Source organism: Chrysemys picta, chromosome 3 (assembly GCF_011386835.1).
Source record: "Chrysemys picta bellii isolate R12L10 chromosome 3, ASM1138683v2, whole genome shotgun sequence".
In the NCBI taxonomy this organism is placed as follows: domain Eukaryota; kingdom Metazoa; phylum Chordata; order Testudines; family Emydidae; genus Chrysemys; species Chrysemys picta.
The window spans coordinates 177,050,998-177,195,176 of NC_088793.1; the positions used below are offsets into that span (position 1 = coordinate 177,050,998).

General features: G+C 43.8%; 1 protein-coding gene across 1 annotated transcript; it reads left to right on the top strand.

The window, feature by feature from the left end:
• The first annotated feature begins 11,895 nt into the window (after positions 1-11,895).
• On the top strand, positions 11,896-116,310 carry MSH2 (mutS homolog 2). The gene is made up of 16 exons (XM_005307336.4): positions 11,896-12,216; positions 18,827-18,981; positions 23,266-23,544; positions 24,708-24,854; positions 27,199-27,348; positions 31,214-31,347; positions 65,461-65,660; positions 72,183-72,292; positions 89,534-89,657; positions 92,383-92,533; positions 96,107-96,204; positions 99,178-99,423; positions 101,572-101,776; positions 102,312-102,559; positions 105,510-105,682; positions 115,908-116,310. Exons 1-16 carry the CDS (start codon positions 11,988-11,990, stop codon positions 116,076-116,078), a joined length of 2,820 nt encoding a protein of 939 aa, XP_005307393.2. The 5' UTR covers positions 11,896-11,987; the 3' UTR covers positions 116,079-116,310.
• Positions 116,311-144,179: the final 27,869 nt, after the last annotated feature.

Below are 144,179 nucleotides of genomic sequence, written 5' to 3' on the forward strand. Positions count from 1 at the left end.
TCTGTGTTTCTTTGTTTTCTTAAGGATTGTTTACACACACTTGCTGCACAGTTTTAACTATTTTGGTTTAGAAACACAGGGAGTTAAGCCCCCTAATGCAGATGCAATTATACTGATATAAAGGTACTCATATCAGTGTAGTTTACAAAGATAAGCTATATCAATAAAAGCACTTTTAAACTAGCAAAACTGCATACACTCTAGGGCGTTGTATTGCTTTAACCATATCTATTCCTAAACTGAGATAGTTAGAATGGTACATAAACTGTGTATAGATCAGCACTTAAAATGGTTATTTGCATTGTTCAGAACTGTTTCAACAATTGCTTTCTATTAATCTCTTTTTTTAAGCAGTTGCACTGGGCTTTACCTAGTTTTGTCTCTTTACTGAGCAAGCACTTGCTAGCAAATAGTATAATTACATACAAGTTAATATGTGGGGGGATGCGGGAAGAGAGAAACCAGAAGTGAGAGTGCCTGAGTCGTGCAGCCATGCTGAAGCAGACCTCAACTAGTTTCCTTGTTTTCTTTTTTAAAAGCTATACTAAAAGATTCTAAACCCTACATCCAGTTATATGACACACATTAAATATTATCTTAATTAGGGTTACCATATTTCCACAAGCAAAAAAAGAGGACACTGGCGGGGGGGGGAGAGGGGCCCCGCCCCAGCCCCGCCCCATCCACTCCCTCCCACTTCCCACCCCCTGATTGCCCCCCTCAGAACTCCCAACCCCCCCGCTCCCTGTCCCCTGACTGCCCCCTCCTGGGACCCCTGCCACTAACTGCCCCCTAGGACCCCACCCCCTATCTAAGCCGCCCTGCTTCTTGTCCCCTGACTGCCCCCTCCTGAGAACCCCCTACGACCCTACCTGTCCCCTGATTGCCCCGATCCTTATCCACACCCCCACCCCATATTCACACCCCCGCCCCCAGACAGATCCCCGGGGACTCCCATACCCTATCCAACTGCTGCCCACCCCCTGACATAGGGTTACCATATGTCCGTTTTTTCCCGGACATGTCCGGCTTTTCGGCAATCAAACCCCCGTCCGGGGGGAATTGCCAAAAAGCCGAACATGTCCGGGAAAAATACCGGCCGGGCACTTCCTCTCCCGTGGCTGCTCTGCTCCTCCCCTGACTCAGACTTCGGGTCTGTTTAAGAGCCAAGCTGCCCGAGCCAGCGCTACCGGCTTCGGGCAGCCCCTGTGCCTCCGGACCCCAGCCGCCGGCCGGGCACTTCTCCTCCCCGGCTCCAGCTGCTCTGCTCCTCCCCGGACTCAGACTTCGGCTCTGTATAAGAGCCAAGCTGCCCGAGCCAGCGCTACCGGCTTCGGGCAGCCCCCGTGCCTCCGGACCCTGCGCTGCCGGAGCAGAGCAGCTGGAGCCGGGGAGGAGAAGTGCCCAGCCGGCGGCTGGGGTCCGGAGTCAAGGGGGCTGCCCGAAGCCGGTAGCGTTGGCTCGGGCAGCTTGGCTCTTAAACAGAGCCGAAGTCTGAGTACAGGGAGGAGCAGAGCAGCTGGAGCCGGAGAGGAGAAGTGCCCGGCCGGGGGCGCAGGGTCCGGAGGCATAGGGGCTGCCCGAAGCCCGAGTGCTACCGGCTTCATGGTTTGCCGGGCAGCCTCCAGACCCTGCGCCCCCGGCTGGGCGCTTCCCCTCCCGGGCTCCAGCTGCGCTGGGGAAGCGCCGCCCGGGGGCGCAGGGTCTGGGAGGCTGCCTGCAAACCGTAAAGCCGGTAGCGCTCGGGCAGCCCTTTTTGCGTGGCTGGGAGGGAGGAGGGGAAGTTAGGGCGGGGACTTTGGGGAAAGGGCAGAGTTGGGGCGGGGCCGGGGGTGGGAAAAGGGCGGGGCCGGGGTGGGATAGGGGCGGGGCCAGGGCCCGTGGAGTGTCCTCTTTTTTTATTTTTTAAATATGGTAACCCTACCCTGACAGGACCCCCAGAACTCCTGACCCATCCAACCCCCTCTGCTACCTGCCAGCCTCAACCCCTCTCCACACCCCTGCCCCCCTAACAGCCCCCCCAGAACCCCAGACCCATCTAACCCCCCCTGCTCCCTGTCCCTGACTGTCCCAACCCCTCTCCACACCCCTGCCCCCCTGACAGCCCCCCTGACAGTTCCCCCCCCCAAACTCCTGACCCATCCAACCTCCCCTCCCTGTCCCCTGACCAGGACCGGCTTTAAAGAGCCCAGGAATCAGGCTGCACTCCGGCCGGGGTTGCGGGGCTTGGGGCCGGGCCGGAGGTGCTCGGCCGGGGATGGGCCGGCGCTGCTGGGGCCCAAGCTGCCAGAGCCGGGGCCGGCACTGCTGGGGCCCAAGCTGGGCCGGGCCAGGGGTGCTCGGCTGGGGCTGGGCCGGCGCGCTCGGCCGGAACCAGGGCCGGCGCTGCTGGGACCTGAGCTGGGCCGGGCCAGGGCTGCTCTGCCGGAACCGGGGTCGCCGCCCTGGGGCCGGAACCGGGGCCGGAGCCGCTGGGGCCGCTGGGTGCTGCTCGGCCCGGGCCGGAGGGAGCCGCTCGGCCAGGGCCGCGCCTCCCCGGAGCTCTCCTCCTCGTGCCCCCTGGCCCCAGCTTACCTGCGGCTGCCTCCCACCTGCCCCTGCTTCTTTTCAGACTTCCCGCGAAGATCTGATTCGCGGGAAGCAGGGGAGGGGGAGGAGCAGGGGGCGGAGCGTTCAGGGGAGGGGAGGAGGGGGAAGACAGCTGCAGGGCTGGACAGCGTGGTAAGGCTGCAGGGGATGGGGGGAGTCGGGAAGGGGCTTTGGGTGCCCAGCGGCGCTTGGCCGCCGCTTTTCTGTCTATAAATAGCCGACCGAGGGGAAATCCCGGACATCTTTAGATTTTGAAAAATCCCCCCGGACGGCTATTTATAGACCGAAAAGCCGGACATGTCCGGGGAAATCTGGACATATGGTAGCCCTATCTTAATTTTCCATTTGCACAAGTTCCTTGGGCTAGGGAGCAGGCGTTTTTAAAAGCTCTGTAAAAAGTGTAAAAAATATGATACTTTATACATCTTTTTAAAATAAAGATTAAAAAGGTTAGAGAAGGACAAATCATAAAGCATGTTTTTTTTAAGTTGGTTAATTTAAGCAAGCTGTGTCTTGCTCCAAGCAGAAACATAATTAAATATATAGAACTGTTATGGTGTGGCTGTAATAGCAGCCCCTTGTGGACCTTCCCAGGTGGGGGGGAAGGGAATAGGGCAGGAAGTCTCTGTCCCCTGCATCCACTGAGCATTCCTACAGTCTTAGCCCCTTTGGCGGGCTGGAGGAGCTTAGCCCCAAATGTTCCCAAGCAAAAAGTAAAGTCAACTCACTACTGGGGTCATCCCCAGTGTCCAAAACAGTCGCTCTCTCCTGGGGGCTAAGTTCTTCTCCCCCAGTGGCTGCCCTGACTGTCAGGCCTGTTTCTCCACCAGCAAAGCTCCCTTCACACAGAGAGACAGAGCTCTGTCCTGTTGCCTCACCAGTCAAACCGGAACTAATACTATTTCTTGGGTTTTGTGGCATAACAGACTCATTTCTGAGTCTATGACCACCATCCACTGTACTTCATATCTTGTTCATGACTTGCACCAGTACTCTTAAAAAACTGCAGAAGAGCTTTTTATATTGGGCCGCATTTTCCTTGTATTCTTGGTAAATGTTGCAAGGAAAATGTTGCTACTTTAAGACCTCTGAGTTTTCTATAGAAACACTTCCTTTCAGTGGTACAGTCTGTACAGTCCCAAAGGATATGATCTATCATTTCCTGGACCTTACATATTACACATAATCCATTTTATATTTGTTAATTAGAAATGAACTACTAATTAATCCATTTAGAATTCTAAATAAAGCCACTTCACTCTTCCTCTCAGGGCCTTGGATTATATCAACATTTTCAAATGTTGGGCATACTTCTTGGAAATTTTTGCCCTTCGATTAATTTGCCTAGAGTTCTTGACATTCCTTCCTTAGCTCATTTTTGATTAGGTGTTTAAATTCTAGTTTTCTTACAGGGATTCCTAGGACAACTTATTCATGGTTAATAGTATTTTTTAACCTGTTTGTCCACCAATTCATTGCCTGTTATCCCTATGTGTGCTGGGATCCATGCTATGATTATGGCTATATTTAATTGTGCCAGTTTGGTTGTTAGCAGTAATATTTCATTAAGAATATCACTTCTGCTGGCAGGCACTGTAAATTGCCTACAGCCCTGATAAGGAATCAGACAGGATGGTGACAGCTGGCCATACATCTAAAGCCCAATTTAGTGCTAGCATAATTCCTGTTAGCTCAGCGGTAAAGGTGGATAGAGTTAGCTAGCTTTATGAGTCACAGTGAGGGCACACAGGAACCTTTTGCCAATCTTTCTGTTCCTTCCTCTTTAGAGCCATCTGCATATACAGGTCTGTCGCATCTTATGCGCATTTAACATGCGCGAATTCAGCTTTACGAGGTCGGCAAAAACAAAACAATCAAAAAAACAAAAGAGAAAAATAACAATTTAAACACTGTTCCTGTAGTGCAGGCGATTCCGCCCGCCATTACTCTCAATGTAATTTTGACTACATGCGGTTTTCGCTTTACGCGCTGACCGCGGAACGTAACCCCAGCGTAAGATGAGACAGACCTGTATTTGGCAACAGTGTCTCCACTTATCACAAATATATTGATTTGCTATATCTTGCATATTAATCGGTCTTCTCCTTTTATTTATTTCATAATATAATTGCATGTCTATCTCAGGGGGAATGGTTTTGCAGTGATAGAGTATTTTCCCATAGCTATAGATTTTGGTCTCTTTTAATCCTTTCTTTTCATTAAGATCCTTTATCCACTTCTGTACCCTGCTTACATTAGGAATTTTGATTTTTTATTCTACCCAACCTCCATGTAGTTCCTAACAATCATTACATATTAGCTTTATGTTGTCAAATTCACTATTAATTAGTACTTTGGCCCAAAAGGTTAAGTCTAGGAGTTTCATTCTAAGTGTGATAGGTATTTCACTGACTATCTGTAGTACACACAGAGGTGAAGTAATGAAGGCACCACATGCAATACACAATGCCTGTGCTTGGATATAGTCTAGTTTTTTCAGATTTGTGCTGACTGCTGACCCAAAGGTCTGGCATCCATACGAGTCAATAATTAGTATAATTAGCACTCTGTAGCATTACCACCATTTTCTTATCCACTCCCTAGGATGTTCCAGAGATACTTTTAAGTAAGTTACTTCTACCTTTGCACTTAGCTTTAATATTTTCAGCTGAGTCTGATATCAAATATCACACCAAAGAATTTGTAATTTTTCACTATATTCATAGAACTATAGGTTGTATAGATATAACTTTGCATCTTTTTGGGTTGTCCTTGTTGTGAAGATCATTCCCTTAGGTTTGTCTATAGAGAATTTGAAACCCCACCTGTTTCCCGATTCTGCACTTCTCTTAACTGCATCAGTGATTCTTTTGGCGGTGCTTTATGGCACAGTCAGCAACAAATAGTGTGATCACTATTCCTATACTCATCTCCTTAGGGAGATAATTTATTATGATGTTAAAGAAGGTTGGGCTAATTACACTTCTCTGTGGAGTTCCATTTGCAGCTGAATATACATTGGAAAAAGCTTTCCTTATTTGGATTTGTATAGTTCTTTTGTTTAAGAAGTCCCTTATCTATCTGTGCATTTTTCCTATAATAGCCACGGATGCCACTTTATGAAGTAGTCCCTCTCTCTATATCGCATCCTAGGTTTTTTCTATGGCCAGGAAGGTTACTATAATGAATTCTTTGGTCCTCGTGCATTTTTTGTGCTTCTATCTCTTTCCTTACAATGTGGACAATTACACTCCTCTCTCTTCTGAACCCACTCTGTGTTCCATCTCTGAACCTATTTCTTGCTAGGTGCGCTAATAATCTCTCCATTACCAATCTTTCCATGGTTTTACTTAAACATGCTGTGATGGAAATTGTTCTGTATGCCTCAAGTCTTGAGCACAACTTATTCCGTTTTCTCACTGGGACAGTAATTGCATGTTTCCAGTCCTTAGGTATCAGCCCTGAATTGAGCCAGGTTCTCTCCTTTCATTCCGCCTCTAGGCTTGTCATTGGCTGCAGGTATAGCAACGTGGGACTAACGGGGCCCAAAGGCTCTCTTCAACATCTCCTCTGTTGGTGTAAGACCTCCATGCTCCATCACACATCCCCCCACAACACCATTTGTGGTATGCCCCTTTCACATTGGTTCTTCCCCACCTCATGAAAAAAAAATCAGCATTCAGGTGGGTTCTTCCAGCCATGTGATGGATGCAGCAGGAGAAGGACTAGAGGGACAGATACCACTTCATAATTAGGAGGTTGGTTTCCTTCATGCGGTAGAGCCAACATATGGGGTATGGTTGGTGACTAAGGTGACGTGACCACCCAAAACATAGTTCCATTTCACTGCCAATGCCTCTCTTTTTTAAATTACAGGATGAACCCTCTCCCTTGGAAATAACTTTCAACAAAGGTAGAGGATAAGATGTTCATTTCCTTCCACCACCTGGAATAAAATGGTTTCTAATCCCACATCAGAGGCATCAGACTGTAGCAGGAATTCTCTCGTGAATTCAGGGTTCTACAAGACTGGCTCTTGGCAGAGGTGGGCCTTAAGAGTTTGAAAGGCCTCGTCACAAGCCTTCTTCTACTTGATCTTCTTTAGGCTATTATTGTTAAGGCGATCCATAACAGGGGCTATAATTGTCAAAAATCTGGGAATAAGCCGTTGGTAGTATCCTGACAGTCCTAAGAAGTGGCTTACCTGTTTCTTTGAATTGGGCATGGAGCACATCTGGAGGGCCTGGACCTTATCCATCACGGTTTGCATCTTGTCTTTTTACAGTGTGTACCTGAGGTAGGTAGTCTCATTCTTGCCAAGGTGATATTTAGCAGGGTTCACTCTCAGACTGACCACCTTGAGGGATTGTAGTACAGCACTTACATGTTCTAGGTTGTCTTTCCAGCTCTGACTGTAGATCATGACGTTGCCCAGAGAGTAGGTTGTCACCTGCATTCTCCAACAATTTTGTAATGGCATGGCTGGAGTAGTGCCCCTGATGGACTTTTTCAGTGTCCTGAAGTGGCTGCAAGTCTCCCCAGCAGTGGGTGGAGAAAGTTTCTGTTCCCTGTGTCCACCGAGCACTCTTACAGTCTTAACCCCTTAGAAGGGCAATGGGGGCTTAGTCCAGAAATGTTCCCAAGCAAAAAGTGAAGTCAGCTCATAACTGCATCATCACCAGTGTACTTAACAGTTTCTTAGTTGAGCATCCCTCTCTCCTGCGGGCTAGGGGCTTACAGAGCTGTAGGATGATAAGCCACTGGCTGACCCAGAGGCAACAAGTCACAGCCCTCTTTCCTGAACAGGGCATTTGCCACCATATTTTCTTTCCTCTTTATATAGTAGAAACCTTTTTTGTTACAGTCTTCAGGTCATAATATCAGAGGGGATCCATAATTTCACCTACAGAGTTGTTACAAATATTTCACAGTCACATAAATGACCAGTGTGTTATTAGATTTCAAACAATATATTATGTCACCTTTTAAATAAATATCATGACACCAGTGTGTGAGGTGTAATGAGTATGGCAGGCCTGATGAGCTGCGGATACAGAATAGTGAACCATAAAAGGGCCTCTAAGTCACAGCTACTATACTCCCATGCCTGCTCTTAGGCATGGTTTTTTTGCTTGCCCCATTTGTACTTTCAAAATCCAGCAGAGGTGGCTTTCCTGTTTACGTTAAATGTGCGTGTTTGCATATCATAATTACATACAAAGGAATTATATTAAAGGAGAGTTATTCAGCTTATGAAGTCAAGCCCTCCAGAATTAACAAATGACAGACTTATGGTTGCTTGTGCAACATTAATTCTGCCTCTAGTGCATCTGATGTGTGCATTGCAGGAGGCAGGGGTCCTGTGGAAAAAATAGCTTGTGATCAATTTAATTAAAGACTACATCATAATGTATATGCACAAGAGGGCCAAATTAAGTTGCATGGGCAACTGTAAACTTCATTACTTTTGAGGGCTTGCCTTTGCAACCTAAATAACACTGTTTTAACATATCTGTTGTATTTTTTGATGAGTAGGATGTACTAATCTAAGATTGATGTAGGAACCTTAATATTTAAATTTATTAAATTTTGTGTGCTTAATTTTCAACCATAACTTTTCACTAGGGCTGTTGATTAATTGCAGTTAACTCGTGATTAACTAAAAAAAATTAATCGTGATTAATCGCACATTTATTTGCAATGTTAAACAATAGAATACCAATTAAAATGTATTAAATATTTGTGGATGTTTTTCTACATTTTCAAATACATTGATTTCAATTACAATACAGAATACAAAGTGTACAGTGCTCACTTGATATTATTATTTTTATTACATATATTTGCACTGTAAAATGATAAACAAAAGAAATAGCATTTTTCAGTTCAGCTTATACAAGTATGATAGTGCAATCTCTTTATCATGAAAGTGCAACTAACAAATGTAGATTTTATTTGTTATATAACTGTACTAAAAATAAAACAATATAAAACTTTAGATCCTTAAAGTCCACTCAGTCCTACTTCTTGTTCAGCCAATCGCTCAGACGAACAAGTTTGTTTACTTTTAGGGGAGATAATGCTGTATTTTTACAGTGCAAATATTTGTAATAAAAATAATAATATAAAATGAGCACTGTACATGTTGTATTGTGTTGTAATTGAAATCAATATATTTGAAAATGTAGAAAATACCCCAAACTATTTAAATAAATGGTATTCTATTATTGTTTAACAGTGCAATTAATCCTGCATTTAAATTTTTTAATCGCTTGACAGCCCTACTTTCCCCTAACATTCGTTCTTGCATTTAGAATGTATCTGTATGCTCTTGTAGAAAGAGACCCAACCCCTTTCCTTTCCAGTAATAATAATACATAGCATATATATAATGTGTCACACATTTAAAGTATGGTATGGTATATTGCTACTTATTCCTCACAACTCCCTGTGAGATAGATGGATAAGTAATATTATCCCCATTGTACAGATTTGGGAATCTGAGTCAGAAAGATGAAGCCACTTGTCCAAGGTCACACAGTGTGACAGTGACAGACATCTTAGAAGGGAATATGGGTATAGCTTGGAAATGATAGATCATATCCTTTGTGACTTTACAGACTGTACCACTGAAAGGAGGTGTTTCTATAGAAAACTCAGAGGTCTTAAAGTAACAACATTTTCCTTGCAACATTTACCAAGAATACAAAGAAAATGCGGCCCAATATAAAAAGCTCTTCTGCATTTTTTTACGAATAACGCAAGTTATGAACAAGATATGAAGTACAGTGGCTGGTGGTCATAGATTCAGAAATGAGTCTGTTATGCCACAAAACCCAAGAAATAGTATTAGTTCCGGTTTGACTGGTGAGGCAACAGGACAGAGCTCTGTCTCTCTGTGTGACAGGAGCTTTGCTGGTGGAGAAACAGGCCTGACAGTCAGGGCAGCCACTGGGGGAAAAGAACTTTGAAAATATGGTGCATACAAAATGCTGTCTTGCAAAGACAAACAAATGTGTTCTTTAGAAGTCATCTAAATTGTATTAAGGCCCTCTTCCCTAATTGTCTTCCTCACAGACACAACATAAGAGAGAAACCCTTCAGATCATATGCATTAGGATTTTTTGTGGCATGGTGAGCTTGGTAAAATGAATGAGTAGCTTTCATTGTGAGCCATGATTTATCTATTCCTGTTTCTACACATAGTGGACTCTGATCACCACACCCTGCAGCAGTACTGGACTCTAGATTGCTTGACATAAAAAAAATAATGTCTAAGAGAATAAAATCAGTGCTAGCAATTCATTTGGCGCAGGCTAATGGGTGATGTTTATTTTGCCCATACTGACAATTCCCTAGAGCAGTGGTTTTCAAACTGCGGGTCGTGACCCATTACTGGGTCACAGAATGTAAGGCACTGGGTCATTAAAAGTCCCGTCAGTGGTGCTGCCCAGCTAAGGCAGGCTAGCTCCTACCTGTTCCAACACCGCGCTGTGCTCCTGGAAGCTGTCAGCAGCAGGTCTGGCTCCTAGGCAGAGTGGCCATGGGGCTCCATGCGCCGCCCCTGCCCCGAGCACCAGCTCCACACTCCTGGCCAATGGGAGCTGGGGGTGGGGGGAAAGCGGTGCCTGCGGGTGAGAGCCGCGTGGAGCCACTTGCGCACCTCCGCCTAGGAGCTGGACCTGCTGCTGGCCGCTTCCGGTCAGTGGTGCCAAGAGAGGCAGGAAGCGTGCCTAAGCACCCCCGCTGTGCCACTGACCAGGAGCCACCCGAGGTAAGCCCCAATTCCCTGCCCCAGCCCCGCCAAACCCCTCATCCTCGGCCCCACCCCAGAGCCTGCACTCCCAGTCCAGAGCCCTGATCCCCTCCTGGACTCCAACCCCCTGTCCTAAGCTCCCTCCTACACCCTGAATCTCCCATTCCTGGCCCCATCCCGCAGCCCTCGCCCAAACCCTCTGCCCCAGCCCTGAGCCCCTCCCACACCCCTCATCCCCAGCTCCATTGGGTCATGGGCATCAACAATTTCTTTTAACTGGGTCGCCAGAAAAAACGTTTGAAAACCACTGCCCTAGAGGGACAAGGTGCCTGTCTTACAAAGGTGCATCACTGAGTGGATAGGTGACCACATATGTTTGAAGAAATAGAAGACAAAGCTTACTTTTACAAAACAACATCTGTATTAGTTTATTTATGATGCAAACTTACACCCTGTATAAAATTATGTACACATAATGTACACAGGGTATGAGTATGACCCTATGCATGGTTACTGTTGTAATCAGGGCCGGCTCCAGGCACCAGCAAGCAGGTGCTTGGGGCGGCCGCTCCGGAGTGGGGTGGCACATCCAGCTATTCGGTGATCAGGGCTTTTTTTTTTTTTTTTTTTTTTTGCTGCTTGGAGCGGCCAAAACCCTGGAGCCGGCCCTGGTTAAAGGATATGGGTCATTGGTTTAGATATAAAAAACAGAATATACTTCAGCATGAGCTTATGATTGTTCTCAATTCTGATTCAAGATCAATGCAGCATGTACTGGTATTCCCATCACCTGGCACATCTGCAGCATGGTGATACTGGCTATGGCCATGTTAGCTTTTGCTGCTGTTGGTTGTTTTGCCGCAGACATTCCTTTCTGTTGCCAACTCTTGTGATTTTTGCAGCCAGTCTTGGAGCATTAAGCATCCTTTTAAAAACTCCAGCTCCTGAGAGTCACGGGAAGTTTTCATTGACAATAAATGAAAGTTTCTCATCTTCATGGTTGTGGTGCTAAACTTGAAAAAAAGCCCTGCCCCCCCCCAACAAAAGTCAAATTAAAAGACCGTAACAGCGATTATTTTTAAAAAACTTTCTTGATTTTTGAATGCTTGGGCTTGGCAATATGGATTCCCCACCCAGCCAGTGAAGTTGACCTGAGGTCTCCAGAGGCTCAGGAGGTGGGGGTGCCATGCACGGAAGGATCTCCTGGGCACAAACGTGAGCTCTCGGCTTGCTGGGGCTGGGCAACACTTGGCGAGAAGGCGGTTCTATGGCAGCAGGGCCAGGGATACCCCGGCGGCACGAGGGATCGGTGATAACCAGGCTAGGAAGCAGGGCCAACCATAGCGCCCCGCCCCGAGCGGCTCCCCCACGTTAGGACACAGCAAAACCCTCCAGGCGGGAGACAGCTCCGCCCCCAGCGGTGGCCGCAGTATAACACGGAGCAGGAGCGGGCTCGTGCCCTTTGATCGCAGAGCGGCCGTAGCACAGGGATCAGCAGAAGCTCCACCCACATCAGGATAGGGGCGGGGATAGAACGCTGCACGCGGGCGACGTACTTGCCGGCCGCGCGGTGATTGGCGGAGCCGTGCGCTGACTGGGGGCGGCGCTAGCGCTGGCGGTGGCGCTGGCGGGAGATTGCAGCATGGCGTCGGCGGCGCCTGTCCCTGCGGGGGAGTCGCTGTGGCCGGAGGGCTCGGGCGCCGAGGGCGGGTTCGTGCGCGCGGTCCTGGCGCTGCCCGACAAGCCCGACACCACCGTGCGCTTCTTCGAGCGCGGCGAGCACTATACGGTGCATGGCGGGGACGCGCAGCTGGCCGCCCGCGAGCTCTTCCGCACCCGCGGCGTCATCCGGCTACTGGCGGGGGGCCCAGGTACTGGCGCGGGGTCCGGCTGCGGGGGCCCGGCATGGCGGCGGTGTGCGGGCCTGTCCGGGCCGGGGCGGTAGCCGATCTGGGGGGAATCTCGGGGGGGTTAGGCCAAGGGCCGGGGCGCAGGGTGGGTGTCCCTGTGCTTGGGGACACTGGGGTCTTGTGTGTGACTGTAGTTGTAGGTTAGCAGTAGAGTCTCCCCTGTAGGCGCTGCTCACAGGGTAACTGTGAAAGGACGTGGGGTGGGCGTCCTGCCTAATGCTTTGACCACTTGCCCCCAGGTCAGTCCTGAGCCGTTCTCTGCTGGCCGCACAACTTCTACATACCCATTTGTTATCGTTATTTTGTTACAGTAGCACTTTGCTTCCCTCCCTGCACCTCGCTGATTAAGTGAACCTGCCCCTCTTCTCGTCTGGTGTGGGTTTGCTTTGGGCTCTTAAATGTGCTCCAGAACCTTCTGATTAGCTGTCAAGGCCCCAGATTTGAACATGCCTGCTGCATAGGATTGTGGGTCATGGTTGAAATTTGTGGGACTCACTGTATGTGACTGAGCAGAAAGTGTGACCTCAGTTATGTTATGTATGCCTTTTTAACTATTTAGGAAGCTTCAACAGGACTATAAATTTTTGCTGTGTCAGTATTGGGGACTAAACAATCATTACAACAGATTTGAAATAAAAATAAAATGTTTGGCTCCAAGCTAAGAAGATTGGCTACCACTGCTTTAGGTGTATAACTTTAGATACCCAAGCAAGAAAACTTTGTCGTAAATTCACGTAAGCACTCCTCTTTGCCTTTCCCGTAATCCTAGGGTGATAGGACACTTGGAATTAAATGGTTCCTAATGTATCCAGCCAATTGTGTAATGCAGGGGTGGGCAAACTTTTTGGTCTGAGGGCCACATCTGGATCGGGAAATTGCATGTAGGGCCATGACTGTAGGGCTGGGGTGTGGGAGGGAGTGCAGTGGTGTGGGAGGGAGTGCAGGGCAGGGAGTTGGGGTGCAGGAGGGGGTGTGGAGTGCAGGAAGAGGCTCAGGGCAGGGGGTGGGGGTTGAGGTGCAGGAGGAGTGCAGCTGGGGGCTGGAGTGCAGGAGGGGTGCGGCAGGGAGTTGGGGTGCAGGGTGCAGGAAGGGTCCGGGGTGCAGGCTCTGGCCCTGCTTACCTGGAGTGGCACCAGGGTGGCAGCGGGGCTAAGACAGGCTCCCTGCCTGCCCTGGCCCCGAACTGCGCCACTCCCGGAAGCGGCCGGTACTACGTCCCTGTGGCCCCTGGGGGGAGGGTCAGGGCCAACACCACATCCCTGTGGCCCCTGGGGGGGGGAGAGGGTTCTGCGCACTGCCCTCGCCTGTGGGTACCTCCCCTGAAGCTCCCATTGGCTGCGGTTCCCCGTTCTTGAACAATGGGAGCTGGGGGGGGGGGCGGTGCCTGCAGGTGAGGGCAGCACACAGAGCCCTCTGCACCCTTCCCGCCCATCTTCCCTCAGGGGCTGCAGGGACGTGATGCCAGATGGTATAGTGCAGTGTTACACCATGATTGGCAATATTTTTAATGCCCCTTCTCCCCCACATGGTAATAACTAACCAACATGCTTTGAGGCATAGGCAGTCCAGGTACTGTCGTCTCTAGTGGCTGTAACTGTGAATTCCCTTTTGTGAATTGCATTAGGCTGTTTGCCAAGTAATGCCTTGCAGCAATGAATTTAGCATGTTAATTATATAGTGCATAAATTTTTTCCGTTCCCTCCCTGTTTTACTTACACTGTGAGCATCTAGATAAGCCCAGAGAAAATGTTATCCAGAAAAATACTTCAGTGTGAGGCAAACTTAGGCCATGTCTACACTGACAGAGTTTTTTCACGGAAAGTTTGGTTGACTATCAAAAACGTGCTAAAAGAAAATTCTTGTTGCATGTCCACACTGTCTTCCTCTGTCAGCAGAGTGCATCCACACTTGGGGCAATAGCATCGACAGTGAGAGTAATGCACTATGGGTAGCTATCCCACAGTTCAGCTCTCTGCCTTCTGCCGCTAGGTCTTATGGGAAGGCGGAGTGGATCGCAGCACATCATGAGTCTGGGCTCAGTGTCCCATAATGCATTGCTTTCCATCCCAGCATTCCATGTGCTTCTGTCTTTGGCTCAAGGCATTTTTCAGTGTCCCTTGTTTTCTACTCGCCATGCCATCTGTCTTAAAGGATGGATCCCGCACTGCTATCAAATGCTCTTCTAGCTATCAGTAGCACATTGTGAATGGCAGTGTAGTTAATCGTGACGTTCCGATCTCAGCAGGATTCACAGTTGCCTGACCTGCTGTGCGCCATGGATAGAAGCAATACCAGATAACTTTTAGCATTCATGGAACCGCTGAACAAGGTGGATTGTCGCTTTTGGGCACGGGAACCTAGCACTGAGTGGTGGGATTGCATCGTTATGCAGATCTGGGATGACGAGCAGTGTCTGCAGAACTTTTGGATGAGGAAAGCCACCTTCCTGGAATTGTGTGCTGAGCTGGCCCCAGCCCTGCGGCGCAGGGACACCCCCCAAATGAGAGAGGCTCTCTCAGTGCATAAACCAATGGTCGCAAATCAATTTGGAGTTGGGAAGTCAACCTTTGAGGCTTTGGTAACACAAGTGTGCAAGGCCATTAATAGCATCCTGCTACGAAGGACCACGACTATTGGCACGTAAAATAGTAGATGGCTTTGCAGAAATGGGTTTCCCTAACTGTGGAGGAGCGATAGATGAGACACACATTCCAATTTTGGCATTCCAATTTCGGACAACCTTGCAACAGTTTACATCAATAGTAAGGGGTACTTCTCCAGGGTGTTGTAGGTGCTTGTGGATCACCACAGGCGTTTCACTGACGTCAATACGGGGTGGTCTGGAAAGATGCATGAAGCACATATCTTTGGGAACATCAGCCTGTACAGAAAGTTGCAAGCGGGGCTTTCTTTCCAGACCAGAAGATTACAGTAGGAGATGTTGAAATGCCCACAGTGATTCTGGGAGACCTGGCATACCCCTTAATGCCATGGCTCATGAAGCCTTACACGGGAAACCTAAATAGCAATAAGGAGCAATTCAACAATAGGTTCAGTAGCTGCAGGATGGCCGGGGAATGTGTGTTTGGCAGATTAAAGGTGCGCCAGTGATGCCTTTATGGCAAGTTAGCCCTCAATGAGGATATTTCCATGATCGTAGCTGCGTGTTGCACGTTGCACAATATTTGTGAAGGTAAGGGGGAAAAGTTTGCTCGGGGTGGACTGCTGAGGGAGAATGCCTGACTGCTGCTTTTGAGCAGCCAGATACCAGGGCTATGAGAAGGGCTCACAATAGGAGGAAATTCGAATCAGAGAGGCTTTGAGGCAACACTTTGAAGATGAGAATCAGTAATGTATGTTGCTATGCTCTGGACTACAATGCTTAATGAAATAGAGTTTTGCAAGGAAGCACTTGTGATTTTTTTGTGGCCTACGATTCAGTGTAAGCTAATGATTTAACTGCTTGTTTATTTGTTGCTGCCATGTGTTACCACAATTTGCAGGAAACAGAGTTCTTCTTAAAAAAAATTTGCTTTTATTGCAGAAAAAAATACAGCACCACCCACAATTGCTGGGGCGAGTGGAGGTATCAGAGGAGGGCCGACTTTCAGAGCTGTGCAGAAGTCCAACTACCATTAGAAAAGATGTCAGTGGGGGTGGAGTGAGTGGGAAAGCAAGAAGTCCCAGACAGCGGAAAGGAATTCACAGGTGGAGTTTGGGGAAGGCATAGGAAAGAGTTCTGAATATGCTGACGGGGAGGGCAGGCAAGCATCTGCTCAGTTTGGAGCACTATGAAGGACTGTAGCATCTTGGTTTGCTTCTCCATGACTTTTATCATCCTCTCCATTGCATCCCTATGGTAAGCCTCATATTCTTTTCTGTCCTGCCTTTCGATTTCCCTCCACTGCCTGTGTTCTCTGTTTTCTGCATCTGAGCATTGAATGACCTCCTGGAACGTCTCTTCTTTGCTCCATCTTGGGCCCTTTCTTATCTGGCGGAGGTGCTCCGCCCGTGTGTAGAGGGTGCCTTGGAAGGCCACATCTGCAGAAGCACAAGGAACAATACACAGAAGCATGATTAAGTACACACACAGCCTTGAAACAGTACAGTAAAATACACCTCTATTAACACACAAATCACTTTCTCACTGACCCTTGATGAGCACACATGCTGGCGAACACCCCAAGCATGGTGAGTTTACCCCAGGGCGAGGGGCATTCTAAATCAGGAGAAAATCAATATGAAAGGGTCGCGGTACAGTCGACTACAGACAGTATTCTAAATTTCGCACCCTTTTCTACAGACGGAGGGTCATGGTAGCAGATATCTCACTCCTGAGAGGAAGCAAGGGTACATCTACTACACGCTTGCGGCTTCCGTCCCGGTCCCTATGACGCTTGTTTGTGTGCTGCTTTGGCCCTGCACAAGTGATCGCACAATGATGTGGGAAAGTTTCCTTCAATGGGAAAAGGAACAAAGTAGCTCTGCCAAGGAACCTTTGGCAGAGGATTGGCGAGTATGTCCAGGAAAGTTTCCTAGAGATCTCTCTGGAGGATTCCCGTGAAATCTTGGTGTGCATCAACACCCTGTTCTGCCATACTGCTTAGCTGCACAGGAAAAATGTCCAGCACATAGAAACACAGCCAGGCCTGTACATTTCTATGCCCTCAACTCACCTCTGCACTTCACAAAGCAAAACCACTTACCAGGGTCTCCTCTCATCCATGGGGCTATTGGTGGTGGAGGTGGGGTCACCACTGAAGATAGCTTCCAACTCCTTATAAAAATGGCAGGTCTGGGGCGCAGCACCAGAGCAGGGGTTTGCCTCCCTTGCCTTCTGGTATGTGTGCCTCAGCTCCTTGATCTTTGCTCTACTCTGCAGCATGTCCCAATCATAGCTCTTTTTGCCCCAGCTTCATGAAATTTGCCCGTAGGTATTGAAATTCCTATGGCTAGAGCACAGTTGGGACTGCACAGCCTCCTCTCTTCAAATACTGAGCAGATCCAGCAGCTCCGCATTGGCCCAAGTGGGAGAGCATTTGCTGTATGGAACAAGATCAGCTGGGAAGATGCGATGTGAGCTCTCCATGCTGAGCAAATAGGAAGTTGAATTTCAAAAATTCCCGGGGCTTTAAAGGAGGAGGGGCAAACAGTTGCTTACCTGGCTGTAGGGCAGCAGAGTTGACTGCTGACCAGGATCGTCAGGATGGGCATTGTGGGACACCTTCTGGAGGCCAATTACAGCGATAAAATAAAGTGTGGTGTCTATACAGGCATTTTGGTGATGCAACTTTTGTGTAAAAAGCCCTATGACTCTTGTCGAGGTGGTTATATTTTGTCACCGAAAGTGGCATTGCAGTGTGTAAACCTCTACTGTTTCATTGCCAAAAGCTGCCTTTTGCCGACGAAACTCTGCATTGTAGACAAGGCCTTAGTATTGTGTTTGATCAGGAATTGCTTTTAAGTACAGTGTAATGTTACTAATTCACATTTAGTAAAATAAATCTGAATGGCACAGTCACAATAGTGTTAGTAATTTTCCCCTCATTTGTATCAAGAGGGAAAACATTGTTCTGTAATACATGGCTAAACTTTGACCTTTTTCCATTTGCACTGTGAAGACTTATTGAGCTTGACAGCGTATTACAAATTCTAAAGCTTATAAAGATTCAAATCCATAAGATATGCATGCATGCATTTATATTCTTCCTTAGTTCCAGGTTTAAACTCAACCAAAACTTAACTCTTGAGTATCAGCTACAGTATTAAAATGCCCTAAACTATCACTTTTTTAGTTTGAATGAAGGTCACATGTAAAACTTCATTCACGCATTCATAGTGTGCTGCAGATAACATCTTTTAATTGTCTGCTTTAGTTTTACTTTAAATACTAAACATCATGCAGTATGAGCAATCCTGCATTGGCAGAGAGAGAGCTTAACAGTGCATGTTTCCATTTCCTCTGATTCCAATGTAACTCATTTGTATGGCTACTTGTTTTCTTCATTCAGAACTCAACCATCTAAAATCCTGCTAGAGCTGTAAGATTTGTATGATAAGTGGGTCTTATACTTAATAAAGATAAATTTCTATCAACATAAAAAGAAGAGAAAAGCTTCAAATTTGGTGGACTTAAACAAGAGTAAAAACAAGAATGTTGTCAGCTACACATTATTTCCTTAGGCTAGTGGGCTTTATGGTGATGTACGGGTTTTTTTGAGTTAATGTGCATTCTATCTATCTAAAAAGTAGATCAATTTTCTAGATTAGTGAAAATTTTTGAAATGGACTTGGTTTCTTTCTGGGTAAATCAAGTTTTCTACAGAATCTGTATCTGTTCTTAACACTTGGAAATCCACATATTCTTTACAATTAAGTGAGATGTTTTTATTTTGATTCTTGGAATTTATGTGCTTGTTTCTTTCTTGCTTGTCAAAATAATACTGTATCCTCTAGTCTAAAGGTTATTAAATTTATCCTTTACAGAGCTCTCAATTACAGAATGTATGTAAGAAAACCAATAGTTATGTTTACTTTACAAATATTTTATTCTCTTTTCCTTTTCCTGTAGGCAATCAAAAACTCGAGAGTGTTGTGCTTAGTAAAATGAACTTTGAATCTTTTCTGAGAGATCTACTTCTGGTTCGTCAGTACAGAGTTGAAATTTACAAGAACAAAGCAGGAAGTAAATCTACCAAAGAGAATGACTGGTATTTGGCATACAAGGTACAATTTTCTATCTCCATATATGATCAAAGTGGAAAAAATGCAGATGTTTACTATACTTCTATTCGTCCAATTTCAAACTTTCTTACAGGCTTTCAGTGCCTCCAATTGTCCATATGATTTTGGGGTGGGGGGGGGCTAGACGGGGGGGGTGTCAGCCACCTTTTTGTATGTCCCAGCATTTCCCCACTACTCCAGTGTGGGTGGATCCTGCACTGCAGGTGTGCCATATGATGCTCTAAGGGGAGCTTCAGGACAACTGACTTCTGTATGGCTAGGGGTTTAAATTCATAATTTTTTTCTGCAAGTATAGTCTTAATAGTTTGAAAAGTTAGAACCCTGTCTATTTTATGTACTGCGAGCATGGTGTATTTCATTTGTCCCTTTTGTGCCTTTAATAAAAAAAAAGCATGTATGTACAAACATAGTAATATAATATGTTTTACAGCATCAAAAAATCACTACCCTACATCTTCCAAAATGTTTATATCCTCACACTCCAAAGACAACATTGTATTAATCATATTTAGGCTTTCTTTGCAACCATTAGGACAGGAAATTTATTTTAATCAAAAGCTAAAACTGTGTAGAATCTGAATGTCCTGTGGTCCACAAATACAGGTTGGGTGTTTTGACACTTATGGATTAGAGTAACATAATTTCAGACTAGAAAGGTAGTTCAAATTAACCTCTTAGTTTGAATGCAGTGTTGTAGTTGTGTTGGTCCCAAAATAGTAGAGAGACAAGGTGGGTAAGGTAATGTCTTTTATTGGACCAACTTGTGTTGGTGAGATGCAAGGTTTTGAGCTTACACAGAGCCTGAAGAAGACCTGAGACCTGAAGAAGAACTCTGTGTATATTCATAGAATCATAGAATCATAGAATATCAGAGTTGGAAGGGACCTCAAGAGGTCATCTAGTCCAACCCCCTGCTCAAAGCAGGACCAATTCCCAGCTAAATCATCCCAGCCAGGGCTTTGTCAAGCCGGGCCTTAAAAACCTCCAAGGAAGGAGACTCCACCACCTCCCTAGGTAACGCATTCCAGTGTTTCACCACCCTCCTAGTGAAATAGTTTTTCCTGATATCCAACCTGGACCTCCCCCACCGCAACTTGAGACCATTGCTCCTTGTTCTGTCATCTGCCACCACTGAGAACAGCCGAGCTCCATCCTCTTTGGAACCCCCCTTCAGGTAGTTGAAGGCTGCTATCAAATCCCCCCTCATTCTTCTCTTCTGGAGACTAAACAATCCCAGTTCTCTCAGCCTCTCCTCATAAGTCATGTGCTCCAGACCCCTAATCATTTTTGTTGCCCTCTGCTGGACTCTTTCCAATTTTTCCACATCCTTCTTGAAGTGTGGGGCCCAAAACTGGACACAGTATTCCAGATGAGGCCTCACCAATGTCGAATAAAGGGGAACGATCACGTTCCTCGATCTGCTGGCAATGCCCCTACTTATACAGCCCAAAATGCCGTTAGCCTTCTTGGCAACAAGAGCACACTGTTGACTCATATCCAGCTTCTCGTCCACTGTGACCCCTAGGTCCTTTTCAGCAGAACTGCTACCTAGCCATTCGGTCCCTAGTCTGTAGCAGTGCATGGGATTCTTCCGTCCTAAGTGCAGGACTCTGCACTTGTCCTTGTTGAACCTCATCAGGTTTTTTTCTGCCCAATCCTCTAATTTGTCTAGGTCCCTCTGTATCCGATCCCTACCCTCTAGTGTATCTACCACGCCTCCTAGTTTAGTGTCATCTGCAAACTTGCTGAGAGTGCAGTCCACACCATCCTCCAGATCATTAATAAAGATATTAAACAAAACCGGCCCCAGGACCGACCCTTGGGGCACTCCACTTGAAACCGGCTGCCAACTAGACATGGAGCCATTGATCACTACCCGTTGAGCCCGACGATCTAGCCAGCTTTCTATCCACCTTACAGTCCATTCATCCAGCCCATACTTCTTTAACTTGGTGGCAAGAATACTGTGGGAGACAGTATCAAAAGCTTTGCTAAAGTCAAGAAATAACACATCCACTGCTTTCCCCTCATCCACAGAGCCAGTTATCTCATCATAGAAGGCAATTAGGTTAGTCAGGCACGACTTCCCCTTCGTGAATCCATGCTGACTGTTCCTGATCACTTTCCTTTCCTCTAAATGCTTCATAATTGATTCCTTGAGGACCTGCTCCATAATTTTTCCAGGGACTGAGGTGAGGCTGACTGGCCTGTAGTTCCCCGGATCCTCCTTCTTCCCTTTTTTAAAGATGGGCACTACATTAGCCTTTTTCCAGTCATCTGGGACCTCCCCCGATCGCCATGAGTTTTCAAAAATAATGGCTAATGGCTCTGCAATCTCACCCGCCAACTCCTTTAGCACCCTCGGATGCAGCGCATCCGGCCCCATGGACTTGTGCACGTCCAGTTTTTCTAAATAGTCCCGAACCACTTCTTTCTCCACAGAGGGCTGGTCACCTTCTCCCCATGCTGTACTGCCCAGTGCAGCAATCTGGGAGCTGACCTTGTGCGTGAAGACAGAGGCAAAAAAATCATTGAGTACATTAGCTTTTTCCACATCCTCGGTCACTAGGTTGCCTCCCTCATTCAGTAAGGGGCCCACTCTTTCCTTGATTTTCTTCTTGTTGCTAACATACCTGAAGAAACCCTTCTTGTTACTCTTAACATCTCTTGCTAACTGCAACTCCAAGTGTGATTTGGCCTTCCTGATTTCACTCCTGCACGCCTGAGCAATATTTTTATACTCCTCCCTGGTCATTTGTCCAATCTTCCACTTCTTATAAGCCTCTTTTTTGCGTTTAAGATCAGCAAGGATTTCACTGTTTAGCCAAGCTGGTCGCCTGCCATATTTACTATTCTTTCTACACATCGGGATGGTTTGTTCCTGCAACCTCAATAAGGATTCTTTAAAATACAGCCAGCTCTCCTGGACCCCTTTGCCCTTCATGTTATTCTCCCAGGGGATCCTGCCCATCTGTTCCCTGAGGGAGTCAAAGTCTGCTTTTCTGAAGTCCAGGGTCCATATTCTGCTGCTCTCCTTTCTTCCTTGTGTCAGGATCCTGAACTCGACCATCTCATGGTCACTGCCTCCCAGGTTCCCATCCACTTTTGCTTCCCCTACTAGTTCTTCCCTGTTTGTGAGCAGCAGGTCAAGAAAAGCTTTGCCCCTAGTTGGTTCCTCCAGCACTTGCACCAGGAAATTGTCCCCTACGCTTTCCAAAAATTTCCTGGATTGCCTGTGCACCGCTGTATTGCTCTCCCAGCAGATATCAGGGTGATTAAAGTCTCCCATGAGAACCAGGGCCTGCGATCTAGCAACTTCTGCTAGTTGCCAGAAGAAAGCCTCGTCCACCTCATCCCCCTGGTCTGGTGGTCTATAGCAGACTCCAACCACGACATCACCCTTGTTGCTCCCACTTCTCAACTTTATCCAGAGACTCTCAGGTTTTTCTGCAGTATCATACCGGAGCTCTGAGCAGTCATACTCCTCTCTTACATACAACGCAACTCCCCCACCTTTTCTGCCCTGCCTGTCCTTCCTGAACAGTTTATATCCATCCATGACAGTACTCCAGTCATGTGAGTTATCCCACCAAGTCTCTGTTATTCCAATCACATCATAGTTCCCTGACCGTGCCAGGACTTCCAGTTCTCCCTGCTTGTTTCCCAGGCTTCTTGCATTTGTGTATAGGCACTTAAGATAACTCAATGATCGTCCCTCTTTCTCAGCATGAGACAGGAGTCCTCCCCTCTTGCGCTTTCCTGCTTGCGCTTCCTCCCAGGATCCCATTTCCCCACTTACCTCAGGGCTTTGGTCTCCTTCCCCCGGTGAACCTAGTTTAAAGCCCTCCTCACTAGGTTAGCCAGCCTGCTGGCGAAGATGCTCTTCCCTCTCTTCGTTAGGTGGAGCCCATCTCTGCCTAGCACTATTCTGTTAGTGAGAGCCACAAGCTTTTGAAGTTGATCTAATAAAAGATATTACATCACCCCCGTTGTCTTATTTTAAAAGCAGTTTCAGATTTCAATATAGTTTGGGAATCCAATTGCACTGGGAGTGGATTTTATTGGATACAAACTTATAATGTAGTTAATTATCATATTTGCTTTTTATTTCCATTCAGACTGATTTTAAAGTTTGCCATGTCTTAGAACTCTGATTTCACTGAAATGCAAAAAAACCCAATTTGTTCTACTAACCTTGACAATGTTTGTTCTGCAAGAGATTAGAAAAAAATTGTAGCGCTATTCTAAGTTTTCTTTCTAAAATAGGGTTCTCCAGGTAACCTTGCCCAGTTTGAGGAAATTCTCTTTGGCAATAATGACATGTCGACTGCCATTGGTGTTGTGGGAGTTAAGCTATATACGGCTGATGGACAAAGAATAGTTGGAGTTGGGTATGTCGACACTACGCTCAGGAAGCTGAGTGTCTGTGAGTTTCCAGATAATGATCAATTCTCAAACCTTGAAGCTCTGCTGGTTCAAATTGGACCTAAGGAATGTGTGCTACCAGGAGGAGAGACTGCTGGAGATATGGGAAAACTACGACACGTAAGTGGGCTGAATATGTGGACTGACTGATTTATATTTGTATTAATTGAGAATGGGAAGGAAAAGCTCTGAAATAAGTTGTGAACTAAGCTCAATAAAGGCTAAGAAATGAACAGGATTAATAAATTAACTTGAAGGAATTCTGGACGATACACACATCACTTGCACGTTGCATGTTTTAATTAACAAAAGATACTGTTAACCCTGGTCTACACTCTAGAGTTAGGTCTACACAAGGCAGCTCACGTCAATTCTAAGTGTCTACACTAAAATGTTGCTCCTGCTGATGTAATGCCCACTATGCCGATTTAATTATTCCACCTGTGTGAGAGGTGTAGTGCTTAGGTTGACATAGGTTGACACAGTGTTTGTATTGACACTGTGTTGCTTACATGGACTATTGCCCCACACTGACAGTTAAATTGGTGTAAGCACTCCTGGTGGGGACACACACCACTAACACAAGGAATGTAGTAGGGACATGCAAAAGTCTGTACTTCTCAGGGAATTCTGCAGCAAAAAAATAAAATTTCTGCGCATTTTATTTGTCAATAAATAAATGTGGCTCCAGCATGGCAGTGGGGAGCACAGACCCCTGGCTGCACAGAGGTGGGAGATGATCCTACAGGGCTACTCCCCTCTTCTCCCTCCCCCTCCCCCCCCCCAACACTGACTCGGTGATGAGGCTACACCGAACCCTGATGCAGCAGAAGGGCCAGGCCTGCCCAGAAACACCCCAGGGCACAGGCACCAGCCCCGGAGCACCAATGGAGTTGGCACCTATGCCCCAGGGTCCTGCCCCTCCAAGTCAGGCACACCAAGATAGCAAGTGAGAGGGACAGAGTTTCGCACGCTCAGCCCTGTGACTGCTCTTGCGGCTTCTCTTTGCTTCTCTGTCAGAAAGCCATTTCTCTGCGGGGAAGCAAAGAAATCTTCAGGGGACGTGAATTCTGCATGTGCGCAGTGGTGCAGAATTCCCTCAGGAGTAAAAAGTCATTTAATTACTGCGGTGGCTGTACTGAGACGTAATTTAGACATACCCTTAAAGTAAAAACCTATCTAACAATTGAATACAAATTAACAACTTGTCTTTGAGAATACTCTGTGTAGTTCACTTTCACTCTCTTGAGAACTGGAAATGACTTATAACTTATACGCAACAGATCATTCAAAGAGGAGGAATCATGATTACAGACCGAAAAAAGGCTGAATTCACAACAAAAGATATTGTGCAGGATCTCAACCGCTTGCTAAAATCAAAAAAGGAAGAGCAAGTGACTAGTGCAACATTACCAGAGATAGAAAAACAGGTGAGTAACTTGTAGCAGCTGCAGATAGAATAGTGATTGATAATGCACATATTTTTTTTTAAAATGGAACACTGTCAATTGTCGACTGACCACTCTGCTTTTACTGTATTCCTTTCTTCCTTTTGTCTGACTTCGTTGTTAATCAGACTGTAAACTCTTCAGGACAGACTGCCTTTCTATTTGTCCAATATCTGGCATACTTGAGCACCACTAAAATGTGAACAATACTTTTAAATGAGATAGTGCAATAGTGTATAACTTTGATTTCACTATACTGGTGTCACTGCTTTCGTAATGTCAAATGTTTAGAGGGGAAGTTTGAAGTCTGTAAGATTTTTTTTTTAACACTTTCCCTGACTACTGAAACTACATCACCTTGTAGTTAATTCTTTAATAGGCACTTTTAAAAGGAGAAACCACTATTACTAGGGACTACTAAAGCATAAATGAAAAAGAATTTTAAATTTGTCATGGTGCTTTTACATTTCTGTACTTAGGGTTGTGGAATCATACTCTTCTTCATGGGCTTATAAGTGGTTTTAGGTACTTATTCCTATGGTCTGAAACTTATCATAGAAGTCTGAGATCTGACCTCTAAATTAATGCTTTCTGTATTGGTTCCCTATGGAATAGAATCCCATTTTAAGGTCCTGATGTGACATTCAAAGCTCTTTAAGGAATTGGGCATAGCTGCCTGACAGCGCTTGTGCTCTCACGTTGACTTGCCATAACACTTACTCTCAAGGAAGCAGTCACGTTTTTATAGGAGGAAGCTTGTGATTGCAGTAGAGGGCACCAGGAGTTGGAATTAAACTATGGAATTCAGTCCCAGAAGGAATAGGCGTGACTGCAGGCCTTGTGCCTTCATAACTAATTGCAAGTCTCATTTTTATGACTTAATGCTCCCTAAATCTTTAATTACACATTTAGGTTAGTCATAGCAAATGGAACCGGCCAGCCAGACCAGTTTCTGCATGGCTGACCTCTGCATATGTGAGAACATCCTGTGTTTTTTGTGCTGTGGCAGTTGTGCAGTGACCTTTCTAGGCAGAAATCTCATGGGAGGGCCAACTTGCCTGCCACAGCTAGGCATAATAGACTATAATGCAGGTTCGGAATGGTAAGGATGGTAGGGCGTAAAATCCTGCATGCATTGCTTAATTTGTTTTAGACTTTTTGCAATAGGTCACGAGTGGGAGAGGTGATGTTCTCTTATTCCATTAATGGCTTCTTCGACTTTATGGAGTCGATGTGATGGGTCTCGGGGTCCCCGGCCCTGAGAGTCACCTTGTTACCCTCCTGCCTTTTTACATATCTATACATACATTTCACAGTAAGTTTAGTGTGTGATTCTGGCTTTCATTTAATCTTACATGACATCATTTCTGGATAAGTACCATAAAAGTGGTGTGCTAGGTGTAGTGAGTTTGTCAGGCCTGTTACGAGTTACTGTTACAGAACAGTGAACACTTCGCCTGTTGGCACTGAGGATTTCCTAGGGTCACAGTTCATGTGTTAGGAAAAGGTATGGTTACTGCTGCTGCTTGGACAGCCTCAAGAGGCACAGAAGGGTAGTTCTTGTTGGGTGGCTCAGGGAGTAAGCATGTGTGATGGTACCATGGGAGCAGCAGTAACAGCTTCTTCCATAGTACTTCAGTGAAAACAGATGCAGATCTAAACGCTTGTGTAAGCACATGCAATGTTAAGCAGTTTCTCACAAAAATATTCTATTCCCTTTGGTCTCATTTGGATTTGAGTTGGGAGCCAGGGATAGTTCCTTTTATCTCCTACCTAACTACTTCAAGATACTAGGCTTTCGAAAGCTAGATGCACATGCAAAGGCTATCCTTACTTGCCATTCATTCTTAAGTGTAGCTGAAGTTTAATGCTGAACTTTTTATTTCCTAATTTTTTTATGGTTTGATGGCAAACAACCATAACAAATGTAAATTTTTTTTGTTTCTGAATATTTTGAACATATATTTAGAGCATGCTGTATTTATATACTAAAATACTTTGTATTGTGATTTCTAAGGTTCCTGGTAACCAGTTCTGTGGAAATGCGTAAGACATATTCATCTTCACACTTACTGGATTTTGTAAATCAACACAGGTTTGATGAACCTGAGTGTAACCCAAGTTCCGAGGGCATTATGAATTCCTGTTTTAGGCTAAAGTCTCATCAGATAGTCAGAATTTTTGTTTGCTTTTTGACTTTTTTTTTTTTTTTTAAGTTGACATGACTCTGAGAAGCTACTCTTGGATATTGTTTGTAATTCTATAAAAGCATCTGTTGTCCGATAGAACTATTTTATTTTACTGTAACACACCTTTGTAACTTTAGGTTGCTGTTTCATCCTTGTCGGCAGTTATCAAGTATTTAGAGCTCTTGTCGGATGAATCTAACTTTGGACAATTTGAATTGACTAGCTTTGACCTCAGTCAATATATGATACTGGATAATGCAGCTGTTCGAGCCCTTAACCTTTTCCAGGTAAGAAACAAACATGTATTTAAACTAATGAACTTGCTTCCAGTTTAATTCACAAAAGTATACACTTTGCTACTTGATAGTAGCCTCACAATACAGACAACCCCGAAAATCCTTTATAGCTGTGGTGATGCGTAATCGGAGATTCTAATTTCTGGTTTCTGTTTTTTTTTGTTTGGCCCCTCTAATGCTGTGTAACTTCCTAGAAAAAAAGCAAGCAGAGTAGGGGACTTTATCTAACTCCCACCTCCCTTACAGGAATTCCCAGCAGGCAGATCCAGAGGGGTTCCCATCTCCAGTGGCTGCAGCTTAGTATTTTCAGTCTCATTTATTTGCACGCAGAATCCTACCTCATTTATAACCACACAGGGGGGGGGGGAAAGGGACTTGCCACAGTGCTCCTCTTATTGAGCAGGAAGTTTCCATTTGAAGATGGGCTTTTATTTAAGGGAGGTGTTGCATAGAGCAAGCTCAAAATATAGTCCTAAAAATCCCCAATGCAGGGGATCAAAAAGTAGCTTAGTAAAATGACACCTTATTTACACAATAGATCTGCTGACTTTAAAATGCAAATTCACTGAAGTGGAATGTTTCACCAAATCTATTACAGATTTCATAAAAGTCTTGTTGAAACAGGCAGGTTTCTGTTGGAAACTTGCTGGTGTTCCAGGGACCCTGCTGGGGCTGGCACTCAAAGCTTCTGAGCTCCCGTTCTCAAGCCTGGGCTTCCAGGGTCCCTGCTGTGGAGCTGGGAACTTTGATTCCTAGAATCAGGGTCCAAAACCTGTGGCTCTGGGACAGCCCTGCCATACAGACTACACCAGGGCCAGGCATTCTAGGGCTTCCAACTGGCCCAGGAAATTGGAAGCGCTGAGGTCACCAGCCTGAGGCAGTCTGCATGGTGGGGCTGCCTCTGTGTAGCAGACCCTGGGAGTTGATCCTATGACCTCCGGACTCACAGCTCAGTGTCAGGGACCCCGGATGACCTGAGAACCCAGGCTCAAGCAGGGAGCCCATCAGCCCTAAGAGCTTATGGCAGTGGAATCCTTGTTAGTTTCATATCTAGGATTCCGTGAATGACAATGTAGGGGCTTTGCTACACTTGCAAGTTAGGGCGCCTGGGGCTGATTTAATGCATTCTAACTCCTGAGGTGTCCACACTGGCAAGGCACGTAGAGCGCCTGGACTCCATGGCTGAAGCGCCCCTGGTAATCCACCTCCACGAGAAGCATAAAACTTGCTGTGCCCTGGCTGAAACGCTGGGGTGTTGGTGTGGACGATGTGTTTATTACTGCGCTGTGATTGGCCTCCAGAAATGTCCCATAATCCCTTGAAGTCAAGTGGCCACTCTCGTCACTGTTTCGAACTCGCTGCAGGCATGCGTATATCCCCTTTCAAAGCTCCGTTTCTGACAGCCGGCATGCTTATCTGCTCCGGGGCACAAAGCAAACCATTACTGTGAAATGCTCCTGCTGCAGAGGGTGTGTGTGTGTGTGTGTGTGTGTGTGTGTGTGTGTGTGTGTTGATGTCAGGTTTCCCCCTTCCCCCTGCCACTGTCTGAACTTACAAGACAGCATGCTGACACACTCTCTGCCCCCCAAAACACGCTGTCTCTCTCTCCCCCCCCCCCCCCCCCCATACCCACAACATACTCCCTGTCCGGCTTCACCCCCCACCCCCATTTGAAAAGCACGCTGCGGCCACTTGCACAGTGGGATAGCTACCACAATGCACGCTCTCTGTAGCTTTGCAAGAGCTGCTAATGGGGCCATGCCACTGTGCTTGCAGCTGACAGTGTGAACACACGGCAGCACTTTCCCTGCTGCTGTCTCTGAGGGCTGGTTTAACTCCTGCTGCTCTACATCTGCAAGTGTAGCCATAGCCTACATTTCCCATTTTGTTTCAGGAGCACACCATATTTTTGTCATTCCAAAATGAAATGTTGATGATCTCTGGTTTGCCTAAAAATTTTGGTAACTTTGCTTTTATTTCAAATTGGAACAAAAGCAAATTCTGAAACACAATTTCTCCCTAATCGAACTTGCTATTCCTTATTCCTGTTAGCATTGCAGAGCAATATATCTTTCAGAGAACAAGATGGATTCTATTGTCTTTTGCACCATAGTTGGTGTTTACCAAACTCCAACTGTAGAATATTGTGACACCCAAAAAACTCAGCTTGTCATTCAGATTCATGGTTGAATTTGCAGAATGTCAGAGGAGTTGCCTTTCTTCTTGTAAACCAAGCAGATTTGATTTGAAAATCACCTAGACACACTAAACAAGAATCTTTGATATGACAGTTTACAGATTAAAAATGTTTTAAATAACTCTTAGAAATAGCTAAATTGTAACTTGTAAGTGATACATTAGATATAACTTCAGAACCAGAGTAATTACAGGGTGAAAACAAAGCAGTTCAGACAGCAAAATTAAGGACTTCACTGCTTGTTTTGTTTTGTTTTTCTCTCTCCATACTTGCATCAGGGGAGCAACTTCAATCAATTTTTCTTGGGATCTTTATTTTACCCATGCTGCTCAAAGCTTTGTCCCTGATTCTCTCTGCTGTAATTACTACAATGCAACATCATGAGCTAGGATTGACAGGGTGTGTCTAAGTAGGTAAAATGAGCTGGAAATGGCTCTCTCCAAAGACAATGGATGTGGCTCAATAAACAGCCTATGCATTTGTTGCCTTCTGGGTAAGGCACTTCCTAATCTGTCCTTGGGATTGTTGCCAGCCTGGGAACAAAGAGCCTGCCACATGGCACTACTGCTTGAATGTCAGGCTTTTCTCTCTTGACTAGTGTTTCATCTAAATAAAAAAATCTGTTATGAAGTCTGTTCTTACATACTTTACAATTTGAGTCAATCACTCTGTGAGGCAGGAAGATTCTGACTGATAGCGCAGTTGATGTAATGTAGTTCTACATGCTGCCTGAGCCATAAAATGGTAATAGAGATTGGCAAGTGCAGAAAAATAAAGTTTGCTAGGAAACCTTTGAAGAGATGTAAAACCAAATATCTGTTCTACTGTCGGTCAGTTGACTAGGTATGTATTTTTAAACACACACTTAACTATTACATACAATAGAGGAAATATTTCATATACATAAAGTGCCAGTGTCTACTATAACAAAGTAAACTGTTATGCCAACTCCAAAATACTTTATTGATATGACTAATTTATAAAATAGTATTGGGTCTTGGGTCTGCTTGCACTCAGCTTGATATTTCATAGTAGTGTACAGTTCTCCAATATGTTGACTGTGGCTATTGTACTTTGCCAAAATAAGGTTCTTACTTCCCAGCATTTTAAACTATTATACCTTGCTTAATTCCATTTCTCTCTTCTGGACACACTCTCCATTACTATAGTGTATCTCTCTCTGATAGTGAAATCAGACCTGAGACTGGATTTCCATTTGAAGCTGTTTGATTTTAATTATAGGTGTGCTTGAGAGGGTGAGATAGAAGAGATCAGTATTACAAACCCCTCCACCCAAGTTGAGACTTGAAGGTTTTGAAGCAGATATATCAGCTATTTTTGCATGTTAAATGTGTCTGAGAATTTCCTGCTGGCTGAATTTTGTATAGCTCGTTCAAAGATATAAAGCTGTGCAGGTACACACAGCATGTCTGCAGTTAATATCTAACCAGACACTGAAGATAGTGTACTATAATCTGAACAGAGCTGGTTTAAAGGTTGTAGCCTATAGTACCACAAAATGCCATTATTATGCTAAATTTAATTGTGTCAGAAATGTAAAACTAGAAAACTCAAATGTTCTACCAAGCTGTAGTTGTTTTTTTTTTTTGCCATACCCTCTATTTATTTTTTAAATCATTTCTCTTTTTCTCTTTTCAGAGTTCTGTTGAAAATGCCAACAATACACAGTCATTGGTTGGGTTATTAAATAAGTGCAAAACTCCTCAAGGACAAAGACTGGTTAATCAGTGGATCAAACAGCCACTTACGGACAAGAACAGAATAGAAGAAAGGTAAACATACATATTGGTATGCATCTGATCACTTCACTGCAAATCCTTACACTACAGATAGGAGTCTGGTCACACTTTTTGTTTTGTTTTTTAGCAAAACTAAGACTAGTCTTTATCAGAAACCGCTTTTCAAGGTTGAAATGTTTACTTTCTATTGGAAATAGACTAACAAGCACTTACAGATTTCTGTAGAGGATAATGTAAATTTGTTTACAGAATATGTTAGGTGGTACATTATACTTGGAGTAAAGGGCTTTTTTCTCTAATCGATTTACATCTAATAGAAGGATTAATGTATCAGGTCACTAAGCTGAACCCTCCTAATTATAATCCTTTATACTTAATCATAATTCACAAGTTACAGGAGCGTGGAGCAGCAATAGGCTTACTGTTTTGAACACTTGAGACTCAGGCTATGTAAATGCAGCAGCCACTTTCTGATTCTTATCTAAAAGTAAACTATACACAGTATGAATACTCTGGTCTCCCAGCCCATTCTGAAAATGCCTTCATTGTGTTAACAGAACATTTAGACACCTCAATGATCACTTATATGGGATAGCACCTCTAGATCGCACCATTAGGAATGTTACCTTCTGAGTGGAGGGACTTGTCCACCTTTTATAGACGCTTACTTTGCAGATCAATATTTATGCAGATCAAATACTTCTCCACACATAGAGCGGACTATTTATATCTATCTTGGGGCTTTATGCTGCAGCCCATCTGAGTGCCTTCTTTGTAAAATGAATAATAGTATCAAAATCCTTAGAGTACTTCATGGAACTTTTGGCACACTCCCACTCAGTGGGAATGGTTAGTTAGCTTTTATTTCCTCCTAGACATACAAGTTCAAGGTCAGAGGCTGTGTTTGAGAAGTAACTTGTTTGCCTTGTGACATCTTGATCATAATCTCTCTCTAAGCAGACAAATGACATTTTTAACACGTGCTAAAATAACTGAGTTATCCTTTCATGTTCTCAGATGGATAGCAGGTTTGTGTGTGTACATGTACATTTTAAAATTATATTGCAAAGTACAAAAAGGGAGGCCAGGAAATTCTGATTTTAACTTTGAAATGGCCCCCAAAGCCGGTTTTCAGATGGTGCCTTACAGTTATCGCTTGACATGCTTATATAAAACACTGTATATGCTGCAATTAGGGCTGTCGATTAATCACAGGTAACTCACGTAATTAACACAAAATAATCACGATTTAAAAAAAATTGCAATTAATTGCACTGTTAAACAGTAGAATACCAATTGACATTTATTAAATATTTTTGGATGTATACTTTCTAGAAGTAAATACTTTGAAAAATAAAATGTTGATAGATTGCAAAAGATTAATCTATCTCCCTCTTGATGTGAGTTAGCAAGATCGTACTGTACACGAAAGTTAAAATTTTGAAGGATTCCAAAGCACTTTACTTCATATGCATACAATATGGGAATTGCTTCACTGCCAATGAAATGCAGTTATCTGTGGAGTAGAACACTACAGTTATTTAACAGTACACACTTTACACTATTCAGGAAAGCAGACCCATTGATACGTTCAGCTGAGATTTGTAGGTAGAAGTTAGGTGGAATGGGTTTGAGAGTAACCACTGGTTTCATTTTTATGAAAAAGTGCCATGGAAACTTAAACCTTCTTTTTTCAAATGATGCCTCCAGTTGTACCCTCCCCCCCCAATCACTTTAATGCATCATTGGTTCAGTATTAACATGAAGTGTGCACATGCTAACGTGCCATTACCATTTCCAAGCAACATCAAATGCTGCAAGTCTCATGGAAAACAGTACAAACCCATCCAGACCCTGCCTGGTTAGTATGGCTGCAAAATCTTGCCCCACAATTGAAATCTGTAGGTGGTATAAGATGGTCTTCCTTTGGAGCTAAATGGCTGATGCAATTCTACTTACACTAGTTACTGAAGAAGTACATAGCATTAGTTTTACATGTGCAGAACAATTGACATCCAATTATACACCTCTACCCCGCTATAACACGACCTGATATAACATGGGTTCACATATAGCGCGGTAGCAGCGGGGCTCCGGCTGCACTTTAAAGGATCCGGGGCTCCAGCTGCTGCAGGGAGCCCTGGGCCCTTTAAATCACTGCTGGAGCCCTGCCGCCCCTACCCCGATATAACAGCGTTTCACCTATAATGTGGTAGGGATTTTTGGCTCCCCACGACTGCGTTATATAGGGATAGAGGTGTACATGTTGGTGGTTAAAGCAGAGTAGAGGAATAGCAATCAGAATACAAATGTGCCTATAACTTATACACTGGAGAAAATGCATCTAAAGCCATTGCTGTTAGAACATGTGACCTTTTGCTGGAGCAGCTTCTAATAAACACAAGGAAAGCAGGGATTCCTTACACTTGCATTTCTGGGTTTTACCCAGTCCTTTTTCCTTTATAAAGGAAACAGACCACAGAAAGCTGACTACCCAGCCATCCCTGTGCGGAGTTGCTTAGGAAGCAGATGTAGGAGGCTGTTGCTTTGTGCTTTGCAATCAATGTGTTTCTTATACTGATATCACCAAGTCTGGGTACACGATAGTAAGAGCTAATACAAAATATTGATTACAGTGTGTAACATTCACAGGCTATTTTTATAGTTAGTAAAGTCCTTGCTGTTTGGCAGACATTCGAAATCCTCAGAAACTAGAAATTCTGCTGACTGAAAAGTAGAGGTTGCTGTATCATGCTTCTTGGTGAGCTCTCATACAGGGTATATTTGGCTGATTCCTTTAGTCCAGGGGTCGGCAACCTACGGCACGCATGCCAAAGTTGGCACGCAAGCCGATTTTTCCTGGCACGCGGCGTGGGCTGAGCCGCTCAGCCCCACCGCCACTCTGGAGTTCCTGCTGCCAGCTGCCGGCTCCTGCGGGACCCGCCGCGGGTCCAACTCAGCACCTGCTGCTGGCCTGGGGGGAAGGAACCCCAGGCTAGCAGCGGGCTGAGATCCCAGTTGGCAGGAGCCTGCAGCTGAAACCCCAGAGCGGGGGTCGGGCTGAGCCACTCAGCCTGCCCCGCTCTGGAGTTCCCGCTGCCGGCTCCTGCCATCCGGGTCCCCGCTGGACCCACTCAGCACCCGCTACCAGCCTGGGTGAAGGAACCCCAGGCTGGCAGCAGTCTGAGACCTCAGCTGGCAGGAGCTGGGGGCAGAAACCCCGGAGTGGCAGCAGGCCGAGCCAGTTGCTGCTCTGGGGTTCTGGCTGCTGGCCCCTCGCTAGCAGGGGTCTCTACCGCGCAGCTCCACTCATCTTGCTTCCGGTTGGAGGCTCTCTTGCAGACAGGGTCCAGCCCTGCTCAGGCCTACCAGCCACCTACTCCACTCAGCTCAGCTGCCAATCTTGGTTTCCAGCCCTTGCTCATCCTGGTTTCGGGCCTGGAGTCCCAGCAGGCCACCCTTTACATATAACAGTAGTTTGGTTATATATTATAGACTTTTATAGAGAGACCTTCTAAAAAGCGCTAAAATGTATTACCGGCACGCGAAGCCTTAAATTAGAGTGTATAAATGAAGATTCGGCACACCACTTCTTTAGTCTGTAGTGCATCCTCATCTTTCTGAAAAATCTCACTGTATAATTTCTGCTCAGCTTTCTTGAACAAAAATGTTGATTCCACTGAACTTATTTAGTCCTATATGCATGTTGTCTTATTGTGGTAGTCGCTGGGGCTCAATCCGGGATCTGGGCCCTATTGTGCTGAGCATTGAACAAACACGTAAGTGTCCTTACCCTGAAGAGTTTAGTCTAAATATACTGTAGGATTATGCACTTTAACATTGGTTACCTGGCTGGATTATTTTGAGATGTTCCTAAATTTTGCTTTGGTGCCTCTGCAGTTTACCTTGGTTAGGGAAATTAATTCCAGATCTAGCAGCCTCAAACTATTGTTAAGATGACTACTAGATGTTGGAATTTTTATACCATTCAAGGAGATTTGGATGATGAAATCAAGGGGTTCGGGTAGAATTTCCTTGTCCACTGAGCTTCTAATGATTCATTCAAGACCTTTTCTAGACTAAAATTTAAAAAAAAAAAACCCTCTGCTAAACTAATGAGTTTTATTTAAGGGTTTAAAAACTTGTTGCTACCAAGTGTAATGGGTTTTAACACCTTTCAAAGTATTTTAACTAGTCAGGGCAACACTAATGGTTTTATAGAGATACTATGAAGCAGTTTTCTGTTAAACTTTCTCTCAGGACAGGATAACATAATAATGTATCCCTGCAAAGTATTGACAGTTAACACTTCTGCTAGCCACAGTGATAATGTAACAATGCTCTGGAACAGTTGTCAGTTGAGGATGAAGTGGGGACCTTTCAATTTTTGTTTGAGATCAGCCTTTTATGTTGAGATTGAAAGGTATTAGCCTGCTGTGACGGGTTCGATCACAGAAACCCCCTTGGGAGCTGCCACCTGATGTGCAAAGACTACCTCTGCTCCTGTTTTCCCTGCCAGCTCAGGACTCCAGCACCCTGTCTTGCTGGGCCAGACACTCCCATCTGCTCCAACACGGACCCAGGGTCTGAATCACTTGCCCCAAAGCTGCAAGTTTACCTGAAAACGGCTCACAGAAGTGTGCTTGTCTTTAGCACTCAGATGCCCAACTCCCAATGGGGTCTAAACCCAAATAAATCCATTTTACCCTGCATAAAGCTTATGCAGGGCAAACTCATAAATTGTTTGCCCTCTATAACACTGATAGAGAGATATGCACAGTTGTTTGCTCCCCCAGGTATTAATACATACTCTGAGTAAATTATTAAATAAAAAGTGATTTTATTAAATACAGACAGTAGGATTTAAGTGGTTCCAAGTAGTAACAGACAGAACAAAGTAAGTCACCAAGCAAAATAAAATAAAATGCGCAAATCTATGCCTAATCACACTGAATACAGATAATCTCACCCTCGGAGATGCTTCAGTAAGTTTTTTTTTCTCAGACTGGACACCTTCCAGGCCTGGGCACAATTCTTTCCCCTGGTACAGCTCTTGTTCCAGCTCAGGTGATAGCTAGGGGATTCTTCATGATGGCTCCTCTCTCTCCTTTGTTCTCTTCCACCCCTTTATATATATTTTGCATAAGGCGGGAACCCTTTGTCCCTCTGGGTTTCCACCCCCCCTCACTGGAAAAGCACCAGGTTAAAGATGGATTCCAGTTCAGGTGACATGATCACATGTCACTGCAAGACTTCATTACCCACTTGCCAGCACACACACATACAGGAAGACTCACAGGTAAATACAGCCATCTGCAGACAATGGGAGTCATCAAGATTCCAAACCATCATTAATGGCCCACACTTTACATAATTACAATAGACCCTCAGAGTTATATTTTATATTTCTAGTTTTAGATACAAGAGTGGTACATTTATACAGATCGGATGGTCACACTCAGTAGATTATAAGCTTTGTAATGATACCTTACAAGAGACCTTTTTCATGAAGCATATCCCAGTTACATTATATTCACTTATTATCATGTTTTTATAAAACCATATAGACTGCACAACGTCACACCTGCATCTACACCGGGGGGAAAAAAATCCTGGTTAGGTTGGAGTTAGCAAACTCTGAACTAAACTAGACCCCTTTTGAATTTGGACAAACCCTGAAAGTGCACTTAATGGCTACAGGGAAGTTTCCAACATGTAGATTGATCAATTGATGTTTCACGTCCGAACGTGACTTGTGATTGGTTTACAGTACAAGCTACTATAAATAATGCAGGTGAAATGAGCGGTCATTTTACTGACATGAATATGACTTGCTGGCATTTGCAATAAGCCGCTAGTTTAAAATAAATATACATTTTATCTGATGAAAAGGTGACATAGTAGCGCTTAAAACTGTTTGAGCATTTCCATTATAAACCCCTTTTCAAGAATGCTTAATACAGTAACTCCTCACTTAATGTCCTGGTTAACATTGCTTTGTTGTTACATCGCTGATCAATTAGAGAACATGCTCATTTAAAGTTGCGCAATGCTCCCTTATAACGTTGTTTGGCAGCTGCCTGCTTTGTCCACTGGTTCAGAAACAGCAGCCCGTTGGAGCCAGCTGATAGGGGCTTGGAACCAGGGTTGACCGGCAGCTCCCCTAAGTTCCCTGTGTGGTAGCCACCCAGCAGGCTATTTATTGCCGGGTAGTTCAGCTGTCCCTCCCCCCACTTCTGTGTGCTGCTCCTGCTCTCTGCCTTGGAGCTGCTCCCAGGAGCCTCCTGCTTGCTGTGTGGGAGAAAGGGGGCAAAGAGGGGTGCTAATGTCAGGGTGTCCCCCTCCCCCCTGCTCCTGTACCTCATCTCCACAGAGCGGGGTGGGGACACAACAGGGCTCAGGACAGAGGGAGCTTGCTGGCAGCAGCTGCTGTCTCAACTTGCTGATCTACTTAAAAAGGCAGTGTACTTAGAGTGGGTTCAGTGTACACTGTGTGTCCGTGTCAGTGTCCGTGTCCCTCTCCCTCTCCCTCTCCCTCCCCCTCCCCCTCCCCCCACCCCACATGGTATTTGTGTCTGTTTCTCTCTGCCGTGCTGTGTCTCCTCCCTACATTCCTGTGTGAGGCTACATTAACAACAATGTGTTAACCCTTGAGGGTTCAGCTGAGTGCTAGTTCATCATTTAGCAGCAAGGCATTCCCTGGGAAATATCCCACCCTCTTCTACCCTCTGACTTCACCACCTCAACCAAGCTTCACAATCATCATTGCTGTGTACAATATTAAACTGTTTGTTTAAAACTTGTACTGTGTGTCTATGTGTATATATAGAGATTGAGAGTCTTTTGTCTGGCGAAATTTTTTCCCCTGGAACCTAACCCTCCTCTATTTACACTAATTCTTATGGGGAAATTGGATTTGCTTAACATCGTTTCACTTAAAGTAGCATTTTTCGGGAACATAACTACGAGGCTAAGTGAGGAGTTACTGTATTCTAAAAGTTGCTTCAGGGTCACTTACATTTTCATTAGTTGGTTTTTGCTACTAAAACCAAAGTTTAAGACATGGACTTAAAATGTTTAAAAAACAAAACAAAAAAAAACTAAACAAAAGCTTCATCAGCCTAGCACAAAACAAATCAAACCAGTTACTTTTATGACTGTCCTCTACAAATCACTGATTTTACTTTTTGCATGTGCTACACATGGATTTAACTTTTTAAAATGATTGTCAAGTGATTTTACCTGTATTAATTTGGTTGTGCTGTAATATTCTAGGGAATAAACAATTGCAAGTGCTGAGAAATTTAATTTTGAACAGCAACTCCTTTTAAAACCAGTAGTTTGCCCAAGGAACACGTATCAGTGTTTGGGTTGGATATGTGCCTGAAAGCTGTTTGCTTATCCACACTTATCCAAACTACTTTGGTCCAGAAATTAGATACCCAATCTGATTTAACTTGGGTGGGAAACCCTGTTAATTTATCCAAGTAGACTTGACCATCCTTAGTATGACCCTCAGCACTTCTAATTTTGTTATGCTTTCAATAGTATTTTCGTGAAAGATGTAAATGGAACATTTTAAACATTTAGTATTTTTGATTGTGTGCCAGAAACAAATAAATGAAACTTTTAGCTTAAAGCACCAAACTCTGAGTGTACATTGTCCTGACCTGTCCTCTTGTTTGATATTTTGTACAAAAGTAAATAAGATTGAATTGTCTTTTTCTTAAAAAGCCTTATCTCCTAAATAGGTATCACAGCATGCCCATTGCCAATCAATATTGAAGAATAAGCAGACTTTCATTGAGATTTCCTGTTCTAGCATTGCTCAGTACAGGGTTCTCATGCCACCACTTCAGTAGCCGGTAAAAACTAATTGCTAGTAGAACTGTATGAAACTCTCGGGCTTCATTTCAGAAATTCAAGCAAGCCTTTTTTCCTCTTTTTCCACCCACAGTGTTCTGTGCCTGAGTTTGAGGTTCAAACAAAATAAAACAGGAACTTGCTGAAACTGTCAGGTTTTTGTCTGGCTTTTAGGATTTGTGATAAAAATTTCACACATCTTTAATAGACTAGTGAGAAGTGACATAATTATAATTATAATAATTAATGGAGATATCCCATCTCCTAGAACTGGAAGGGACCTTGAAAGGTCATCGAGTCCAGCCCCCTGCCTTCACTAGCAGGACCAAGTACTGATTTTTGCCCCAGATCCCCAAGTGGCCCCCTCAAGGATTGAACTCACAACCCTGGGTTTAGCAGGCCAATGCTCAAACCACTGAGCTATCCCTCCCCCCTCATCATACTGCCCCTCTTCTTTTGTTCTCAGCCTTGCAAGGTTAAGGTATAATAACTTTAAAAAAAAATTGAGGCTTTGCTTAAGATTTGTTTCTGACAAATCAGGAACTAAAACAGACTTTGAACCCCCTCATCCCCTCCTTGAATGACGAAAGTCTCCAGTTAACCTTTTAAAGGCTGAATGACTTAACTATGTGTTCAAATAGTAATCAGTAATCGTTCAAAGGTAATTGCTTTCTGTCATGGTGTTCTTCGTGATTACAAATTTGAGCTCATTCATTTAATGTAAAGGAATAGGAGCCTTGCATAGTTTATAGATTATTGCAACCGGTCTATTTAATCAACACTGGATGAAAGCTTGAATATCATAAACAACTAGAGTTGCCAGTTAATAGGGCACTGACAAGTAGTTGAATCTAGACTACTTTTAATTTTTATAAGTCCTGATAGAAACATTTTCATGAAATTATTTTTAAATCTATGGACAAAAATGTATGTAAACATTCTCCTCTAGGATTTGCAATATACATATGAAAATATTGTGCTAGTGCAGTAAAACCAGAATCTGAATCTGGTTAGTTTGTTGTTAAATTGTACAAGCTCAGTGAAGTGCAAAGAGTAAACAACAAAGAAACGCAACTATTCTTGGAGAAGTAAATTTAGATTATTAAAACTCAGTTCTAAAAGTGTTTTGTTTAGTAATACAGGTGTTTCTATGACACTTCTTTGCAAACCTGTTTCTCTAAACTGTCTCAGGAGTTTGAAGAATCTGTAGTTATGATTCTGTGATGCTTTAGTATTTACCTAAATGAAGACTGGCACAAATCACCAAAAGTCCTAGAAAAGTATGATATTGAGAACCAGTTTCAACCAGTTCAGGATTTCTCTTGAAGAGTTTAGGGTGGGGCAGTTTCAATATGTGAAATGATAAACTGGCTAATTATTGTACAGTACTTTGCTGCTTGTTTTTTATTATAATTATGGAGAATAAAGTGTCTTCACTGTTTTGTTATATGAAAAATGTTGTTTTTAAAACTGCTAATAAGATTGTTATGCAGTTCTTTGTTCAGTCATGAACATATTTAGGCAAACGTCATTTAGGTGTTTCCTTTCTTAACAGGAAACTGTCTTCCAGTCAATAACTCTCATTCACAACTAATAGTTTCATGTGATTGAATTGTTCGATATTCAATGTGAAACTGAAGGCACTTTATTTTAATCCTACGTATGATGGCAACAATCTCTCTGCTTTTACGCTGTTCAGCAGTATTGCCCGCAGCAGTCAGTATTAGTTGATGATTTCATAAGTTAAATGAGTTATATAATTCAATGTTAAACTCGTTTGTATTGTTGTACCTGGTTCATAGTATAGTGGGGGTACCTTACATTTCCTTGGTAATTTATACAAATTTTCAGCGATAAAGACTGCACAACTGTTATTCCATCAATAACTAGTTTTATTGTTTGAATTAGACATTACTCCTGGGGGTATTCTGCACCAAAAAATTCAAAATTCTGCATATTTTATTTGTCAAAATAATGTAATATAATCACACCAGTTTCAGTTGTTTTGGTAATTTAGTTAAACTATAATAACTATTCAGCATTTCCTAAACACATGAAAGTTAACTTACAAACACTTGGTAACTAATACTCTGCATTCCAGTTATAGTCCTGGATTTTCATTTAAATTACAGAACATCAAACAGCACCAAAAAAAAAAAGTAGAATGTAATTTTAAATTGCTCAAACTTTCACGCATGAAAGTCCTAGTTTTGATAATCATTGTCCTGGACCTGGCTGGGTACTTCGGGAAGTGCTTGGTTCTGATTGTCCTGACGTTTTATTGACTGTTTGGTAAATGTTTTATTTGCCTTCAAAGTCTTTTTTTTTTTTTTTTTTTTATGGGTCTGTAAATTAAATCCTGAGCAGTAGTTTAATCCCATTGTGCCACTTTGGCACAGGGAAAAAATGATAAAGCACATAAATCTTCCTAGCTGAGGATTCCCTTACTGTCATTTATAATAAGGCTTCTTTACATCACTCTGGCAGTGAGGGGCCTTAAAACTTTTACAAGTTTAATGCTCCTGGGAGAATTGACTGAAAATGGGAATAGTTAACTAACAATAAGAACATTAACAATGTTTCTACACAGGCAAGCTGCTACATTTCTGCCTGCCTTGTGCATAATAAAGTTGTTTAAGAAATACTTTATTATAGTAGTCTGGAAACCCAGATAAACACAAATTTTAAATACCTTTTTTCCCCCATCCTCTATCCTCAGTAAGAAATTAGTTTTATTGAAGACTTTTTGGAGAAAGGAAGGTTGGAATGAAGGCTTTCATTTCCATAAAAAGCAGGTATCTAAGTGCCTAATATAAAATAATTTTCTAAATCTTGCAATTTACATGTCAATACACCAGAACGTTCTGCAGAAAAGGACCTGGGGATTACAGTGGACGAGAAGCTGGATATGAGTCAGCAGTGTGCCTTTGTTGCCAAGAAGGCCAACGGAATATTGGGCTGCATTAGTAGGAGCATTGCCAGCAGATCGAGGGAAGCGATTATTCCCCTCTGTTCGGCACTGGTAAGGCCATACCTGGAGTACTGTGTCCAGTTTTGGTCACCCCACTACTGAAAGGATGTGGACAAATTGGAGAGGGTCCAGCAGAGGGCAACAAAAATGATTAGGGGGCTGGGGCACATGACCTTTGAGGAGAGGCTGAGGGAACTGGGATTGTTTAGTCTGCAGAAGAGAAGAGTGAGGGGGGATTCGATAGCAGCCTTCAACTACCTGAAGGGGGGTTCCAAAGAGGATGGAGCTCGGCTGTTCTCAGTGGTGGTAGATGACAGAACAAGAAGCAATGGTCTTGAGTTGCAGTGGGGAAGGTCTAGGTTGGATATTAGGAAACACTATTTCACTAGGAGGGTGATGAAGTGCTGGAATGGGTTACCTAGGGAGGAGGTGGACTCTCCATCCTTAGAGGTTTTTAAGGCCCAGCTTGACAAAGCCTTGGCTGGGATGATTTACTTGGTGTTGATCCTGCTTTGAGCAGAGGATTGGACTAGATGACCTCCTGAGGCCTCTTCCAACCCTAATATTCTGTGATTCTATAGTAGTAGAGTACTGGGATTGGAAAGTAGCCCAACAAGTAGAGCCCTGTGTGGATATAAAATTTTTATCCATGTCCGATTGGCGATCCGCAAAAATGATCTATAGATATCCGCATCGGCAGATGAGGATATCTGCGCATATAAAGTGGATATCTGTGGCTTTTCAGGGCTCTACCAACAAGAATGTTCTGAAATTATTTGTTTGCTTTGTATCGTATCATTGGAGAAATCAGGGTTGATGTAGGAAATGACTGGTTTTTACATTTTAATAAAGAAACTGTGCTTTAAATATGTTCCTGCTTATTGAGATGTCAGAAATCAAGCTCACTGTTCAAATGTGTAGAGGAGCCTAACACTGTGAATCAAGAAGTTAGCTGCTGCTTTCTTCTCCCAGACCTTTCATTCTCTTATCTACTGAAGAATATCATTTGGTTAGGACCCTACCAAATTCCCGGTCCATTTTGGTCAATTTTGCAGTCATAAGACTGAAATTTCAGAGTTTCAGGTATTTACACCTGGAGGGGTCACATATTGCCACCATTCTGTGTTGCTGTTGATGGAGGTGCTGTTTTCAGAGCAGGGTAGCTGGAGAGCAACGGGCAGCGCAGACCCGAGGGTCACATGGTATGGGGGGGCTGGGCTGACCTTATGGGTGGGTGACTGCCCTGGGTTCAGGGGATGCTGTGGTCCCTCTCCACACACAGCCATCTCAAGGGCCCTTTAACCCCCAAGTGCTGGAATGGAGCTGGAGAGGGACAGGGCTGGGTACCAGAACCTTTGTAAAAGTGTGTGGGGGGGGGCACTGGTGCTGGAACTGGGAGGGCTGGGGGACATGCGCCCCACTTTTAAACATGGGTGTAGTTTGGGAGTGCGGGGGCAGGGTTGCCCCCCCAAACTGCAAGCCTCAGGCAGGCGCAGAGTAGTGCCAACAGGGGCTGCGCTTTGTGGCTTTGTTGTCCCTCCAAACTGCAAGCCTTGGGTTGGTATGGATTGGCGCCCGCAGGGGCTGTGCTTTGTGCTGGGGGAGCCGCACAAGGCAACACCTGCCTGAGGCTTGCAGTTTGGGGGGGCAACACTGTCCCTTACCCCCCCCCCCCCAACTACATTCATGTTAAAAAAGTGAGGGGAGCTTGGCCCCGTGTCTACCACGTTCCAGTGCCATCAGCTGGGGGCGCTCAAGCAGTAGGTATGTTTCTTCCTTCCAGGTGGCATCACACACTAGCCTGCAGATTTCCCCCCCTTCCCAGCCAGAGTTCAGTTCCATTGTCTACCTTGTTTGGACCTTCCTGTACAGCCACCTTGTTTGCAAGCTGCTCCAGAGTGTCTGCCTGTTGTGGCTACCACTGGCCTCCTTGCCAGCGACAGGCTGCTTCTGACCCCAGCTCCCAAGCTTGTTTGGGTTTCTCACCACAGCCGGTTCCTAGACTGCTGCTTCCAACCTGCTCTGACTTAGTCTTGCTGTGTTTCTATCCTCCTGGGCCAGGTATACCCAGGTCCTCTCTTGCCTCTGGCTGTATTTTATTTTTCGGTGCTGGAAGGATTATGAAGCCCTCTGCTGGTAGGAGTTAACACAGTGCCCAGTAAGGAGCTGGCATGTTGATTACAATTCAATATTTGCAGTATACTATATTAGAAGGGTACAGTTCTGTCCATGAAGTAGTCTATTACCTTTATTTCAATAAAGATTATTTAAAATATCTGGGTTTAGCATGTATCCATTGTAATAAATCACATATTCTATGTAAATGGCAAATTTAGCCAGTGTGTGTATTTTTGTCCATCAGCTTGTAAATGAGCTATCTAGTGTGATTTGAAGCATTTCTAGCCTAGAGACTAACACCTGCATTCAATGAAAAACTTTCATGAAAAAGCTTTCTGAATTTTCTGTCTGATCGAGAGGGCACGCAGTTAAACTGTTTCTAATGACTAATGGTCAGTGTTATTGCATGTGTCTTTAATGCTGTATTTCATTAGCTGAAATTTAATATTTGACACTGTTGCCCTGCATTTATGATTTTGTTATTGTAGGGTTATGTTAGCTAGTTGAGTGGTATTGACACTTGGCAGTAACTAATTGGAGGGTAGACCTGAATAAAGCACATGGTCTTCTACAATCCTTTTTATTTGAGGGGTAGAGGAGGATATTGTGTTTTCTTCCTCCTTTAGTGCATTATTTTTTCCAGATTAGTTCAGGTCGGTCTTCCTGTTAAAAAAAAAAAAAAAAAAAATTACTTTATCCACACAATTTCTCAAACCTTTATTATCACAATTCCCATTCGATTTGTTTTCAGGGAATGCCACTAGCATGATGTAAGAAAAGTTAAGGAAAGACAACTTATCTAGCTTATGGAAAACAACTTTGAAAAACAAAGCAAGGTAACAGAGCAAAGAAAATTGATTGGCCTCTTACAGTTGGTATGGCTACTTCCACCTTTTCATGTTCTCTGCATGTATAAATATCTTCTTGCCGTATATTCCAGTCTATGCATCCCATGAAGTGGGCTGTAGCCCACGAAAGCTGATGCTCAAATAAATTTGTTAGTCTCTAAGGTAGTACTCTTGTTCTTTTTTCAAAGAAAACGTATGCACTAATAAATCAGGAATTGGGTGTTTAAAGTATGCTATTTTAGGTGTGGAGTTTGAAACTATGGGTTTGTGACACTGCAAAAATCACTAACTCCAGCCCACTGAATCACTGAAACTGAACTACCTTCAGATTACAGTCACAGAAGCTACAGTGGATGGGCTGGAGTTAGTGATTTTTGCAGTGTTACAAACCCATAGTTTCAAACTCCACACCTAAAATAGCATACTTTAAACACCCAATTCCTGATTTATTAGTGCATACGTTTTCTTTGCTCTGTTACCTTGCTTTGTGTTTCAAAGTTGTTTTCCATAAGCTAGAAAAGTCGTCTTTCCTTGACTTTTCGTATATCATTCTAGTGGCATTCCCTGAAAATGGGGAGAGGACATTGCATACGGAAGCACTGGGAATTTCAGTCATGAGCTGGGGAAATAGTGGTGACCTTGTAGTAAGTAGCATGCTAAACGAGGAATGCAAGTTCTGAAGAATTTTATCTAACTTAAGACAGTTTGGATCAAAGCCTTGAGCAAGTGTGTGGGGAGTAGGGAATGGCAGGATAATTTTGTGGGAAGAACTTGGACTGTCTAGAAAGCTTCTAGGAAAATTGTGGAGTCCTAAATTGCACAAATTGTTCTATGGTAATGCCTCTAGAAGGGAACTTTATTTACCAAGGTGCAGACTGGCTGAGCAACCCTACTATAGGTTGTAAGACTACCTATTCTCCCACAGTCATTTGTATGTACATGTATACACTCACAAAAAACATGGGCCAACACATTAAGGAGCTTTAGAGTGAACTAAATGGGGGGAGGGATAGCTCAGTGGTTTGAGCATTGGCCTGCTAAACCAAGGGTTGTAAGTTCAATCCTTGAGGGGGGCCATTTAAGGATCTGGGGCAAAAATTTGTCTGGGGATTGGTCCTGCTTTGAGCAGGGGATTGGACTAGATGACCTCATGAGGTCCCTTCCAACCCTGACATTCTATGTACTGAGAAACTGCTCTGTACAAGCTTAGCCCTGAAGTAAGGATGCACAACTTGAGAGACTTAAGCTTCATACAATTTTCTTTTACTTTCATAAGTATTTACATGTCAATCTATAGCCACAATGTAATAACTTTATCTTTAGTGGTAGGTTCTGTTAATTAGTGCATACTGAAGAATTTTGTCAGCACTAATGAAACTTGGTTTTAGCTTTCTAAAGTCTTAGAGGCAACATTCTGATACTCTACATGGACAATTTAGGATATTTAGAAAACAGTATTCTCAGTTGTTGGCATAAAGACTTAAAATAAGTAACCTTAGTAGCAGAGCCGGCTCCAGGCACCAGCCCAGCAAGCAGGTGCTTGGGGTGGCCAATGGAGAGGGGCGGCACACCCGGCTCTTCGGCGGCAGGTCCCTCGCTCCCTCTGGGAGCGAAGGACCCGCCGCCGAAGACTGAAGCGGCGGCAGTAGAGCACCGCAGATCGCGATCGCGGCTGGCTTTTTTTATTTTTATTTTATTTTATTTTTTGCTGCTTGGGATGGCAAAAACCCTGGAGCCAGCCCTGCTTAGTAGAGAACTAATACTCAAGTGTTTTGTCTTGAAAGTACTCAACAAATAGCTAATTGATACTATATTGTAAATACTGCATGAGACTGATTTTTTTTTTTACACCTTTTATGTAAATAGCAATGTTGCCCTCTGCTGGAGACTCCAAACTCAATCAGAAATTAGAGAAACTTATTTCTAAGCACAAAACCTTAGATAATATTTAAGGACTGCTTCCCCTTGGCTTGAAGTGGTTTCCATCATATACAGGGTTTACATTTTGGTTCAGTGGCTCTCAGCACTCACTATACAAATTGTTCCAGCACCCTGTGTAGTAGTGGTGTCACAGAATAATGGTATAAAATCTGTTAGCGTCCCACAAAAAATTGTAGTGATTTTTTGCTTGTATTGTTGCTTTTCATACTTTTGTTCTGTATAGAAAATAGCTTTTACATACAGGTCTAAGACTGGTGTTTTGTTACAACTTGTATTTACAAAAATCCTTTGCAGGTCATCATTTAAGACTAAATGATTACTGATTTGGGATATTAAGCAATCTTTTAAAATTTGTGCATTGGTTTTAAAGTGTATGGGACAGGAACGAAGCCTCCCACAGTCAAAACATGATCAAGTCCCCATTTATGTATGATTGATACAATCAATATTCCAATCCAAATTGGATAGCGAAAGTAATATTTCCAGGTAATTTTGAACTGTTCAAAGTAAAAATGTAGGTATGCGAAGTACGTTCATAGTTGAGTTTGGGGTAAGGGAGCAAAGAAGGAAGTGAAATAGCTTGGTTCAACTTCAGATCCCAATGTGGTATAAAGAGTAATACTGATCAGAAGTATAGTTTCCAATAGTCCTAACACCTTAGCATCCATTAACTAATAAACCTTTAGGTTAGAGAGTGCAACGTTGACCAATAAGAGAAGTTAAGATTTGGCAGATCTGCCCATAGAGAAGGATATAATGGGTTTTGACACTTATGGCAGGATGACAAAGCTTACTAGTTTAAAAAATGTTCTGTCATCTGAAACAAAAGTGTTAACCTGCAAGCAGCATTAAATCAGTTGCATGTGTACGTGCTGAAAATGCTCCCATAGGAAGGCTATTTTATGTATTACATACATCAAATAAGGACTAGGAATACTAGTCTTTCCTCAGATGGTGGGAAAGGGAAAACATACTGCAGAGGAGTAGTGATCACTTGACTTTACTCCGGAGTTTGTTTTTTCAGAAGGACACTAAGCTGCATGAAATGAATGTTGGGAATGCTGGAGGAAATGGTCAGGAATGGGGAGCAGTAGCAATAGGAGGGAATGAGTGGATGGCTGACAGGATGGGAGATGCAGTGCTGCTTCATAGATTAAAACAGACTACTCGAATGCTACCTGGAAGCTTATCAGAAGCCTGTGCAGATCCAGGAGCACTGGAAAGAGGTGCATCTGACAACTCTACTTAATACATGGGCTGTAGCATTCTGCACAAGCTTCATTTTCCAAAAATTCCCACAATGGAGCCCCATGGAGCGTGTATTATAGCAATTTATGTGTTGGTGCATCTCTCCTTTGGGAGATAGGGCCGAAAGGAAAGGGCTGTGTGTTGCTCCTAATATTCCTTTCAGTAATTCCAATCAGCATTCCTATGAAAGAGGCAGGGCTGCTGTCTCTGAAATTTTTGTAAATGTGCCATTTGTCTACGAATTTTTTTTTTTCTTCCCCATTACACATTTCTGAACTTTAGATTCTCATGTTTTATAAATTTAACTGTTGGGATGATAATGGACAAAATGGCCTGGAATGGACTATTCTCAGTAAGTGTTGCTTTGTGCTGTTAAAACACTTGCAATATATTCACCCCAGTCCACCCAGCAAACTGACTACAGTTTAATGACAGATAAAACTATCCTTGTGTATAGTCTGCAGATACATTGATGTTTGTAAAGCGCATTGGGATCCAACATGTAAGCTTGGTGTATACTGCTTATTCAGAAGTATAACTACTGGACATGTGTTCATTCTCTGTGCTGGTTTTTCAGTTTGTCGAGTGATTAAATAGCAAAGTAAAACAGCCAAGATGTTTTATAAGACTATATTTAAGCCTATTTCTGGATGACTCACAAAAAAAATTGGTTGGGTGCAGCTGCAGTGAGTCCATGTAATAGTTTGTGATATTTGCTGACAGCTCAGCAGAAATGCAGTGTTCTGAGGTAAGTCATGTTTGAAAGAACTAGCTTATGGCAAAGTCATGCCAGTATAAAGAATAACCCTCGTTCAGTGTGCCATACTTACTATTGACATGAGAGCTGAAAGTATTAACCACTTAATTGCAAGGGTGTAAAAAAAAAAAAAAAAAAAAAAAAAAAAAACCCTTAAATCCACTGGAATGGAATGGGTTACCTCGGGAGGTGGTGGAATCTCCATTCTTAGAGGTTTTTAAAGCCCGACTTGACAAAGCCTTGGCTGGGGTGATTTAGTTGGTGTTGGTCCTGCTTTGAGCAGAGGGTTGGACTAGATGGCCTCCTGAGGTCCCTTCCAACCCTGATATTCTATGTTGGACAAGTAAATTATAAAAAGTCAGTTACCAGAGTCTGACCTCAAGCATAGGGTTGCCAGCCCTCCAGGACTGTCCTGGAATCTCCAGGAATTAAAGATTAATCTTTAATTAAAGATTGTCATGTGATGAAACCTCCAGGAATAGGTCCAACCAAAACTGGCAAGGATCACTATTCAAATCAAGACAAGGAAATTGTGCTCAGTTTAGATGTATCCTTCTGCCATGTACACTGGCCAGACTAGACGGTCTCTAGGTAAAAGAATAAAAGGACACAAATCAGACGTCAGGAATGGTAACATACAAAAGCCAGTAGGAGAACACTTCAATCTCCCTGGACATTCTATAACAGATTTAAAAGTAGCCATACTTGAACAAAAAAACTTCTAAAACAGACTTCAAAGAGAAACTGCAGAAGTAAAATTAATTTGCAAATTTAACTTTAAGATATACTGGCATTAGAAAAAGTTCAGAGAAGGGCAACTAAAATGATTAGGGGTTTGGAATGGGTCCCATCTGAGGAGAGATTAAAGAGGCTAGGACTTTTCAGCTTGGAATAAAGGAGACTAAGGGGGGGATATGATAGAGGTATATAAAATCGTGAGTGGTGTGGAGAAAGTGAATAAGGAAAAATTATTTACTTGTTCCCATAATATCAGAACTAGGGGCCACCAAATGAAATTAATGGGCAGCAGGTTTAAAACAAATAAAAGGAAGTAGTTCTTCAGACAGCGCACTGTCAACTGGTGGAACTCCTTGCCTGAGGAGGTTGTGAAGGCTAGGACTATAACAGGGTTTAAAAGAGAACTGGATAAATTCATGGAGGCTAAGTCCATTAATGGCTATTATCCTGGATGGGTAAGGAATGGTGTCCCTAGCCTCTGTTTGTTAGAGGGTGGAGATGGATGGCAGGAGAGAGATCACTTATGTTCTTAAAACCATTAATTTGGGCTTGAATAGGGACTGGGAGTGCCTGGCTCACTACAAAAGCAACTTTCCCTCTCCTGGCATTGACACTCCTCCAATTACTGGGAGTGGACTACATCCACCCTGATTGAATTGGCCCTGTCAACACTGGTAAGGTAACTCCCTTCTCTTCATGTGTCAGTATAATAATGCCTGCATCTCTAATTTTCACTCCGTGCATCTGAATAAGTGGGTTTTTTACCCATGAAATCTTATGCCCAAATAAATCTGTTAGCCTTTAAGGTGCCACCGGACTCCTTGTTGTTTTTGTTGATACAGACTAACACGGCCACCCCCTGATATTTAGCAGCAGTGTTTTATTTAAACTTCTACCTGGTGTGTTGGGAACCCAAACACAGCAGCACTGAATAAAACACAGAAATTAAGATTTGTTTTAGAAACTGAGTGTTTGGTTGTAACATTTTGTTGTTATGGCTTATGAAAGCATAAGCACAAGTGAACTTAAAACTAAAACAGAACTCAAGCCAAGATTTCTTATATTAAGGTATGTAAATGTATCCTGATGTGGCATTTCTTAGACCTCTGTGATGTCAATCACCAGATTGGTGGGGGCCTTAAATGGTAAAATTATAAAGAATCTGCTTTTGGGTATAGGTCCGGATCTAGCATATCATTTTAGCATGAACATGGATGAGAAACCGCTTCATTGCTTTCCAACACAAAATTAAAATCCTCAAATTACCGCAGTTATTCTACTAAAGTTGGGAAGGTGCATTAGATAAGGCTGCATAAATACTTGAGGACTCAGGCTCCATTTCCGAGTCGTTGCCAGTTTCTGCAAACCCATATGTTGGCAAGTAGTCCCACTGACTTAAATATTTGGTTTCAGTGGGACGTCTCCTGTGAGTAAGGGTTTGCAGGCTCCATCCCTTAGATTGTACCTGTTGGACTAGCCCCTCTGTCTATTTTGGGTATTCAAAAATTTTATTGTTTTTCATGAAATTATCCTCAAATGCCTTCTGCAACTTGTATTGATTTTAATCCTCTGTATAGTCCGCAAGCTCTATGGAGCAGGGACTGTCTCACTTGTTCATATGGCACTTGGCACAATAGGGCCCTTGTCCTCATTTGGGGCCTTTAGGCATTAGTATAACAAAAATTAATTTTTTAGTGTTGTACTAGTGATATGTGAATTTTGGTCCCTTACTAGCTCTCCCTTTTCATTTCTCAAGATCTAAGAAGATAGTAATATGAGTAAAATTCAAACTACCAACAAAAGTTCAAAGTTGAGACTGGTACGGAAGAACGCTTTCATAGTGAAGTGGTTATCTTCTCTTCTCACCCCCGCCCTTCCCCCCAAAAAAACTCAGAGGGAACTAGTGGGGTTAATATTTTGCCCATAGGTTGGTATGGGGCTCGTATTACAGTTGATTCAGTGAGGTCCAACTGCGTAGGGTCAGTGGTGAATTTGTGGAGAGGGCGTGCCAGGGGTCAACAGAGATGTTGTATGTGAAACTAGATTAGTTTGGATTTCCCCAGGGCATGAGGATTGGCACTTGTAGAGTTTCACTATAACAGAGTAGGCCTCCCTGGTAGAAGGTCCCCACTTTAAACTGGGGGTAGTGGCAGGACTTCTCTTCACCCTCAGCAATTGCTGGAGGATCTCGAAGCTGAATTAGAAGGAAATCCTCTGTAAAGCAGTACACCTCTACCCCGATACAACACTGTCCTCAGGAGCCAAAAAATCTTACCGTGTTATAGGTGAAACTGCGTTATATCAAACTTGCTTTGATCCACCGGAGCGCGCAGCCCCGCCCCCTCTCCCCCCAAGCGCTGCTTTACCGCATTCTATCCGAAGCTGTGTTATATCGGGTCGCAATATATTGGGGTAGAGGTGTTTATTCTGCTTAGGCTGGAGTGGTTGTAGCAAAACTGGCTGACATCAAGGATTTCTGCGTTGAAGAGCTGGTCTACACTTGAAAATTGTTTCTGATTAAGGTAGTGTGTGACCAGTTAGGTATTCCAGAATAACTGCATGTTTAGACACTCTTACTCTGGAACAAATGTCCCCATGGTGCTATTCTTTATAGGGTTGCAGCATTTTTGCAATAGATCCTTACTTTAACTTGTATTTGAATATGGTATTCTACTATGACTTGTAGACTTTATCATCGTTATTGCAAAGTTGTGACCATTTCATTCCCATCTCTCTATTCCCCCCCCCCTTCCCATTCTTTTGATTGCTTTCAGATCATTACTGTGTACAGGTAACTAAATCATCTATTCCATATAAATAATTATATGGGAATCCCCCTTCTCCCCAGTACTGTGGTATCTGAGCACCTCAGTCTTGACTGTATGTGAGGTAGGGAGTGTGACAAAGTTCCTCCTCTATCTTGGTGGGTCCTGTGCTTATTGGCAGATTTTCTTGCCTCAGATTCACCATGTGGGTTGGGGAACAGCCCAGAGACCTTCCCCTCTGGAAGAACCCACAGTCCAGGTCAAGTGGGAGGTCTGGGGGGAACCCAGGCCCGCCCTCTACTCCGGGTTCCACCCCAGGGCCCTGTGGACTGCAGCGGTCTACAGTGCCTCCTGTAACAGCTGCATGACAGCTACAACTCCCTGGGCTACTTCCCCATGGCCTCCTCCAAACACCTTCCTTATTCTCACCACAGGACCTTCCTCCTGGTGTCTGATAATGCTTGTGCTCCTCAGTCCTCCAGCAGCAGCATACACTCTCAGCTCCTTGCTCCCAGCTCCTCCCACTCCCACTACAAACTGGGGTGAGCTCCTTTTAAAACCCAGGTGCCCTTATTAGCCTGCCTTAATTGATTCTAGCAGCTTCTTCTTAATTGGCTCCAGGTGTCCTAATTAGCCTGCCTGCCTTAACTGGTTCTAGCAGGTTCCTGATTACTCTAGTGCAGCCCCTTCTCTGGTCACTCAGGAACAGAAAACTTCTCATCCAGTGACCAGTATATTTGCCCTCTACCAGACTCCTGTACCCCACTAGTCTGGGTCTGTCACAGGAGGTATAGTTATCACTATTTTACAAATGGAAATGGAGGCACAGAGATTGTGACTTATCCAAGGTCACATAGGAAGCCTGTGGTGAAGCAGGGAATTTGAACCTAGGTCTCATGTGATCCAGGCTAGTGCCCTAACCACTTGATCTCTAGTATCATGGCCAGGATAGGTTGATCTAAATCAAAGCAATTAAAATCACTGATTTTGAAATCATGATTAATCAGCAAGTAAGAAATCTTGATTTAATGTTTTTTTCCATTTTTACTTTTCCTAAAGAAAAGTTCATTCTCATTGGTTGGTAACCATTAAAATATGTTGACTTGTAACTAAACATAGCCTTTATACAAGATTAGGTACTTTTTGCTAGCCACAACAATCACTATTTCTATGCACATTTAAGCAATTATATAGCTTTACATACATTTTATTCAGATTCCTTAACTTTAACTTTTTTTATTGTGTTAGAAAATGGTCAGTGTTGTGTTTCTTATTTATTAAATGCTTAATGTGGTTTGTGTCAAGCTGTTTGGATGGAAATGCACAAACAGCATTTTAATTTGTTAAATGTTGTGGATAGATAAATTGATCAAAATATGTTGTGTATTTAAAAGTTAGTGATTTACTAAACAAAGACAGTATTATCTGTAGTCAGTTAATTGAAGTGATTGTTTCTGGTCACCATGTCATTCAAGATTTTAGAGCTAGGAGAGCTCATCCTCTAATACCTAATTGTTCATAGATTGTATGAGAAAAACAAGCTTGTCTGCTTTTTCAACTCCTATTGCCTTCTTAGCTTTGAATGAACTAATCATTAAGCTAGTTAAATACATTGCAATGAAGAAAATATTCCCTTTACACCTGCAGAAGAGGCTACTACTATCGAAAGCTAACACTTCAAAAAACCCGAGCTCTGTATGCTTGGCCAATGACTTCAAACAGTTCAATGGTTTGACTTTCTTCAGAACTTAGCAGCAAACGTGTATTGCTTATTTTTGCTGTGTTGAAATTGTTTTAATAGATTATAATAATTTTAGGTCTTAACATAGGTTGTCATAATTTCAAATTTAATTTTAAATAGGCTTATTTTTGTAAAAGTGTGTTAATGTAAAAGTCTGATTTAAATTTAAAAAATCTGATGTGATTTTCTTTTTTAAATCACCAGTTTTTATCTACCCATGTCAAACCTATTAATGAATGTTGGGCATTTTTTTACCAGACACTTCCACACTTGCTGCTTTACATTCAAGAAAAAAAACAATCCATTACTACAGATATATCTTTATTTCTGTAGGCAGTCTTTTTAACCTTGTGATTCTGTAATTCGGTTTGCATACATATCAGTATTGCTTAATGTTTTCCTGTAACTTAGGAAACCTTATATCAAACCATAAAAGCTTAGAAATTGTGTTGAAAGGTACTAACAGGTATGCCTGTTATGTCAGCATTGAGTCTGATACCATCAAAATTGTAATTAAAAAAGGCCCATTGGCATAGCAACAGAGGAAGCAATCTGTGTGTGTGTAGGGAGAAGCTTACAGACCTCATCTCAGTAGACAAGCCATAGAAAGACATGGAAATAAGCAAACTGAATTAATCATGTCTTTTATAGTATTCTGTGTTTAAATTACTCATGATTTTGTAGTGGTACATCAGAATGGTGGTTTGTAGGAACAGGGGTGAGTGAAATGGTAGCAGTTGAGTTCTGCCAATAAAGTGGAGATGTAGATCTCTAAAGGAAATCAGTAAGATTAGTACCTATTGATATTCAAAATAGAAAAAATTATACTAATTTGGACTAATGAGAGGAAAAGACTGTGAAAGAATGGGGCTGAAAGCCCTTTCTAAATTCAGGGAGAATGACTTCAGTTTTCTTTAATGGACTAACGTGACTTGAAGGCTATTTTATTTTTTTATTTTTATTTTTTTTAAATACATTCTTAATTTTGTCCTTTTACTAAAGGCAAATAAACCATGAGCTAGGTACCAATGCAGGACATGAATTCTCTGTTTAATACGCTTTCCTGTTAAATCAAAATTGTTTCCCTAGTTCTGTGGTGAGAAGCATGCTTTCACCTGCCCTCCTCCTCTGGGGCCTGGTCTACACTACAAAGTTAGGTCAATGCAAGGTGGCTTATGTCAACCTAATTATGTCAGCATCTACACTACAATGTTTCTCCCGCTAATGTAAGTCTCCTGCTACATCAACTTACCACCACCTCCATGAGAGACTTACGCTTAAGTCAACATAGTTAGATCACCGCAGTGGTCGTGAAGACACTGTGTTGCTTACATCGACTTAAGTGGCCTCCAGAAGGGGTCCCACAATGCCCCATTGTGACCACTCTGTTCACCGTTTTGAGCTCCGCTGCCCAGCGGCCAAGTGTGCAGAAACGAGCTCCATCCCTTATAATGGCCTATGCATTTTTTAAATTCCATGTACTGTTTGTTCGACATGGAGAGCTCGCCTGGCAACTGCCGAGCATGCCAGCTACAAGCTCCAAATGTGAACCTGCCTGGAGTGCACAGGAGGTGGTGGATCTTCTGGGTCTGGGGAGAAGAGGCTGTGCAGGCACAGTTCAGATCCAGCTGTAGAAATGTGGACATCTACGAGCAGATTGCTTGGGGCATGGGGGAGAAGGGCTACAAGAGGGACCCATGAAAGCCAAGGTGCTGCAGCAGGCATACCAGAAGGCCAGAGAGGCAAGCAGTCGCTCTGGTATGGTACCGCAGACATGCTGCTGTTACAAGGAGTAACATGCTGTGCTCTGCGGTGACCCCACCACCACTCCCAAGAACTCTGCGGATACATCGAAGGAGTCAGAATCACGGGCCACCACAGTCAAACCTGAGGACACACATGCAGGACAGGCGACCAGGGATCCAGTGTCATGGCAAGCCAGGAGCTGTTTTTAACCCTGGAGCAGTCCAGCTAGTTGCAACACTTCAGCATGGGCAAGCATGATGCCGGGGACTGAACCTCTGGTAAGTACTTGGTTTTGCATTGATCTTGCGGGGACACATCATCTCATTTACTAGTTTTTATTTATTACAAGAGGTGGTGAAATAGCCACTTTACCTCCACTGGTTCTCATTGCCTGGCTCAGTTAGCCAGAGGTGGCCCTGCGAAATATTTTGTTTGAGCACCATGATGTCTCGTGAATCCTCCATAGAGATCTTAAGGAGACTTTCTTGGAGGTACTCAGCAATCCGTTGCCAAAGGCGCTGGGGAGGGCAGCCTTATTTCTACCACCACGGTAGGACGTTTTCCCATGCCACTCAACAATTAATTCGGCAGGCATCATTGCAGCACACAGGCTAGCAGCATACAGACCTGGTCTCTAACTGGACACGTGCAGCATCTGTTCCCTTTCTGCCTCCATTACCCTCAGGTGTGAGATCAGCTAAAGTTACGGCTGCCTGTGGGGAATGGTGCCAGTAAATCAGTTCAGTTGTCTGAACCTCAAACACTAGTGCTCGTGTGGCTGCTTCCCCTTCCCCCCCCCCCTCACCCCTGCCTTGTGCCAGCTTACCCCCTCCACTCACCATGGCTGGGATAGCCAACACAGTCTATGAATACCTGGTTGAAGTGAAAATGTACTGTTTTAAACTTGCATGGATTAGGGAGTGATTTCAACATAGCAAGTCTTCCATATACCTTGACTATGCACTCACAATGACATCTCTGTGCATTGTCTCTTTTGCAGCTGCAAATGTGGCCTTTCCCTCTCCTTCCACAGCAGCAGTGTCTGAGCCAGATAAGGAGAAGAAAGAAGAGAACTTGGGATGACAAGTCTCTGGAGCAGCAGACACTGAGCAGAGGGTGTGGAGGATCACTCTCTTGGTCGAAATGGACAGGGACATTGAGGACAGAAGGAAAGCTCAGGAGAAGGAGTGTGATGTGCAGCAGGAGATGATGGTGCTTCTGAAGAACAAACAGACATGCTGAGGAGTCTGGTTAACCTTCAGGCGCAACACATTCAAGCTCACCTCCCTCCCTAGCCCGTCAAATTGCATTCCAGCACCTATTCTCCTCTCCCCCCCCCCCCCCATTCCATGTCGTGTCGGGGGCTGGTACCCTATCCCAACCAGGGATAGGCAAGGTGTGTTTGTAAAAGAAAATGAACTTGGAAGGGGAAAGAACATTGAGTCCCCTGTATTTGTAAAGTTTTTTTGTTGTACATATATTTGTTTGCATATATTTGCACTAAAAGTCCATTTATGGAAATTGAATTCATCTTTATTCAAAGCACAGGGAGAAAGGGGATGTGTGTGTGTGTGTGTGTGATATTCTGAGTCAATAGCAATAGGTGCATTTGCAAGGTTATATTACTACCCACACAGCACTCACAGCAAGGTTCAGACCAGCGTGCTAAAAACACATTGGCAGGCACAACATAGAAAATCAACTGTGGCTTATTATTAAAAGCCTCCCTGAACCATATAGCTCCCCTGTTGAGCTCTTCTTATAGCCCTGGTATCTGGCTGCTCAAAATCGGCGGCCAGCCAATCCACCTCCTCCCTCCATGACAGCGGAAACTTCTCCCCCTTTGCTTCCCAGATATTATGAAGTGCACAGCAGGCAGCCATAACTATGGGGAGATGTATATTTTTACTGAGGTCTAATTTGGTGAATAGATCGTGCCAGGGCCTTTTCAAATGGCCAAAGGCACATTCAACAGTCACTCTGCACCTGCTGAGCCTGATGTTGAAGCGCTCCTTACTGCTGTCGAGGTGTCTGGCTTCATGAGCCATGGGAGTAAGGGGTAGGCTGGGTCTCCCAGGATCATTATTGGCATTTCAACATTTCCAGTGGTGATTTTTGTGGTCCAGAAAGAAAGTCCCTGCTTGTAGCTTTCTGAACATGTTCTTAAAGATGTGTGTGTGTCATTCACCTTCCTGGACCATCCTGCGTTTGTAAAACGTCCCCGGTGTTCCACCAATGCTTTCAACACTATAGAAAAGTAGCCCTTTCCGTTGATGTACTCTGTGGCAAGATGGTCTAGTGCCAAGATAGGGATATGCACCCTATCGCACCCTACCGCAGTTGGGAACCCCATCGCAGCAAAACGATCCACTATGACTTGAACATTGCCCAGAGTTACAGTCCTCCTTAGCAGAAGGCAATTAGTGGCTCTGCATACTTGGGTCACAGCAACCCCCATGGTGGATTTCCCAATGCCAAATTGATTGTCAACTGATTGATAACAGTCTGGCGTCACAAGCTTCCACAGAGCAATCAGCACTTGCTTCTCCACCAGCAGGGCAGCCCTCGTTTTTGTGCCGCTGCGCTTGACAGCTGAGGCAAGTTCTGCGCACATCTCCAGGAAAGTGACCTTGCACATCTGAAAGTTCTGCAGCCACTGCTCCTTATTCCATACATGCTTCACAATGCGATCCCACCAGTCAATGCTTGTTTCTCAGGATCAGAGCCAGTGCTCCACCGTGTTCAGCTGCTCCGCAACTGCCCACCAGGAATTGTTTCTTTCCATGGCTTCCAGCAAGGCTACGTGAAAGGAATGGTCATCTTCTGCATAGCAGCTCTGGAAATGCTGCAGGATCAGGCAGGTGCATTGTGTTCTCAGTGATCAGCACAGTAGTGTAGAGCTGTACAGGATCCATGCCTAGAGATGGCAGATGCGCAGGTTTGGTCGGCTTCTGAAAAGAGGCATGAAATATGATGGGATGTAGATAAACTTAAGGGAGGGGACAAGCTGCATCATGGGTCATTCACCCCATGTTCCCAGTCACCCCTGCGTGAATTTTCTGCCCCCATGAGGCATTGCAAACACTTCCCAAAACATCCTGCACTAGATGGTGGTGAGTTGCACAGTGGGATATCTTCCCACAGTGCACTGCTCTCTGCATCGATGCAAGCACTGCTAATGAGAACGCACACCGCCGACACAAGGAGTATAGTGTGGACATGCATGCCTACTATGGGGTCCTTACACCTTGCTCTTTAGTATCTGTACTAGCTGCTATCAGACAGGATATTGGACTACATGGACCTTTGGCCTGATCCATAGGGGTATCCTATGTTCCAAATAGTAGGAGAAAAGTCATGTAGCATTGTGTAGTGGTTTATAACATTGGCATGTTTACACTTGTGACACTAAGATAAAATCACCAAATTAGTTTTCAGTTTTGACTTAAGCAGGTATTTTTTGCCTCTTGTAAAAGGACAGATTAGTGTATCTATCTCATACCCTCACTTGTGTCCTTAATGGTGGCTTTTATGAAGAAAAGTTCAGCATTAAGCTAAAGCTGACAGCTTCCAGATTAATGCATATGAAAATGTTAGTTTTGAGTTCTGTCTACTCAAACTTTGTCATTATAGCAAGTCAGGTTAATTCTTAGAGTAGTGACATAGATTTAACAAAGGGACCTTAATGGCTCTGTCTACTTCCCACTATCTCTGGGAACCTGGGAGGGAGTGACCCATGAGATGGTTGAGTTCAGGATCCTGACAAAAGGAAGAAAGGAGAGCAGCAGAATATGGACCCTAGACTTGAGAAAAGCAGACTGACTCCCTCAGGGAACTGATGGGTAGGATCCCCTGGGAGAATAACATGAGAGGGAAAGGAGTCCTACAATATCAGGGTTGGAAGGGACCTCAGGAGCTCATCTAGTCCAACCCCCTGCTCAAAGCAGGACCAATCCCCAGACAGACTTTTGCCCCAGATCCCTAAATGGCCCCCTCAAGGATTAAACTCACAACCCTGGGTTTAGCAGGCCAATGCTCAAACCACTGAATGGTAGATATGCTGGAGGATAGGGATAGGATACAGAGGGACCTAGACAAATTAGAGGATTGGGCTGTCAGGACTGAGATCCCCACTTTGAACTTTAGGGTACAAATGTAGGGGCCTGCATAAAAACTTCTAAGCTTAATTACCAGCTTAGCTCTGGTTCGGCTGCCACCATTTTCAATGGATTCCCTCCCTGGGAAACCTTGAAAAACCTTCACCAAATCCCTGGTGAAAACAAATCCAACCCCTTGGATTTAAAACAAGGGGAAATTAACCATTCCCCTCCTTCCTCCCACCAACTCCTGGTGAATCAAGATCCAAAACCCCTTTGGATCTAAAACAAGGAAAAAATCAATCAGGTTCTTAAAAAGAAGGTTTTTAATTAAAGAAAAAGGTAAAAATCATCTCTGTAAAATCAGTATGGAAATCAACCTTACAGGGTAATCAAACTTAAAGAGCTCAGAGGACTCCCCTCTAGTCTCAGGTTCAAAGTACAGCAAACAAAGAGAAACACTCTAGTAAAAGGTACATTTACAAGTTGAGAAAACAAAGGAAAACTAACACGCCTTGCCTGGCTATTTACTTACAAGTTTGAAATAGGAGAGACTTGCTTAGAAAGATGTGGAGAACCTGGATTGATGTCTGGTCCCTCTCAGTCCCCCAGAACGAACACACTCCCAAACAAAGAACACAAACAAAAGCCTTCCCCCCCCCCCCAAGATTTGAAAGTATCTTGTCCCCTTATTGGTCCTTTAGGTCAGATGCCAGCCAGGTACCTGAGCTTCTTAACCCTTTACAGGGAAAAGGATTTTGGAGTCTCTGGCCAGGAGGGATTTATAGTACTGTACACAGGACAGCTATTACCCTTCCCTTTATAGTTATGACATGGGCTAAAAGAAATCTGATGAGGTTCAACAAGGACAAGTGCAGAGACCTGCATTTAGGACGTAAGAATCCCACACACTGCTACAGACTAGGGACCGAGTTCTGCAGCAGTTCTGCAGAAAAGGACATAAGGGTTACAGTGAATGACAAGCTGGATATGAGTCAACAGTGTGCCCTTGTTGCCAAGAAGGCTAACGGCATTTTGGGCTGTATAAGTAGGAGCATTGCTAGCAGATCGAGGAGGACACGATCATTCCCCTCTATTTGGCACTGGTAAGGCCTCATCTGGAGTACTGTATCCAGTTTTGGGCCCCCCACTACAAGAAAGATATGGAAAAATTGGAAAGAGTTCAGCTGAGGGCAACAAAAATGATTAGGGGGCTGGAGCACATGATTTATGAGGAGAGGCTGAGGGAACTGGGATTATTTAGTCTGCAGAAGAGAAGAATGAGGGAGGATTTGATAGCTGCTTTCAACTAAGTGAACGGGGGTTCCAAAGAGGATGGATCTAGGCTGTTCTCAATGGTAGCAGATGACAGAACAAGAAGTAATTGTCTCAAGTTGCAGTGGGGACAGTTTAGGTTGGATATTAGGAAAAACTTTTTCACTAGGAGGGTGGTGAAGCACTGGAATGGGTTACCTAGGGAGGTGGTGGAATCTCCTTTCTTAGAGGTTTTTAAGGTCAGGCCTGACAAAGCCCTGGCTGGAATGATTTAGTTGGGGATTGGCCCTGCTTTGAGCAGGGGATTGGACTAGATGACCTCCTGAGGTCCCTTCCAACCCTGATATTCTATGACAGGGATCAGCAACTTTCAGCCTGCGGCACGCCAGGGTAAGCCCCCTGGTGGGCCGGGCCGGTTTGTTTACCTGCCGTGTCCGCAGGTTAGGCCGATTACAGCTCCCACTTGCTGCGGTTGGCCGTTCCAGGTCAATGGGGGCTGCAAGAAGCCGCGGCCAGCACATTCCTCGGCCTGCTTCCTGCAGCCCCCATTGGCCTGGAATGGCAAACCGTGGCCAGTGGGAGCCGCAATCGGCCGAACCTGCGGACGCGGCAGGTAAACAAACTGGCCCAGCCCACCAGGGGGCTTACCCTGGCGGGCCACGGTGCTAAAGGTTGTCAATCCTTGTTATATGATCTCTGGCTACATGCTTAAGTTTTTAATAACCTGGTTTGGGGAAAAAAATTTTTTTGCTTCTAAATAAAAAATGTGTACCAACTTCTCCTGACACACCCCTTTCCAGGATATTGAAGAGCTTGTCCTCATTTAAAGTCTAGTGGCCTAAATTTATGAAGAGTAATAGTTGAGTCAAGAAATAGAAATGAAGGTTAAGATGTATTCCTCCAAGTGGCTCATTGATTTTGTTCAGTAGGTTCAATATAACGCTTTGGCTTTATAGGAACAGTCTGGATCGAACGCTTCGTACAGCACAAAAATGTCTGCACTGAAATCTTCAAATATAAAAACTAGGGCTGTCAAGCGATTAATTTTTTTTAATCACAATTAATCGCGCGATTTAAAAGTTAATCACGATTAATTGCACGATTAATCATGCTGTTAAAAGATAGAATACCATTTATTTAAATATTTTTGGATGTTTTCTACATTTTCAATTATATTGATTTTAATTACAACACAGAATACAAAGTGTACAGTGCTCACTTTGTATTTATTTTTTATTACAAATATTTGCACTGTAAAAAACAAAATAAATTTTAATTTTAAGTTCACCTAATACAAATACTGTAGTGCACTCTCTTTTATCATGGAAATTGAATTTACAAATGTAGAATTATGTACAAAAAGCCCTGCACGCCTCGTCCCTCTCAGATTTTGGAAGGCATTTCAGATTCTTAAAACTTTGCATTTTGTCAAATTTTAAGAACACTTTCACTGCAAACTAACGTGCTGGGTCATCATCCTAGACTGCTATAACATGAAATATATGGCAGAATGCGGGTAAAACAGAGCAGGACACATACAATTCTCCCCCCAGGACCTTAGTCACCAATTTAATTAACGCATTACTATTTTTTTTACGAGCGTCTTCAGCATGGAAGCATGTCCTCTGGAATTGTGGCCGAAGCATGTGAGACATATGAATCTGTAACTCATCTGGCACATAAATATCTTGTGACGCCAGCTACAATAGTGCCATGCGAATGCCTATTCTCACTTTCAGGTGACATTGTAACTAAGAAGTGGGCAGGATTATCTCCCATAAATGTAAACGAACGTGTTTCTCTTAGCGATTGGTTGAACAGGAAGTAGGAGGTGTAGGCTCTAAAGTTTGACATTGTTTTGTTTTTGAGTGCAGTTATATAACAAAAAACCCTATATTTGTAAGTTGTACTTTCATGATAAAGAGACTGCACTACACTACTTGTGTGAGGTGAATTGAAAAATACTATTTCTTTTGTTTACCATTTTTACAGTGCAAATATTTGTAATATAAAGTGAGCACTACAATACAGAATACAAAGTGTATAATTGAAATTGATATATTTGAAAATGTGGAAGAACATCTAAAAATATTTAATAAATTTCAATTGGTATTCTATTGTTTAACAGTGCGATTAATCACGATTACTTTTTTTGAGTCAATCATGTGTGTTAACTGTGATTAATCGACAGCCCTAATAAAAACTTATATTCCTTAGACCTTCGGTTTCCCAGCAGATCTTGCTCTAGAAGCTAAGCTTTTTTAAAGAAAGTGACATTTCTAATACTGCTAGCTGCAAAGATACCTATTAATATGTAATTCAAACCATTATAGTCTGTTGCGAGCCTACAAAGCAATAGCAGTAATACAGTGAAAGTTCTGTTCCTTCCTCCTCCCACATGCCTCCTAAAGCAGTATGAATGTTGAAGCCTAGTCACTGTCCACATGTTGATATGATTTAACAAGAATCTAGGACAGCTGCATTATGTTTCAATATCGGGTCCCTATAAGTAGCTCAACTCTCTCCTCCTACGTAATATAAATAATTGTTACATAGCTCAAACATGTTAGAGCAAAGAATTATACCTGATAGATTATTAATGTGACCAATGAATAGGTCAGTGTACAGGGAGGAAAAATAGTTATTTTGTTTTTTTCATTGCAAATGCAAGAATATACAAAATATGTAAAGATGCCAATGGAGTGACAAATACTACAGTAAAAACTATTCTCAAAAGAAACTGATAGATACTATATTACCTTGTATAGTGGAAAAATATAACCCAGTACTCCATCACTTGTCATAAGATGGAAGAACCTCTGCTGGCTTTACAGCCCATTAAGAATATTTTACATATTTTTACAAAATCTCAAAAATAGGTGGGGGAAAAAAGAGGGAGCTGCTTTTTGGAATTTCATTTTCTTGTTCCCAGATATTGTGCTGATAAGAGGATGGAAAATGCTTGCTGGTTTTCTAACTGTCTTGTATGAGTACATTTTAATTGGTCACACTTTAAATGAAGACTAGTGTGACAATAATAAACTTGTCAGTGGGCATGCTAACTTTACACAGTTGAAGTGTCAGTCAGACTAATTCTTTATATGTGAATGCAGTTAAGCTATTATGAAATTAAATCTTGGAAGAAACAGCACTTTTGCAGATTAAGGTTCAGTAAAAGCTTTGAAACACAGATAGTAATTTGGGAAAGTAAATAATGGTTGAGTAATTAAAATACAAAGGTGAAGTTAGTAATTATCTTCCAGTTGCTATACATCTTAATTGAACTGAAAAGGATTTTCCAAAAAGGGGATTGTGTCTTTGTTTTGTTGCTTTGTTTTGTAAAGAAAGCTTAAGTTTTGTTTTGTGTTCAAAGTGGCTTTTTTCTTGCTTATTAGAAATATTAGGAATGGCAAATCTTGTCTTCCCTAATTTTGCTGGAGGACTTCTTTTGTGTTTTTGTGGGAGTAAGGGTTGATCTCAGGTGTCTTGTGAGCTTTCTCACCTTTATCGCAGCGGGTGAATCATAGGATTGGAAGGGACCAAGAGCGGTCATCTAGTCCAGTTCCTTGTACTCATGGCAGGACTAAGTATTATCTAGACTATCCCTGATAGGTGTTTGTCTAACCTGCTCTAAAAATATCCAATGATGGAAATTCCACAATCTCCTTGGGCAATTTATTTTAGTTCATAACCGCCCTGACAGGAAGTTTTTCCTGATCTAAACTGCCCTTGCCGCAATTTAAGCTCTTTGCTGATTGTCAGAGGTTAATGAGAACAATTTTTCTCCCTCCCCTTTGTAAAAACCTTTTATGTAGTTTGGACTAAAAAAAAAAAATCTCACTTGCTTAGCCTTGTTTTATGTAACGTCATAATTTCACTAGTTCTTCTGCCACCAAAAGTGTGTTGGCATTGGGTGCAACTAAACAAAAAGGGCCTTCTGCAAAAATGGAAGTGCAGTTCAGTAAAGCTTTCCATTGTGTTTTACCAATCACAAAGGCTTGCCTATTTGCAATAATTCTCTTTTGATCTTTTATGTAGGTTAAATTTGGTTGAGGCCTTTGTGGTAGACACAGAACTACGGCAGTGCCTTCAAGAAGAGCTTCTACGTCGTTTTCCAGATCTCAACCGGCTAGCCAAGAAATTTCAAAGACAAGTAGCAACCCTGCAGGACTGTTACCGAATGTATCAAGCTATTAACCAACTGCCTAATGTTGTACAGGCACTGGAAAAACATGAAGGTAACATGCCTCCCACGCCTCTATTTTAAATGTTTTATGTCTTGTGACATATCGATATTGGCAAGAAGTAGAGAATGGATTTCAAAAGAAAGGGAACTTGAAGTGTGTTGTTGTTTTTCTAGAACAGGGGTCAGCAACCTTTCAGAAGTGGTGTGCCGAGTCTTCATTTATTCACTCTAATTTAAGGTTTCGCGTGCCAGTAATACACTTTATCGTTTTTAGAAGGTTTCTTTCTATAAGTCTATAATATATAACTAAACTATTGTATGTAAAGTAACTAAGGTTTTTAAAATGTTTAAGAAGCTTCATTTAAAATTAAATTAAAATGCAGAGCCCCCCGGACTGGTGGCCAGGACCGAGGCAGTGTGAGTGCCACTGAAAATCAGCTCATGTGCTGCCTTCGGCACACATGCCATAGGTTGCCTACCCCTGTTCTAGAACATCAGAGATACTTTTCAGATGAATTTAGCAAGCGAATAGAAAATAAAATGTCTCAAATCATGTTGTATCCCTTTTGCAAAAACACTTTATAACTGGTAGGTAGCCAAGATGGAAAGTTCAATCCTATCTGCTAGGAAGAAATATCCCATAAGCCAGTCTGTCTTTAGAATTGTCTCTCAAAATATAAAAATAAATAAAAGAATGTACCATATATACTCGTTCATAAGCCGAATATTTTTGGTAAAAAGTGAAGCATCTACACCAAAATGTGATGATTTTAAACTCTATGGAATTATTGAATTAAATATCTAATATATTGTTGTTTTGTTTACCTGGCGCGTCTGCAGGCATGGAGCCCCTTCCCAGTCAATGGGAGCTGCGGGAAGTAGCCCACAAATTTGCAGAGGGACAATAGGGTTGATGTCTGTTATTTCTCACCTCTATCTATTATTTATTTATTTATTTAAAAACACTTTTGCTGTTAACAAACATGTTATCTCTGGAGACACAAATCCAGTTTGAGAACTGCAAAACTAAGCATCCCTGATGGTATCTGTTAGACTAAGCACTGAGTGCCATTGAGTAGATAGAAAGATTAACCTAAATAATCTATACAGAAGCCCCAGGAACCCTGTAAGATTGGGCTCTCTAATCCATGAACTATTGGAACTCATTTACAAAACTTTTCTTAAACATTACATGAATATATTGTCTCATGCTATAGAATTAGAATTTATAATCCCTATTCCATGATGAGATATCTTTGAGCTATAATGTATCTTAAAACTATCTTTAGATAGGTTTTTCCTCAAAAAGCATTTTATCAAAAAAATTCAATTTAAATAAAAAAAAATCCATTTTTTTTAAATCATTGCTTTGTATCCACCCTGTTTGAAAGTAACACTGTAGTTAATTTATTGTTGACTTTTTTGAAGGAAATATGTTAGTTAGGGTTACCATATCTCATAAATAAAAAAAGAGGACCCTCCACGGGCCCATGGCCACGCCCATTTCCCCACCCCTAGCCCCGCCCCAACTCCGCCCCTTCCCCACCCTGACTCCGCCCCCTCCTCCCTCCCACTCCCAGCCAGGGGGAAAGGGCTGCCCCAGTGCTACCGGCTTCAAGGTTTGCCGGGCAGCCCCCAGACCCTGCGCCCCCAGCCGGCGCTTCCCCAGCGCAGCTGGAGCCCGGGAGGGGAAGCGCCCAGCCGGGGGCTCAGGGTCCGGAGGCACGGGGGCTGCCCGAAGCTGGTAGCTCTCGGGCAGCCCAGCTCTTAAACAGAGCCGAAGAGGAGCAGAGCCTCCAGCCGCAGCGGCTCTGCGTAACTTACACTGTGTAAGTTACACAGAGCCGAAGAGGAGCAGAGCCACCTCGGCTGGAGGCTCTGCTCCTCTTCGGCTCTGTTTAAGAGCCGGGCTGCCCGAGCGCTACGCTGGGGGCGCTTCCCCAGCGCAGTTGGAGCCCGGGAGGGGAAGCGCCCAGCCGGGGGCGCAGGGTCTGGAGGCACGGGGGCTGCCCGAAGCCGGTAGCGCTCGGGCAGCCCGGCTCTTAAACATAGCCGAAGAGTCGGGGAGGAGCAGAGCCGCCATTTTCCCGGACATGTTCGGCTTTTTGGCAGTTCCCCCCGGACGGGGGTTTGACTGCCGAAAAGCCGGACATGTCCGGGAAAAAGAGGACGTATGGTAACCCTATGTTAGTTGTAGAATGCAGTAACTCTTTAATAGTCTGGGTTTAAATCCAAAAATAAGCTTCCCAGGAACTGAAAATGTTAGTGGAATAACTGGCCACATTTTTTTTTTTGCTTTCTGTTAAAAATTAGTGAGGTAGGCACTCTGAATGGAATGGAATCTTGTATTACTTCAGGCAGAAAATGTGGCCGCTATAGGGCATAATGAATAAGAGAAAAATGAAATTGGGTATTTCTATCTGATTTTAGCTGAAGGTGTTCAGTACTCCTAAACAAAAATTGGTTTCTCTTTCTTGATAAATTGTAGTACTGTGTGAAAAGGGAAGGAGAATACCATAAAAGAAGGTATATTGCCACAATTGTGTGGAAAATGGGCTTCCAGATATGAGCATAGCATGCAGTTTAAAATGTAATCCATTGTAAACCTCTGTAGAAGCGTAGAAAATCCATATTGTTACTACAAATTAAATTTTGATTATATAAACCACCATATTAAGTCGCTGCCTGATCATATTGAAAGCAGATAACTTAGTGTTCACTGTGTCTTAAGCCTTGTATCACCATGCCTTAGATTTAAGTAACGAAACTAGAATGAAAATGAATTTTCATTTAAACTAATTTTAAAAGTATCTGTTTTGATATGATTCATATGCAAAAGAAATCCAGTATTTTCTTAATCTTAAATTTGACTTTATTGTGAATTTATGTATTTTGCCTTTAGACTTTTGGAAAACATGCTCATCTAAATTTTATTTTTTAAGTTGTATCATTAAACTTTCTTCATTCTTTTAAAGAAGGTGAATTTTTACTGCTACTTAAACTAATTATGATAATTTATCAAGTATTCAGGTATATCTGAGATTATTGCACTGTATGTGCCCCTGCTCTGTTAATCAGTGCATGAAAAACTGATGAGTCCACTTTCAGAGAAGAGAAATTATTTGACTCTCTGTATCTAATCCCTGCCATCTCCTTAGTGCATCCTATTTTTCCAAATTAGTTCAGGTTTGTCTTCCAAGTTTTCTTTATTTAAAAAAAAAAGTATCACAATTCATGTTCCTTCAGTTCTTGGAAATGAGAAACTTAATTACCTCCATATTAGTCATACTGTGGATGGACTGGAATTTGTGACCTTGTAATATCCCATAAATCCACAACTTCAAACTCCCCACCTAAAATAGTAGCACACTTCATACTTCCAATTTATTGGTGCATATATCTTTTCTCTGTGCTGCTGTGCTCCCTTGCATTGTTCTTCAAAGTTGTTTTTCAGAGACTAGTTTGATTTAAAATGACTGTCTTCCATTTCTGCAACTTCAGCAGTCTGCTAATGAAAGGATTTAATCTTTTACTCAGGAATAGATATCAATCAATTTTTTTAATCAAAAGCCAAGCAAAAATAAGTCCAGAAGAGAAAAGGAGAACAAAAAAATCAGCTTTCTCTCTGTCAGTTATGAAACTCTCTAAGATTGAAAGCAGAATAGCTTAATCTCTGAGCCCATTCTATTCTTGGCCGGCCAGTGTTAGTGATCGTACTTGATGTTGGTCTCAGTGCACAGATGGCTACAACTTATTTTGCTTAGCCCACTAAATAGCCTTCAGATGGAAATGACAGGTCACAATGTACTTGAGATAGAATGGAGTTCATGATTTAGGATTGAAAGGCTCTATAATGCTGATAGTGATCTCCTGAACTGTCTAGTCCCGTAGCTGGTGCATTTTTTAGCCTTTGCTGGCCTGGGCTGGGGGAGTGTCTTTTTTTTTTTTTTTTAAGTGTTAAACACTACTTGGTACCTAGATTACACAGTGTGTAACTTCTTTTTTATTTTTTGAAGTGTTGAATGAAGTATAAGAAGCAAATATTTACTACTGCTTCAAAGACTTGTGCATTATTAAATAATACAATTTGTGAAAAAGGTTAGGATGACTTTCTAGCAGTTTGAAACCTAGACAATTTAAAATTTTGACATTTTAAGCAAAATACTGATGGTGAAGGTCTGCATTATACTGAAGGTGAGCTCCGTTAAGTTAACAGAAAATGGTGAGAACTTTGCTGATGTCCACTTTCCTGATTCAGCATGTGCTTTGTGATGCTAAAGTACAGCAGTCTTTTGGGGCCTGAGAATATTTTTGGAATAGTAACTTTTAAGAAAAGTTCCCCTGCAGGTTGACTATCGTAGCTTTCCCTTTGCAAATCCTGCACTACCGAGCACTGGAGATGCATGGAGGCAGAACAAACGGGGATTGGAGGGCATCAAGACACTGCCTATTATCTCAGTTCATGCCACTATTATAGGCAGAAGTAGGTGCAGAGAATATGCTCCCGTTTTTCCTTACTGGAGGTGAGCTGCTGTTATTCTGCACTGTGCAGCAGTTTGGGGGAGGGAGGGGAATTAAAAGGGAAACTTCAGTTTACCATTCCCACAGGCAAGTCTTGAAGATAATTTCTGTAGACAATTCCCAGGGAGGTCTCCAAGTCACGGATCAAATACAATTCAGTACACAAAATCAATAAATCCTTAGATGCACTCCATTATGCTAAAAGCTGTCCAACACCTAATGGGATCTGGAGTGTACAAACCAGAAGAGACAGACTGAGGAAGTGTATGTGTTTCTTCCCCCCAGTATGGTTCCAAAGAAATCAGGAGATGGGAGAGTGGTGTTGGGTTTTATGGAAATGAAATAATTTACCTCTCCAGATACCTGAGGACAAAAAGGTGGGTTGTGGTTCATGTCTTAAAAATAAAAAATAAAAAATCCAGATTCTAGAATTGAGAGGGCATCAAAACAGAGCCAGTAGCCCACTCTTTTCAAATGGATGGTGTTCCAGTCAAGTTTCAGATGTTGGCAACTGCAGTACTATTATAGGGGTGGGATGATTGTGGATAAAAATGTCCTAGACCTAGACCATTTAGGGCAGTAGTCAGTTACTTCTCAGTGGTTAATATTGGTGAGGTGAGGCATGAGTGTGAAAGTGAAATGGAGGGGAAGAGACTAGGGTTTCTTTGAATAGGTTGATAAGAAAATGGGAAGTTCTGGTAATAGCCAGTACATAGTACTGTCTTTACCTGTTAATGCACTGAGGTTACTTGTGAACATGAAAGGTGTATATTATGTTCTAAAAACAACCTCATAATTCTATACTTAATCAGCTGCTGCAGTGTTACAGCCTCTGATTCATTTTGAAGAATTCTATGATAATTCATAGTATTAATAAGACTGATGTAACTTTAGCTGCTGTGATTAAATTATACCTCATGGTTGCAAAAATGTAAACATTTATTTACTGATATGAAGTGTTTGCAGTTGGCTATTGTATAGGCTCACAGTTGCAGCTCAGAAAATATGCTGGTTTCACAGAACTATAAATATCTGCAAGTGCTAACAATAAATCTGGAGTCTTATCTCTTTTTGTGTTTCATTGATTGTGGATTATTTCATATGTTTAAAATTCTATGCATTTGTGTGAGATGTAGAATCTGCTCTTATGACTATTGTATTCAGTGTTAGAACATATATACAGGACATGCATATAGAAAAATAGATGTTATGTTTTACAATTCAGGTTTTTTTAATGTTTAATAAATTGGCTTCCCATTTGAAATTTAATATTAGCAGATGTAAAGATCTAATGCAGACTGGTGAAGACAAGAGATTTTAACAGTATTTCCCAGCGATGCCCAACATCTGAGTTACAACTTGTAGTGTCGGAAGCTTCCTAACTTGTGGGATTTTATTTTTAATACAAACAATTCACATGGGGCAAAGATAATAGAATTTTTCAAATAATTTCAATTAATACATCTTAAAAATTGGTAACTCTAGAGGTCAAAATCTCAGCGAAAGCATTTTTGAAATTTCTGCTTCCCCCCAGCAACATTGGGTTGTATTCAGATGGCTGATGTTCACTTTGAGTGCTACATAGTATAGGTAACAATGCAGTTGATTCACATTACTTTGGATATGAATAAAGTGCATGTAATAGCATCAAATGATTCTCTAGAGGAGAGGTTCTCAACCTGTTTACCATTGTGGGCCACATTTGGAGCTGTCTGTGTTACGTGGGCCACATCCACACAATATATATACTACCTGTATGGCCTTGAGGATGTCGCCGCAGCTATTTGCTGATTGGGCCGCAAGCGGGCCATGGGTTGAGAACCACTGCTCTAGTGAGAGTGCAAATGGTTAGTCTCCATCCTTGGAATGAGGTAGATAAGCTAAAAATAGGAAGAATTTCTGAAGTAAGTGCAGTCTGTGAACTAACTATTGTCACATCTTAGTGAAAACTGAAAACTCATTAGTTGTGTACTGGTGCTATTTTGCTTCAGGCTGGTAAGTTCAACTGAATATTTAGAGAAATAATGACTATCACATTTTTTTTCTTTGACAGGAACACATCAGATGTTATTGCTGGCAGTATTTGTAATGCCTCTTAATGATCTCAACTCTGACTTCTCCAAGTTTCAGGAAATGATAGAAACAACTTTAGACATGAACAAGGTATGGAATAGTTTATTTAAAGTATGAAGCATCTTGCTGACCTATACTGGTGTGGTTCACTCTTGTATTAAGATATTTAGTGTGTAATCTACACAAATATTTTATTGCTATAGAACACTTAAGTTGCTATAATTAAACAGGTATTAGAGTAGTCTATTGAGTATAAATATAAGTTATTTTTTGAGTTTGGATTCTGATATCTGGGGAGCAGAATGACTTATGGGAATGCACAGGATAGTTTTACTTGGACAAACTGTTTAGATTTAAATCTGAGTTACAAGGTGGTTACACAGGTGACTTGAAAAGGATGGAAAGCAGGCTTGGTGCCTAGGGTTAGCTTTCTGATATTGCCACAAAGCCAGTTAGATTCATAGATCCAGCCAGTCTCCCAAGGCCCTAGTGAGCAAAAGAGTGCATTCAGCCCTAGAGAGGATTGGAGTCTCTGTGTTACTCTGCCCTAGAATTGGTTGAAAATTGTCAACATTTCAATAAATATTTTTCACAGTAATTTTTGCACCAGCTGTACTGTGCAGCCACCCATCTAGAAGAACTTGGAGCAGTCACTTTGGGCTCTGAAGGGAGTTCTGTCCAGTTGTCCTTAGCTCAGAGAGAATCATTGCAGTGCAAGACATTGACTGTTTTAAATTCAAAAGGGACGAGTAGGGCCCTACCAAATTCATTGTCCATTCTGATCAATTTCATGGCTATAGGATTTGAAAATTAGTCAATTTCACATTTTCAGATGTTTACATCTGAAATTTCACAATGTTGTAACCGGGGGAGGGAGGGTACTGACCCAAAAATGGGGTTGTGGGGGAATTGCAAGGCTGTTGTAAGGGGGGTCGCAGGTTTGCCACCCTCACTTCTGTGCTGCCATCAGCCAGAGCTGGGCTCTGAAGGCAGCAGCCGAGGAGCTTCCTGCAGCCAGAGGAAGCTCCCGGAGGTGGAGGTGAATCTGGTCCTCCTCGTGCTGCTGGGAGGACTTCAATTTGAGGACTTCAATAGCTCAGACATAGGTTAGGGGTTTATTACAGGAGTGGGTGGGTGAGATTCTGTGGCCTGCGTTATGCGGGAGGTCAGACTAGACAATCATAATGGTCCCTTCTGACCTTAAAATCTATGAGTGTATGAGACACTCCACCTGAGCGTTGGTTACTTTCCTTGCCATTGCCTCTGGGGAGCTAATATCTGGCTAATTCCCCAATTTACAGCATGCTTTAGTGACAACCACTACACAATTCTCATAACTTCATATGCATTAATGATATATGTATATCAATAGAGAAATGACTTTCAGCAGAGCATAACCTTTCCCCTGATACCTTACAAGGCATGCTTTATATGTGAGATCAGGATTATATGAAAATGAGGAATATTGGGGTTACAGTATGCTCCCCCAAGGTATAGAATGTCACAGGGCAGTCATATTTGAGGTCGCTACAGTCAAGCAGGGACTCTCAAACTAGGGCTTGGGAGTACCCTGCATCCACCAGCCCGGGCATAGTGCAGCCTCCCATAGTGACTTGGGCCACATAAATTTTATGCCGTTGGTTGAGCCTGGGCTCAGAGCTGCTACACGTTTCAGGGACCCCAAAGTCTAAGAAGTCCCATTCCATGACAGGACAAGATCGGCTGAAGTGTCCTGGCCTCCCACAGTGAAAGCATAAAAGTGGGCCACTAATAGGGTCTTGCTGATCCCTTCTCTTTGGGGTTTCTGGGGTGCAGCTCTGGGACGGGACGGCAGGCACCCATTGTGACCAGTGCTCGAGGGCTGGATCCAGAGGGACTTCCCTCCTGGTCGGTTCGGGTCTCTTGGGTGCCTCCTTTGGCAACCGGGCAAAGTTCTCTGCACCCTGGGCCTGCCTGTGGTCAGACCTCAGCGGGGCATATTTGCCAGGCCAGGCAGCGAGCAAATAGTCCTCTGTAATCTGGACTGCAGCGGCAAGCAAGTAGGGTCTATGCTGCCGAGCCCATGTTTGAGTTGACGTTGGCAATATGTCTAGGTACTGCTCTAAGACTATCGCGTCTATGATCTCTGCAGTTGTGTGGACCTCAGGGCATAGCTATTGGGTGGCCCAGTCTTTAAGGCATTGGGCTAGGGCCCAGGGGCGAGGCCCTGAGGCAAAAAGCTCCAAGTGGTAAGTTTCTGGGGATACTCCAAGACAGGCGAGTATGGCAGGCTTCACTGTCGGATAATCTCTCACCGCTTTGTCATCCAGGGCCTGGTAAGCCGCCTGAGCTTCCCTGAACAGGAATGGGGCCAGGTGTCTTTATCCCAAGCAGCGGTTGGGGCTACCCGCTCAAAGGTGACTAAGTAGGCCTCCGGATCATGATGTGGCCCCAGCTTGGCCAGTGGTATCCCCGGCCCAGAGTTCAGTTGGTTTGAGGAGGCTGCTGAGCTAGTTAGTCGCTGCGACAACGCCTCCTGGAATTCCTGCTCCTGCTGAGCTTCATGCTGCGCTTCAACTAGTGCCCTCTGGGTTGCAGTAGAGCTGTGCTGCTGCAGGGCCAGCAGCCTTACCAACTCCTCCATTGTCCCCTTGTTTCAGGGGTCAGCCCCGAAATCCACACTTCTGGTACCAGTGTAGCAGGGTACACTCACCTCTAATGAGCGTCCCCTCGGCCAAGTGTGTGTACTTGCGCACGCGCGCACGCTATCTCTCTCTCTCTCTCTCTCTCTCAGATGGGCTCCCTCCCTGGAGACAATGTCTTCGCCCTCTTGGGCTTCTGGCTACAACTCTCCAGCTGGGCCACTACAGTTCAGTTCCACATCTGGAGTGCCTCAATGTCCAGGCCACTTCCACCTGGGCCCGACCACTACTCCAGGCCCCAGGGCAGGGACCCCATAGATCTCTGCTGTGTCCCTTTAACTATGTCACACGGCTTCTCTAATTCCCTGGGCTACTTCCTCGCAGGCCCGCACTGTCTTCACCCTTACCTCAGGGCCTTGTCCTGATGAAGTCCCAGCAACCAGCTCCGGGCTCCTTCTCACTCTCCCCGGCTTCTGGCAGTGCTGCCCTATCCAGAGTTCTGCAGCTCCGTCAGCCAGCCACGCACCAGCCAGGCTCCTGCAGCTCCAGCACGGAACTGAACTGCCTCTGGCCCTACAGCTCTTCTTATACTAGGCTGCTTGGCCCCCATTGTCTGTGTCCCACACAGCCACTCTACAAAGCTTGGAGGACCCTCTCCACTGCCTTTTTTGGGGCAGGGTGTAGCAGGGCCACGAGTCCTCCAGCACGGGGCCTCAGAGCGTCTGGTATATACTCCATCACAAGTAAGCTGCCTAACAGAGTAGCAAATTCCCTGTTGACATACTGCTGCATCCTCCCTTATCTTATTGCATGTCATGAAAACAAGATACGAGCGCTTAAGTAGCTATGTGGATTGGAGTTCATGCACACTTTCTGTAGAAAATCCTTGCTACATTCTGATTTGTCTGTACATGAGTATTTATTTGAAATAATGGAGAAATCAAGCTCTTGAGTTGAAATGTTTACAAGCCTGGAGTAAGTATGAGAACTGGAATTCTTAAGTTGTATAAATGCAGTTCTTTGTTTAAAAAGTGAGCAGTATTTGAAAGTTAGTGGACAGATGGAAGTGGTAGTAATAAAAGTGAAATTACCGAAATCTAATTAACGCTTTCAGTTTGCAAAGTTTACTACTACCGCCTTGCTGTGAAAAGGCAGTGCAGCTTTTTTATCTTGTGAGCCTTGGCAGCCTTGCAGTGATGTAATTCTTAGATGAAGCTTAATTGGAAAAAGCACACAATCTAATAAGTTCTGCTCCATATCTATTAAATATGCTTATGTTGAGTACATTCATTTATATTTTAAATATATCATGTGGAAGTTACTTGTTATAGCTTAGTTGAAATTTGTATGTAATTTGCTGCTTAAAATTAGCAGTGCAGGAACGATGTTGATTTAGGTTGATGTTTTAGGTTATTTGCTTGTATTCATTTTCAAGGCCCTTCAGTCAGACTCCACCCTACCTACCATTTCTCATTCACTATCAAGTGGCCAACGCTTGCCTCCAATCTGCCGATGATGACAGCTTCCATTGCGCACTTGTTAAATTTTCAGTCAAACATTCTGCTTTCACCCATGCTGGCCCTCATGTTTGGTAGGTTCTCCCTGAAAACATCTGCCATGGTATCTCCTTATGCACCTTCTAATTCCTCCTCAGAACTCTTGCCTGCAAAAAAATATTGTCATGTCTGCAAAAAACTTGACAGTGGCTAGGCTGCTGGTGTGCAGAGACCAATGCCTACCATGCTGACCAATATTGTTTCTTGTACGCCCCTGCCTGTGCCACTCTGCCTCATGTCTTATACTATGGGTATGTCTATACTACCCGCTGGATCGTCGGGTTGTGTTCAATGTATCGGGGATCGATTTATCACGTCTCGTCTGGACGTGATAAATCAATCTACGAATTGACGTCCGTACTCCACCTCAGCAGGAGGAGTAAGCGGAGTCGACGGGAGCTGCGGCAGTTGACTTGCCGCCGTGAGGACAGCCAGGTAAGTCGAACTAAGATACTTTGACTTCAGCTACGCGAATAGCGTAGCTGAAGTTGCATATCTTAGTTTGAACCCCCCCGCTAGTGTAGCCCAGGCCTTAGATTGTAAGTCCCTTGGGGCAGGAATCGTTGTGATTATACAACACAGCACAGTGGGGTCCTGGTTCATGACTAGGGTCCAAAGGCACTATCGTAATGCAAATAATAAGTAAAGCAAACATTTTACTCTAGAAACCGGATATGTATTTTAATTGTTTTGAGGTCAAATAAAATACAAATGACAAATTGACAATACTGACAGAAATAAAAATGATTGGTAAAGCCTCATTAATAGATGGGTATTGATTAATGATCAGTCTTTCAGACTGCAGTCCAACAAATGTTCGGTCTCTTTATGCCCACAACATCAGGAAGATTATCAATATGAGAATGAAAGACCTGTAAGAACACGTGACAGTGATATCAGAAACATTCACAAATAACTACACAACCATTTTATTAATAATTTTGTTATGCAGCTAAACAGTGCCACAAGTACTGAAGTACAACAGCGAATAGAAATAGTGCAAAGTGTTTAGCCCTATGACTGCTATCACTCTCATCTCCTGCCGGGGAACCCCAGAGTGTCAGTCATTACTTTCTCCTCCCCGTCTGTAGTGGTCATCCTAGCGTCTCCTGGTGCATTCCCCATCCCCGCTTCCACCCCAGCACAACCCTACTAAGGTTGCATACATATGCATACGGTTTCCAACCCCTTTTTCCTTATCCATATTTTCACACCCCACTAATTTAGGGTTGTCCCATTTCTCTTTGGAGGTAGGCTCTGTGTTGCAACATTGGTTAATGCTTGTATTCCATCTCTATATCCTAAATATACTTTATCTTATATTTTTGGGTACATTGGAAATGTACAGTTCATTCACTAATACCAAAATTACAGTAAGATTACCACCTCTCATGCAATTGTATAAGCAAAACACGGAAGTTAAAACGTTTCTGCCACACATTTGGCTTTAAAGATCTGTGCAATTCTGACTTTCTGAAGAGGCCAATGAAGTGTTCCTAAATGGTGTTAAATATCAATGTTTGTCCTGTAGCCTGAATACTGGGCGACTTCTACATCTGTTTACTGACCAATAATTGTCAATAACAATTGTTCTGCATTTCTTGTCACTTGTCCCTGAATGGACATATAAATAACTATCTTCTGAAACTGTTGTTCCATAGAGACTTGTGTAGAACCACTAATTGGCACTTGTGAAGTGTTTCTAAATCCCATGGTTTTGGTGCGGTCAGTGAACCTGTTCCAGGACTCGTAATTCTAGCATGTGACTAGTGCATATTCATGATATTTTTCTCTACTGCTGTAGTGTCAAGTACATGTAGCATTATTTGATTGAATCGAGTGTGCATCGCTAATATGTTACCTTTGTGGCAAATAATTGATCCAGATATAAAAGTTAACTTTATTTCCCAGCATAGAGAAGCTTTTTCCTATGAAGAAAAAAAAAACCCGTATTAACTTTTGTTAAACTTGTTACGCAACTTCATTGTAAGATACCATAGATCACCGGTATAAGATTTTTGGCAAAACTTTCTATTTTATGTCAGATCACTGAAGAAGACTTGAAAGATGAAATTCAATAAAGACAAGTGCGAAGTACTTCACTTAGGAAGAAAAAATCAAATTCACAATTACAAAATGGAGAATACCTAGCTAGATGGTAGTACTACAGGAGAGGATCTGGGTGTTGCAATGAATCACAAATTAAATGAGTCAAGTGTGATGCTGTTGCAAAAAAGGCTTATATTCTGGAGTACGTTAACAGGAATGTTGTATGTAAGTAAGACACAGGTCGTAATTGTCCTTGCTCTACCCAGCAGTGGTGAGGCCACAGCTGGAGTACTGTGTCCAGTTCTGAGCTCCATACTTTAGGGAAAATGCAGTCAAACTGGAAAGAATCCAGAGGAGAGCAACAAAAATGATTTTTAAAAAAGGTCAGTTCAGTTTTTCAGATCTTATGAGGTAAGGTTAAGAAAACTGGACATGTTTAGTCTTCAGAAAAGAAGAATGAGGTGGGAACTTGATAAGTCTTCAAATATGTTAAGGGCTGTTACTAATAGTTTGGTGATCAATTGTTCTCCATGTTCACTGAAGGTGGTATAAGAAATATTGATCTTAGTCTTTAGCAAGCAAGATTTAAGTTGGACATTAAGAAAAACTTTCTAACTGTAAGTATAGTTAAGTTCTGGAATAGGCTTCCAAGGGAGGTTTAGAATCTTCCAACCCAATCCAACACTTCTGACTTTGAGAGAGAAAACACTGACCTTTTGGTCTGTTTCAGAAAGTAAGTGGCAATGATCACAGTTGATTATTGTACACTGTGTTCTACAGTCCTGAAAATTCAAAGTTGACATCTTGATGTCCTTTCACTAAAATGGGTGAAGCAACCATAAAGCTTTGTGTTTCATTTTCACACAACTTTTTCGCTATCTCCTATGCATTTCTATAACAGTAATTTTTGAAGTGTAAAATAGCAAACATGATTCATAGGCGTTACTAATTTCCACAGCTGGCTAGTACTTTATATTAACATGCTGATTACAATATATTTTTTCTGTGATTTCAGGAAAACTTTTTATTACTGATAATTAAGGTGCGAGTCTGTCACTGAAGTTATGGATTCCATGATTTTCCGGGACTTCTGCAGCGGCCGGTGTGGCTGACCTAGATGCCACATGAGCAGCTCAGGCTACCCCTGGGCCAGCTGCACCAGCCGCTGCTCAGGCAGTCTCGGGCCACCACGCCTCCCTCACTCCCAGCAGCAGGAGTTTGGGTGTGGGATGAGACTCAGGGCTGAGGCAGGGGGTTGGGGTGTGGGAGGGGGTGGGGGCTCTGGGTGGCGCTTACCTCGGGGCGGCTCCCCGGGAGCGGCAACATGTCCCTTGGCTCCTAGCCAGAGGTGGGGCCAGGCAGCTCCGTGTGCTGCTGCCACCCGTGCTTCCCGGCCAATGGGAGCTTTGGAGCCAGCAGTCGGGGTGGAGGCAGCGTGCAGCGCTCCCTGGCCCGCCTCTGCCTAGGAGCCGAGGGACATGTCGCCACTTCTGGGGAGCCATGCGAAGTCAGGTAGGGAGCCTGCCAGCCCCACCAATCCCTCCTTCCCCCCCCCCCCCAGCAGCAGTGGGGGTCCCGGGCCGCACGCTGCTACCCACCCCTCCCCCCAGCACCCGTGGCACCCCTGGTCTGTCCCCCCTGCCCCCGAAGAGCACCCAAGGTTTAGTCAGGAGTAGTACAAGTTGTGGACAGGTCATGGGCCATGAATTTTTGTTTACTGCCCGTGACCTATCCATGACTTTTTTACTAAAAATACCCGTGACTAAAACATAGTCTTACTGATAATGTTTTCTCATGTTGGCTGTGAAAGTTTCATCATTCCAAATAGATAACATTTCAGGGGCTGCTATAATTACCATTTTTAATTGTTATAAAGGTGCACAAGTGTCAGTCCACCCACCCTCATGTCACGAATGTGGCATAAGGCTAAGACAATAACTTTTGAAAATTGTATAGGCTTTAATTTTGAATATGCACACTTGTCTCCAAAGGAGACATCACTTTTTCATCTGTGTTCCGTTTTGGTGGTATAGATTAATAATTGGCTTTCACTTTTTGCTTAAAGGAAGAGAGGTCGATGACTGACAAAAATCCCAGAATTTACAATATACGCTAATAGAGATTTATAACCTTACACTAGTTGGAGACCATCTGTTGATTTAGTTTTATGCCTTGGGACATCTTCTTTTCTTTTCCAACTACTGTGCTAAGCCTTTACCCTTCAAATCACATTCCAACTTGATGTCAGTGTTTTTATTGCATTTCTGCTAAACAAAATAATGAATTGAACATTTTTAGTGGCACCTTATAAAATGCATTATGTGGGATTTGTTTTCAAGTCATAGGAGGTAATTAAAACGGTTGTTGATTTGCCAGCTGTGGTTGTACTGGAACAACAAACTTTCCTCAGTATGAGCATTAAAATGTATGCTTTCTGGCTTTGCATTTTGTTAGATTCAGCCATTATATTTAAATCCTATAAAAATCTAATAGAGAATAAGGTATGATAGAATTACAAGGTGCCATAGCAACCGTTATATTAGTAATCCATTCAGAGTAACCTTTCCGGGGTAGGTATCAAAAAACACAATTTGAAAAGCACTAGATATATTTGCAGTCCATAATGACTTATTCACTTAAATAGCTATAATAAATGTTGGTAACTGGATAACTTTTTTTTTCCATTCCTGTATTTGATTAGTTATCATTTTTTTCCGTAGGCTTGGCACTCTATACATGTAAAAAGAGTGTATTAGACTACAGCATTGCCTAGAAGGGTCCAAATGGAATAGATTTTAATTAGTAATGAGTAAATATATGCACCTACTTAAGTGTTTGCAGCATTTGGGCTGTAGCTTATTTATTATCCACCTATGTACATTTTTAACATTGCCAAATATGTCTGAGTGTTTATTAACACACACCAGCAGTCCTGAGAAAACTAAATCTTGGCAAGCTAAAAAAAGGGAGGTGAGGTTGGAGGGAGGGAGTTAGATCTTCTCTTTTTTAGTCAACACTGAGTTAGGAGATTTGCATTCAGTCTAATGCCCTGGTAAGTGAATGTACATGGATTAAAACAATGCGACAGTGATAGATGTGGCCTAAAATGGAACAATTCAAGGCTATTTGATCTAGACTTTGCTGACGACATCACTCTTATCAATGAAGATGCCAATGGACTACAAAAATGCACAAACCAAGTAAAAGAAGTAATGGAGAAGATAAGTTTGAGATACAATGCAAAGAAATGTAAAGTCTTGTTAATGGGGACTACAGGGACAGAAATCAAAATTGAAGAGAAACTGGAGAAGTTGGAAATTTTATGTATCTTGGAAGTACCATCAGCCAAGATGGTACTAGTTCCAAGGAAATACGAAGAATCTGAAGGCAAACACTGCATTTGGAAGACTCAAAAACATCTGGCAACTCAAAAACATCTCCCTCAAGACAAAACTGAATGTGTACAAAGCAATTATTGCCATCACAACATATAGCAGTGAGATATGGCAACTTACCAAGAAAGATACGCAAAAGCTGGATGCATTTCATCACAAATGTCCGAGAAGAATATTGGGAGTAACATATAGAGATGGGAAGACAAATGAAGTCAAAAAAATTACTGGACAAGGCACCCTCTCACAAATAATCTACAAAAGACATCAGTGGCTGGGACATGTGCTGAGAATGGAAAAAGAATGCCAAATACCGCCATTGAATGGAAGCCAGAAAACGCAAGAAGAACGAGAGGAAAACTGCGAATAACATGGAAACGAACAGTTCTGAACAACATCAAGTACCTCAGCATGAAATGGGAAGATTTAGAGAGAAGGGCAGTTGACAGGCAAAGATGGCAAATGTGGGTAGCCCAATGTTCAGCAAAGCACGGGATGGTCTAAGGTAATGCCCTGGTGTGTGTTTGATACAGCAATCTGTCAGTTCATGACTGTTACTCATCTACTGTTCCATGCCCAGAATGGAGATCGAAATCTTTGACCTGTTATAGCAGAGTCCATTGAAAGTAGCTGCATGTTTGTACTCCTTAATCTCTGAAGCCAGGTGGACATTCGGCTATATTGGAATTGGAGAGTCCTTTATTTTTACAATTCAGTATCAGTTTCAGCAATGAAAAAATTATTGACGTGCTCTTAAAGTTGAAAACGTGTGCAATGGTGATGGTGACTGGCTTTTTATTCCTGCTCTTATTGGAAGCCCAGGAAGGAATAAATCCAGTCCTTCATGTTTTCCTAGGTTCTTCTGGTGGATTTTTCCATAGTCATATGGCAGAATGTTGCCATAAAAAAGCCTTTTAATGTCTGAAAACTATTGGGAGCACCTATGTTCACAATTCCACATGTTCTTTTTAAAATTTCTCACACCAGATTGGCAGCTGCACGTAGAATTAAGAGATGACTGTGTGGAGGAGAAGAGAATAGCAACTTTTCTAAATACAATTAGGGCTACAATTCGTAAAAAATAAAGTTTAAACTCTCCAGTGTTCTATTTGGGATAATAAAATGATTATTTTATTATTCTGAGAAGTTTTATCCGGAATGGCAGATGTGGATTTTTTTTTTTAACCAAATAATTTAGGAACTCCTTTGTGTTTTGTTTTTTAATAAGTTGCAACATCTAATCAGTTAAATTTTCACAGTTAAAGTTTATAAAACGTTAAGTATTCGCTTAATCAGCTTACCTTGGAGAATGTGGTCAAATGTAACAGTTCTATTTCAACATCTGCTAGTGAAGGATAGACTAGTTGAGTATAGTCTTCAAATACTTGAATGTGGCACAGGTGATAACAGATCTGTTTACAGGAGTTGGAATAGGCAATCAATTTGCTGGCTCCTACAGACTGTTACTGGAAGCAGTGCAAACTGAGATACACATTGGTAGGTGTCTATGGATATAAATGCTGAAAACTTGTTTTCATGTGTTGCCTTTTTGTAATTACTGGCTTTGGAGCGGAAGGGGGGAACTGGATTTAGCTTGAAATGGAACATGGGAGCCTTTCAACTTTTAGTTTGAGAGTATGTGTGTAGTCCTGGTTGGTAGGGAATGAGAATGTGTAGCATCTCGTAGCTGTTTGGTCTGTGTGAAATTAGTTTCTGTGATGTGGCTGCCGTTCTTGTAGGTGAATGGATCAGTCTTCTTGATATGTCAGGCAGGTGATAGTCAATCCAGATGCAGGATTTTTTCACCAAGTTCCATGCAGGAAGGCTTTCTTGGTGCACAGCTTTCCGATCTGGGGGTGGAAAAACAATAGTCAGGATAGTGTAGGCTACCTGTCCAATTGTTCTGCTTGAGCACTGTTGCTTATTAGGACATCTTGAGTGAGTGTCCATACTGATGGTGTCACATGTAAACCAATTAATGAGGTAAAAGAAACGCATGAAGGAGGAAACAATAAGGTAATGAGTTAATCAAACTGTATCTCTAAAATTGCTTAACCTGCCTGCAAGGAAACCTGTGTACTGTATACCTGATTTAAGGAAAATTGGGTTGAAATTGGAAAAGATTTTGGAAAATGCACTGTAGGCTGCCTTTCATAACCCTACAGAGTGTATTTAATTGTTAGAAGCTTGCACTGAAGCATTTGCCTATTTCCAAAAGGGTTGCTGTTTTAGAACATCCCATCCCTTTGTGGTCTGCATGCTAGGCTTATGTAGCTAAGAGGCTATGCAGATTGTTTGAGACTCACGTAACAGTCATCTCATCCCTCTCCAACAAACGGGTTTGTTTATTACTACTGAGCTATCTGCAAGCAAATAAATATTCAAATAGACTAACAGACGAAGTGAGTATTCACCCACGAAAGCTTATGCTCATGCTCCAATACGTCTGTTAGTCTATAAGGTGCCACAGGACTCTGTTGCATAATATACACAGTTTACTCTACAGTATAATTGAAAATTATTTTTATGTACAAAGGTCTTTTTTCTCTCAAAGCTAGTAGTTTTTTTTTTTTTCAGAAAATCTTGGTTTGTGTACTCCCACATAATTTTCTTCAAAGTATCCTCACTCATGTTGAGCCTCTTGCTGTCTTGGAGGTAGTCCAACTTTGAAAATAAGTGCTCTGCATCAATAGATCCAGGGGGTGCCCTTAAAGCTCACCGTGCCACTTTGCTGAAGTTGGGAAGTGTCTTGATGACTGTTCCAGAAAGCCAGCCCATCCAGTTTCACATTGTCAGGGATAGGCATGTTCATGTAAGTAATTAATTCCCATTTGAAATTTCATCTTTAGTGGCAAATGGTTGAAACACTCTGGCATAACGGTTGTAGTCTGCTGCAAAATTAACCTGGAGGAAGGGGTGCAACACTTGGATGACATTCCAAAAAGAATCTTCAGCACCAAACACTTCGGGGTTCAGATTACAGATCACAGTTGTCTCACATTTCTTGCTGAGCATAGCGTTGAAGGTTTTGAACAATTTTTGGTATTCTTGTGTTCTGGGGTCAGAAGAATTTCCAGAAACAACTGGGTTTTCTCGCCGTATGTTTCTCCTGTAGCTTTTGTGCTCAATTCAGCTGAGATTTTGGTTGAGATTTTGGAGAAAACTTCAGTGTTTTCTGTGTGTCACGCGGTGATTCCAAGTTTTCAACAATGAACATTGCCAGATTCTGTGCACCAAGGCAGTCATTTTGGTTATTTGCCAGTCTTTTCAGAGTTTCTGCTTTAGAACCAACAAACACAGGAGATGCATTAGCCCAGTCCATGTGTTATTTACGTGACAGGCAGCAAAGTACAAGCTCATCCGCCGATGTGGCACAACAAAGGTAGGTAATGGGCAGTTAGCTCTTCACTCTTCTCGCACTATGTAAAACAAAGCCTTCAACTTATTTGAATGCTTAAAAATGGCCCTGAATGCAGTGATGCAAGATTTTACTTCTTTAATTTCTTCTGTCCCAGTAGCTGCTGACAGCGCAAAGTTAATCAGATGAGCAGGACAGCTAATATGTAGCAGCTCCGGCTTCTGATAGTTTAATCTCCTGTGCAAACTTAGTTATGTACGAAGCAGAATCTGTGTTAGTTGTGGCCACGTTTTCCCAAGTTAGTTGGTACATCTCAAACATGTCAATTACACTGGTCTACAATTTTTGAGAAGTCGTCTGCTTCAGAGATAAAATGTGCTATTTATTATGTATTTTGATGTGCTGAATTCAAATATGATAATTAAAACAACTGATTGGCTACTGTTTCTAAGATATTTAAGTTTTTGCATTTTATGTCTATGTATATTGTATAGATAGTAGAGTTTTATTCATAAATTGTAAACCTAGGTCTTTTCATGTGTTTATGGTTGCTTTACATGATAATATTTCACCTGTCCTGTTTATGTAACACTTTAAAAATCAGCAAAAGGGTTGTATAAATAAAATGTATTATGAAACAAAAGGCAAAAAACTATTATGTACATAGTTTAGTCCTATTCAGTGTCTACTCGGCGCTTCTTGGCTTGTCTCTTGTATTCATTAAATGGAGCATCTCTTCTCACTGTCCAGCAATAGTTTGCAAGCATTGATGGGCTCCATTTGCCCTGATAGCGTTTCTCCATTGTTGCAATGTCCTGGTGAAATCGTTTGCCATGCTCGTCGCTCACTGCTCCGCAGTTCGGTGGAAAAAAATCTAGATGAGAGTGCAAAAAATGTATCTTTAGTGACATGTTGCAACCAAGGCTTTTGTATCCCTTGAGGAGGTTTTCCACCAACAACCTGTAGTTGTCTGCCTTGTTGTTTCCGAGAAAATTTATTGCCACTAACTGGAAGGCTTTCCATGCCGTCTTTTCCTTGCCATGCAGTGCATGGTCAAATTCATCATCTCGAAGAAGTTCACGAAGCTGAGGACTATGAAAGACACCTTCCTTTATCTTAGCTTCACTTAACCTTGGAAATTTTCCACGGAGGTACTTGAAAGCTGCTTATGTTTTGTCAATGGCCTTGACAAAGTTCTTCATCAGACCCAGCTTGATGTGTAAGAGTGGTAACAAAATCTTCCTTGATTCAACAAGTAGTGGATGCTGAACACTTTTCCTCCCAAGCTCCAATGACTGTCGGAGTGGCCAATCTTTCTTGATGTAGTGGGAATCTCTTGCACGACTATCCCATTCACAGAGAAAACAGCAGTACTTTGTGTATCCAGTCTGCAGACCAAGCAAGAGAGCAACAATCTTCAAATCGCCACAAAGCTGCCACTGATGTTGGTCATAGTTTATGCACCTCAAAAGTTGTTTCATGTTGTCGTAGGTTTCCTTCATATGGACTGCTTGACCAACTGGAATTGATGGCAAAACATTGCCATTATGCAGTAAACAGCTTTAAGACTCGTCTTCGATGAATCAATGAACAGTCTCCACTCATCTGGATCGTGAACGATGTTGAGGGCTGCCATCACACCATCGATGTTGTTGCAGGCTACAAGATCACCTTCCATGAAGAAGAATGGGACAAGATCCTTTTGACGGTCACAGAACATGGAAACCCTAACATCACCTGCCAGGAGATTCCACTGCTGTAGTCTGGAGCCCAACAGCTCTGCCTTACTCTTGGGTAGTTCCAAATCCCTGACAAGGTCATTCAGTTCACCTTGTGTTATGAGGTGTGGTTCAGAGGAGGAGGATGGGAGAAAATGTGGGTCCTGTGACATTGATGGTTCAGGACCTGAAGTTTCATCCTCTTCCTCTTCCTCGTCTGACTCAAGTGAGAATGATTCTGGTGCATCAGGAACCGGCAGTCCTTCTCCGTGGGGTACTGGGCGTATAGCTGATGTAATGTTTGGATAATGCACAGTCCACTTTTTCTTCTTTGACACACCTTTCCCAACTGGAGGCACCATGCAGAAGTAACAATTGCTGGTATGATCTGTTGGCTCTCTCCAAATCATTGGCACTGCAAAAGGCATAATTTCCTTTTCCTGTTCAACCACTGGCGAAGATTTGTTGCACAAGTGTTGCAGCATATGTGTGGGGCCCACCTCTTATCCTGATCTCCAATTTTGCAGCCAAAATAAAGGTGATAGGCTTTCTTAATCATAGTGGCTATATTGCGCTTTTGTGATGCAAAAGTCACTTCACCACAAACATAGTAGAAGTTATCTGCACTGTTCACACAAGTACGAGGCATCTCTGCTCACTTTGGCTAAACAGAAACGTGTCCCTTTGCAAAATCAAACACTGACAAATAAGAGAGCACGACACTGTATGATTTCTAGAGCTGTTATAGGGCAATTTGTTCAGCAGAGTGATGTAAGCTTCGTTATGATTGCATCATCCATGACTTCTAGGAATAACATGATGCAATTCATACCATGTATGATGCAATACCAGCTTCAGATTGCATCATTCATTGTTTTGCCTAAAAAGCAAATACTGTCCAAACCCAGTCATAGATTTATTCATAGATCCAGTCAAAGATGTATTTTAGTCATTTCTGGTTTAAATTGAGATCCCTTCCCTTTATAACTCACTTATCCTCCGCCATTCCCAAGTCAAGGGTCGTATATACTGACCCAATAGCATATCTTGAAAACTAGTGCCAATCAACAATTTTAAGCATCATTTTCGTTCTCAGTGACCCAGAATTAGTAAAGTTTGACTACATTTATTTCAGAAGCATTTTGGCTGTAGAACAGCGTTATTGCTGTGTCAACAACACGGGTGTCAGTAGAGGGGATGAATGCCGCTTCAGCACAAAACAATGCAGGGTTTATTTGCTTGGAAATCAAGAAACAAAAACAAAAGGCCAAGAATCAGACAGTTCCAAGCATCAAACTAGACAATTATTCCATCAGTTTAGATACTAAAGCATCATCATTTTCTTTCAGATACTTATGAGTGAGGTTGTCTGCATTAGGAAGGGTTTTTGCTGCTGGACACTATTGTGACTTTGTATAACAATAGGCCCCACTGCAATTAACAGTGGTTGTCCGGCGAAACAAAGAGGATGCACAAATTCATTGATCGGGGGGTAGCCGTGTTAGTCTGAATCTGTAAAAAGTAACAGAGGGTCCTGTGGCACCTTTAAGACTAATTCATTGACACAGTCGTGCTGGGTCCTCTTTCGTTAAAATCCTGGTGAAAGATTCTGATATTGTTTATTCTGAAGCTCACTTTCTTTAAGCCTCTTGTCTCTTGCTTTCGACATGCTCCTTTATTCTGTCTAATCTCAATGCTGTAGTACTTGCAGTGCGATGCATTCTCTTCGTTCCTGTCTTTACTTTTCTTGAAAATTTCTAAGCACTGATTTTCTTGTTGGTATTCAGGCATAGATTTGTGTTTTCGCCCCATGTTTACCTTTAACCGTATTTTTATCTGTGGAGGATTTCTTGTTTAAATTCAGTACCGCACTAAATGAATGCAAAGAAATAGCAGAGTAGCGTCTCCTTGTGAGCCAATCAGAGTGCAGTATTAACGTTGTTTGTTTTTTCCAACCACCACTTTGTGTGTGTTCTGTGCTTTATGTTGGAACTGCTTCAGTCGCAGAGCTGCCAGACACAACAAGTGTGTAAAGCAGTGTTTAACAAAAACAAGTACCTGAAAAAAATACTGAGTGGATTAATAAACAGGTGTAAATCAGTAAAAACTGAACTCCTTTAATTAAAAAAAACTGGTAATTTATCCGTGAAAATAGGTAAAAACTGAAAATGCGGAACACTACATATCCCTAAAGGGGTAACTGTAAGCCCAGAGTTCCCATGAGGCTGGAGTTCTGGGAAAAGGTGTATTTGAGCTATGGGGACATCTGATGAGACCACACTAGTCCCAGGGGCTAGGCAGTTGGACCGCAAGGTGTCAGGTCTCAGGAGGGACACTCTAGCAAAGTATAGTGCTTAGAATTGTTTAGACTCAAAAAGCTTAGCGTACATGAGACCCAGTGAGGTGAGCTTCAAACATAGCAGCCTGCGGAGTGTCCAGCCAGAGGAGGAGCCCTACCAGGCTTTGTTTGTGATTCAGCAAAACTCTCTTCAGCTCTAGAATATCATCTGACACAAACAATACTGAATTATGAAATGATGTACAAAAACTATTAAACCAAATCAAACTAAGTGACTAATGTATGCAGCAATCCAAATGTTACTATAGTTATATTCATTCTCATTCTTCTTTTCATAGGTGGAAAATCATGAATTCCTTGTGAAGGCTTCTTTTGATCCTAATCTGACCGAGTTGAGAGAGAAGATGAACAAACTAGAGGAGAGCATGCAGACTCTTCTAAAGACTGCAGCCAGAGAACTAGGTACTGTGGGGTAAAAATCCCTTTAATACTTTCTTTATAAAGTGCTGTGAGATCTACTGGCCATATAAGAGTTAGGTATTTTTATTTTTAGTTTAATTATTGAATTATTCGTTAGACTGCTGGATGATTTTAATGGTGTTATTTAGTATGTACGTGGAGAGAAACAAACAACTTTATGCCCAAATTGCTTTTTGTGAAAGGTGGTGTTTCAGAATGTTTCACCAGTTGCTGCACACCTATTACAGGGTTGTACAGAATTTATTTACTGTAACTGTGTCTAGTCTTCTCCACTGATTTTATTTTTATTGAGACCCTTGGGGAATGTGTAGTCAAATATCCTGTCCTTATCTATTCATATTGGTGTCCATTCTGGACATGCCCATTTTTTGTGGCATGAAGGTGCATATAAAATGGAATACAGAATTCTATTAAGCAGAATTAAACATTTAAAACTACCATTTCTTGTGTGGTACAGTCAGTGCAAATCTCACATTGATCATGATTCACATAATCTCTTTTAATGAAAATGAAGTGGTAAGAAAAACTGGCAACGCTGACAAAATAAATTAATCTAAAGTACAGTTTTTTATTTACATCATGGTTTTGCTCATGTGACCCTGCTTCTTCTTCTTCTGGAGGTTCCAGATGTACTCTACACAATTCAGTTTTTCTTTACAGATCACCTAGTTAGTCAACTACTTCAGTGAATGGAAGTCTGCTTAGTTTGCTGTATTCCAAAAATGGTGCTAAACTTACTTCTGGCTGCTTTGATTGGTTTTTGGGACACAAGTAAACCAAACTTGTTTATACTTTGTGTTTCTAAACAAAATAACCTGGATGAAAGGGAGCAAAAGACTTGATTGGCTAGAACTGGAACTGGGGTTTCCTCCTCCAGAAGCATGTATCAATTGAGATAAGCAGTTTTTTTTAATACAAATGAGCTTAGCTCTGTATCAGGGGTTCTCAAACGTCATTGCCCCGTGACCCCTTTCTGACAACAAAAATTACTACAGGACCCCATGAGGGGGAACTGAAATCTGAGCCCACCTGAACCCCTCCTGCCTTGGTCGGGGAGGACGCAAAGCCAAAGCCCAAGGGCTTCAGCCCTAGGCAGGGGGTCTGTAACCTGAGTCCCACTGCCTAGTGCTGAAGCTCCCAGGCTTCAGCTTTGGCCTCAGTCAGAGGGGCTCAGGCTTCGGCTTCGGCTTCAGCCCCAGACCCCAGCAAATCTAAGCCAGCCCTGGTGACCCCATTCAAATGGGTTCGCGACCCACTTTGGGGTCCCGACCCACAGTTTGAGAACCGCTGCTCTATATTGATAGTTATATAGACAATACTTGTAATTTGCTTTGTACACATGATATTTAGTCTTAGCTGAATATGGAAGGAGGAGTGAGGAGGGAGAAAAATTGTTCTTCTTAGTCACTGAGGCTAGGACAACAAGCAATGGTCTTAAGTTGCAGCAAGGGAGGTTTAGGTTGGACATTAGGAAAAAATTCCTAACTGTCAGGGCAGTTAAGCGCTGGAATAATTTGCCTTGGGAGGTTGTGCAATCTCCATCATTGGGGATTTTTAAGAGCAAGTTGGACAAACACCAGTCAAGGATGGTCTAGATCAGGGGTGGGCAAACTACGGCCCACGGGCCAGATCCGGCCCCTCAGGGCTTTGGATCCGGCCTGCGGGATTGCCCCCCGTGGTGCCGCAGGCCCGGTGCCGCTCTCAGAAGCAGGCCTGGCCGGGGGGGCAGAGGGCTCCGCACGCATTGCCCCCCGCAGCTCCCATTGGATGGGAATGGGGAACCGCAGCCAATGGGAGCTTTGGGGAAGGTACTGGAGGCACTGGCAAGGGCAGCGCACGCAGAGCCCTCCACCCACCCCTCCCCCAGCGGCCGCAGCACTTCCTTGAGTGGCAAGTGCCGGGGACAAGGCAGGCAGGCAGGGAGCCTACCCTGGCCCTGGTGTGCGCCGCTGGCACCCCGGAGCTGCTTTAGGCAAGCGGCGCCAGGCCGGAGCTCGCACCCCTCCTGCATCCCAACTCCCTGCCCTGAGCCCCCTTGTACACCGCGCACCTCTTCTGCACCCCAACCCCCTGCCCTGAGCTCCCTGCTGCACCCTGCACCCCTGTGCACCCCAACCCCGTGCCGCACCCTGCACCTCTCCTGCACCCCAACCCCTGCCCTGAGCCCCCTCCTGCACCCCAACCTCCTTCCCTGAGCCTCCTCATACACCCCACACTCCTTCTCTGCCCCAATCCCTTGCCCTGAGCCCCTTCCTGCACCCCGCACTCCCTCCCGCACCTGAACCCCCTGCCCCAGCCCTGCATACAATTTCCCCACCCAGATGTGGCCCTCGGCCCAAAAAGTTTGCCCACCCCGGTCTACATAATTCTTAGTCCTGCCATGAGTATAGGGGACTGGACTAGATGACCTCTTGAGGTCCTTTCCAGCCTATGATTCTATGATGTGATGCTTATTTTGTATCCAGCAGCAAGATGGAACTTTGAGTTAGATAAATGTGCCATTTGATGGTTTATTGAGTTAATGGTGGAGGTGAGCAATACATTTCCGAACAAAGTTCTATAGCACCAAAGACAAGAACATTAAACTTGGCGTGCCCAGTATAATTTAAATGGCAACCCAGCTGACAGGCAGCATTCAGAGAATAGGGATCATATGGTGAAATCATTCATTTCTCTTTTCCTCCCCCACCTCCCTCCTATTGAAAAGGCTTGGAAGCTGGCAAGAACATCAAATTGGACTCCAATTCACAGTTAGGACATTACTTCCGAATTACCTGCCGGGAAGAAAAAGTCCTTCGGAACAATGCAAAATATAAGATCTTAGATACCCAGAAGAATGGTGTGAAATTCACAAACAGGTATTTGGCAGACATTATTCATCTTTTCAGTTGTTTGATTTGAGATGCTAATTCATCCCTTTTTGTGTAGACCCATGAGGGTTTTCTTTCAGAAAAATACCTGTCAGCAAGTATGTCCATAACAATACAGACACACACAAAAATTCCCCCAGCAGTTAGGCTGACCAGATAGCAAGTGTCAAAAATCGGGGGAGACAGGTGGAGGGGACTGGGTGTCCTAGTAAGGGGAGCCACGGCTGGGTCCTGGGGGGGAGGGAGGGGGACTGAGTGTTAGGGCAAGGGGAGGGCCCACAGCTGGGCTTGGCAGGGAGAGGGGTGGGTATCTGAGCCGGGGAGGGGAGGGGGAAGAGAGGAGCGGGGCTGCAGCTGGGCTCTGGGGTGGGAAATGGGTTTGGGTGTATTGGCTGGGGGGGGCACTGTGGCTGGGCTCGGGGGGGGGGGGGGCTGTGTGTGTCTGGCCCCCCACCTGGGCTCTGGGTCAGGGGGAAGAGGGAAGAGAAACAGGAACTGGGTGTCATAGGAGTTTCTTTAACTCTACTCCTGGTAGGGTGACTAGATATCCCGATTTTATAGGGACAGTCCCTTTTTTGGGTCTTTTTCTCACATAGGCACCTATTACCCCCCACCTCCTGTCCTGATTTTTGACACTTGCTATCTGGTCAGCCTAACTGCTGGGGGAAATTTTGTGTGTGTCTGTATTGTTATGGACATACTTGCTGACAGGTATTTTGGAATAAATTACCAAAATAATTGAAACTGGTGTGATTATGTAGTGGTGTTTTGACAAAATCTGCAGAATTTTAAATTTTTTGCCTCAGAATGCCCCCAGGAGTAGCATATTTACATGTTGAATTGCTTGATTTCCCCCTCTTCTGTGTAATCATTTTGCTCACAGACTGAAATGTTGTTGAGATGGGCATGAGGGAAGGGAGTGCTGGTGCAGGCATCGCTGTCACTACCACACTTCTAGCATTCCCCCTGTACCCTGCCAGATATTTTTGCTGCTTTGATTTCAGTCCATTTCTGTTGGATGATTTGGCTGCAATTGTCCATAGTGAAGGCATTCTGCAGGCTGTTGTAGAAAACAGCTAATTATAGTTTTATATGCAGCTATTTGAGGTAATCCTTTCTGTTCTCCAGTATATTTTGCTTAATTAATTTTCTTGTCTTGGCCTTTCCAAATATGCTGGCTTAGTTTGTTTTGTATATTTTGATGACCAAAACAAGAATGAGGGAATAAACATTAATTTGATTGAAAGATTATAATGTTCTTCAAAACATCCCTAAAATGTAAAGCAGTTATCTTTTGTGCTCTTAGTTGTTCTAAATCTTGTTTTACTTCACAATGCAAAATTGATGTTAAATACTGTTAATCAGCTATGGAAGATGCTAAATTTAATAAGTGAAAATGTCCTCATAGAGGATTGATGTTTATAAGTAAGTCAAAGAATCCCTTAGAAAAACTTAACTTTTTTGTAACCTCTTTGTTGTGAATAAAGGCACTCAAATAGACTGAGTTGACAGTCATGGAGCTGAATTTCCTCTATTCATGGAATAGGCACAGTCACAGTGCAAACTTTCGTATATGGCCCCATAGAACCTAACCTGGAGAGCGGAGATTAAAAGGTAGCTTAGAGGTGTATATAGATATATATTTGTTTTAACCGTCTCTTGAACATCATGTTGTGAAGCTGCTTGGAGAGGCTCAGGAGCGTGAGCACCAACCTCAGGGAAAACTGTTGAGGAGGAGGGCACACATCCCAAATCGCTTGAGAGTTCTATACTTAGATTTCACCAACTAAGTACCAAGTGTGAACTCCTCATGCACTGCAGTAGCCTTAACATGAAGTCAGACAGTTCCCTTGGGTACTCCAATCTATCTTGCCACCCAGATAAGCTTGCCGTTGTGATAGATGGTCCCTTGTATCAAAAATCACAATATTCACTTACCCCAGGTCAGTTGCACTTTAGGTCCTACACCAAGGACAACAACTGTAGCTAGTTCTATAATAAATTAGTTAAAAATGTATTAACTAAGAAAAGAAATAAGTTATTTACAAGGTTAGAGCAAGTAAACATACCCTTTGGAACCTAAGATTAACTCATTTGTGTGTGTGTAATGGAAGTGCTATAATATGCAAGCTCTATAAGTCCTCTAGGGTTAACCCAGGCCAAACACTGGGGATCCCTTGCATATGCTTAGAAATCTTGCACCTTCCAAGTCCAAGCAGTGAAGAGATGCAGTTTCTTCCTATCAGGGATTTTTATTCCCTTCCCCCAGAGTTCAAGCTGATGGGACAAGTCCCCATGCACATCTCTTCTTCTAGGTGTGAGGGGGAGCAATCAATGAAGTCTTGTCCTTTGATGTTCCACAATGGTTTGTCTGATGTCTATGGGCCTTCTTTTGTTGGACAGGAAATAATACTTCCTGTGGTGAACTAGTATTTAGTACATGCTAGTGCTTTTTCTTGACTCTGGGGGTTTACAGTTTCAGAGCAAATACGTAAATATTACCTTATAACATGGGATGCAGATATGTGAGATTATTGCATGCAGCAATTTACAAGCATTTCATAAAGTCCAACACTAAACATGTTTTCATAAACCTAATACCCTGTTTCCCCGAAAATAAGACATCCTCCGAAAATAAGGCCTACTTACAGTTTTGCCTCTCGTTGTAATATAAGGCATCCCCCCGATAATAAGACCTCCCCGATAATAAGGCATCCACCGATAATAAGGCATTTTTCATTTCTGAAAAATAAGACATCCCCTGAAAATAAGACCTAGCGCATCTTTGGGAGCAAAAATTAATATAAGACACTGTCTTATTTTCAGGGAAACAGGGTACCTGTTGTAACAATGCTAACACACAGGTGAGCCAGACTGGTTTCCAGCTATGCATTTGTCAATGTTCAGTTAAGGCCTAGGGGCCTTGGAATGAGCTGTCACCTGATCTGCCAGCATCACACATCCATCTAAACCCACCTTATTTGAGGACTATGAATTATTCATAATGTGCAGTAGCTACTTGAGACTTTATGAATGAAAAAAGTAGACTTATCGTAATATACATTGCTTTCTTCAGGTGTGCACAGCTCTAATATGGACCTCTGTACGTGTTCGGACAAATCATTTAACTGCTCAGTGTCTAGTTTCCCCCCCCATCAGATCTTCCACACATCACAGTTCATTATAGGGTAGCCACAGTTCAGCTCTGATTCTGTCCTTTTAAAAAATAAATAAATCCATTCTCTTCTCTCACACTCACACTCACACAGAAAACAGATACATTGCTAGATTTTTGAAATAGCTGTGTACAGACACATTAAACAGCTGCTTAAGGTCACTTAAGCTTAGGATCTTCTGTTGGACTGTAGTCTAAACTCTAATCCATTTGTTCATACCAACATAACCTTAGATGTTCTGCGTCTTGATTTTTGGATTGTCCTCCCCAAGTAGAACACAGTTAACAAGTTGCCGTTAACTGAAAAAACAAAAAGTGATGTATTGTAGCAAACAGTAGTACAGACTGAGAGAACATCAACTTGAATATTGTGATTTTGTTCACAGTAAATTGAGCTCCTTCAATGAAGACTACATAAGAAGTAGAGAAGAGTATGAAGAGGCTCAGGAAGCCATTGTTAAAGAAATCATTAATATTGCTTCAGGTAAATAAGTCTCTGTTAACAAATGAAATGAGCTGAAATGTTTGGAGAACTGATTTAAATTTTTTATTAAAGTTAATGTTTAAAATTAAATATACACAAGTTAAGAGGGAAGGTACTGTACATCTGGGGTCAGGCTTGAGTTATGAGGGATTACCTGTATCGGTTACAAGGATGAAGAGATACATACATATCACATAACCAGCATAGACCCAGATTAGGGTGTGGGAGTTTTTAGAGTGCCAGTGGATAAGTGGGCTCAGGTACGCCACCCATGGAATGTATTAAGAGTCCAAGTCAGTATCGGTGTAGCGAATAAGTACATGGGTGGGGAATTTACTATAGTCTTTATTTGTTCCTGTATACACAGTGATCTATTGTTTGCAGTTGGTTTCAAGCACGAGTCCCTTAACTCCCAAATTGTTTGAAAATGGACTGGTCACCTATTCAAGTGGCCAAAATGTTTAATGTTCCTTGGTGAAGAGTGCTGAAATATTATAACTTGGAAGCATAGTTTCATGCAAAGCAATTCTTAAATCTTTAGGGGATAAATTAGAAAGCCCATGAACATAAATCCCAAATCTGGAAGAAAAAAAAAATGTAGTTAAGCAAGCTTTATTTAAATGAGCCACTAGCCCAGCAAGGAAAGAGCTGAGAGTTATGCATCTTTAAGTCAAAGAACAGTGACGAAAATTGTAGAAATCAACATGGTATAAGTGTTCTGTGTCTTTATGAATACTTTCTTGGCAGCTTTAAGTCGATCAAATAAATGCTTATAGTAATTATGTAAAGCACTGTTCTTAAGAACTAGCTTTGAAGTTGTTTTTGAATGGTAACTGTTAAACTTGCAAGTGCTTTAAAGGGAGAATTAGTAACCAGGAAAAAATCTGCTGATATGAGGCAAAAATGTTAGGTGCAGAGGGATAAATAATCAATTAGCATTGCAGCACACATTTGTTTCATATTGTATAGAATGTTGACCTGCAGTAGGTGCATGTATGCATGTGTGTGTAGCAAAAGTATGCACTTGAGACAAATCTGTTGCAGCAGCCTTGTCCTAATTTTTTTCTTTCTTTTAGCTTCTCTCTCACAGCAAATATATTTTGGGAATAGATAGTTAAGCACAGATATAATGCTGAAAAACAAATGGAAATTACTTCAAGATTTCTCATTCTGCCATATAAACTGATCCAGATTATAGGAATTGTAAATCCTATTCTGTATCTGGGTACCATAATTAAAGAAATACAAAATGTTGAGAAGAAGGCTGAATCTCTTGCTCTCCTCTGAAGCTTTATATTACATTTTGTTTACTTCTATCTGGAGTTAAAGGCAGCAAAAGCCCGCATAATGATTTTTTTGCATAAAGCTTGTTTAACTTTTATTCTGTTTCTGTTGGATTAATTTGCTTGACTGTAGTCAGTTGCAGTGGCCACTTGCATACACTACTGTGTATAGAATTCACTAATACATTGCAACGCCAACGTTCGTTTGGCTCGATCGGATCCTATTTTCATAGTTTGCATCATGCAGTAGCTATTAGTTTTATGTCTTTTGCTTTAATATACATTGTGCAGCTACGTGAAAGCAAATTAGGAGGTTTGTAAAGATGGCATCTTCTACAATAAAAATCCAGCAGACATAAAAGTAGGTCTCTCTTGACTCATTTAAAGACTTCACTGGTGTGTTAACACAAGCCCACAGATGTGTACTCCTATATTTAAACATAATTTTTCTGTCTTCCTCCAGTGGAAGCAATATAATAAAGAAACTTTCTACAGTCTGGATTGTGTATACAATTCTTATTCGGAAGTGATCTTTTTAAAAAAGCCTTCATGGTGCTCTGTACCCTGCTATGCAATGAGATGCCTGGCAGAATTTTCTGGAATGAATTTTTTGCACTGCACTAGTCACTTCTTTTGACATGTTATACCACTTGTAAATATTAAAGTAATTACGGGTTTGTAGTTCAATCACTACCAATACCCTCAACAAACATTTAATGCTATTAACGCACCTTATAGAATTTAAATAACTACACAGTATGTGCTCTCACTCGACCTTGCTTTTGTGACACATCCAAATAGTGGTCATCAGAGGTTGTGTGGTTGTTCTGACCATCTATTTTTCCATATTTAAATAAGCTTCCCCCCTTCTCTAATGCCAGTAAGAGACAGTTAGTAATGGGCATGCCTCCTCCCCATTATAGATTGAGAGCATCATATCTTTGTGGTCCAAGTATAGGAATCACATGATGATTTCTTAACTCTCATTTCAAATATGGTGTGTGATGATCTGTCACTAGAGCAGTCGAGTCTGTGTTACACATTTGTATTATCACATACGCCTCTACCCCGATATAATGCTGTCCTCGGGAGCCAAAAAATCTTACCTCATTATAAGTGAAACTGCGTTCTATCGAACTTGCTTTGATCCACCGGAGTGCGCAGCCCCCCACCCCGCCCGCCCTCCCTCCCCCGGAGCACTGCTTTACCGCGTTATATCCAAATTCGTGTTATATCTGGTTGCGTTATATTGGGGTAGAGGTGTACTATTCATTCAACTCAGATTTGTCACTATCATCTGCAATAGGTGGTCTGCAAGATGAATGGAGTTATTTAACAAAGATGTATTCATTACTTCATTGGTTTCCATATTTGCTTTAAAGCAAAATTTAATTTAAAAAAACATGGATTTTATGACCAGATCATAGTAATCGATTGGAAAGTATGTGAAAGATAAGTTGAACTCTGATTTGAGATTTTTGCAGTTTTATTTTAAATTGCAGTTTTTTCTTTTTCATAGTGTCCACAAAATGCTGTGTGCTGCACAAACACAAAAGGAGGGACAGTCCCTGCCCTAAAGAACTTACCCGATTTTAGTTCAAATTTAGGTTTAAAATTTCCTTGTTTTTTATCTGTATAAATATAAATTCAGTACCATTATAGATGAATTGTTCTGCTTTTCTTAAAACAGGATATGTAGAGCCAATACAGACAATGAATGATGTGATAGCTCAGTTAGATGCTGTTGTCAGTTTTGCTCATGTATCAAATGGAGCACCTGTGCCGTACGTCCGTCCGGTCATTCTGGAAAAGGGACAAGGAAGAATTGTGCTGAAAGGTTCCAGACACCCTTGCATTGAAGTTCAAGATGACATAGCATTCATCCCCAATGATGTTAACTTTGAGAAGGGCAAGCAGATGTTCCATATTATTACTGGTAAAAACTAATTTATATGCAATATTTTCAATTTTCATTTAAGCTCAAGAAGCAATGTCAATTTTGAAGTATTTCTTGTGAAAGATGTTTTTAAAAAATAAGTCTGTCAAAACCATTCAGTGCTTTATAGGTATGGGGGAAGAGACCATTTAGTAATGTACTTATACCAGTGTTGGCATTTGGGGTAGGTTTTGAAAAAAAGGTGAGACTGGCTTTCATAAGCCAGTTTCACCACCGCTATATTTTTGTGACGGTTATGGTTAATAAGCATGTATTTTAAAACAAAAAGTGGCCACGATGTACTTATAAAATGTTTCCATCTGTGCTGGGTAGTTCATACACATGGACTCACCAGTCTTCAAAATGACTAGTCAGAGAACTGGTCAGCATGATTGTAACTAGAGATGCGCTTGTGGGAACTCTGGTTATGGCAGTTGGGGTCTGGTGACATTTAAACAGGATTGTTAGGGTAGAGGAGAGAGAGGTCTTACAAATATTTATAAATAGATACTAGAACCTTAGTAAATCCCATAGCACTTTAAAAGATGACAGTGTATGTGTTCACAATTTCTGTGGAGTTGCCATACACTTGAGTCAGCGTTATAAGTTAACACTTAGGGGAATGTTAAATCTCTCTATGTTAATTTAACATAGAATGGAGTACTTTAAAAGGTAGTATGATGTAATATACTTAATAGATTAGCGATATAGTAAACACTTGTTTTCGTAACAAATTCTAAGGTGAAATCATTCTTAATACCAACAATGTGATTGCTACTGTACATACATGGAGGAAGACATGGTTTCTGCCTTGAAAGATCCCAGAATCTAACTTGAAATGCATCATAATTCATTGGATTGTGTTGCCATTCTTGTTACGATAATTAGATAGGCCATTCTATTTGAAAATGTTGTCTGCAGTCCTTGTTCAGAAGTTATTGCTAATGTGACTTACCAGGGAGATGCATAAACGTCATATTGATAGTGTAAGTGCTGATTACTTTACAGGTAGACTTTACAGGAGCAATACATGTTAATATGTCCAGTAGACAGTGTAGTTTCTATACAGTGTATAGATGTGTAGTTTGTCTAAAATAATATCTATACTGTATATATGTACATTTCCTGTAATATGAATAATCTGCTATACTTTCATACTCTTCTGTTACCAGAGTGGATAAAAATCAATGGATTAAAAAGTGTGTGTGTCGGGGGGTGAGGGGGGAGGGAATGTAAATTAAACACTTCTTTTTAAAATCTGTTTACATTTGAAATTGACAACCTATGTTAAGGCCTAAACTTACCAGAATCTATTACAATCACATACATAAAGATATTCTGCAACAATGAGCCCTCCTCAAATTTTGGTTTGTTTGTCTAGCGGGCGCAGAGAATGTTTTTCTTCATTTGGAGTAGCTCATTCAAAGATGAGAAACCGACTGGATGTTGAAAAATCAGGAAAGCCTGTTTTCCTCCTCCAGTCTACAAATAAAAATTAGGTGGGAGAGGAATTAAGTCTGTTAATTCTGAAAACTTGAAGGAGATGGAACCAGATTTCCAAAGGTGTGTATAGGCACCCAAGAAGCAGATAGTTGTCTAGTAGGATTTTCAAAAGCTCCTGAGCAAGATAGATGACCAGAAACAATTACCAATTCACTAACTACAGTTAACGTTTCCTTTGTTTAATAAATCACTTTTTAAAATAGTTTTATATGGAGCAGATTGTGGAGGAAGTAATTGATCTTGTAACTTAAAGCAGACTGCATTTATTGTTGAAAGGAAACACTATCAAGACTGATGAGCATAAAATTAAACCCTTCTAGCTTTGCTTTAGTTTACCAGTATGTACGTGCACTTCAGAGTGTTGCTCATATTTTTGAGAAGTCAGGTTATTAAAAAAAAAAAAATCTTCCTTAGGAAGAACTGCAGTCAAGTGTTTGCAGTTGCAGTCAAGTGTTTGCAAGTTCCATCCATGAAGCTGTACTACTTGTTGCAGCTGTGGTTATATAGGGAGGAAGTTTTTAAATGTCTATCTTAGGTTAAATTTAGCTTCAGACCCATTAAGCTTAAGAATCCCTTAAAGCTGTACATAATGTACAAAGAAGAGGAAGCTAATTTATTAATTTCTTGTCAACATTAATTTCTTAGGTCCTAACATGGGAGGGAAATCAACATACATTCGCCAGGCTGGAGTGATAGTTCTTATGGCCCAAATTGGGTGCTTTGTACCATGTGACTCAGCGGAAGTGACTATTGTGGATTGTATTCTCGCTCGGGTAGGAGCAGGAGACAGTCAGTTGAAAGGTGTCTCGACTTTCATGGCAGAAATGTTAGAAACTGCATCAATTCTTCGGTAAGAGCTGTACCTGCTTTGTGTTTCATCAAAGGGGGAGGAGGCTACCTTAAAGGATTTTTTTTATATTGTACCATTTTTGTTTCTATTACTTAGAAAATATGTAACTTATCACCATAGATACTGATGCTCCTAGATGAGAACAGCCTAAGTGTTTTACTTAATGCGTGCTCATCTTCATTCACAAATTTTCATGTGAGCCTGATAATCATGTCTCTTGCATAACAAGAGGGGAGGGGATAGCTCAGTGGCTTGAGCATTGGCCTGCTAAACCCAGAGTTGTGAGTTCAATCCTTGAGGGGGCCATTAGGGATCTGGGGCAAAAATCTGTCTGGGGATTGGTCCTGCTTTGAGCAGGGGGTTAGACTAGATGACCTCCTGAGGTCCCTTCCAACCCTGATATTCTATGATATCGTTTCTGTGTGTGTGTGTGTGTGTGTGTATACAGTTAACTATTTGCACTTGGCATTAGACTAAATTTTGAATTTCAGAGAGCTTGCACTATCTAAACTTTGAAAAAATGCTTTTATTTTAGGACAGCATCTGAAAACTCTTTAATAATCATTGATGAGTTGGGAAGAGGAACTTCAACATATGATGGATTTGGGTTGGCATGGGCTATTTCAGAATATATCGCCAGCAAAATTTGTGCCTTCTGTATGTTTGCTACGCATTTTCATGAACTGACAGCACTTGCTAACCAAGTGCCAACTGTGAATAATTTACATGTTACAGCACTAACCACTGATGAGATGCTGACTATGCTTTACCGTGTCAAGAAAGGTGAGATCTTTTAAATGCTGAACAAGATAAAACTATCAGGTGCCATGGGAGAGGAAAAGGGAGCCTTTCCTGCAAAAAGACCTGAAACTACCTTTTCTATTTTGATAGTAGGTCTCAAGCTGTTCTTAGCCATCACTAATGATTTGGTCCCTTTCTCTCTGAAATCGGATACCTACAGAGAGCTGCATCTCTGGGTGAATACAGATGAAAATCAGTATATTTTGGTAATGAAATGAGTTGTTTTCTGATCCCCAGACATAGTTCTACAGCACAAATTAAAGCTTTTGTCCTGTTTTTAATATTGCATTATCAAAAGGAGAAATCCTTCACAAATAATTTCACAGCTTTGCAATTTTCTAGTTAACATACTACCTACCTATAATGACTCTGGCATATTTCATGCCTTATAATTTTATTTTAGAGCAAAAAATTGGAACCTATTTCTACAGGGAGGATAGGTGTTAGAGTTTAGCAGAACAGTTCAGTAAGATGGTAAAAAGAAATAAAACAGTAAGCTCCGGATACATATATTTTAATTAACAAATGGTTCAATGTGTGGAGGCATAATCACTGAAGATACTGGCTAACTTATTTATGCAACAATTCATATCTAGCAAAAAGTTATTTTGCCCTTTTTTAAAGGAACTGGCAAATGACGTTGCAAGCCCAAAAGCAAGGATTTTTAATGACTCCATAAACTCGGGTACCGTATCACTGGAGAATAAAAATATAGTACCTATATTTAAGAAAGGAGAAAAAAAGTAATCCAGGAAACTACAGGACCGAAAGGCCTTAGAATAAATTTTGAAAGAGAAAAGTTATTAAAGACCTACATCTAAATGGTAATTGAGGTAAAATACAACATGGTTTTTATTAAAGGTAGATCGTGCCTGACCAACCTGATCTTTCTTTGGGAAGATAACGGATTTTCTAGACAAAGGAAATGCAGTAGATTGACTCTACCTGGATTTCAGTAAAGCATCTGATACAGTTCCATAATTAAAATTAATGTGAGAATCGAAAGATGAGTAAGGAACTGGTTAAAGGGGAGACTACAATGGGTCATGCTGAAAGGTGAACTGTCAGGCTGAAGAGAGATTACTAGTGGAGTTCCTCAAGGATCGGTCTTGGGACCAATCTTCTTTAATATTTTCACTTACAACCTTAGCACAAGAAGTGGAAATGTGCTAATAAAATTTGCACATGACACAGTTGCCAATACAGAGGAGGACCACAATATCATACAAGGAGATTTGGACGACCTTGAAAACCGGAGCAATAGATATGGGATGAAATATAATAGTTCAGAGTGCAAGGTCATGCACTTAGGGACTAACAACAAGAATTTTTGCTAGAAGCTACAGACTTATCAGTTGGAAACCCAGGAGAAGACCTTGGTGTATTGGTCAATCACAGCTGTGAAAAATGCTAATATAATCCTAGGATGCATCAGGCGAGGTATTACCAGTAGAGAGAGGGAAGCATTATTACAGTACAAGGTACTGATAAGGCCTCATCTGGAATACTGTGTGCAATTCTGTTCTCCATTGTTTAAAAAAGATTAATTCAAACTGGAACAAGTGCAGAGAAGGGCTACTAGGATGATCAGAAGAATGGAGAACCCTACCTTACAAGAGGAGACTTAAGGAGTTTGGCTTTGTTAGCCTAACAAAACAAAGGCTGAGGGGAGATCTGATTATCCCTCTGATGTATTTATAGCGAGAAAACACCAAGTGGGGAGAGGAGTTAAGTTAAGGGCCAATCTTGGCCCAAAGCCAATTTATTTCCATTTGTTTATCAACAAGCTGGGAAGGGCTCTGAGTTACTATAGAGAATTCTTTCTCAGGTCTCTGGCTGGTGGGTCTCATCCACAAATTCAGAGTCTAACTGATCACCGTATTTGGAGTTTGGAAGGAATTTTCCCCTAGGTTGGATTCGCAGAGACCCTGGGGTGTTTTGCCTTCCTCTGCACTGTAGGGCATGGGTCACTTGCTGGTTTGAACTAGAATAGTGGCGTCTCTGATTTGAAGTCTTTAAATCAAGTTTTGAGGACTTGAATAACTCAGCAAGAGGTTAGGGGCCTATTACAGGAGTGAGTGGATGAGGTCCTATGGCAGGGATCAGCAACCTTTGGCACGCGGCTCGCCAGGCTAAGCACCCTGGCAGGCCGGGCCAGTTTGTTTACCTGGCATGTCCACAGGTTCGGCTGATCGCGGCTCCTACTGGCCGTGGTGTGCCGCTCTAGGCCAATGGGGGCTGCGGGAAGTGGTGCGTGCCGAGGGATGTGCTGGCCGCCGCTTCCCGCAGCCCCCATTGGCCTGGAGCGGTGAACCACAGCCAGTGAGAGCCGTGATCAGCCGAACCTGCGGACACGGCAGGTAAACAAACTGGCCCAGCCCGCCAGGGGGCTTACTCTAGCAGGCTACATGCCAAAGGTTGCCGATCCCTGTTCTAAGGTCTGCGATGTGCAGGAAGTTAGACTAGATGATCATGATGCTTCCTGTGGGCCTTAGTCTGAGATGAAAAGAATATGCCATGATGTATCAGCCATCAAAATGTATAAAATAAACCTCCAAGTTCCTTCATAACTTTCTGTGCATATTTTTGGACTTATATCTTGGCATAGCTAATTATATGTTGCAGAGCTCCATACCAAAGTGCTTGGGTGAAACTGAGGAAAGTACTAAGATACCAAAGACAAAAATTATTGTAACTTAAAGGAATGTCCTGTACTTCCTTTGTACTATTCTATGCAGGGCTGTAGGCAAATAACACATTTCCTAGGATGTTATCAAACATAGACTAAGTGGTTGTAAGTCAAGAAATATTGGGAGAATCTAAATCATATCACTCACTTCTCAAAAAGAGAGAAATATTGCAGGACTTGTTTTTATGATCTTTTAGTCATTGTAAATACTTTCTCCTGAGTGTTAACTTTATTTTTCTCCAGGTGTCTGTGATCAGAGTTTTGGAATACATGTAGCAGAGCTTGCTGCTTTTCCAAAGCATGTAATAGAGAGTGCAAAAGAGAAGGCTCTGGAACTAGAGGAGTTCCAAACTATTGGAAAACCCGAGGAATCTGAAGGAGAACCAGCAGCTAAGAGACGCTACAGAGAAAAAGAGGTTTGTTAACATAGGCCGAACAAAACCCATGTCAGCTAGTCAGACTGATTGATAACCATTATTCACTGAAACAAGTTATACACAAACAATACATTATTTTGAATAAAAAGATGGTGACTGGCAAAAGCCTTTCATCCTTTCTGTGAACAAACAGGTTGCAGAATTGTATTTTGCTACATTTAGCCACTGTTTAAATGGGCCAGAAAAATGTCAGACTCTGAGAATGTCAACTTCTCTAGTGTTGTCAGTTTAGAGCTCCCCTCCAGGGAGATGCACATGAACCCTTTAGAAAGTAGTGGGTGGAGTTGCATGCATGTCTTCATGCTGAGCTGAACAATACAGACTGAAGGCATATATGGGACCATGGCTCCAACTATCTGTTTTTTTTTCTTTCTCCAATGGGCTGAAGGCCAGAATTGGTTGGGGTTTTTTTTTTGTTTGTTTTTTTGGGGGGGGAGGGGGGCAGGGTGCCTTTGGTTGTAATTTAGTTTATATGTAAAAAAATAGCTCTCGCATTTGTTAGGTTTGTAGTTTGCATGGCTCTGCAGTTGACCCGTCTTTGTCCTGTTATGTGAGGGTTCATCTGCACTAATTTCTTCAACCTCAAACAGGCCTGTTCAGTATAGTTGATGCCAGTAAAAAGTTAGGTTCATATTGTTTTCTAAGTATTAAGAGAATGCAGAATCGTTCAGTGCTACGTTTGGCTGATGCGGCAACTCATGGTGTTAGATGCCATCAGGTGGTCAAGGGACATCTACATGAACACATCACCAGACATTGGCAATACTGGGAGGGATGGAGCTGGAGTTCCGATGAGAAGTGCAGTCGGGAAAGTAACTGAAATACTTCCTTCATGGATTGTATTTTCTAAATAGACAACCTACCCTAAATTCTCTGTTACTGAGGGACAATCTTCACTCATATATTTTGCTTTCCACAATGAAAACTCTCTACAACTTTTCATGAGTGAGATACCCCAGTATTCGGATTCTAATATCTAAAGAGTATTAAAATTATATCACCTAAATTTGGGTTATTTTTGATTATTCATTATATATGTATCTTACCTTATCTATATGTATCTTATGACTTTTAAAAAAACCTTTGTATTTGTGGATAATCTAAGCACTATACCCAGATGTACAGACACTAAATTTTTTTAACATTTAAAAAAAGATTAGCATACTAGGTGTGTGTTATGCAAAATGAAAGTCATTCTTCTTCAAGTGCTTGCTCATGTCCATTCCATTGTAGGTATATGTGCTCATCACATGCACTGGTGCCAGAAGGTTTTCCCTCAGTGGTATCTGTAGGGGACCAGCTTTGGCACCCTCTGGAGTGGTGCGCGTATGCGCTGGTATAAGGGGCGCCGCCGCCCCCCAACCCATCCCCTTCAGTTCCTTCTTACCGCCAGTGACGGTGCTGGAACATCATAGAATCATAGAATATCAGGGATGAAAGGAACCTCATAAGGTCATCTAGTCCAATCCCCTGCTCAAAGCAGGATCAATCCTCAACTAAATCATCCCAGTCAGGACTTTGTCAAGCCAGGCCTTAAAAACCTCCAAGGAAGGAGATTCCATCACCTCCCTAGATAACCCATTCCAGTGCTTCATCGCCCTCTGCTGGACTTCCCAATTTTTCCACATCCCTCTTGTAGTGTGGGACCCAAAACTGGACAAACTACTCCAGATGAGGCCTCACCAATGCCGAAAAGAGTGGAATGATCACATCCCTTGATCTGCTGGCAATGCTCCTACTTATACAGCCCAAAATGCCATTAGCCTTCTTGGCAACAAGGGCACACTGTTGACTCACATCCAGCTTCTCATTCACTGTAACCCCTAGGTCCTTTTCTGCAGAACTGCTGCAGAACTCGGTCCCTAGTCTGTAGCAGTGCGTGGGATTCTTCCGTCCTAAGTGCAGGACTCTGCACTTGTCCTTGTTGAACCTCATCAGGTTTCTTTTGGCCCAATCCTCTAATTTGTCTAGGTCCCTCTGTATCCAATCTCTACTCTCCAGCGTATCTACCACTCCTCCCAGTTTAGTGTCATCTGCAAACTTGCTGAGGGTGCAGTCCACACCATCCTCCAGATCATTAATGAAGATATTGAACAAAACTGGCCCCAAGACTGACCCTTGGGGCACTCCGCTTGATACCGCCTGCCAACTAGACTTGGAACCATTGATCACTACCCATTGAGCTCGATGATCTAGCCAGCTTTCTATCCACCTTATAGTCCATTCATCCAGCCCATACTTCTTTAATTTGCTGGCAAGAATACTGTGGGAGACCGTATCAAAAGCCTTGCTAAAGGCAAGGACTAAGACATCCACTGCTTTCCCCTCATCCACAGAGTCAGTTACCTCATCATAGAAGGAAATTAGGTTAGTCAGGCACGACTTGCCCTTGGTGAATCCATGCTGACTCTTCCTGATCACTTTCCTCTCCTCTAAGTGCTTCAGAATTGATTCCTTGAGGACCTGCTCCATGATTTTCCAGGGGCTGAGGTGAGGCTGACTGGCCTGTAGTTCCCCGGATCCTCCTCCTTCCCTTTTTTTAAAGATGGGCACTACATTAGCCTTTTTCCAGTCATCCGGGACCTCCCCCGATCGCCGTGAGTTTTCAAAGATAATGGCCAATGGCTTTTGCCTCAGCAAGTTTTTGACTATTCCAGTGTGCTTTCTAGTATTTTTGCTGTATATAGTTGTTGAGAGTAGTTTACAGTGTGGTTCTTATTAGTTCCCTTAATGTAAGTATAGAAAAAGTTAGTTAGTCCCCTATGGGACTTAACCCAGGGATGGGGCATGCCTTAGTCCCTGGGCTTCAAGCATTGCGAGTGCTGTAAAAAACCTATGTCCATCAGCAATCCCCACCAAAGCTGTCTGAAGTGCTTGGTGGAAACCTACATAAGTGACAAGTGTCGCATTTGTAAAGATTTTAAGCCGCGCACCAAAAAGGAGAGGGACATTCGGCTTCAAGCATTCCTTATGGAGCGGGCCCTCGCACCAGCCTCCGAGATGGCCAAATCCGACTCCGTTCCAAGCACCTCCACGTCGGTGTGGAGCAACCCACCGTCCCCAACCTCTGACTGGTGGTGATCCCCATCACCAGTACCTGCTAAGAGGCAGAAGAAACACACCGGGAGAGGGCAGTCTCCTATGTCCCGTAAAGGGAAGGAGAAAGCTAGAGCCGAGCAAAGACCCACATGGGGCAGCTCATCCTCTCCGGAGCACAGCCAAGCTCCAGAATCACCAACTGATCTGTCAAGCCCCCTCTGGCAGAGGAACCCAGCACCTGGCAGTGCTATCCTTTCAGGCTGCTTAAGGACATATTGTCCCTTCTGGTGCTGCCAACACCTGCGAGAGAAGTTGCCTGCTTGAGAGGCAAGCCCCTGTGGCCCTTACGATCCCCATCTCCGCAGCACCACTCCCCGGCACCATCACAGGTGGCATTCCGCCAGCAGTCTCCAGAACTGCACTGTCGTCCCTCTGACACGAGCTGGCTGGCCTGCCGGAGCTCCCGGCACTGCTCCAGGCACCACTCTCTGGAATCCCAGTGTCGATCACCGGCTATCTGGCGCAGACCTCCCGAGGCGTGCTGCCAGTCTCCAGAGGCCCAGCACAGGTCTCCTGAGCATCCGCGTCGCTCTCCAGACTCTTAGCACTGATCCCCTAAGTCTCGATGCCGGTCCCCAGAGTCACGATACTGGTCTCTAGATCGATGGTACAGGTTCCTGGAGTCAAGACAAAGGTCTTCACGTTCCCAGTCACCGCAGCCCTGGCGTCGATCCCCAGGCTATCATCCCCGATCTGCCGAGAGCCATCACCAGAGGCACAACACCAAGCTCTAACATCCTGGCACCAGTCCCTAAGGGAAGAGCACTGGGATAGCCAGCATGGTAAGGGCAAGGAGGTGGCAGTGGTCCCCAAGACTAGTCTCTTCCTCCTCAGACTCGGAAGGCAAGGAGGTCGCAGTGCCCTCAGGCCATCACCCACCAGTGGCATCAGGATTTCCTCCTGGACTGCCAGCAAGCATGTTGTCTCAGGGCCAGTAGCCAGCTCCGTGGCAGTTCTGAAACCCATGGGGGTTCCCTCAGATATCGGAGCACGTGCAGCAGTTGGTCTCAGGGACATCTGAGAAGCAATCGGCGACAGTCTCCCGTCCACCCCCAGACTCAGAAGAGGAGTTGGATGCCTGAGGGCAGCTATCCTCGACTGAGGCTCCCCCAGCAGGGGAAATGGAGTTGGTTGACTCACCTGTGCCCACCTCCTCATTCTCTTCATCTCATGAGGCAGTGGCGGGGCCCTCCCATGCAGTTCCCCAGTATGGCATCAAAGCTCACCAGGAGCTACTTAAGAGTGGCAGCGAATCTGAGGCTGGAGGCCCAGGAATTGTCGGAACCCTCCGACACCCTATTTGACATATTGAGCATGGCAGCCCCTTCTAATTTGGCCCTGCCCATCCCCAAGGGGGTGGTAAAGTTAATCAAGGCTTTGTGGCAAACTCCCTCCTCCCTGCCCCCCATCTCCAAGCATGCGGAGAGGAAATATTATGTCCCAGTTAAAGACTTCTAATACCTTTACAACCCCCCCCCCTCGAGCTCTTTGGTCATATCCAGTGCCAATGAGCATGATGGTTCAATCCCTAAGAACAACGATGCACAGAGGCTCGATTTGTTTGTCAGAAAAATTTATTCGACTGCCAGCCTCCAATTGCAAGTGGCCAACCGCCAAGCCCTGCTTGGAAGATATGATTATAACATTTGGCAATCCATGGCCAAGTTTGTGGACTCGTTGCCAGAGGGCTGTAAGCAGGAGACCCTGGCCTTTCTCGAGGAGGGCAAGACAGTGGTGAGGGCTGCCCTCCAAGCAGCCTCAGACGTAGCAGACTCCGCAGCCAGGACCATGGTTTTGGCCGTGTCCATGAGAAGGGCATCTTGGCTACAGTTATCCGGGCTCTTGGTGGAGGTTCAGCAGTCAATCCAGGACCTTCCCTTCGATGGCCTGGCGCTGTTCTCGGACCAAACAGATAAATTGCATGGTCTAAAAGATTTCAGGGCTACATTGTGCTCCCTGGGTCTTTGCGCGCCTGCACCTGCAAGGAAGTGATTCAAACCACAGCAGATCCAGAGATTCGGGAGCCAGTCCAGGTTGGAGCCCTACCGCAAGAAGGTATGAGTGCCACCAGGGCCAACTGCCAACCTCCTCTGATCAGTTGGGCTCTACTACTGGGTAGCAAGCAGGCCTTTTGAGGGTGTGCCCCAGGGCGACTTGAAGATCAAGAGGGACTAGGTATAAGTCATTATGATCGCCCCGGCTTGGCCTTGCCAGCATTGGTTCGGCATGCTCATGGACTTAGCAGTAGTAGCCCTGTGGACTCTTCCCAACTGCCCAGGACCTGCTCTTTCAGGATTCCAGACGGTTATTGCACCCAAACCTTGCCTCTCCCCACCTCACAGCATGGATGCTGTGTGGCTAAATCTTGAGGAACAAGCCTGCTCTAGTCAGATCTGGCAGGTTCTTTTGGAAAGCAGAAAAGCCTCCACCAGAGCAATTTACCTGACAAAGCGGAAGTGCTTCTCCTCCTGGGTGTCGGAGCAGAATATCTCTCCGGTCCAGTCATCTCTACAATCCATCCTGAATTACGTGCTTCACTTAAAGCACCAGGGCCTCACCTTTTCATCGATCAAGGTGCACTTGGCACACTGGCCTTCCACCTTCACGTCCAGGGTAGATTAGTATTCTCACACGAAATGATGATCAGATTCTTGAAAGACTTTCCCCACCTGTCTGGGATCCAGTTCCCCAATGGGATCTCAACCTGGTCCTCTCCAGGCTCACTGGCCCTCCCTTCGAGCCTCTGGCTTCTTGCTCTCTTTCACACCTGTCATGGAAGGTCGCATTCCTTATAGCTGTTAGCGAGGTGAGTCTCTGAGATTAAAGCTCTTATATCAGAGCCCCCATATACAGGATTCTGCAAGATACAACTGCGTCCCCATCCAGCCTTCCTGCCAAAGGTTGTGTCACAATTCCATGTTAACCAGGATATCTTCCGCCCGGTATTCTGTCCAAAGCCTCACACATCAAACGAGGAGAGGCGTCTGCACACCCTAGATGTCAGGCGTGTCCAGGCTTTCTACGTGGAGTGCACCAAGTCCTTCCGCAGATCTGCTCAACTCTTCATTGTGCTGACTTACAGGATGAAGGGCCTCCTGGTGTCTTCTCAGAGGATTTCATCCTGAATCACTACCTGCATCCATACTTGCTATGAGATAGCACAGGCTGTGTCTCCACTGATAGTGATGGCTCATTCAACTAGAGTTCAGGCGTCGTAGGCCGCTTTCCTGGTCCATTTCCCTACTCAGGACATCTGCAGAGCTGCGACACGGTCGTCAGTGCACACCTTTACGGCACACTATGCCATTACCCAGTAGGCCAGAGACGACGCTGGCTTTGGCAGAGCTGTGTTGCAATCGACACATCCATGAACTCCTACCCGCCTCTGGAGGTACTGCTTGGGAGTCCCCTTCAATGGTATGGAGATGAGCAAGCACTCAAAGGAGAAAAAATGGCTACTCACCTTTCGTAACTGTTCTTTGTGATGTGTTGCTCGTGTCCATTCCAATACCCACCCTCCTTCCCCTCTGTTGGAGTTCGGCAATAAGAAACTGAAGGGGGTGGGGGTGGTGGCAGTGGCGCCCCTTATACAGGAGCATACACATGCAACTCCAGAGGGTGCCAGAGCTGGTCCCCTGCAGATACCACTGAGGGAAAAGCTTCCAGCACTGGTACATGTGGGGAGCGCACACACCTACAACGGGATGGACATGAGCAACACATCTTGAAGAACAACAGTTAGGAAAAGTGAGTAACCCTTTTTTTCCTGGGGAGGTTTGTAGCCTATACCCATTTAGACTCTTGTTCTTTGAGTAAACTTACTATTGTTGATGAGAGCATTACGGGTTAATCTGCTCAAAGTCAAAGACTTAGCTATTTGGACTCTGGAACTTCAGTGTTTTATAGATGTTCTGAAGCAGTCTTTAGGTTCAAAGACCGTAAGAGGATTTGGTCTGAGATTTTACCTCTTCCTCAGCAGACGAAGAAAAGTCATGAGTGTTCCCTCTTGGCCTTACGCAGACTCTGGGCGGAGGTTGAGGTGGTGCAGATCTGAGAGCAATCTCAGTTGTCAAGGGAAGCCGATTCAGACACTGCCATGGTTCCAGTGGTCTGTTGCCTTTCTCAGCACCAATTGATCATTTGGTACTAGATGCTGGCATGGATCATGGAAATAAGCTGCCAATTAAAATTGTTCTCCTCACTCGTTGTTCTTCCTTTTTTCCCTCCAATAGGCTTAAGCAAGGTTTCATTCCCCAGTATACCGCCTAGTAATAGGCAACAGGAGGCTTTCTTATAACAGTCTCTAGTTGGCTTCTCTGCCATTCTGTGAGTCCTTGTGCCAATAATGATCCCATGTTGCCTTTTCACCAAGGGTGCCAGTAATAGATCCACCGTATCCTAGTTGCATTGGTGCATGTAAATCTATTTGCAGGTCTCCTAGGTTTGTGACATATGGAGATGAATCTGAGGAAACCATCTCTTCTCAGACATTCTTAATGAATCAGTCTGTGCGTAGATGAGTTATGACCTTAATGATGTCATAGTATATGAAATCCTTGGCACTTATGCCACCATATCCAAAACAGCTTCCACAGTTTAAGAAATAACTTTGTTACAGAGACATGCGAGGAGACTACCTGGTGCTCTGTCATGGAGTTACACAGTATTCCTTTCTCAACTTGTAGCAGGTCTCATGTACAATTGGGAAAGTAGTTCTGCAATCAGTCCCACTTCCTGTGTGTGGGTAGGGGAGAGGTTTACTTGCTGCTTTCACAGGAAATGGGCATATATGCTAACAATGCTCAGACAAAAATTCATTATCAGTAGCCAATGTTCCCTCTAATTTTTTATGTCAATGTGCGGAATGAATTTTATGTGCACCAATATGGAGGTGATGTGTGACACATCACCTTCATATTGGTGCACATAACAAAATTCATGTGGTGGGGATGGGGGTGAGGGGTTCGGAGTGTGGGAGGGGGCTCAAGGTGGGGAAGAGGGTTGGGGTGTGGGGGAATGAGGGCTCTGGCTGGTGGTGTAGGCTCTGAGGTGGAACTGGGGATGAAGGGTTTGGGGTGTGGGAGGGGGCTCAGAACTGGGTGCAGGGGGTGAGTGCTCCATCTAGGGGTGAAGACTCTGGGGTGGTGCCTGGGATGAGAGGTTTGGGGTGCAGGCTGCCCCGACGCTGCAGTGAGGAGACAGGACCCCCCCAGCCCTCTCTCACCGCAGCTGGGCTGAGGGAGGGGCTCCTCTCCCCAGCAGCTCTGGCAGGCCTGGGCCGGGTTGGGAGAGGGGCTCCTCTCCCCCAGCTGTGGCAAGTCCGGGGCAGGTGTGTGCTGGGGCTAGTGGGGAGGGGCTTATTAGGCAGCTTAGAGGGAACTTAGCCATTAGCTGTAGTTCTTCAAGTACACTTAGTCCAAATCCACATTCCTTCCTATAAATCTTTTTATAAATCCTAATAAATGCATCATCTTGTTGAGGAGTCCTGAGTAAGTGGAAGGACCTGAGGGATGATTGGGGCAACAGTCCCTTACAATAGTGTACTCCCGAGTCTGAATGTTCCGCCCTGTGGTCATGGCCCAGTAGAGGATTCCAGTGGGATTTCCAGAGTACATACATATCTCAAGAGTATGGAATCTATGCAGTCTACTCAACTTAGGTTACTTTTTACCAGTAATTGTTCTTTTGTTGCATCTTAATCAAGGTCAGGGTAAAATACTCTGCAAAATTGTTTCTCATGTCTGAGTTCAAACTGTGTCATCTCTTAATCTGATGTAAATTAAATTGCTATAACCTACTGTAGCAAACCTCTCAAGTAGGGGGAAATGTTTCTTTCTTAGGTGTTTTAAAAATACTCTTAAGGTTATACCATACAGTGTCACTTCAGAAAGAGAGACAGTAGTACTGCATAGTTTCAGATGTTTTGCCTGTCTTAACTTACCAGATGCATTAACATCACTTCTAGAGGCAGACACATGCTAATATATCTGCAAGTCCTTTAGATTGATGAAGATTCCTCACTGGATGTGCCTTGCATAAGCACCTCATGCTAGGAAATCACAATTACGGGAGCCATGGGATTAAGCAGGTTATTGCACTGGAGTTGCACAGAGGCTTATGCAAAATCTTGTACTCTTGACATATTGTGTTACCAACACAGGGATTTTGAATCTAATCAACGATTTGTTTGGTGCTCTTAATATTTGGTTTTATTGCACACCACTTCAATTTTAAAGTTCTGCTCATTGGTTTCTTTAAAGGCAAATGCATACAGCTTTTCTATTTTCACCTGTTCCCCTTGGTGACTGCCAGTCTCTGGTTGCTTGGTAACAACTTGTCCTTTCCTTGTTTTTAAAAACATGTTTCTATTTGCAGTTTAGCTTCACAATAGCTGTATAGGTGTTCCAACTGTTGTCGATCAAATATATTGGAATACTCTTTATGTTCACCTAATGCACAGCTCTAGAGCTAAACTATGGACTGGGATTTAAATATGAAACACACACAATAGATCCAGCCTTTCAAACTAGCAGGTTTTTAAATCTACAGATCTTTACATGGACAGTTACTAACTTAACAATTTTTGTTTGTCAACAAACGATTTCTACCCTTAAATCAGAAGGTGAAAGCACTCTTATTGCTCTACTACTAATTGCTCTAGTAAATTGCTCTACTTCAGGGGTAGGCAACCTATGGCACACGTGCCAAAGGCAGCATGCAAGCTGATTTTCAGTGGCACTCACACTGCCCGGGTCCTGGACACCGGTCCAGGGGGCTCTGCATTTTAATTTAATTTTAAATGAAGCTTCTTAAACATTTTAAAAACCTTATTTACTTTACATACAACAATAGTTTAGTTATATATTATAGACTTATAGAAAGAGATCTTATAAAAACGTTAAAATGTATTACTGGCACGCAAAACCTTAAATCGGAGTGAATAAATGAAGACTCGGCACACCACTTCTGAAAGGTTGCTGACCTCTGCTCTACTTATTGCTCTACTAAATCCTTTGCTTAATGAAATTCTGTTCTTGATGCTTCCTTGGTGGGATTGGGGAGAGAATGATCTTAAAGGTTAAATACACTTTCATTTTTCTTTCAGGAAGGTGAAAAAATAATTCAGGAATTCCTTTGCAAAGTGAAAGCATTGCCCTTGAGAGACATGTCAGAGGAGGACATTAGAACCAAACTGAAACAATTGAAAGCTGAAGTGCTGGCAAAGAACAACGGTTTTGTGAATGAAATTGTTTCCCGAACAAAAGTTACTCCATGAAAAAAGCTAAAATGACACTGCTTGAATTGTTTTAAGTCACAAGAGCTATCATTTTCTTGTCTTGTAGGTTTTATGCTTTGTGATGTTTTGTACTCATTACTGAAGCAACACTTTCTCTTGACTTGTAATTACTTTTTAAAATGAGTACCTATTGTACCTGCGTAATAGTTTAGTTACTGATATTTTCAATAAAATCATTTCTCTAATATCAGGGAAGTGTGAATAAAAGAAAGCCATAGTTTTTCCAGAAAGTCAAACTACATAGAACTTTTACCATGCTGTGTTAATTATGAAAACTGTCAGTCCTAACACAAAATCTACCGCTGCCCTCTACTGCAGTTACTTTTCATTGTCATCACTGATGCTGCATTCGCTGGTCCAAAAGAATACCCGGGATAATTGTAGTTTTAACAGGGCTGGATTAGTGATGTCTCTTAGAAAAACATTTGATAAGGAATCTTAGCTAATGATTAGACATTTCACTGGTTCTGACTATACTCTCTTTAAATGCAAGGGATTGTTTGCTTGCTTGAGCCAGACATAGTACAGACTAGTGCACTTTCCATTCCAGTGCTAGCCCTTCATTGTACAGAGACTGCCAGTTGTGTGGTGGGTTGTAATGTGAACAAACAGGAACTAGGATGATGCCACCAATTAACTTTCTTTTGTGAGTTAAATAAGATTCATGTAGCCGAACTCTCCAGAAGGGAGAAAGCTAATTCATTTTACCTGATCTACTTAACATGCTTCCTGGGGGGGCCCTGTCTTATGTATGCAATGATTTGAATTGAAAGAGGACACAACTGTCCTGTGCATGTGCTATTACTGCGTCTCACATACTGTGTAGCAGCTAATGTGCAGTAATCTCCCTCTGTTGGCAAGCCCTGAAGCACATCAAGGTACAAGTTTGCCTGCAGCACTTGCCTAACTCTCAACACCTTGCTTGTTAGCTATATGTTGCTTTATATCTAAAACTGGCAGTGTGAAAAGCTTTTTTTTTTTTTATAAAGTGGTGTGTCTGGCTTTGGGATTATAAGAGCATACATATGCTGAAGGTGACCAGACATGACTCTTTGATATATGCTCTAGCAGAGATTAAACCAGAATGTGTGTTAAGAATGTTGATAGCAGCGTGCTGTTGAGAAACTAATAGTGTGTGTGTCTGATCTATACACTTATTGGAGTAGAGTACATATAATTTTATTACTAGAATGTTTGTTTCTAAAAGGGTTATCATACTAAACTTGAAAAGTTGATCATTTTTACTTTAAGTAGAAGTTGGAAAAGAAGCATACTATACCCTAGCAGATGTAGGAAAAGGTTAGTTCGATGTAGAGATTTTATGTACGTTGGATTGTGCCATAATACCTTATATTTGTTTTAAATTAGAATGCAGTATACTTTAAGTATGTTCCTATTAAACATTGTAAGAAAAAATATATTGAAGTATAATACTTGTATACAGTATTAGTGTCTGTAAAGTAACTAGTTTGTCAGTCAGAATAGAATAGTATAAAGCAGTGCAGAGTACTTAGCGGCTCCCGTTGGGCCGGCAGGGCCCCCTCCTTCCCGCCAGAGCAGCGCCCCGCTCCAGGGTATATATATCCCTGCCGACCCGACCCCTCCAGTTCCTTCTTACCGTCCGTGGCGGCGTTGGAACAACTCTGTCTCTCGTCTGAGAGTGTCCCTTAGCAATAGTCATTAGTGTTACTTAGCAGTTATCAGTTAGTTATAGTAGAGTTGAGCCAGTAGTTAGCAGCTCATTAGAGTACTTAAAGTTCCTGCCGTGGTTGTTTGTTCAGCCCCGGCACCGGCCCTGGGCGGCGGGGTATGCCACACGCCCAAGGCTTCAAGGCTTGTGCCACGTGCCGTAGGCCTATGCCATTGAGCGACCCCCACGCCTCGTGTCTCCGTTGCCTGGGGGAAGCTCATCAGAAAGAGCGCTGCAAGATCTGCAAGGCCTTTAAGCCCAGAACTAAAAAAGAGAGGGACTTTCGCCTTAAGCAGCTGCTCATGGAGACGGCGTTACAGCCCTCCACTTCGACGGCACCGTCTGCCTCCGTGCGGAGCGCCCCGGCATCAGTGCGGGAACCGGCACCGGCGGGTCACCCAAAGCCCGCGGCACCGACCCAGCGGGGAAATGCACGACGCCGATCGTCTTCGCCGGCGAAAGCGAAGGGCCAGTCTAAGGCCCGAGGACGCTCCCCGCACAAGAGGCCGGCACCGATAAAGACCTTGAGTGCCCCTAAGGCCGATACGGCCCCAACACAGACCCCGGTAGTGGCTCCGGCGCCGAAAGGCCCGTCAAGCCCCGAGATGGGCGCGTCGAGTGAGGATGAAGGGCTAGAGGAGCTCGTGGAACAGCCCTCCACTCCGGACACGTTTGAGGCAGCTAAGGACCTCATCGCATTGTCCGTCAAGGCCCCGGCACGCGCTGAGGGCGCTCCGCCAATGCTGCCGCGTAGAGGCAAGCCGGCGATGTTGCGCCCATCATGGTCGCCGTCTCGGCACCACTCCAGGAACCGGTCCCGGTCGAGCTCCGCCTCGGTGGACTCCCGGTTGCCCTCGGCACAGGAAGCACTGCAGCAGTCGGGCTTCATCAAGCGGTCGGCACCGACTCAGCAACCAAGCACGAGTCGGCACCGCGAAGCGTCGGCGGTTCGTCACCCAAGGCCGACCAGTCGTAGCCGTTCCCGGTCCCGCGACCACCGGTACCGTTCCAGGTCCAGGTCGGCGAGGCGCTATTCCAGGTCCTGGTCGCGGAGGCGCTACTCCCCAAAACCGGACCGGCACCATCCTACGGCTCCACCGTGGCCTTCCAGGTCACCGTCCGTGGTCTCGGGGACTGACTCAGACCGATACGGCGGGTATGCCCATAGGTCACGGGGCAGCAGAGACTACGGTCAGTCCCAATGGGGCCAACCGAGCCAATGGCCATTCTGGACACCGTGGGCCTACCACCAGCATGGACCCCCATCGAGGGCCTCGAGATCCGGGCCATCCGGGCACCGATCCCGCTCCCCGCGACACCGCCCACCATCGTATAGGGAGGCAACGGTCTCTAGACCGCCGGAGCGGGAAGGAGTGGACTCGGCACCGAGTACGGTGCCGTCCCAATCCCACACTGTGGGTCAGGCCACAGAGGAACAACTGGCTGATGCCGGATTGCTGGACAATGAGGATGGGCAGAAGGCCCCGACCTCTTCCTCCTCGCCAGACGAGGCGGTAGCGGGCACACTGGAGTCCGGCCCTCCCCCGATCGACCATCGGGCACACCAAGACCTGCTTCGCCGGGTAGCCCTAAATCTGGGCTTGCAAGCAGAGGAGACTGTAGAGCAGGACGACCCCATGGTCGATATCCTGAGCCCAGAGGGCCCCTCCAGAGTCGCTCTCCCGATTATACGGACAGTACAGTCCAACTATAAGACGGTGTGGCAAACACCGGCCTCTAGTGCGCCAACGGCAAAAGGCGTAGAGAGGAAATACTTCGCCCCATCTAGAGGGTTTGACTTCCTCTTTCTACACCCGTCCCCCTGTTCGCTGGTGGTCTCGGCGGTCAACGAAAAAGAGCGGCATGGCCAGCAAGCTCCTGCCCCCAAGGGCAAGGAAGCTAAGAGATTGGACTTATTCGGGAGGGAAGTCTATTCATCTGGGGGCCTTCAACTGCGGATCGCCAATCAGCAGGCGATTCTAAACAGGCACAATTTTAACTCGTGGGCATCAGTTGCCAAGTTTAAGGCCTCCCTCCCCCCTGACACGCATCAGGAGTTCACAGCCCTGGTGGATGAGGGAATGGCAGTGGCCAAGACCTCATTGCAGGCCGCACTAGACTCAGCCGACGCGGCGGCTAGAACAATTGCGTCGGGAGTCGTGATGAGGCGTTCGGCGTGGTTACAAGCTTCAGGTCTCCCGCCAGAGGTACAGACCACGCTGCAGGACCTCCCGTTTGAAGGTTCGGGCTTGTTTTCCGACCAGACGGACGCCAGGCTACATAGACTTAAAGACTCACGAGCGACCCTTAAGTCGTTGGGTATGCACACTCCAGTAACGCAGCGTAAGCCCTTTAAACCCCAGCCACCGCAAAGGCAATATCACCCTCGCCCCCGACACGAGCCGTATCGCCGTCGAGGCAGGGATAACAGGCGGAGACGTAACAATACGCCTAACCAGGGCCAGAGTCACGGCCAGGGCAAGCCGCAGCCAGGGAACAAACCAGGCTTTTGAAGCTACGCCCGAGGACATATCCCATACCGGATCCTCCTCTGTTTTTTTCAAAGACCGCCTGTCCCATTTCTACCGGGCATGGTCGCGCATAACATCGGACCGATGGGTCCTGTGCACAGTGAAGGCGGGCTATACCCTTCATTTTTCCTCGCCCCCTCCCTGCCATCCCCCTTCCCCGTCCCTCTTCAGGGACCCTTCTCACGAGCAACTTCACACGCAGGAGGTGCAGACCCTTCTCGCTGCTGGAGCAGTGGAAGAGGTCCCAACAGACCTGAGGGGAAAAGGATTCTACTCCAGATACTTCCTGATCCCCAAGGCAAAAGGAGGCCTCCGTCCTATTTTGGACCTGCGCGAGCTAAACAAGTTTCTGATCAAAGTTCGCTTCCGTATGGTCTCCCTGGGAACTATTATCCCATCCCTGGATCCGGGGGATTGGTATGCTGCCCTCGATATGAAAGATGCCTATTTTCACATTGCAATCAATCCAGCCCGCAGGCGATTCCTGCGCTTCATGGTCGACCAGCGCCACTTCCAATTTACGGTCCTGCCCTTCGGCCTGGCGTCAGCACCACGAGTGTTCACGAAATGCATGTCCGTGGTGGCAGCCTTCCTTCGAAAGAGAAGGATGCGTGTGTTCCCGTACCTGGACGATTGGCTACTCGCGGGCAGGTCGGAGGCCGAGGTCCAATCTCACGTGAAGCTGGCCTTGCAGACGTTCGACAGGCTCGGCCTCCAGGTCAATGTACCCAAGTCCACGTTAGTCCCCACACAGAGGCTGGACTTCATAGGTGCAACCCTGGACTCGGTAACCACGCAAGCGAGCCTACCAGAGGCACGGTTCATGTCAATTCACAAAGCTGTAAGTTCGGTCCAAAAGTTCCCCACGACAACGGCAAGGTGTTGCATGCAGCTTCTGGGACATATGGCAGCTTGCACACACGTGGTCAGGCATGCCCGCCTGAGGCTCCGACCTTTACAGTTGTGGTTCGCCCACACGCATCGCCCCAACAGAGACCCATTGGATCAAGTAGTCACGATCCCAAACCAGGTGCTCAGCTCGCTACGCTGGTGGCTCAATCGCCAACAGGTATGCGAAGGGATGCCCTTCGCTGCCCCACAGCCCACTCTGACGTTGGTAACAGATGCATCGGACCTGGGCTGGGGGGCGCACCTGGGGGAACTGCGGACCCAAGGGTTGTGGTCCAGAGAATACAAGCTGCTTCACATCAATCTGAAGGAGCTAAGAGCGGTTCACCTCGCCTGTCAGATCTTCCGCGCCACCATAAAGGGTCATAGTGTGGCAGTCCTGACGGACAACACTACCACCATGTTCTATATAAACAAGCAGGGCGGGTCCCGGTCTTCTCCCCTCTGTCACGAAGCACTCCAATTATGGAACTTCTGTATAGCCCATGCGATACACCTCATCGCGACGTATCTTCCAGGAATTCAAAACGGCTTAGCAGACCGCCTCAGCCGCTCCTACCGAATGCACGAATGGACGTTGAAGCGAGACGTCCTGCATTCGATCTTCCGGAGGTGGGGCTTTCCCCGGGTGGATCTATTCGCCACCAGGGACAACAGCCAATGCCCTCAGTTCTGCTCGTTCCAGAACCTCAGCCGGGGATCATTAGCAGATGCCTTCATGATCCCATGGGGAGGGAGCCTGAGATACGCCTTCCCTCCGTTCCCACTCATACACAAGGTTCTCCTCAAGACCCGCAGGGACAGGGCGACGATCATACTCATCGCCCCGGCCTGGCCACGCCAGCATTGGTTCACGTCCCTGCTGAAGCTGTCCATAGCCGATCCAATCACCCTCCCCCTCCATCGCGACCTAGTCACGCAAGACGAAGGTCGCCTACTCCACCCGAACCTGTCTTCGCTACATCTCACGGCATGGTATCTCTCTGGCTGAATGATGCAGAACACAGGTGCTCTCGCCAAGTTCGGCAAATCCTCCTTAATAGTAGGAAGCCCTCTACAAGAGCGACCTACCTGGCAAAATGGAAAAGGTTCTCCCACTGGTGTGAGCCTCAACGCATACAGCCTTTACAAGCCTCAGTTCCGTCTATCTTGGACTACCTACTGCACCTCAAGAATCAAGGGCTTGCGCCCGCCTCAATTAGAGTTCACTTTGCCGCTATTTCGGCTTTCCATCCGGGAGAGTTGGGAGTGTCAGTGTTCTCCAACCCCACAGCGGCCCGATTCCTCAAGGGGCTGGAAAGGGTGTTCCCCTACTCGCGCCCGCCTGTCCCGGCGTGGTGTCTGAACCTAGTCCTAACAAGACTCATGAGTCCTCCCTTTGAGCCCCTAGCCACTTGCTCCCTCACGCACCTCTCGTGGAAGGTGGCGTTTCTCGTGGCCATCACGTCGGCCAGAAGGGTATCGGAATTGAGGGCCCTCTCTTCGGAACCACCCTATACAGTGTTCCATAAAGATAAGGTGCAACTGAGGCCACACCCCAAATTCCTCCCAAAGGTGGTATCACAGTTTCACATGGGGCAGGACATTTGCCACCGGTGTTTTTCCCTAAACCCCATACGGACCCTCACCAACGCAGCCTACATACCCTGGATGTCCGAAGGGCGTTGGCATTTTACCTGGAACGGACCAGGTCGTTCCGCAGAACACCCCAGCTGTTCATTGCGATTGCGGACCGTATGAAAGGCTTGCCTATCTCGACACAGCGCTTGTCGGCATGGATTGTGCATTGTATACGCACCTGTTATGAGCTCGCCAATGTTCCCGCCCCGGAGATCCGGGCCCACTTGACTAGAGCCCAAGCGTCCTCTACGGCCTTCTTGGCACAGGTCCCTATCCAGGAGATCTGCAAGGCAGCCACCTGGTCGTCCATACATACGTTCACAGCCCACTACGCGATCCATCATCAGACCAGAGAGGACGCAATGGTCGGTCGGGCTGTGCTACAGTCAGTTGTACCTTGACTCCTACCCACCTCCAGTGGTAAGCTTGGGAATCACCTAATGTGTAATGGACGTGAACAATCACTCGAAGAAAGAACGGTTACTTACCTTCTGTAACTGTTGTTCTTCGAGATGTGTTGTTCACGTCCATTACACTTCCCACCCTCCTTCCCCTCTGTCGGAGTCTCCGGCAAGAAGGAACCGGAGGGGTCGGGTCGGCAGGGATATATATACCCTGGAGCGGGGCGCCGCTCTGGCGGGAAGGAGGGGGCCCTGCCGGCCCGACGGGAGCCGCTAAGGGAAAAAGTTTCCGACGTCTGTGCACGCGGCGCGCGTACACCTAATGTGTAATGGACGTGAACAACACATCTCGAAGAACAACAGTTACAGAAGGTAAGTAACCGTTCTTTTTACTTCTGCAGCATGCCTGCTCAGCTCCACAGTTGTGTTATATGGGCACTCCATAGGATTTCAGCTCTGAAGCTAGAGTGGGCAGGCTACAAGAACCATCTTGGTTCCTCCCATATTCTGCCCTCCAAATCCCACAAGAAAGGAAGGTGTAAGCAAATCAGGGGTGAAAGTAACTTAAAGGATTTACTGGTATGCTGGAGTCGTGGGCGGGGGCGTAGCCTCAATCAGAAGAGGCGGTGTCAGGCACCACTTTTAATCTTAAAAGGCCCTGGGGCTCCAGCTGTGGCTGGGAGCCTCAGGGCCTTTAAATCACAGTGGGAGCCAGGCTGCCAGAGCTCTGCCAGAGATTTAAAGGGCCCGGGGCTCCCCGCAGTGGCAGGAGCACCGGGCCATTTAAATCCCTGCCCGAGCCCAGCTGCCGGAGCTGTGGCGGCGCTTTAAAGGACCCGGGGCTCCCCGCAGTGGCTGGAGCCCTGGGCCCTTTAAATCACCGCCGCGGAAGCCGGTCCAGTCCAGCACGGCGTACTGGCTCTTGCCGGTATACCGGACCGGCTTACTTTCACCTCTGAAGCAAATACAACCTGAGGCTGTATTAATGTACACTGCTTTTCTGCCTACACTTGGAACATCCCTTTTGAGGGGCACCAGCAGCAGCTGTGCTGAGGGAACCCCCCAAAGGATAGCTGCTGTAGGAGCCAATGCTGTCCAGAGCTATGTGAGAGAGAAGTATAGTCAGGAGGGCTGTAGTCAAGATCAGAAATATACTCAAGAGCATGGGCCACTTCTGGAGGTGCCCCATTGCAACCTGTGGATTAAAGGTGGGAAATCCCTGAATGCTTCTGCAGGATGGAGGAACCCTCCAACTGGCCTGTGAGTAGGAAATTGTGAGTTGAACTTTGCAAAGTTTCCTCGCATCATGCGGGTTGTTCCTGTGACGGGGAGAATGGTGCCGCTTGTTTTCATTTAATCAGTGACCCTCCGACTGAGGCTCAAGAGCTGCAAGGGGCTCTTTAATGTATCTCCTGCGGCTCTTTGCAGCATACGATATTAAAACACTGTGTGACTTAATTATTAACCAATTTAAGTTATCCTGAGCTTTTACTATGTTAACCAATTGTAGTTAATAAAATAATACTTGGCCAGTCATTTTGCTGTGAGGAAAAATTATATATATATAAAATAAAAATAATACTTGGTCAGTCATTATATATAAAATGACTGACCAAGTATTATTTTTATTTTATATATATAATTTTCCCTCACAACAAAATGACTGGCCAAGTATTATTTTATTAACTACAATTGGTTAATAGTAAGTATAAATAGTAAATGAAACAATGAATACATGAAAGAGCCACAGTAGTGTGAAATGTTTATTGCTAATCTGGCTCCTGAACCCCTGAGGTCTGAGTATCACTGAATTAAATCTAGCTTCTGTTCTTCCAGAAACATGTCCGTAATGACAAGGACTGTGCCAGGAACACATCTTAAATGAAACAAGAACTGTGCCAAGAATGCAGATTTATCAAAGCTTCAGAACTAAATTGTGCAGTTATCAAGAAAGCTTGAGGCCACTTACTGTCAGCCTTGAGTAAAGATGCAATTTTCTCTTTTGCTCATTCACACCTGTGTTCTCAAAGCTTGGCACTGAATATTTGCTGCATATTCAGTATCAGTTTGTAATCTCTGCAGTTGCTTTTCATTTAGAAGGCTGTTGAGTGAGAAATAGCTTTTGGTAAAATAAAAGGTCATATTACCAAACACTGCTAGACTTCATTTCTTTGGAAAATGCCATTTTCTCTGATTGCTTTTGCATCTGTTCACAAAATAGAATGGTAGAGCAATGTAGTGTATGTGCATGAGAGCAACATTTATTCAATATACAAGTACTTGCTTTATTTTTATATTGCAGTCATAAGCAAGTGAGACATGTAGCTTTAGACAACTGAAAAGAGCTAGAACAATCTGATATAGTGGTAGGGAGAATTCAGTGATCAGATAAACAAGTTAATGAATTAAAATAAATCAGCCTATCAGTTCTGAGACTCCAGTTCTCATGTGAGCAGTAACCTGGCAGTAGTGTTTGCCTTCAAGCTACTTAAGACTAATATGTATAGAATAACACTGATCTGAATGTCAAGTTGCAACTGCATGTTCACCTCTAACAACTGATAAAGTGGCTGATAAATGACTTTAAAATCTGATTTTTGTTGTATGTTGTAACTTAAATGTTTATGGAATTTAAGATGGAGTATAAATATCCTAGTTAAATGTGTAATTTAACTCCTTGTCCATTGAATATAATTGAATGCAAATAGTCAACTTGTGAAACTAATGACATTTTTATACTATTTAAATATTCTCAAACAGTATTAATGAGATCTTTCTTTATTCAGTAATTCAACCCCTGGGCACATGCATGAGAAGATTGAGACCACCAATCACACTTGGTCAAAACACCTAGGGAGATAAAAAGATACAGTAGATAGCATGCACAAGAAAAATCACAGTAAACAATTGCATTCTATATTATAGCTTTGGGGACAAACAATGGAATTGGGACACCAATGTGACCTAAAAAGTCTGCTTTTACCACCACAAACTAGTGAGGGGGCCAGCTGCTTGGGAGGACACATGAACAGGGAGGCTTCAGCATAGGATAACACTCCTAGTGCAGTATAGTAATTCCTTGCTTCATGTTGTAGTTATGTTCCTGAAAAATTCGACTTTAAGCCAAACGATGTTACGTGAATCCAATTTCCCCATAAAAATTAATGTAAAGGGCGGGGGGAGGGTTAGGTTCCAGGGAAATTTTTTTTGCCCCCCCCTCACACACACACACACACACACACACACACACACACAGTCACAAACAAACAATTTAATACTGTACTGTGAAGCTTGGTTGAGGTGGTGGAGTCCGAGGGTGGGATATTTCCCAGGAATTGTCTTACTGCTAAATGATGAACTAACACTTAGCTGAGCCCTCAAGGGTTAACACGTTGTTAATGTAGCCTCACATTCTACAAGGCAGCATGAATGGAAGGAGACGACACAGCATGGCAGAGAGAGACAGACACACTGTGTGTGTGTGTGATGTGCATTGCCCCTTTAAGTATACTGACCCCACTCTGAGTACACTGCCTTTTTAAGTAGATCAGAAAGTTGAGACGGCAGCTGCTGCCAGCAAGCTCCCTCTGTCCTGAGCCTTGTTGTGTCTCTTCTCCCCCCCCCCTGCTCAGGGTACAGGGGGAGGGGGACTCCCTGATATTAGCACCAATCTTCTTCTCCCTCCCCTGCACAGCAAGGAGGAGGCTCCTGGGACCAGCTCCAAGACAGAGGGCAGGAGCAGCACACAGCAGTGTGGGGGAGGGACAGCTGAACTGCTCGGCAATTGATAGCCTGCTGGGCAGCTACCACACAGGGAACTTAGGGGAGTGGGGAGCTGATGGGGGGGCTGCCGGTCCACCCTGCTTCTAAGCCACCCCCCCAGCTAGCTCCAATGTGCTGCTCTTTCTGCAAGCAGTAGACAAAGCAGGCAGCTGCCAAACAACGTTATAAGGGAGCATTGTGCAACTGTAAATGAGCATGTTCTCTCACTGATCAGCAATGTAACAACATTAAGTGGGATGATGTTAAGTGAGGAGTTACTGTACACAAGAATTAGGGCTGTCAAGCAATTAAATCAATCGCATGATTAAACAAAAATAGAATACCATTTATTTAAATATTTTTGACATTTCTACATTTTCAAATATATTGATTTCAATTAGAACACCAAATACAAAGTGTACAGTGCTAACTTTACATTTATTTTGATTGCACTACAGTATGTGTATAGGTTGTAATCTCTTTATAATGAAAGTTGAACTTACAAATGTAGAATTATGTACAAAAAATAACTGCATTCAAAAATAAAACAATGTAAAACTTTAGAAACTACAAGTCCACTCAGTCCTACTTCAGCCAATCACTCAGACAAACAAGTTTGGTTACAATTTGCAGGAGTTCATGTTGCCCATGACTTGTTTACAATGTCACCTGAAAGAGAACAGGCTTTTGCATGGCACTGTTGTAGCTGGCATCGCAAGATATTTATGTGCCAGATGCACTAAAGATTCATATGTCCCTTCATGCTTCAACCACCATTCCAGAAGACGCGTCCTTCCTGATGATGGGTTTTGCTTGATAATGATCCAATGCAGAGCATTCATCATCTGAGTCAGATTCCACCAGCAGAAGGTTGATTTTCTTTTTTCGTGGTTTGGGTTCTGTAGTTTCCGCATCAGAGCATTGCTCTTTTAAGACTTCTAAAAGCATTCTCTCCGTGGTTTGAGCATTGGCCTGCTAAACCCAGGGTTGTGAGTTCAATCCTTGAGGGGACAATTTGGGGATTTAGTTGATGTTGGTCCTGCTTTGAGCAGGGGGTTCGACTAGATGACCTCCTGAGGTCCCTTCCAACCCTGATATTCGATGATTCTCCACACCTCATCCTCCTCAGATTTTGGAAGGCACTTCAGATTCTTAAATCTTGGGTCGAGTGCTGTATCCTTAGAAATCTCACATTGGTGCCTTCTTTGCACTTTGTCAAATCTGCTGTGAAAGTGTTTGTAAAACGAACCTGTGCTGGGTCATCATCCGAGACTGTTATAATACGAAATACATGGCAGAATGTGGGTAAAACAGAAAAGGAAATATACAATTCTCCCCCAAGCAGTTCAGTCACAAATTTAATTAACACTTTTTTTTTTTAAATGAGCATCATCAGCATGGAAGCATGTCCTCTGGAATGGTGGCTGAAGCATGAAGGGGCATATGAATGTTTAGCATATCCGGCACGTAAATACCTTGCAATGCCAACTACAAAAGTGCCATGTGTACGCCTGTTCTCACTTTCAGGTGACATTGTAAATAAGAAGCAGTCAGCAGTATCTCCTGTAAATCTAAACAAACTTGTTTGTCTTAGCAATTGGCTGAACAAGAAGTAGGACTGAATGGACTTGTAGGCGCTAAAGTTTTACATAACTGCACTCAAAACAAAACAATGTAACAAAAAAAATCTACATTTGTAAGTTATACTTTCACAATAAAGAAATTGCACTACAGTACTTGTATGAGGTGAATTGAAAAATAGTATTTCTTTTTATCATTTTTACAGTGCAAATATTTGTAATAATATGAAGTGAGTACTGTACACTTTGTATTCTGTGTTTCATTTCAATTAGATTTCTATTGTTTAACAATGCAATTAATCATAGTTAATTTTTTTGAGTTAATCACATGAGTTAACTGCAATGAATCATCAACCCTAGTAAGAATACATCATATTTAACTTACTATGGCACCACAGGCTGAAGTTTGGTTTCATTGGGAGAGTCTCTTGTTTAGGAAACCATGTGTATTTGAATCTTGGGGTGGGGGGAGAAGAAGGAAAATTAAGAACAGGATAAAAATGGACAAGGGCATGAGGCAACCAGCAGCTAGGGTTGCCAACTGTCTAATCACACAAACCCAAACACCCTTACCACCCCCTTCCCCAAGGCCCTGCTGCTTCCCACTCACTCCTTTCCCCCCTCCCTCTGTCACTCGCTGTCCCCCACCCTCACTCACTTTCACTGGGCAGGGGGTTGAGGAGTGGGCTCCGGGCTGAGGCCAAGCAGTTTGGAGTATGGGAGGGGGCTCTGGGCTGAGCCTGGGGCAGGGGTTGGGATGCAGGGATGCTCACCTGGCAGAGGGAGAAATGCATGCTCCACGTGGAATCAAACACACACCGGCTGCTCTGTGGGGGAGGACGGAGTGGGGGTGGGGGAGGGACTCTGGCTGCTAGAGGCCCTAGTAGCTGCGAGCGGCTTTCAATCAGGCCAGGCGTCCAATCAGCCGCACCGCACGAGGGGAAGGGGGAAATCCCGGACATTTCTACTTGATTAGAAATCCCCCCCGGATGGCCATTTAACACTGAAAAAGCCGGACATGTCCGGGGAAACCCGGACGGATGGTAACCCTAAGATAGAGCCTGATTCCGGGAGACTCCTGGTGAAACCAGGAGGATTGGCAACCCTACCAGCAGCACAGTTCAAGCTTTAATTTGCAAGTTGTTTCAGAGCCTCAGAGGTGCAAATCATTTATTGTTCTCTAGGAGCTTGATATTCTTTAACCACAAGAGTTGGTGTGTAGCAGTGAGAACCCCGCATCTTAGGTCCTGTCTACACTGCAGGGTTTTGTCGCCAAAAGGCAGTTTTTGGCGATGAAAGGGTGGAGTGCCCTTTCATCTGCAATGCCACTTTTGGCAACAAAACTCTTTAGTTTTAGTGACAAAATAAAATCACCTCGACATGGGCAGTGGGTATTATAGGCTGAGCCTCCCCAAACAGCCTGGTGTGGCCCTGCCCATGTTTTGTCCCCAGGAGTGCCTGAGTTCCCTTGACTCTTTCCTGGCCCACACTGGGGCCGGACAGCCTGCTGCCTGGACTCGGAGGCTGGGGCTGGTGCCTGCCCAGTGCTAGGGCCAGGGACACTGCAGTGACAGCACTGCCTGCCCTGCACTCCAGGGCTGGGGTTGGGGGCACTGGGACGGCCTGGGGCTGAGAGGCTGGCAGCTGCAGTGAGGGTGCTCTGGGCTTGGGGGGAGGGGGAGAGATGGGGAGGGGTCAGGAGCTAGCCTCCCCCAACAGCCAGTTCACCCGCTGCCCATGCACCTCAACGAGAGGCATAAACCCTTTTGCATCAAACTTGAAGTGACACAGCGTCAGTGTAGATGCTGCTGTTTGTTATATCACCATAACTGGCCTCCCCCTGTATCGCACAATGCCTGCCGTGACCATTCTGCTCACTATTTTGAACTTGGCTGCCCTGCAGGCATGCGCCCCTCCCCCCCTTCAAAGTACTGGGAAATTCTGACAGCTGGACATGCGGCTCAGCTCTGGGCAACAAAGAGCAAATCATTAATGTGAAATGCTGCACTCTCCCACACTAGGAACATGGAGGCAGGCAGGGCTATGTATGTGTGTGAGACACACTGCTGTGCAGAGCCAGGGAGGGAGGTGGGGGCTGATGTTGGGGATGTCCCTTTCCCCTGCCTCAGGACTGGTTGCTTCCAGGAGCTGTCTGAAATTAAGAGACAGCATGCCGACACACTCGCTCTCCCCCGACACACACACTCCCCCAATACACACACACTCTCTCCCGCACTGTCACACATACACATGCTCCCTGTCACACACTTTCCCACCTCCCAACACACACACTTCAGTTGAAAAGCAGCTGGCAATCTAGTAGGTTCCCCATGGTACAATGGGATTGAGAAACCTGCATCATGTGATGCTGTGCCTGTCCCACGAGGCATTGCAAACCCTTCCCAAAGCACCCTGTGGCCAGTTGCACAGTGGGATAGCTACCACAGTGCACAGCTCTCTGTTTCGATGCAAGAGCTACTAGTGTGGATGCACTCCGCAGACACAAGGAGTATAGTGTGGACATACAACATTGGTTTAATTAAAGCGCTTTAATTAAAATGGCATAACTTTTGGCGACAAAACTCTGTAGTGTAAACATAGCCTTAGTTTCATTATCTAGAAGATGGAATGTATACAGAGTAGAATTGATACACAAAGCCTGACCTTATGGGTAATCACCGACCAGAAGCATGACTCAAGCGGGAACAAAGAGAATGGTTTTCAATGTTGGTCATTATAGTCCTGCCATAAGCAATCCTGGCCAGCTGTAAACTACAATGAAATACAATCACATTGAAACTCAGCCACTGGCTATGCAAACTGAGCTATCTCTTGCCAAAGAGCAGCACCAAAACTGCAGCAACCAAAGCATATGCTCAAGGCCTAAGGCTTCTGCCCTGTGTCATGTCGCAAAGAGCCAAGTTCAGTGTCTCCATTTCTCCCACCCAAAAACAAATATATTATTAGCTGAACTACTCTCTTGTGATTTGAACACACTCCTCCATAAAAGCTAAATATTGTGGCTGATAATTCACTGTTTTGGCAGATTGTCTGTTCCTACTAATTAAACCCTTAATGTACCACTTAGGGCAAATAGCCTTGCTACTCTTTTTTTTATTATTATTATTTCCTGATTTAATGCATGGAAAGTGAGAAAAACTGTAACAAAATGTAGCACACCAACAATACCCTAGTAGTACCCTAGAGGATTTATCCAACAGTAGTATGATTTTTAAAAAGTAGTGAGTATGAGGAACTGAAACTTTTAAAAAAATGAAACCCTTCACTAACATTTATTCAACAACAGTAGTTTAGGTTTCCAAGAGCACAAATCAGATGTGCTAAATTGGATATGACCAGAGGGAATAGCTGCAAAAATAGTTTGTGCTCATCCAAGCATCTCCCTGCCAATCCACCTTGTTCCACTGCATGTTGCTAACCCATACTTGTCCCCTCAGGTGGTGATGGTACACTCAAATATGTGGTTTTTTTAAATTAAGGGAATGACCACACAAGTGAGATCACCATTGTGACACTGCACCCCATATTCTTCACAGTGATATTATGATATGATTATGGTATAATTATAATGCATTTTATGCAAGACAGGTTAAGTGAGATGTCATTGAAAAGGTTATGATTTCTTGAATATGATTATCCTATTTGTATGCATGTGTTATTTTTGTATCTGACTATATATATATATCTGTATTTCAAATGTAGTTACACCAGGGTAATGCCCACTAGACCAGATGCTTTCTGTCTAGATAGCTGGGTGGGGAAGGGCCTATTCGGGGCAATGAGCCATTAGGAAAAAACAGTAGGCCTTCAGAGAAGCTTATCTCCCACCTAGGGAGCCTTTCTGAGAACGCTACAGACAGCCTCCGGGTAATGGCTGCTATGACTCTACAAAGACATGTGATGTGACCACATTTCTCTAGATTCCATCTTGGGATGTCATCATTTTCCCACAGACTGGTCTGGGAACCAAGCTTTGAAACAAAGGGTTCCCGCCATATGCAAAAGCTATATAAGGTGGGGACATCATCTAGTGTTCTTCACTCCCCACACAAGAAGACTCCTGGAAACACCTGAGGAACAAAGTCAGAACTGGGGGAAGTGCTGGACCCAGGCTAAAGGGATTTTTAGCTTGTGAATGGAACACCTGGGGGGTTACAAGCTATAAAGCAAGTGCAGCTTGCCCCTTAAGAAGTTGCAGCCTGCTTGTATCATCGCCTGGAGATTACAGTGGACGAGACGCTGAATATCAGTCAGCAGTGTGCCCTTGTTGCCAAGAAGGCCAACAGCATATTGGGCTGCATTAGTAGGAGCATTGCCAGCAGATCGAGGGAAATGATTATTCCCCTCTATTCGGCACTGGTGAGGCCACACCTGGAGTATTGTGTCCAGTTTTTGTCCCCCCACTATAGAAGGAATGTGTACAAATTGGAGAGAGTCCAGCAGAGGGCAACAAAAATGATTAGAGGGCTGGGGCACATGACTTACGAGGAGAAGCTAAGGGAACTGGGGTTATTTAATCTGCAAAAGAGAAGAGTGAGGGCGGATTTGATAGCAGCCTTCAACTACCTGAAGTGGGGTTCCAAAGAGGATTGAACTAGACTGTTCTCAGTGGTGGCAGATGACAGAACAAGAAGCAATGGTCTCAAGTTGCAGTGGGGGAGGTCTAGGTTGGATATTAGGAAACACTGTTTCACTAGGAGGGTGGTAAAGCACTGGAATGGGTTACCTAGGGAGGTGGTGGAATCTCCATCCTTAGAGGTTTTTAAGGCCCAGCTTGCTTAGAGCAGGGGATTGAACTAGATGTCCTCCTGAGGTCTCTTCCAACCCTAATATTCTATGATTCTTTGGATATGAATAGCAGTTTCTCACCCTATTTAGTATATTAAGTTTAGTTTGTGTTTTTTGTTTATTTGCTAGGTAATCTCTTTTGATCTATTTGCTGTCACTTATAATCACTTAAAATCGATCTTTTGTAGTTAATAAACTTGTTTTTCCTTTATCTAAACCAGTGTGTAGTAATCATAACTCAGGGGCAAAAGGCTGTTGCATATTCCTCTCCACATTGAGGGAGGGTGCAAATTTTATGAGCTTATGCTGTACAGTTCCCTGTACAGTGCAAGATGGTATAATTTTGGGTTTACACTCTAGAGGGGGTAGCTCCCTTTGATGTTCACCCAGCCAGCCAGTTAGCTGTAAAATCCCTCTTGGTAGCTGTTCTCTGCTTGCTTTACCTGTAAATGGTTAACAAGCCCACAGGTAAAAGGAAAAGGAGTGGGCACCTGACCAAAAGAGCCAATGGGAGGGCTAGAACTTTTTAAAAAGGGGGGAAAACACCTTCCCTTTGTTTGTGTGTTGTGTCTGTCTGGGAAAGAGGGGAACAGAGGGCAGCAGGAATGCTGTGTAAGGCTTGAACCAGGTATAAAAATTCATCTTCCATACTTAGAAGAAATTATTGGACAGGGCATGTTTAAATAGATGTGATTAGGTTTATTTTTTTTATTTTGGCTTGTGGATCTCCTCTGTGCTAACCCCAGATGCTTTTGTTTGCTTGTAACCTTTAAGCTGAGCCCCCAAGAAAGCTATTTTGGGTGTTTAATTTTTGGAATTGCTCTTTTAAAATTTAGCAAAAGCCTAAGTTCCAGATGTATTTTCTTCCTTTTTGTTTTTAATAAAATTCACCTTTTTAAGACCAAGATTGGATTTTTGGTGTCCTAAGAGGTTTGTGCCTATGTTATTTGATTAGCTGGTAGCCACAGCTAATTTCCTTTGTTTTCTTTCTCAGGTCTTCCCCAGAAAGGGGGGGGGGGCGAGTGAAAGGGCTTGAGGGTACCCCACAGGGAGGAATTCCCCTAGGTTCAAAGGGGGGTTTTGCATTTGGGTGGTGGCAGCGTTTACCAAGCCAAGGTCAGAGAGAAGCTGTAACCTTGGGAGTTTAATACAAGCCTGGAGTGGCAAGTATTATTTTTAAAAATTGTTGCAGGCCCCCATCTTCTGCATTCGAGGTGCCACAGTGGGGAGTTAACCTTGACAGCGGGTGTGTGCCTAAGGAGCTGGGAGTAGCTTTCCCAGGCAGGGGCTGGTCAGAGAGCCTGCTTGTAGTTGCAGCTGGATGTGTCCCTACCTGTATGTATGCTGGTGAAGGTGCAGGCTGGAAGGCTTTTAGCTTGTCACAGCAGTACAGTGTGAAAGGGAGCCCAGGCTGGTGGGTTCGGGGGCTCAGTGGTACCCCAGTTCCAGGTGGCACCTCGGAGTGTGTGTGTGTAACCCATCACAAGCATGACTTAGCCTTTGACAATGTAAGTAAGAACTGTACCACAGCAATTGGAAAACAGCCTGAATAGAAATTGCCATAGTAGGTCAACCCATGGTCCATCTGGTCCAGTATCCTGTCTCTTATAGTGACCAATACCAATGCTTCAGAGGGAGGTGCAAAAAATTCTGTAGTGGACAATTACTGGATGACTTGTTCATAGACAAAGTTCCTTTCTAACCCCTCTATTACTGGTAGACTTATTCCTTGAAGTGTGAGATGGTTTATTTTATTTATTTTAAATTGTCAAAGTTCATTCCTCATGCGTCTTCTGGCTTGTATGCTGATATGGTGCTAGAGTCCATGACAATGTCCCCTTGTACTCTGGGGAGTATTCTGCCTCATTACCCAAAGGCAAATCTTGTAGATGTTAGTTAACTTCTGAAAATATTCTTCCCTCAAGAACTCCTGTGCTCTAATCTTGGGGGAACTCAATGCAGTTCACAAGAAACATCCGTTGTTGGCAGCTTATCCCACTCCCTATAGCTTAGGGGACTCTACCTGTTCCCCATTGTGCGTTAAGACAAGTTGGGTATTAAAACACTGGGGCAGCTCACTTCCTCCAGCTTTTATATATGACATTTTAAATTGCAGATCAATGTCCACTTCTAATACCATTAACGTTTGTGATATTGACCTAGGTACTCTGACTGGAGTAGGTTTTCCCCATCAAAATCAACCAGAAATGCAGAATAAAAAGCGTGCTCATTTCTGTATCCTACTGTTGGTCATTTTTTCAACTTAAATAGCAATAGTTTTTCAACTCTAATTCTGTAGATATATTTCCTACCACTACATTATGAGATAGCATTTATCTTCACTGTTGGAGATAATGTGATGCATTGAAAGTGCAGTCTGACAGGTCACCCACGTACTTTTAAAAAAAACTTCAGCTTTATCCCTATTTCGTAAACAGTCAAGTGTATTAGAGGGAAAATGATCATGCATGTGAATAGGGAAGCCTGATGAGGGGAGCCATGACCATGACCTAGGATGAGACTTAGAGGTGTACCCTCTCACTGTGCAAGGCTATGCCTGTGACCAATGCTCAATTAACCCACGGGGTTGCAGGAATCGGAGTCAGACCGTTACTAACCCACCAAACCCACTGGTAACCTGATGAAGTTGCAGCAATTGTAACTGAAACCCCCAAAATTAGACTTTTTGGATGGCTGGTGGAAAGTGAAAAACCCACATGGCTATTTTCCAGTTTTTCCAAAGGTGAAAAATGCCTTGTGGACACCAAAATTGGCAGTCACCCTAACATCACCAGAGACCCAGCTACTAGATTAAGGGTGGAAAAAGTGGGACTGAAATGAAACCCACAATGACTACCCCACCCAGGTAGCAAACTCCATCAACCCCTCCTCTCGAGGTCCCCCAACTGGGAGCCAATCTCCTGGCCACAGCAACACTTCCCTGTCCAATGGTGGTGGTGGCAGCATCAATGCATGGGATAGACCCCAGATGCAGCTGGTGACCCCTCTCCACCCATGCTCTGGAGCATGACAAAGGAGGGGAGAGAAGCCCCCATGCACTGAAGGCAAGTGGTAGGGAAGGAACAGCGAGGGGACCTGTGGAACACTAACTCTGCTGCTCCCAGTTGAGATCCTTCCACTACCTTTGCTCACCTCTCCACTTCTACCCCCATCACAGCCACACCCTAGCTAGTACTGTGAGCATTTCTAACAAACTGGCTTAAATAGTTCTAACTTCAAAATTAATGCTTTGGAGCCATCTTTGCAATGTTTTCTCACTCCCATGCTGTTTCCTGATTTCTTTTAGTTCTTACAAATGAGCATAGCAGGCAATTGCTTGACACTCACTCAATATTGTAGGAGCTATGCAATAATTAACAGGTTCCATTGTAGAATTGCTATTGTGTGTATTGCACTGGCTGAAACATGCTCTCGCCCCTCATTTTATGTCAATTGCTTAATTACTTTTAGCTCTCATAATGGCAGCATCCAAGCATTTGCATAACTAACTAACTTAAATAATGAAGATTCATTATAAAATGTAGCTTGGCTTTTCAAAGCAGCTGGGAGCTGTGCACATCTTATAAACAAAGGTCATGATCCTGCACAGCTGCATGCACCCAGAGGTCTGCCTGAGTGGAATCCCTTTCTGGAGTGGAGTCTAAAATTGCATATTCGTCTAAGTTTAAAGCCCTCCTACAACCTAAAGTTGAAAGAACCCAGAAGGGTTTTACTTAACCTGTATACATGTTGTATGTACATCTCCCTTTGATGTTAATGGATGTTTAATGCCTAGATCAGGGAGAGGCAGAGTATGCTTATGGTTTAAAACCATTGGTGTGGGACTTGGGAGAGCTAGGTTCAATTCCTAGCTTTACTGCAATCTTCTAGTGTGACTTTGAGCAAGTTACTTAATCACTCATGCCTCAAGATCCATCAGTAAAATGGGGACAATAATACTTCCCTACCTCACAAGGGTACTGTGGGAACAATTCACTACCATTAGGTGTTCAGATACTGATGGATGAAGATGTTATGAGTGCCTAGTCAGAACAAGCCCCAAAGGCTAGATGCGCGGCATGGGATGAGTATAAATAATGCATAAGGGAGTGACACTAAATGATTAAATGCTGTGAGATATTTTCACAATGATTGCTTTGATAGCAATTTGGCCAGTATTTTCTACATATCTCTATGCTGAGACACTGGATTTGGTAATCACTTCTGTTTATGTAAGCATGTGATGTATTTGAGTACTATAAACATGCATAGCCCCTAACAGATAAAAGTCATGAACAAGAGCCTGACTCCCCCCCCGGCCGCGCACACACACACACTTACCAGCAGGTATACTGCTCACTCTCCCTGTGTGCAGCACACAGCTGCTATTTTGTTTTTAGATTTGCAGCTGCAGCTTTTATGGAGGACACAAACATGCATTCAACTCACCAGAATACGTTTTGTTCTAGTGGTTTTCTCTTAATTTAAAATAAGTGTATGTGTTCATTTTGCATGAAAACATAACATTTACTAAGTGGACTACAGACCAAAAAGCTTAGAAAACATTTAGGTGGCTGGTTAGCTCTTTTTGTCAAGGGGTTAAGTCTTGTGGAAAAAAAATTCCATTTTGATGCTGGAAGGCACTCAGCTGGTTAGATTCTGCAGGCTCCCATAATGACAACTCTGCTGTTACAATGTCTAGGGGAAAGTTAAGACTCTTATTTTTAATCGGCTTTTTATTTTACAGTAATAGTGAAGGACTTTTCTTCAATTCAATAAAAAAAAGTAGATTGAATAGTAAGTGGTCCTGATTTCCATTTTTATAAAATATATATATTTTAATTTACAACAACCATTTTAATGACTGGATTTCTTTTGTCTGCTTTGAGTCTTCCAGGGAGAAAATTAATCTCTAGAAGGAAAAGCTTTCAGAAGCCTCAGTTTATTGCTTGTTTCAAAGATTGGATTTTTAAATATAATGTTACAGTATGTCTAATCAGAGGAACTGGAGTGCTGGTCGCCTATCTGCTGTGAATAACGGTGGGATTACAGTTTGCTTTAATCTATACTATAAGGGATAGACCCTCAGATGGCACAAATGAATGTAGCTGCACGGCATCAATGGAATTTTTCTGATTTACACCAGCTGAGGATCTGGTCCTTAATTTAAACCCAATTACTATTGGTGCAAGGCACTGGAACGTATGCAATAGTAATAATGCTTTAATGTTTCTCCCTTGAGAATAGAACATGTCTGTGGATTAAGTTGAGATGTTCTCATGGCAGAGTCTGAGGAGCTAATGTGCATCTTTGTAACTAATGATGCAAAGCTTGTTTTGATGATCTTAAAGAATTCCAGCAGGCAAAATAAGGAGTGTAATGAGAGTTGATTTATCCAAAAATAATAGAGGCTGGTTTACCGTGTGCACTTAAACAAGAATAAAATAAAGAATTATCCCAGGCTTTGGTCCAACCTCAGTACACATTAAAAAACGCACTGCTCTTGCTCTTTCTTTTTCTATTTTCCCTATCAAAAGAAATCAAATGAGATGCCAGGATGTACAAAGACTTTTTACATGAACAAAAGTTCCTGCTTGTTTAAATAAATAAGATATTTTAAATGAGTCTGTAATAAAGAATGACACACAGGCAGGCTGGTAAGAGACTGCTCTTCATTTCCTAGTTATAGTCCCCTAATGTGTACCAGGGTTATTAAAAACTCTAGTGTTGATTATTATATTTTCTCTTGTCCTTTCCTTTTGTTCAGTTTTGTTGAAAATCTAAGCTAATAATAAAAAAAATCAGTCCAAAATAACATTCTATTAACAGCCAATCAATAAAACAGGCTGGAGGGCAGCTTTGACCTGGTTATCAGCGATTCTGCCAATAAGTAGGTATCTAATTTCATTCAGGCAGGGACAGCCTTTTCTGTTATCCATATACAGTGCCTACCACAACGAGGCTTTGCTCACTGACTGGGCCTGTAGGTGCTACTGTAATACACATAAATAATACTCATAGACTCATAGACTCATAGACTTTAAGGTCAGAAGGGACCATTATGATCATCTGGTCTGACCCCCTGCATGCTGCAGGCCATAAAACCATCCCTACCCCTTCCCTGGACTCTGCTGTTGAAGTCCCCAATCCTGTTTTTAGTGACTGCAATCGGCAGAGACCATCCTGCTAGAGATCCCTGCCCCATGCTGCGGAGGAAGGCGAAAAACCTCCAGAGGCTCAGCCAATCTGCCCTGGAGGAAAATTCCTTCCCGACCCCAAATGTGGCGATCAGTAAGACCCCGAGCATATAGGCAAGAGTCTCCAGCCCGACCCCGTTAGCCATTATACTATTTACCCACCATTGCTTGGCTTTCCTTGACTACTATGTTTTACCATTAAACCATTCCCTCCATAAACTTATCTAACTTTATCTTAAAACCGGACAGGTCCGTCGCCCCCACCGTTTCCCTCGGTAGGCCGTTCCAATATTTCACCCCTCTGACGGTCAGAAACCTTCGTCTAATTTCAAGTCTGAACTTCCCCACGGCCAGTTTGTATCCATTCGTTCTGGTATCCACGTTAGTACTAAGCTGGAATAATTCTTCTCCCTCCCTTGTATTAATCCCTCTAATATATTTAAAGATAGCAATCATATCCCCTCTCAGCCTTCGCTTTGTCAGACTAAACAACCCAAGCTCCTCTAGTCTCCTTTCGTACGACAGCTTTTCCATTCCTCTGATCATCCTAGTGGCCCTTCTCTGCACCCGTTCCAGTTTGAGTTCATCTTTTTTAAACATGGGAGACCAGAACTGCACACAGTACTCCAAATGAGGTCTCACCAGCGCCTTGTACAACGGAAGCAGGACCTCCTTATCCCTACTAGATATACCTCGCCTAATGCATCCCAAGACCGCATTGGCTTTTTTCACCGCCACGTCACATTGTCGACTCATAGTCATCCTGCGGTCTACAAGAACCCCTAGGTCCTTCTCCTCTTCCGTTACTTCTAACCAATGCGTCCCCATCTTGTAACTAAAATTGTTATTAGTCATCCCCAAATGCATCACCTTACACTTTTCACTATTAAATTTCATCTTATTTCTGATACTCCAATTCACAAGCTCATTCGAGTCTCCCTGCAGGATATCCCTGTCCTCCTCCGAATTTACAACGCCTCCCACCTTCGTATCATCCGCAAATTTTATCAGCCCACTCCTGCAATCGGTTCCGAGGTCAGTTATAAATAGATTAAATAAAATGGGTCCCAAAACCGAACCTTGAGGCACTCCACTAGTAACCTCCCTCCAACCCGACAGTTCACCCTTTAATACAACCCGCTGCTTTCTCTCCAGTAACCAATTCCTTATCCACTTCTGGATTTTCATATCGATCCCCATGTTTTTCAGTTTAACCAATAATTCCTCATGGGGTACAGTATCAAACGCTTTACTGAAATCCAGGTATATTAGGTCCACCGCATTTCCCTTATCTAATAAATCCGTTACTTTCTCAAAGAAGGAGATCAGATTCGTTTGGCACGATCTGCCCTTCGTAAAACCATGTTGTAATTTATCGCAATTGCCACTACCCTCCAGGTCCTCAACTAGTTTCTCTTTCAGAATTTTCTCTAACACCTTGCACACTACAGATGTTAGACTAACAGGCCTGTAGTTACCCGGATCACTTTTTTTCCCTTTCTTGAAAATAGGAACCACATTAGCTATTCTCCAGTCTAACGGGACCACCCCCGAGTTTACAGATTCATTAAATATTATCGCTAACGGGCCTGCTATTTCCCGCGCCAATTCCTTCAATATTCTCGGATGTAGATCGTCCGGTCCTCCCGACTTAGCCCCATTAAGGCGTTCAAGTTTTGTTTCCACCTCGGATACGGTAATCCCCCATCCCGAATGCCCCTCTATAGTGGTGCTAGTATCCCTAATACCTTCATTGGCCTCATTAAACACCGATGCAAAATATTCATTAAGATATTGCGCCATGCCTAGATTGTCTTTAATCTCCTCTCCGGCAATAGACTTCAGAGGTCCCACTTCTTCTTTCTTTGCTCTCTTCCTATTTATGTGGCTGTAAAACCTCTTACTATTGCTTTTAATTCCCCTCGCTAGTTCCAACTCTACACGGCCTTTGGCCTTTCTCACTCTATCTCTACATTCTCTGACTTCACTTAGGTACATTTCCTTACTGATCCCTCCCCTCTTCCACTCTTTATACGCTTTCTGTTTTTTCCTAATCGCCCCTTTGAGTCGGTCGCTCATCCAGCTCGGTCTAAATCTCTTGCTTAGTAATCTTTTTCCCTTTTTTGGAATACAGGCCTCCGACAGCTCATGCATCTTTAACTTAAAGTAATCCCAGGCTTCTTCTGCTTTTAAATCCATTAATACGTTTGCCCAGTCCACTTCCCTTACCAGTCCCCTTAGTTTGTTAAAATTGGCCTTTTTAAAATTATAAACCCTAGTCTTTGATTTAATTCTGTTACTCCTTCCATGTATTTTAAACCGAATTAGCTCATGATCACTGGAGCCCAAATTGTCCCCTACTACCACTTCCTCAACAAGGTCCTCACTACTTGCCAGAATCAAATCTAAAATGGCCTCCCCCCTCGTCGGTTCAGTTACCACTTGATGGAGGAATTGATCAGCAAGCACTTCTAGGAACATCTGAGCCCTGTTATTGCTACTAGCGTTTGTTCCCCAATCTATATCAGGGAAGTTAAAGTCCCCCATAATTACACAGTTTCTGTTAGTAATTACTTCTCTAAACACATTAAATAGTTCCTTATCCATATCCTGGGTCGATCCCGGCGGTCTATAGCACACTCCAAGCACTATCCCCGGAGAGGCTCTAGTAGTCCTATTACCCAGTGTGAGTATTGCCCAGACAGACTCTGTGTTATCTAATCCATCCACTATTATTTCTTTACAGTTTATTTCACTATTGACATACAAGGCCACCCCCCCCCACCTTTACCTTTGTTCCGGTCTTTCCTAAACAGCGCATACCCCTCCATACCTGTGTTCCAGTCTTGACTGCCATTCCACCACGTTTCCGTTATTCCTACGATATCCGGTTTCAGTTCCTGGACCAAGAGCTCCAATTCCTCCATTTTATTACCTAGGCTTCTGGCATTGGTGTATAAACACCCTAATGTATGTCGTTTAGCCAGTCTCCCATTAGCAGCACTATATGTTGCGGGCCTCCTTGTGTCCGTCCCCCCTGTCCTTCCTATGTCCAATCTCATCTCCCCGGCTATGTCTCCTCTCCTTTTACTCACCTTTTCCATACTGGAATCTGGCGTGGAGATTAACTGTGCATCTCCCAACCGTCTCCCCAAACTTCCTAGTTTAAAGCTCTTTTGATTAGATGAGCCAGCCTCCCTCCCAGAAGTCTATTTCCTTCCCTACTCAGGTGAAGCCCATCCCGCGAGAACAGGTGTCTGTCCCCGAAAGCCTCCCAGTGGCCATACATCCCAAAGCCCTCCTTATAGCACCACTCCCTTAGCCAACTATTTATTCTCACAATCCTATCAGCCCTTTGCTGCCCTTCCCTCGGAACGGGCAGAATCCCACTAAAGATAATCTGAGCCTCTATCTCCTTGAGCGTCTTCCCCAGCCTGGCATAATCTCCCTTGATCCTCTCTAACGAGAACCTAGCCGTGTCATTCGTTCCCACATGAAGGATTATCAAGGGGTTCTTACCTGCTCCTTTTAGGATCCTTTTCAACCGCAGGTCCACATCGCGTATCTTTGCGCCCGGGAGACAGCACACCCTTCTGTTCTCCAGGTCCGCCCTGGTCACAGGCCTGTCCAATCTCCTCAGTAAAGAGTCACCAATCACATACACCTGCCGTTGCGTGGCAACAGTGCGATCTAGTAATCTAGTCTCCAATCCCTCTAGTCCTGACCTGTGCCTGTTCCTATCTTCCCTTATGCTCCCCCTTATGCCTTCCTGAATCCTCCCGGGGCCCAGAATTGGTGCTGTCTCCATCAACTCCTCCCCTCTCTCTCTTGGACTAGCTGCTCTTCTCTTCTTCCTCACCCTCCCACCTTCAGTCGCCACCTGCTGCCCCTCCACCTCGCTATCCAAACACTCGAACCTATTCCTGAGTTCTATTCCCCCCTCACTGGCCCTTCTTTTCCTTGGCCTACTTCTCACAGTCACATGCTTCCACCTCCCATGTTCTCCCCCCTCCATTCCCCTCTCACCGTCCTCTACCTCTGCCTCTACCTCCGCCACAGGGCATTCTCCTTCAGCCCCCCCTTGCCTTTCCTCCATCAGCTGCTCAAACCCCCGCCTAAACTCCACCAGGGTATCTACCTGCATCTGCAGCCCCTTAATCTTTTCCTCCAGTAACACTATCAGGCGACACTTCATACACACATACCTTAGTTCCACGTCTCCTGCTAGGACTATATACATACCACAGCTCCCACATGTCGCCATCTGCATTCTGTCTGCTGCTGCTGATTGGCTCATGGCTGCTGCGGTCCCTGCCCACGACACCTGGGGGAATGGAGTACAGAACACACCGCGCCCTCCTGCCTCCCCCTGCAAACTCCCTCTCAAACTCCCCTGTTAGCCGCCCTCTTTGCTGCCGCAGCTGTACCGCTGCCTGGCTGGGCGGCGCTTTTATGGGCCCCTTGATCAGCCAAGCTCCGCCCCCTACTCAGGGCTCGGCGTCCTTCCCAGCACCCAGCCCCTGCCGGCCCCTACAAACAAACACACAAGAACAACAAGGACAGATGCAAATACAGGTACCT

Excerpts from the sequence above, each read along its gene's own strand:
- MSH2 (XM_005307336.4), top strand. The coding sequence starts at position 11,988 with ATGGCGTCGGCGGCGCCTGTCCCTGCGGGGGAGTCGCTGTGGCCGGAG. Across the intron at positions 27,349-31,213 it reads GAGCCCTTAACCTTTTCCAG|AGTTCTGTTGAAAATGCCAA; the intron begins GTAAGAAACAAA and ends TTCTCTTTTCAG. Across the intron at positions 92,534-96,106 it reads GGTGTGAAATTCACAAACAG|TAAATTGAGCTCCTTCAATG; the intron begins GTATTTGGCAGA and ends TTTTGTTCACAG.